Raw genomic sequence first — 136,630 nt, forward strand, 5'->3', positions numbered from 1 at the left:
ACGGGCAGCAAAACCACAGATACAAGCTGCCACACTGCTGCTGGTATCATGCCATCTCTGACCATGTCCTGGGTTAATATTTAAAATGTATTTATAACCATCAATTTTACGACCTGCTTTGCAGCAGGAGATTTTTAACATTCTATGCATTCTCAGGGTGTATAAATTAATGTCGGCACATACAATAATTTCTCAATAGAATTTAAATATTTTACATTGAAATTTATTTTGTAATGTTATTTATATTCACTATTATATGTATAATTTGTTTATTTTTATATATATTTTTTTACAATTAAATTTCTTAAGTCATAATAAATAATGTTATTTATATTTACTGTTATGTCTTATTATTTGGTTTATATTTTTAAGATTAAATAAAGTTTTGAAGTCCTATGCATTTTTAAATATTCTTGTCCATTAAGTGTTTTTTTCTTTTGGGGGGTTCAGCTGGTCCACCTACAAATTCTCACAGGCTGACCTTATTATGACATCAGGGTGTCTACCTTGGTCCACGTTTGCACAGTAATAACCTGCTTATGTGGAGCCAGTGGCTGCATAATGACAGACCTTCTGTCACGTTCCATGCGGGTCAGACAGCTTTCAGTCAGGATGCCTTAGGAGGCCCCCAGACAGCATTGGGCCAGACAGACACTGCACCAGCATGGCCAAGGCCAGGGAATTTGGGTTCAATAGACTGGGGTGATTCATAAAAATGATTCACAGTTATGTTCCTTTCTGATGTAATCTCACTTGCCAAATCCCAGCTGCTCACCAGACAAGCAAATTGCCCATCCGGGGGCCTCCTTTGCTCGTAAGGCCTGGAACCATGACAGGATCCTGAGGTTGCCAGTTGTGACCAAACCGTGGGGAATGTGAGGGTCATGGAAGGGTGGTCAGGACCCCCCACCACATGAAGTACACTCTGTATTACAGGTGTAAAATCTTTCCACTTGAGGAAATCATCATCCTTGACCTCCTACGGGGGGGGGGGGGGGTTCCTAATGCGTGACATGAGCTGCCTGTTAGAGTCTTTGCCACCCCCCTGCCAACCCCCCCACCCCACACCTCACACTAGATAGGCCCACAGCTGCCTGTATCCCACCCAAAGTCTCGGGACGGAACCCCCGGGCATCCCCAACAACACCTGTGACATCGGCGTCGGCGGCATGCGGCGGCAGCTGTCTGTGCCCCCTCCCCCGTGTTAAGCGGACGTGGGAAAAGGCAACTGTGACAGATTGACTATGGCAGGAATGGGCTCTGGAGGACAAGGTGCCATGGGGACTGGGGCTGCGCCAAACAGTGACCTCACCCAGTGCGGGCACATGGCAGGCGGACCTGGAACACAGAGAAATCCATTACGGATCTTAAGTCAGTGGGGGGTTACAGCCAAACAGCTGCATAGGAGAACCTCCTGTACAGACCGCAACAGGAACATGCACAATCCTGGAATCCCATATAATTTTACAAGCATTTGTCACAAGTTTTATATGTAAGAGTGTGCATTTAGTCTAAAATACACCGCCATTTTAAAGCAATCACTAATCAATCAGGTTCTTATAACAATAAGACATGTTAAAATGGATTATGGCACTGTATTACCTGTTACACTAATATTTAGGTGTCACATATTTGTATTGCAGTCTGTATGGGGACACGTATCCCCCATTTCCTGCGAGGCCACGCCCCAGCTGGCAAGGTCCCAGCCCTCCGCCGGCGGACCCATAAACAGCCACGGATCAGTTTCAAAGCCTCCTGACCCCACTGGCTTTCTGCCCGCTGGAGTTTACGCTTTGTCAGCCGCCTGGCAATAGAGTAGCCATCCGTCCCCAACATTACAGGGTGATCTCGCATCGCAAAATTAAACGCTGTGTCCCGTTTTGATCCATGATGACCAATCTTATTGTTGCCCCAGGGGCATCACTAAATATTTTGGGGCCCATGAATTCATATCATATTGGGCCCCCAGTCCAGACCAATCCCGTTATATTCCAAATTTTTTACACTGTCCGTTCACAGGCAGAGGAACAAGTTGAAATAAAAGGGAATAACAGAAATATCTTTTTTAAGAGCTGAACCAGTAGTTCATGCATACAAATCCATTGTGAAACTAACAAAAAACGACATTATCACTATAATTTACAAACCAGCACTCATTCAATTACAAGTTATGACTATTTTTTAGCACAAGGTGGCGCCGTTTTTCCATTTAAACGCAGTGGCGGTGAAAAGAGACGTGTGCTTTAAAGGCGTCATTTCAGTGCTCCTCTGTGCAGGAAACATAAATAAAATACATAAGTAGATGAAAAGTTGTTTAAGGAGTATGCGGATATATACTCAGAGTATATCTGTTACTTCTAGGCGTTTTTATATGAGTATCCCCAGAACCAGGGTCTGTGCACGCATGTTAGAATAAGTGTCTGTACACATACTAAATCTGCAGGGGCAGCTAAACACAATGGCAGTTTCGGCAGTTAATTATCAGATATCTCTCCACAGCATTTCTTCAAAAATGTGAAGCATTTCTCAGTATTTTAACAGTGCAAACCCCAAGACAATTGTATAAAAAACACATTCCATGCTCCAGGATGGCAACTAGGGCAGTATAAGTGAGCCAATCATGTGTGTGTGTGGGGGGGGGGGAGGGGGGGGAGGGAAGCTCTACATGTGAAGACCATAAGATGAGCCAGGAGACACATTGGCTCAGAGAAGGTACCCTATATCAGACAGGAGATGTCATCTCAGATGATGGACACCATCTCAGACATGGCAGACATTCGCAGAGGAGTTCATCATCTCAGACAGGAGACGCAACATCTCAGACAGGAGACGCAACATCTCAGACAGGAGACGCAACATCTCAGACAGGGGACATAACATCTCAGACAATGGACATCATTTCAGATAAGGGACACATCGTCTCAGACAGAGGACATCATCTGAGACAGGAGACACCATCTGAGACAGGGGACACAATGTCTCAGACAGTACACGTAATATCTCTGAGAGATCACGCATCAGCTCAGACAGCACACACACCAAAAGCTAAAGTTAATCATGGGAGACACAAAGCAGGACAACACAAAAAGCAGAGGTGTGTTGATGAGGACCTACCAAGCAGGTCTCTGCCATCCCTCACACCAAGGTGTCCACAGACCCCCAGAACCACCCCCCTGTCAGCTGAGGTGTAGTGGTGGCATTCTGCTGACACTACATGCACCTATCCAAAGCAACAACAGCATGGTAACAACCAGGGTGGCAGCGTTTCTGAGAAGAGAGTAAAGCAGCAATCGGAAGCAAACTATCTCAGATACTCTGATTTCGCTGCTGAACTGTTGATACTGAGAGGACCCTGTCATCCTTCAGCATGGGTCTCTGTACACAAGGTCCTTAAGATTTTAAAATCAAAACAAAGTGACTGAGAACAGCTCAAGGCCATGTTAGACTCTGCTGAGGCGAATGCTGACAGCATGTGAAATGGCCTGCATATATAGGTGCTTACTCAAGTCTCCCTCGTGTACAGTTATTTTTCTTCAGAAGGTCTTGCTCGTCTCACTAGCCGTCGTTTTCCTTATTAGGCAGCTGTGGGACAGGGAAACAACAGCGGCAGCAGAGAGACAGTCAGGCACGCGAGGCCTGCCTTCACACCGTGGTGTAAGGAATCCCTATAGGTCCATTCTATTCTGTTACAGATTCCTTAAAAGAACATAAGAACATAAGAACTATATAAACGAGAGGAGGCCATTCGGCCCATCGAGCTCGCTTGGGGAGAACTTAACTAATAGCTCATAGTTGTTAAAATCTTATCTAGCTCTGATTTAAAGGAACCCAACTCTCCATTACTCACATTACTCACAGCTCGTCTCCGTCGAAAGCACCTACACACCCAGCAATAGAACCTTACTCCTAATGAAAGCCCCTATCCAGCGAGATTCCCCACAACCCATGAGTGTTTTCAGGAGAAATCTAAGCCAAGTGAGTATTCAATTACTCATGGACAACCTGAACTCCAGATTATCATGACTCTTTTGTGAAGTACAGTTCATTCTACCTGGCAAGTAGCAAAATAATGGGTTTGAACACCCACCCCCCAAACAGCAAAATTACAACTTCGACCCTCCGTGCTTCAGTACCCAGATCAGCAAAATCTACTGAAGGGTTACCAAGGGGGACCTTCGGACCCTCGGCAGACAATCGGCAAATTCTACCAAGAGGGTTATCAGACAATGGGCCCTCCCTCCAACCTGCCAGGTCACTATCTAAGCTGTCATGCACTATTCTTAGGCTACTGGCTGCAGAACATGGGTGAGAGTTGTTGTCCCTCCAGCACAAGGCGCTCTGCACAGGCCACACTGACTTAAAGGAGTCAATTTGCTCACCGTCTTGTGTTTTGACCACTAGCAATGACAACGTCGCAATCCCTACACAAGTTAACCACATAGCCTCTTCTGGAGGCTCCCAGCTCCCTCCGTGTGATGTCTCGGCAGTGGGTAGTGGAGAAAGTTGAATGGGATCACTTACAAAAACGTATCAGGCATCTCGACATTCAAGATTTTTTATTGGCCATGTGCGACAGGTGCATTGGAATGCGTCCATGTTCCGCCACACCCGATGTGAATGTAAACAAGACAATGCAGAACATTGGAAGACACTACAACAGTAGACAGCAGAAGCGTCACGAGCCTGGGGCATGAAGACCCGAATAAAGCCGAACGTGTCCCAAATGACTTGCTTAGTTCAGTTGTTTTAACAATCAAGACCTCATTCCATAGTCTAAGGCAGTGTTTCCCAAAACCTCTGTAGTATTACAATCATCGTAACTTGAGAGTGAAGGAACGCAATGCGATGAGCCTCGGACAGATTAGCTCTCTGGGTTAAGCCCCTGATGTCTTAAGAGCCTAGCAATGCCCAGCATGCATTCACTGGCTGGTAAAAGTGCAGTAATAGTGCTACAAAGTGCAGGTGCCATGGATATGACTGTCATGCGGATTTTGGAATTGCAAGAGGCTTGGGGAAAGAAGATGTTCTTGAATCTGTCCTGATGCTAAAAAAGCTCGTAACGGACTGCAGGACAAGGTTGGACTGCCTATTTGGCACACCAGCTATTTTCCTGGTGCACTGATGGGTAGGTGGGCTGACAAAATTGATTCCCCCCCAGCTCAGCAAAATTTACTGTGGAAGGGGTGTGGGGTAGCCTGAAGTCCAGGACCGAAATTTGATACCAGTCTAGTCCTGGGGTGAAACGTTTGTGGCTGGGGTATGTAGGTGGAGATCAAGGAGCCTGAAGTTGTCCCCTGGAGAACCATCAGTGGTGATCGGAGTGTGACTTCTGGAGGGCTTGCTGAAGTTCACAATAACCTTCTTTGTTTTACTGATGTTCAGGGTGAGGTTGTTGTCATGGCACCATCTGCCACTTCATTCCTGTACACAGCACATCAAAGCACTCAAAGTGAAATATCGTCACTTTTTTTCAGCGTTAGTCGGAAGCCGTGCAGATAGAAAATCTCGACGGAAACGCCCTGTTTGCAAACCTTCTGCGCCGCATAGGTGCGCCGACAAAGCGGGCACACCCATGCAGGCTGTATGTTTAAAGTCAGCGCCTTACCGAAAGTATTATTTTAATACGCTTCGATGTTTAAATAAGTCACGACTGGCTAATGAAACGAAGAAACATTCTGTCAGGTTTGCTGGAGGTAGCCCATGGTGGCGGTCAAAAAACGATCGAAGCTGTGAAACTGTATCCATGGTCTTTATTTAGAAGTGCTGTCAAAGTCCGGGGGGACATGCGAACCCGCGACGCGACCCACCATTTACCGAGTACGACTCGAGTGTCGGCGACACTTATTCTGAGCGTCATAAAAATACCGTGAACGTCAGCTTTTCGTCATCTTAAATCTGACCGGCAACAGCGCCCCTATATTATGCCTCCTGTCCCCTCAGTCTCAATGCATATATTGAACACTCCATTTTTAAATATATAATTTTATGTGTCATAAGTAATATATGACGCGTGATCGCAGGTTATCGGCGTGAAATCCCACAGTTGGCCCGACTGTGTGAATTTGCAGCTCCCTGACGTAATATGTATCTGTAAATCAGCTGTAAAGCACCCCTCACACACACAAAGCCGGACTCCCCACTCCATAGCTCCGGTCCGACGTTTTCCTTTTTCGGCCAGGGGGAATGCATGACGTAATCGGGGAGGCGCTGGCGTCTCCCGCACGGGCGGCCTGAGGAGGCGGGATGGGGATGGGGTGGGGTGGGGTGTGTGGGGTAGAAGGGGGGTTGGGGGTGAGTCGAGCGCACCAATGAGATTTGTGGTTACATACACAGACTCCCCCCCCTCCCAGTACTAGGCAGCGGACGGCAATTGACTCAGCGAAGGTTTCGGCTGCGGTTCACACACTCAGGCAGTTGCCGATCGGAGGGGGTGGGGGGGTAGCGAGGCTCATAGTTTTTCCTTTAAAGCGAAACTGTCCGGGAAAGGCGGTTGGATTTTGTCCTTGCGGAAGCGGAGGGAAACGATTTGATGAGACGAACACTCTCCTTGTCTGGCCAGGGGATTTAACAGTTCACAATGCCGGTTTTCCACACGAAAACGATCGAGAGTATCCTGGAGCCCGTGGCCCAGCAGATCTCTCACCTGGTGATCATGCACGAAGAGGGTGAGGTGGACGGGAAAGCCATACCAGATCTGACCGGACCCGTGGCCGCGGTGCAGGCGGCTGTCAGCAATCTTGTGAGGGTAGGTATGCCGTGAGGACCAGGGGAGGGACGCTCTATACCTGGGGGATCCCCGCTTCTCCTGCAGCTGTGACTGCTCTCAACTTTTATTTGACAAGCATCAACTTAGGGACTGAGCAGAGTATGGTGATCGCCGTGAGGACGCGGTAGGGGCCGGCCGTGTAAAAAGCGCTTTATTTGAAAGGCAAGCTGTAAGACGACAAACTGCATTTTCCTGGAGAGTTGCCCTGCCCCCTCGCCTCCAAGGGCTGGGCAAAACACTGAATCCTTACTTGACAAGGAGGCTTGAAGTTCCCCCTCGTGTATCATTCTCATTTTCTGTACCAGTTCCACACCGGCCGCTTTTGCCATGAAGTACAAAACTTTTGCATGCATAAAATTCACTTTACTGGAAATATCGGTGTTTGGAACTGCTTAGGTATCTAACTACTTGCACAGACTCCTCCCAGAAACGTATCCTTACTTCTCCATGTGGTGTTTGCCATACTGATCCCTGTTTACGGGGTTATATTAGTGCATGTGACGGCTTTCAAAGCAGTTAGGCATTTCGCTGTTGACAGGTTTGCGGGTTTGCAGCAGCGTTTGCGGGGCACCTCACGTGAGTTTCTCCCGACACGCGCGTTAGGTTTCGCGGCCCGTGACGTCACCGCAAGCTCGTGGGGCTAGATGAGGAAACCGCCCGCTCCCCCGCTAACACTGCCGCCGTAAACTCGCATGGACACCTGCCAGGCCCCCGCAAGCCCGTGGGAAGCCGGTAATAGGAGCAACATTTCACTGTCAGCCTTATGTAATAAGCTTGAGCAAGTGCTGACATTACAAGCGCTGGTGTACTGAAGCTAGATCCTGTGCCATTAGCCGGTTGCGCTCAAAGACATAAATTTAAAAATTGCGCCGGAGCAACATTTAGCAGAAATTTGGAATAGCTGTGCAGTGCTTTAAACGAAATGATAACTTAACAGGCAAGGTATGTCTTTGCTTGCATATTTTATTAGAATGAGTGGAATTCAGGTGTGCCCTTTACTCCAGTGTAAGTGTACATATTAGAGCCCTATTAAGGACCATATTTAAAGTGACCTGCTGGTTAATCAGACTGTATTCTATCAGCAGTAGTGTGTGGGCAGTGTGTGTGGTGGTGGTGGTGGTGGTGGGGGTGGGGGGGGGGGGGGTCAGTTAAAAATAGTCATCTCACAACAGCAGGGAGGAGAGCAACCAGGGGTCCCTGACCTGAAGGGGAGGGGGGGCATTCAGGGTCTGAATGGCGGCTGTTTCCTGGTCCTTGAATGGTAAGAGTGCTCTCCTTGTTCAGTGATTCAGTGTTTCTGGTAGCAATACTCAGTACATGACTAAGAGTGCCGGGATTTTCTGGGTGATTTAAGAATGGGTGGGTTTACAAGATGCTTCGATGCCACCCAGTTGTATGTTGTTTGGGCTGAATAATGGTGTCTGGGTCATCTCCCTTCTCTGAAGTGATGCTCTCCATCGCTGTGGCCTTTGGGCTCCTCATGTGGCTTTATAATGTTGGATTCATTTACAGTGCCCCCTTGTGCTGAGCCGCATGCATGCGGTACACCTGGGTGGACAACCCTCCACGCTTAGAGTGGGCTTTTGTGTCCTTGGCGTGTTCCTGTGTGCCAGGGGATGGTTGGTCGAAGCTCGGCTTTCCGAACATTCAGCAGACCTTTCGAGTTCCTCGGGGAATTTCCAAAGTGCTATTTTGCACGCACCTTGAAAGGCGATCCCGAAACCATTATGGTTGTTCCTGGACCTCAGAGCTATTTTGTCAATCCCAGCCTTTCAACGCTGATGTGTTATTGATTGGGCCACCTATGGGAAAACCAGACCAGAAATATCCTGTGAGGGAAGTGGACTGGTGACTAGCAGTGTGTAATGAGATACTACCTGAAATGAGGCAGTGAACCATACTGATGGCTCATTGGCATTGTGGGTAATGGTCAAGGTGCACTTGCTAGCAGATGCACGTGTGTGTGTTTCAGATATATCAGAATAGTGAGCCTGCCACCACTGACCACCCCTTCTGTTTATCTGTGACACTGTCTCTGTTAAAGCACCCCCCCATGTGGTATGATCCTGCGTACAGCCTTTTACTGGTGCAGTCAAAGGTTGGCACTGCAAAGCTGGTTTCATATTGTGTTATTTGGCCCTGTGTTGAGGGGGGTTCTTCACTGTATGTGTGGCAATGGCAGTGTCCCTTCCCAGGACATGGGCCAGATGATTGGCCTGGTGCTGTTTTTGGACACGCGGGTGACCCTGCTGAATCGGGTCCCTGTAGGAGCAGGAGATAAAGGGGATGCAGCTAGACAGGAGGCTAGGGAGGGTTCGGGCAAGGGGCACGGGGGGCCCTCTGGGAAAGTGACTCCGGGCTCAGAGGAGAATCTCCAGTGTCAGCGTCTTAATTACTCCCCATAGGGCACCTGTTCTCCTGGCGTGCTGTGCTGCTGTCTGAACAGTGCGTCTCTGTGGACCACAGATGGGTCTAGAACTTGGGCTGGGGGTCTGGCTTGATGGTCTCCATGGGTCTGTCTGTGGTGTCTGCCCCCCCCACTACCACGACTTCCTGACCTGCTTTTTATGGCATCTAAGAGGGAGCAGGGCAACATGGACACCCGGGCTTGCCCCACCCCCTGATTAACTCAGCCAGTCGGGGGCGGCCTTATCAACATTGTGGTGGGTTTGTTTTTAATCGTCAGGACCACGTGACCTATCGTCACACTGATAGACTTTTAGTTACGGGCAAGTTTAATCGAAGGCAGACCTGATAGGAAATCGGTTTTATCTTGGTTGCTGATAGATCATCTGACAGATGTTCACAGGCCCGTTGCATCATTTGCATGGCCTGTGACACAGTTGAGGGCATCCCTGCAGATGGAGGCATTGCCCTCCCACCCCCCGGCTGGCACATAAACCAGCCATCATGTGGGAATGTCTTCCGGCAGATCAAAGGTCCGATGGCTAGTTATTTCATAATGGTCAGTTGAAGGTCATGGGCTCTCAGACGCAAGGAATGCTGGGAGTTGCAGTCCCAGATCCTCTGTAGTCTCAGGCTGCAGAAGGAGCATGTTGGAGCTGGTTTATAAATGAGCAGCAGCGAATGGCCTGGGGGGGGTTAATAATCCGGGGGGGGGGGGCATCTGGTTTGGGACACCTGTCTGAGCACGTTGCAACGAAGGAGCGGGCTTTTGTGTGCCTGACCGCCCTCTCTAACGGCACTGTGGAGGTGATGTCATGCCTCTCGAATGCTGACTGTCAGGTTTGATCGGGAGGACCTTTGGCAGTTTGCAGAGTAGGATCTATGTGAGAATATCGAAATTGTGTGGAGCTTGAACCCAAGGCTGTGACCCCCACCCCCCCACCAAGTCTTTGTTTGACCATGACAGTGACAGTGAAAAGGTCCCTTTTATAGGCGGACGTATCTGATGCGTGAAAGAGTCAGCTTACCGCTGAGACCTTCCTTAAAAGGGAGACACTGGCTGTAGCGTCTTCTCCATGGCGGGCAGCAAAATCCCTAAGAAATGACGTCAGACTGTCATGTAAACAAGCATCTGGAAGGCGTTACGCAAGCTGCCGTTGCCCCTGGCCTTTCCCAGCCTGGAGGAGAGATGCAGCACATGCCTGCTCTATGGGAGACCACGTTAAATTTAGCCCAGTCCCCCACCCTGGCTCCTGCCTTGGCTGGTGTGTATGAACACTGTTACTGATCAGAGGCGCCTTCGAAGTTTTCCTCGGCATTTCCTGGATGTTTTCACTGAAGATCTGGAGGGACTTTCAGCTCCCTGGGCACGTGGCTGCCTGTTGTTTCAGCCCCAGGAGCTTCACAAAGACCCGCTTGTTCATCTTCCTCAACTGCACGACCTCTCCTTATGGCTGCCAGCGAATGGACTGATCAGCCAGCTCTTCGTATTCTGTCTAAACAGCTGCCTGCGTGTGTGTGTGTGTGTGTGGGTGTGTGTGCGTGTGTGTGTCCCATCCGGTGGCAGCCCATCCCCTGTGGCGCCTCGACGGAAAGTGGCTGGCTTTAGAAGTGGCCTGCAAGGGTAGCAGCCTTCAGAACAGCTGTCTGAGAAACAATGGTGGAGAAATGGAGAAAAGCAAATGAAGAAGCAGTCAGTCAGACGGTCACATTGGTAGCTTTACTTCCGTGCTGGTTCATGCGGAGATGACTGCAGTTCGGACCCTATCAACCTCAGTGTCCCAGCTAGGTGTTCCACTAGAGGGGCCTGCTGGCCTTCTCCCTAGGGGCATGTTTGAAAGCTCTAATAATAACTCTGGAATGCCCCCCCCCCCCCGGAACGAGCCCTCCTGGCTGGCCCTGGCCCCAGCTGAGGGGGACCCCAGTTGACAGGTGCATTTTGGGAGCAGCACGTTGTCTGTGTTTACCTGCTCCTTCCAGCTATGATGCAGCTCCCAGTCACGTCGTGTCCTCACTGGCAGTGGCGTAGGAACCAGGGGGAAACTTTGTCCCCCCATAAAAAACAATTTGGCTTCATTCATCAGCCCAATAGACAAACCTTTGTATTTAGATTACTAAGTTGTGTCGTCGTCATCGTCGTCTCCCCCCCCCCCCCACTATCAAACTCCTTCTACGCCATTGCTCTGGTGCATTTTTGGTGTATGTCATGTGAGGCCAGGAGGCCTTTCTCCTATGTTACCACTATCGATCACCAGAGAACCTCGACCTTGGTCCGGAGGCCTTGATTTGGCTGCCCTCTCTTTAATTATGGCTTGGGGGGGAGGCTGGGTGCTTGGGGGAGATAAGCAACACTCATGCTGAATGTTCATGAGGCAGAACCGGTGGCTGATCGTAAAGCTTCAGCTCTGGTCTCATGTTTATGTGCGAGAGAGGGGAGGGAAAGATGAGGGAGAGACTGAGAATCGAGATGCTTTTGGGCTGAGTGACAGAACATATAGGTACTGTCATATTTAGGGTATTTTAGGAACATTTCTACAAGTCAGACAGCTTTATCAGCTAAAAAGATATGGTGTGGTGTGTAGCTCAGTGGATTAGGAATCTGTATCCATCTCTAGAAGGTTGTGGATTCAAATCCCATGGCCGGCAGAGTAATATCACTGTTGGTCCCTTGAGCAAGGCTCTTACTGGTTTTACAGCTTAATCTCCTTTGACGTGGGCACCATCTGTTTTCAATATCAACATCGCATGTTATGCAAATGCAGTTGTCATATTGCAAGGACAAGATTAGGCTTGGGTGGTATGTAATTTGCCTGGACATTATACTATGGTATACGGTATTTTGTTGGTATTTTGAACAGCAATGCTATTCCGTTATTTTGACATCTTGCTGATTGAAACTGGCCGCGGGGGTGAAATCTTTTTAGTCGTGCGTTCATGGTGACACAACTTAACAAGCTTTTCAGTTGTAATGATTGTTCCTTTTTAAGACTAACTAGCTTTCAGAAGTACAGAAATACGGTGGGGGTGCTGAGCGGGTGGTACCCATGTTTCCAGGACATCCTTTCATTTCCTCACTTCTTCACTGCTTCTGCACATTTTCTTCTATAGGTGGGCAAGGAGACGGTCCAGACCACGGAGGATCAGATTATGAGACGAGACATGCCCCCAGCCTTCATCAAGTAAGCACACGTGCACGGCGGCCTCCATTGCCTCGGCTCCACGGGGAGATGGGTCATGTGACTCCACGCCTGCAGGACTCCTGTCTGCGAGGCGTCATGTGTCACTGTATGCGTGTGGTGTGACCCTCTCTTTCTCTATCTCTGACTGTGTGTGTGTCCTGGGCTCATCCAGTTTATAAACATGCTGACACTGGGCCTGACTGCCTAGAGGGGATAATGATTATAGGTAGGTGCCCCCAGGACAGAGGGGGGGCAGTGTTTACAGCTCATTATCTCAAATGGAGGAGCTGATAACGAGACTGACCTTCCAGCAGCTCCATGCCACCTGCTGTGTGCGAAAAAGCAGAAGGGGTTGACTGTTACCGGCAGCTGAAGAGTTTCTCACAGCTGGTCTGTGGTCAGCCACTGCTGCCAAATCCGATTCTGTGCATGGTAGCTCCATTCGAGGTCGAGGTGACTCCTCACACACCCCGCTCTGCTTAATATGGCCCAGGAGGCCAATTCCTCTTGCAGAGTGTTTGTTCACAGAGTTTGGAGCTAATGCTCGTGGCAGCTTCCTAAAGGCCGCTCCCCAGCCAGCCCCATTTAGCCTACAGGAATCTGTCCGCACTTTGTCTCCAGCAGGGGGAGCTGGCAGGACGGAGTCGGTTGTCACAGCTCTGCCCCCTTTGCAGGGTGGAGAATGCATGCACCAAGCTGGTCCAGGCTGCCCAGATGCTCAGAGCGGACCCCTACTCTGTACCGGCTCGTGATTATCTCATCGATGGATCGCGGGGCATTCTCTCCGGGACGTCGGACTTGCTCCTCACGTTCGATGAGGCTGAGGTAGATGGGCCAATCTGGGTCAGTCCAGGCCTGCCGGATTGGTTTGGCTGTGTGTTTTTCGGACCTGCCGCGTCCCGTTTTTAAAATGCCATTCTCCTCTCGTGTGTTTTAGGTCCGTAAAATCATCCGTGTGTGCAAGGGCATCCTGGAGTACCTGACAGTGGCAGAGGTGGTGGAGACCATGGAGGACTTGATCACCTACACCAAAAACCTGGGCCCAGGTGCTCCATGCTGTCATCCTTCGGCCCCAGCCTCTTAGTATGGACAGGAGTGATATGGGAAGAGACTGGAAGGAGTCTCCGCATGTCTATGGTCTTGTTCTTAGTGCAGCTCACTAGTTGTATGATGGGAAGGCGTCAGTCACCCATGCTAAGCTGTCTGGCGCCTGGATAAAGGGTTTTCATATCAATACCAATGGGCTGAATTCTGATACCTCAGTGTGCTTGGAAGGTTATTTGGTTCAGTATTTGTCACTTTGCTCAGAGTCCTGTGATTCTTGCCCCTCCCCAGGCATGACGAAAATGGCAAAGATGATTGACGAGAGGCAGCAGGAGCTGACGCACCAGGAGCACAGAGTCATGCTGATCAACTCCATGAATACGGTGAAGGAGCTGCTGCCAATACTGATATCAGGTGACCGTCCCGGAGTAGACGGCGTGGTTCTTTTACCTTGGTTTGTGTGTGGATCAGAACACAGATTTATGGTCATGTGTCTGATCATGCGTTTTTGGACCTGGGATTATGGGTTCCTCAGCAGGGAGCTGTGAATAGCCTGCCTCTAAGCCTAACCCCAGGCAGGACCTACTAACAGCCTACCTCTTTCAGCCATTAAGATTTACGTGACAACTAAGAGCACCAGGAGTCTGGGAGTGGAGGAGGCCCTGAAGAACCGCAACTTCACCTTCGAGAAAATGAGCTGCGAGATCCACGAGATCATCCGTGTGCTGCAGCTCACGTCCTGGGACGAGGACGCCTGGGCCAACAAGGTGAGGCCTTCCTCCATCCTCCCTGTCCAGCCCCACGTCCGGGGTGCACCACGAGTTCCCAGGGTGCCTTGTTTGTGATGAGACAGAAGCCCCGCCCCGATAAACCCTCTGCGTTTCCCTGCGTGCTCATTATGTGTTGTTAAACATCCTCTCTTTTATTCTTCCTTTCCCTTTTTTTTTCCTCCCTGTAGAAGGTAAGCCTGCCTCTCCACCCCCTCTTGCTGCTGGTGCATGTGTGCAGCCTCTGTGTGCCGTGTGCGCAAGGTCTTGTGATGTGGTTGCTTCACGTGCCGCTGGTAGCAGTTGTTAGCACACTAGCTTTAGCGGCACATTGGTGGGCGGTCCGGTCCGCCTGTGGCTTGCGGCCGAGTGAACCCTCAGCATCTGGGTCACTGGCCTGGAGGTTGTTTGTTACGTTTGGAATTTGTTTTTTTTTTTTGGTAAAAATTAACACCACTGAACATGCTTTCTCCCTTTTTTGCATGTGATGCCACAGTTCGGGCCGAGTGCCCGTGACCTTTGACCTGTCTGCAAACCACACATTTCCTCGGTAGGTCGACTTAATGGTTAGGGTGCGTCTGGCCCAGGGCCTATCAGACGCCTGGCTGCTCAGAGGTGCCTGTTGCTGGTAAATGTTTAACTGCCAGTCAGGGAATCTTGTTTCGGCGACAGGAGGACAAAGAGATAGATATCATGGCATAATAGGAAGGTGTGTCACCACCCCCCCCCCAGTCCCTTTCCAGACGTTGCCAGGAAGGTCAGGCGACTGGGTCTAATATACGAGTCCTGGCCCTCTGTAAAATAGGGCGCCACACACAGGCTGGCCGCGGTACTGCGGTCACAGCCAAGCAGAATGGGAGATTAGTGGGGACTTGAGCAGGAGGCGTGTGTTACAGGGATCCGGCACAGAGCCAGCTGATTGGCTGTGTGCGGCTCGCAGGTCAGGAAAGGGGGGCAGAGTGTCCTTGGCTCACTGTGGCATTGCCTTGCCATTCGGGAGGGAGAGACGCATGCTAGAGAACAGCTGGGCACTTTCGGCTCAGTAACGGATGTGTTGTGTGTGTGCAAAGCCTGTCACCTACCTACTAACCCTCACCGATGGAACTGGGTCCGTGTCCGTATCTCACTTCCTCAGTTTGTTTCAGTTTCTATTTTTTTTTGTCCCTGCTTTCTCTGCACCTCTCATCCACTATCCTGCGCCCCCCCCCCCGCCCCCAGAAGGCTGTGTGATTACTCTAGGTCCACTCTCCAGTGATTCGCTCTCGTAGAAGACGTGCAAACACCATTAGTGGTTCCGTAATCTGCTTAGCCGCCGTGAATAATGCAGGTCGCGGGCTCGCGAGGACTTTCAGTGTTGTGAATTATTTAAAGAGGCCCCATCTTGCCAGCTGCGAACGCGGCCGTACGTCTTAGTAACTGCCTTTTAAACTGCTGCAAAGTGTGTGTTCTCCTCTGGGAAATGCTCATAACATTTAGCGTGGAGCTTGCAGATTGTTGGGGGCGGGGCTGCCCCACCCTGACTCTCGCAGGCGGGTCTCTGTTGTTCCTACAGATTTAGTTCCTACAGATTTAGTGCCTAGATGGCAGGTGCCTCGTTTTCTGAAGAGTGTTTGCTGTGCATTTTATATCTCATCATTAATGCAGAGTCCTTTAGTTCATCCACTGTAATTTAATAATTAGCAGCCGGGTGGTGGCTGGGAGCTTGACTCCCTTCCGGTAACGGGGGTCCCTCTGTGAGGCTCCGTGTGGATCTGCCATCGTGCGTGAAACATCGTGGGTGGGGATACATGCGTGTGCTGCATACTGGCTAGGCAGGGCCTCAGAAAGGACAGTGTGGTTTTTATAATGGTACTGTATGGTTCAGCTTCCCAGAATGCATCAGGTTAGGGTAAGTGGTTGCAGTGTCTTTGGAGGGGATGCCCAGGGTGACAGTGTGATGTTCATTCACACGCACACACACACACACACGCGTGGCTGTTTCTGCTCAGCACGGAGTGTGCATGTACATCATCGTGTGACGTGGCTGCAGGAAATGAGTGTGAAAATAGAGCTTCTAAAAGCCGCCCCGCTTTTGTGTGCTCCGGCACAGGTGTGATGGTCATGTGGCCTAACTGGTGAGTTTCTCTCTCTGCTGTGAAGGATTCTGAGGCCATGAAGAGAGCCTTGGCACTCATCAACTCCAAGATGAACCAGGCGAAAGGCTGGCTGCGGGACCCGAACGGCCAACCAGGTGCAGTGGGCGGTCCTTCTGGGAGCCTTGCCACAGCTGATTGGCGAGGGGAGACGGCACTATGACACTGTGTTAAAAAGTCCTTCTGAGATGGACGTTAATAAAGCTTTATTAAACCCCACCTATTCCTATGCTTGTCCCCATGTGCTTAATGCTGATTGGATGATGGTGCTGCCACTCTACCTGGACACCACCCTGACAGGAGATGCCGGGGAGCAGGCGGTGCGGCAGATCCTGGACGAGGCGGGCAAGGTGGGCGAGCTGTGTGCGGGCAAGGAGCGACGGGAAATCCTGGGCACAGCCAGAACCCTGGGCCAGATGACGGACCAGGTGTCGGAGCTGAGGGCGAGGTACGGCCCGGTGGAGTTCACCTCGCGGGAACGTTTCTCCTCATGGTCTATTGAGGACGTTTGGTGCCCTCTGTCTACATGACGTTTCTGCCTGCTAGGGGACAGGGGGGGTCACCGGTGGCCATGCAGAGGGCCCAGCAGGTGTCCCAGGGGCTGGACATGCTCACAGGGAAGGTGGAGAATGCGGCTCGCAAGCTGGAGGCCATGACTACGTCCAAGCAGGCCATCGCCAAGAGGATCGACGCAGCCCAGGTGTGTGTCTGCTTTGGGTGTAGGTGTGTGTGTCAGAGATGGACCTTATCTGAGCAAACACGGTATGTCTGCGTACCATAAGGACAGGAAGAAAAGTGCTAGAAGGAGATTCTTTCTGTGGTGGTCATTTTGGGGGGGCTTAATTGGTTTGTTACGGTAATGAAGGCTGATCGCATTCACATGGGCGTTGTGTGTGTCTGTGCAGGGCTGGCTGGCCGACCCAAACGGCGGCCCGGAAGGGGAGGACAATATCCGGGCGCTGCTCGCAGAGGCCCGGCGCATCGCGGAGCTGTGCGAGGACCCCAAGGAGCGGGACGACATCCTGCGCTCTGTGGGCGAGATCGCCGCCCTCACTGCCAAGTTGTCCGAGCTGCGCAGACTGTAAGCGGCCAGGACCCCCGAGTGTTACCACGTCCAGGGGCCCATTAGGGGTCCGCAGACACGCCCACCGCCTGCTCCGTGTTCCCGCAGAGGTAAAGGTGACACCCCTGAGGCCCGCGCCCTGGCCAGGCAGATCGGCGCAGCTTTGCAGAACCTGCAGTCCAAGACGAATCGAGCCGTGGCCAACAGCCGGCCCGCCAAGGCTGCCGTCCATCTAGAAGGCAAAATGGAGCAGGCCCAGCGCTGGATCGACAACCCCACAGTGGACGACCGTGGGGTCGGTGAGTACCCCCAACTGGCACCAGGAACTCTTAGTAATAATAACAGCAGTTCATTCAAAAGGCAGATGTCAGAGTCACACACCTGTCCTGGCTGGGATGTGGCAGGTAGCTGGGGCCTAGTGGGACCCCCTCGGTTTCGGGTAGGGAAACCCCAGGTCGTGCCACCCAACCAGCCCGCATCAGTGGTGATTGTGTAATGCTCAGTTGCCCAGCCTGTAACAGACAGAACTGCAGGCCCTATTTATACCAGCCCGTGGAGGAGGTGACTCATCCTGACCACTGTGGTCACGGTTTAGCATTGCCGAGATGACCTTAGGCACTTCCCTCACTCGGCGAGCTGAAGGAGTGCGCTTATTAATAACACAGAGTGGCGATTATCTGTGCTGGTGGATAACGGAAAAGAGAGGGCAGCTGTGGGCGTCGCCCAGCGCTCAGCAGTGGGGCCTTCTGGGTTCTGTCTGACGGCTGCTTTGTTTGCACAGCCTTGTTAGCGCCACGGCGATTCGGTCTCTGATTTTGCTGTCGCCTGTCTGGGCGGCTGAATGGACGCTGAGATCTTTCTGTCCTCCGCCTAATTCGTCATGCCGCCTGCTGTACGTTTGTAGCATTGCCTCGGTGGGCATGCAAACGTCTGACTCCTCTCTTGATGTTGCCCAGGCCAGGCCGCTATCCGCGCACTAGTGGCAGAGGGCCGGAGACTGGCCATCGCCATGCCAGGCCCGAGCCGGCAGGAGCTGCTGGCCCGGTGCGAACGTGTGGATCAGCTGATGGGCCAGCTGGCGGAGCTGGCGGCCCGCGGCCAGGGCGACTCCCCACAGGCCCATGCCACGGCTCAGCAGCTCCAGGAGGCCCTCAGAGTGAGTCTTCCCCAGGCACCGTGGTCAAGGGCTCCCTCTGCTGACATGAGCATTGCCTGCATCTGTACATTGCAGCTCATACACATTAATCCCAAGAAAGGGCGCCTCTGATAAGCCAGCAGTCCCTGAATACTCTGCTCAACATGGACAAATGCATCTGTTTCACCTGAAATTAGTGTGAAGTCAATTACTGTCTCATGTTCATGATTATTTGGTGTCTTGATTGACCTATCCTTTTCTGCTGAAAAGCATAATTTGTGGGCCGTATTTACATTGTAAATAAGTCTTTTTTTGAGTGACTCTGACAGTCATCATACTAACTTCCATTCCAATTCAACATCCTCGCAGGACCTGAAGAAGAAGATGCAGGAGGCGATGACTCAGGAAGTGTCTGATGTCTTCAGTGACACCACCACGCCCATCAAGCTGCTTGCGGTGGCAGCCACCGCCCCGCTCAACACCCCGAACAGGGACGAGGTTGGCAGGGGGCTCGGGGACGAGCGCCGTTCGCAGTCAGGGCTGCCACGCGTCCCCGTGTCTCTTCACATTCTCCTGTGTGCCTGCTCTGGTTACCCGCCACAGGTGTTTGACGAGCGGGCCGCGAACTTCGAGAGCCATGCCAACAGGTTGGGCGCCACGGCCGAGAAGGCGGCCGCCGTGGGCACAGCCAACAAGGCCACTGTGGAGGGTATCCAGACTGCAGTGAAGTCTGCAAGGGAGCTGACGCCCCAGGTCTGTCTGTCCGTGTCTCCGTCTGTCCGTGTCTCCGTCTGTCCGTGTCTCCGTCTGTCCGTGTCTCCGTCTGTCCGTGTCTTTGTCTGTCTGTTTGTATGTGTGTCTGTATATGTGCCTGTGTGTCTGTCTTTCTGTCTCTGTGTCTGTCTGTCTGTGACTGTCTTTGCCTGTCTTTGTCTTTATATGTGTCTGTGTGTCTGTCTGTCTCTGTCTGTTTGTCTTTCTGTCTCTTTCTGTGTCTGTATATGTGTCTGTATCTCTGTATGTCTTTATGTCTGTCTCTCTCTCTGTCTGTGACCTTGTCTTTGCCTGTCTGTGTCTGTCTGTCTGTATATGTGTCTGTGTGGATTTTGGCAAGTTGACCAGCTGTTGCTGTGGAGTCGGCACTTGGACTGAAAGTGAGCAGCTGAGGGGGAGACCGGTTGTTTCTGAGGCGTCTTTATAAATGAGGCTGACTGTAGGCACTGTTACTTGGTCACACTTCTCTCTCGTGTGCTGGGGAGGTAATTAACGGCGTGGGATCTCCTCAGAGAGCTCAGCACTGGGGCTGAGAGCCTGCACTCTCTATCATTACTCCCCCTCAGGTGGTGTCAGCCGCCCGCATCCTGCTGAAGAACCCAGGGAACCAGGCAGCCTACGAGCACTTTGAGGCCATGAAGAACCAGTGGATCGACAATGTGGAAAAGATGACAGGTAGTCTAGCCTGCAAGGGCTGCCGCCTCGCTCACGACGTCACACGGGGTGGAGGTCGACGTGACTTCATAGAGTGCTGTATGTGCCTCACCCACTCTATCGCAGGCCTGGTGGATGAGGCCATTGACACCAAGTCCCTGCTGGACGCCTCCGAGGAGGCCATCAAGAAGGACATCGACAAGTGCCGGGTCGCCATGACCAACGTGCAGCCACAGATGCTCGTCGCCGGGGCCACCAGCATCGCCCGCCGTGCCAACCGCGTCCTGCTGGTGGCCAAACGGGAGGTGGAGAACTCGGAGGACCCCCGCTTCCGTGAGATGGTGAAGGCCGCCTCGGATGATCTCAGCAGGACCATCTCGCCCATGGTGATGGAAGCCAAAGGCGTGGCAGGGAGGATCCAGGATCCAGGTGTGGGGAGGCTGTTGGTTCTTGTCAGGCTTCCTGTGTCCATGAGCCATAAAACAAGAATTTTTCTATAGATCACAGCTAGCAGCTGGCAAATGCATAGTTTGTCAGTGGGCTAAGCCTCTGTACTTGTGTTCGGAAGGTCACTGGTTCAAGCCTCATCTTGGCACATCTGTGGGTCCTACTTATTGTAAAGTGGTACCACAAAAATTATTACTTTTATTAATTTGTTTGAAACAACCAGTAGTTCTAAGTAAAACGTTCATTTCAATTAGTAATAAAATGGAACCGAAATTCTAAAAGAGCAGTTCCGAGTTAAAAAGTTTAACAAGCGATCTCACTGGGTGCTTTGTAATTAGAATCACCTTTGCAATAACAGAAAACACCAAACATATATGTGTTTAGTATCCATTTGGGAGCCAATGACTGCAATTGCAATTAATAGTAAAATGGCAAGAACAGAACTGAATGAGTCAGTCAAAAAATTTGTCACTTAATAAAAAGAAGATGTCTGTGTAGAAGAGATATGTTAAACATTACATGACTTTTATTATGAAGTCAGTGCATTTTTTTTTAGCATTTTTACAGAAATGAGCAAGTGTCCCGAGACTTTGTGTGAGCTCTGCATGAATGTAGTGTGAGGTAAAGGTATTATAGTAGTGCAGTTCTCAATACAGTAGTGCAGCCATGAGTATGCAATAGAACTAGAACAGTCAGTGTTTACATATAGTGGTTTACTTTTGATTCAGTAGACACTGTCTGGTAACAGGCAGACTTTTAATGCAGTTCTCTTTTCAAAGAAGGACTTTAGCAGGACTTTTCTTCAGGGGAAGGCAGTCAGGTTTTTGCATGATCCTGCTGTCATCTCTCTCCTCCCTTTTCCTGTGGGGCCGCTGTAGATCTGATGTAATTCTGTTCCCTCTCGCCGTCTTGCGACGGCAGCCCTGCAGAAGAGCTTCTTGGACTCCAGTTACCGCATCCTGAGTGCCGTGGCCAAAGTTAGGGAGGCCTTCCAGCCGCAGGAGCCGGACTTCCCCCCTCCACCCCCAGACCTGGACCAGCTGCATGTGAGTCTGCAGGCCTCCCGGAGCAGCGTGTCTTTCCCTCCGTCACCCTCAGATCTGCTCCCATCATTTCCTTGTCCAGTCCATCTGTTGGGAACTATGTTCCTGAATTGCTCAGGACCAAATGACGTTGTGCGAGCCAACTGGGATCTGCCCTTTCCCACTCCCAGCTTAATGATGAGCTGGCCCCACCCAAGCCACCGCTCCCCGAGGGGGAGGTGCCCCCTCCACGCCCACCACCTCCAGAGGAGAAGGACGAGGAGTTCCCTGAGCAGAAGGCAGGTGAAATGGTGAGCGAGCCCATGATGGTGGCGGCCCGGCAGCTCCACGATGAGGCCCGCAAGTGGTCCAGCAAGGTGAGCCCTGTCCTGGGGGGGCGTCATGGCTCCTGCTCTGACAGCATCACTCTCTCCTGCAGCCCCCCCTCCCCCCCCCATAGCTTTGTCATGGTACCTTCTTAAAAGGGTTCAGTCACATGCTGGGATTTGCAGTGTCCTGACCTGTATGTATGTTGTGTCTTCATATGGCACACACACGCAAAGTCCAGCAGAAGATTGAAATGAAAGCCAACTTTTGAAACTTAATGAACTTTCTAATGCACCGATTGCATTTTAGATCCATCTTCTTCCTCCTTTTTGATTTGGCGGAGACAGATCCATGGTACTGAGCTCAGCATGAGCTCACGTAAGCACGGTACTTTTTGAGGCCTGTCTGATGGCTTAAGCTCTTTTGTAAGAACTTAAATGGCCTCAGTTACAACAGATCATTACTGAAATCATTGTCCAGTGTTTCCCAAACACTGCTTGTGTGGCCTGTTCCCACATGCCTGTGTTTCGTTCCCCGCCTACAGTGGAATATACTGTCTCTTTGTTACTGTTGTTTTTCTGACTTGTGTTCGTGGCCTGTTCCTCAAAGGCCTTGACCGTGATGTCACAGCTGGTTCCTCTCCCCCGCTGTCTGCAAGCCGCATGCTGAGGCCTTACGGCTCCAACCTGTGTGTGTGTGTGTGTATGTGTGTGTGTGATCTATGTTTGATACTCTTTGTGAAGAGCCATGTGTTTCAACCAAGGCCAATGCCAGGATTTTTTAAATAGAGATGAAAAGTGTTAGCCCTTCCTAGGTGTGCCCCGTAATGGATCATGGTCATTAGAGTTGCAGAAAAAATACTGAGGACTTGACATCAGTGTCCTCAGTGGTGGGTATGGGCATGGTTTCAACTGTAGCTCTTGATTTGAATGGTATTTCTTAAACCTATAACATTAATAGATGGTTGGTGCCCCTACAGCCCTGCAGATTGGCTTTGATGGGCTTCTTCAGTGCAGGTAGTCTTTACGATGCTGATGTTTAGCATCTATGAATGTGGACCTGGGTCCTTTCTGATGTGAGTTGCTCCAGTAATTCCTGTGAGAATGTATGAAAGCCTACAAACAGCAAGACAGGGCCATCTGCTGTGTCCCCACAGCCACCCATAACACCCCCTAAGGGGCCTCTCAGACACTTTGATTGGACCTGAATTTGTTTTTGTTTAATTCCATGCTGTAGGTCTCCTTTTTTATAGATGCCCTGTAATGTAGGTCTCCTTTTTTATAGATGCCCTGTAATGTAGGTCTCCTTTTTTATAGATGCCCTGTAATGTAGGTCTCCTTTTTTATAGATGCCCTGTAATGTAGGTCTCCTTTTTTATAGATGCCCTGTAATGTAGGTCTCCTTTTTTATCGATGCCCTGTAATGTAGGTCTCCTTTTTTATCGATGCCCTGTAATGTAGGTCTCCTTTTTTATCGATGCCCTGTAATGTAGGTCTCCTTTTTTATCGATGCCCTGTAATGTAGGTCTCCTTTTTTATAGATGCCCTGTAATGTAGGTCTCCTTTTTTATAGATGCCCTGTAATGTAGGTCTCCTTTTTTATAGATGCCCTGTAATGTAGGTCTCCTTTTTTATCGGTGCCCTGTAATGTAGGTCTCCTTTTTTATCGGTGCCCTGTAATGTAGGTCTCCTTTTTTATCGGTGCCCTGTAATGTAGGTCTCCTTTTTTATCGGTGCCCTGTAATGTAGGTCTCCTTTTTTATCGGTGCCCTGTAATGTAGGTCTCCTTTTTTATCGGTGCCCTGTAATGTAGGTTTCTTCTTTTTGTGAGTCTCCTGTTCTGCAGGTCTCCTGTCCTAAAGTTCTCCTCTTTTTTGTAGGTCTGCCTCCCTCTCCTTTACATTCCTCTCACTTTCTCCTTGTAACTTTTCTCTCTCCTTAACCCCACCCTCTGACATATCTCTTCCTCCGATGTTCACCCTGCCCCTCTCATACTAACTTTCTCCTTGTTTTCCCCATGCTGCTGCCCCTCCCTGTCCTCCTACTGCTCCTCCTGCTCGTCCTCCCCAGCCCGATGTCCCAGATGAGGGCTTTCAGGCCACCAGGCCGGATATGTATGTTTATGATGAGGATGATGCTGAGTTCACAGACCATGAAGATGATTATGAGCCTGAGCTGCTCTTAATGCCCACCAATCAGCCCGTTAACCAGCCCATGCTGGCTGCCGCTCAAGCTTTACACCGGGAAGCGCGCAAGTGGTCCAGTAAGGTACCTCCTGCGCCCGTCATTTGGGACCCTGGCCTGCAGTTGTTGCATCACCTTAGACTGTGCTGCCAGGCAACCCCGATTAAAACAGAATGCCAAGTGTGGACAAACTGCTGCTGGCTTCACAAGTCCCTCCCCTTCTGGATAAACCAATTGAATGTCAGGGCCACAGGAGGAGTCAGTCTCTCTCCACATTATTCCTTATGTCTTTTCCAACCTGTGAAGCCAAGGATGACAGTTTCCCCATAATTGAATTAACCCAGATGACGCCATGTTGCCTGTGTTGTGGTTGTTTCCTACTTGTTTGTTCTCAGCAGACCAGATTTAACCTTGTGATGCTTGTGACTGGCCTTCATGGCTGTTACTCTGGTCTCCCTCCACGGTGTGGCATTTAAAGGACTCCCACAATGCATGGTGCATGTGGGCGGTGACCTTTGACCTAGAATGTTCGCCAATAACACATGGGGTGTGTCCTCAGCGGAGAAGAGGACCGCGTCACGTGGACTCTGCTTGGGGTGAAATAGAGAGTGTGACGGCCTGTTTCGTGTCTGATCCATGCTGTTATCGTTTATGGAGTGTGCAAGCTCCATAAAGGACTGAAATGCCCGGCGCTGTCAGTGACACTACGGTGCGTGTGAAGCAGCTTGCTTCCAGCCCTCGGTGCCCCATGATTCTTGTCAGGAAGCTGCACCTCAGATGGATTGATCTACTCAGACCCCGTCCTTAATTAAATGTCCTCTATATCGTTGTTCCTGGAGCCATTTGGTGCTAATTGGTAGTAAACGGTAATTTCTACCACCACTCCCCTCATCTCCCCTAAAATCCAGGGTAACGACATCATTGGTGCTGCCAAGCGCATGGCTCTGCTGATGGCGGAGATGTCCCGGCTGGTGCGGGGGGGCAGCGGGAACAAGCGAGCCCTCATCCAGTGCGCTAAGGACATCGCCAAAGCCTCCGATGAGGTTACCCGGCTGGCCAAGGAGGTGGCCAAGCAGTGTACGGATAAGCGCATCCGCACCAACCTGCTTCAGGTGAGGAGTCCCCAGCTCATTTCTGCTGACCTTCACTCAGGATGTGGGCTCTTCATCCGGTTCCTCACCCTGACAGTGCCGCCACTCACCTACCATCAACTTTGCTGATTCTGACCCCCCGCAGGTGTGCGAGCGGATCCCCACCATCAGCACACAGCTGAAGATCCTGTCCACCGTCAAGGCCACCATGTTGGGACGGACCAACATCAGCGAGGAGGAGTCGGAGCAGGTGAGTACGCTTCGCTCCCCCGTGAGCCCTCTTGCGCCACCGGCCCTACCCAACACGCTCATGTGTGCGTCTCCCATCAGGCTACGGAGATGCTGGTCCACAACGCCCAGAACCTTATGCAGTCCGTGAAGGAGACAGTGAGAGAAGCGGAGGCGGCTTCCATTAAGATCCGGACGGACGCGGGGATCACCCTACGCTGGGTCAGGAAGACCCCCTGGTACCAGTAAGGCAGACCCTCCCTCCCCACCTCGAACCAGAGGTGTGAACACTGAACCCAGCACTGCAGTGGCGGCTGACCGGATGTCGTGGTGGGTCGCCTCTACCTGAATCACCATGGGAACGCTTCGGGGTTTTTCAGTATATGATTTGCTTGCATCACCCATCATGGTCGGGTTTAAAGTTTTTCTTTGTCTCAGCAGAACTTAACATGGTGGGTACTCTTCAGGATTGTTCGCTGTACAATGTATATATGCATCTCTTTCCGCCTCCTTAGTGCTTTCCGGAAGTGTGACAGCCACACACACTTCAGTCACGGCTGTGCGCACTAACCAGAGGATCCTAACTTTTTAGCGAAATGTTGCTCTCGGAGTAATATTTATTTAACAGCTGAAATGGGGTTTTGCTTTGTGGATGGTTCTGGGATGTTTGGGTTTTAGGTTTTTTTTTTTTTCTAATGTTTGAAACGAAGCCAAAGATTTAGTTTTTAAAGACAGATTTTTTTCTTTGTATTTTAGCAATATCTGAAAATTGTTTGTTTACTAAGCAACATGAAAACTAAAAAAAAAATTATATATATATAGATTTTAATGGGGGGGGGGTGTACGAACCCAAGCATAACTGACCTTTTTATGAGACAACTCATGTAAGCACCCAGTCGATAGGAAGGTTTACTAGTATAGCATTGCAGACACGATTTATAACCATTAAAAAATCTGCACTTTTCACTTTGCTAAAAGCTACCCATCCTCACCTGACACATACCCAATTCTCACCTTTTTGTGTGAAGCTATCAGATGTGAGAAGAATGTATTCGGGATCCCGGGGGATCGTGTGCCTGAAACTCTTTTTGGCAGCCCGTTATCCCCAGTCACTCGTGACATTTGAAATTCCTTCATTCAGCTGTTGTTTTCTCTGACAAAGTATTGCTTTGTCCATAACACTTACATACTTCTGCAGACATACACTAGTTTACTCCCTAGAAACTTTGTGCCTCACAAGTAAGGATTACAGAAGGTGATACTCCTAACGTAACTGTCGGAAAGATGGTTTAGGAAACTCTGTGACGACCACCTGGTTTTGAATGTAAATGTACACTTGGAGTCTTGATTTACAGTGCCTCATAAGGATCTGATCTCTGTGCCTTGGAATAAAAACTAAACGTTTGATAAAAGCACCAGCTCTTTGCTTCACAGTATCCCAGTGTCACCCACCAGTAGGACTAGACTGAGCTGAACTATTGTGGTGGGATTTGACGTCTCTTTCTACTTCCTACCCATAATGCTTAGTATGACCACCTCCTGTCCATTTATCAGTATCAACTGTACTAAACATTTCAACATTCCCGTTTTTGTAACAAACCTAATTTTATTCATCTTGGCTTGAAATCATACATGGAACCATCTCATGACATTCATTCTGCAAAGAAAACAAGATGTTTTTTAAAAACAACCGCCTGCTGTATTTCCCTTACAGAACACAGTTCCATCTGTCAGTTTTTGGCTTACGCTCTCCTGCTTGTTCTCCCATCGTGCAGTGCTGTGCAAGTCCTCATCCTCTTAAGATCACACGGAGGTTTGCTTATTTCTTATGGCATTGCTCTGAACTATCACACAGAACCCCCACCCCCAGCCACCCCAGATACACACTGGCAGCCATCTCTTTTCATTGCGGGGACACGATTCACTCATACCATCCACAAAATAAAGCCAAAGGCAGATTTATTTTTCCTTATCCAGAGTAAAAACGAAACATGTCATGTACCATATGGCGCGAAGGTGGGACGTCATCCATGAGCACACAGCCTGAGAAGCTCCGCTCCTTCTCACAGGCCCAGGCTCCTACACACAGCAACACCTAAATGTACATGCTGTCTTTGCTTAAACCCATTACACTTGTTTAGCACCCTGTGGGGTCTCTCCATGCTTCCAGTCCATACAGTGCAAGTGCGTGACCAAATCCGATTAGCCCACATTTTAAAGACCGAGGTGAACAAAAGGAATTAAGAACCCCTGGAAGTGTTAGATATTAACATTAACTTACATTTGGCACTATCAACGCAAGGCTGGTTTCTTGTGACCTACTGAGCACCTGCATGGCATGTACTGTAACTCTGAGTAGGTCTATGTGCTTCAACCATTCAAATCTGTCAGATTTATGTCCAACAAATCACTTCATGGCTTTAAGGACCCCATGAGGTCACCTCAGGATCTTTGGTTTGGTATTGGACCTATTTACACACAGAAAAAAAGATTCCTGGTGTTTCACGTCCGGACTTGGAACTTCCCAGCTTTGGTCAGGTACTTGACTCCTTTGAAGGGCTTGTATTTTTCTCCAAACATGTCGAGACGGTTCACCTTGAGACCTGTGGCACACAGAACAGAAAATGGTATCACTGGCAGCCACCTGAGGATAGCGGGCAGCCCACAAGTGGCTCTGCAGCCTCACCTGAGATGGCCAGCTGCTGGATCTTCAGGTCAATGTTGAGGCTGGGATTCTCCTCCGGCTTCGGAGCCCCTGACTGTAAACTAAGGCTTCCTTTTAGATTTGGTGGCTTCTGCTGGTTGAGTTTCCCGATGTCCCACGCAAGTACCTGGACGAACAATAGGGGAAAAAAGTCTTACCAACTCAGCTGAGCTCCATCCCCTTCTGATGAACAGATGAGTGACTAGTTGAACGAAGCACTGCAGGGATTAATATTGTTTGGCTGTACTGTCACCGAGTTGCTAGGCAGTGGGGTTAATTTTACCATTTCATGAGGTAGACCATACCTTTGTGACTGGGTCATAGTTGTAGGTTCCTTGGGTGGGAGTAAGATTGGCACTGAGTACCACCTTGGGCATGTGCACTGTGACAACCACGCCCTCCACTGTTTTGCCCATGGTCTGCTTGGGCTCCACCGTGATGTCCAGCCGCCCTGAAAAGCCACTCTCGAAGAAGCTGATGTTCTGCTTGACATACACAGGAATGGCCACCAGGCTGCAGAACAGGAACAGAGGTTTGTGGGAAGGGCTGTCGGGGCCTGTCTATACCAGCTTAACCATTTTCACTTCGAGTCAAACTAACTTCTGGGCGTTGACGTGGTAGGACACCAGACGGAAGTTGCCGTCAGGGGGGATGAAGGAGAGGACGCGCTCTGCCTCCCAGCGCTTGAAACGCACGCAGGGGTGGAAGCTCAGGTCATCCATGAGGCGCGGGTTCTACAGCAATAGTAACATGTTGGATGTCTCAGATTTCCTGTCGTCCACAAGTTTCAGTATACTGAACGTCAATTCAGAAGCTACTTGTGCACAGCTAAAATCAGCAAGAAAACGAATGGATTACAAAGTAAACAGAATTAAGGAAAAACAAGATAACGAAAGCAATATCCTATTCCACAATCCAGTTAATCACTAATATGATTATCACACAACTTTTCAGAATAATGGACTTAAGTGTGTAAACGGATATGCATGTGTAGTGTAGAGAATCTGGTTCAACAAAGTTTATTTTGAGAGCTCCTTGATAAGGGCAGTGGCAATGTTTACTATCACTCAAACCACGCATTTGTGTGGGGCTCCCAAGGTTTGGGGGGCCCCCTGCTGCCCACAAACAGTCACTACACTGGAGCTTCAGAAACGGCAAATCCACCCCTGGACAAGGGTAAGATCTTGAAAATCTGGTTGCTGCTAAGTGACCAAGGAGGTGTATCTGGATCATCTAGGGAAGATCGACTGAAGCACATCTTGAGAGGCACCAGAAGGGCATTAAGGGTTGATGTTTACTTCCAAGTCACCTAATCCACTGTTTAGCATGCCTTTAAAAGCCAACAGCGGGACCACTGAGATTAAGGAGGACTGCTGCATGTCCACATGGCGATGCTCCTACCACAAAGGACAGTGTGAGGTCTGGCATCCCAGAGAGCTTCACACAGGCGTCAATGACACCCTGGATTTCAGCAATCACTGTAGTCCCTAGGAACAAAAGCACACCTACACTGTGTGACACGATCATAACAGCAGTGTTTTACTTCTAACTATGTAATACATTGTTCTGTCCGTCATATTTTTCTTTACATCGGAATGTTGAGAATGTTGTACCTGATTTATCTATGATAGCATCTATTTCCTCCACTACATCAAAGTAGGCCTCATTGTTGGTGTATTTCACTCCAGTCCGCCTCCAAGGGACAGTAGACAGCTGTCCAGTAGGCAGGGTTTCCCCAACATTAGTGCTGCCTGAAGAGAATGCAAGTTATTGCAACAGGTGCTGTAGGTGCCAGCCTAGGAACACATGGTGGGTGGGATTAGCACGAGTTGCAAACCACTGCCATATTTTGAACCAACAGGAAACAATGGAATGAGGAAGTTTCCTAAAGCAGCTGGAGACTGACAATGGGGTTTTTTTGAAGCCTTGGTGGCCCCATTTGCATTTAAGAAGAGTAGAGTATGCAGTTGTGCCACACCTGTAATGGTATTCACCACGGACCGCAGAACAGTGGGGGGCTTGATCAGCTCTTTCAGGATGTTGGACTCAGTGGCTAAGGGGAACCCATTGTCCAGCATCTCCTCCAGGAGTTCATACACTATCACCACGTTGTCCTTGATGGACGCCTCAGAACACTCGCCAAAGTAATCCTGTTTTAGAGGGAAAACAGTGTGTTTCCATCATGTGGAACATGCAGACTCAGCTAATTCGAGAGCGTCAGACTACAAAGTTTATGTACATGTACACAGACGTGAAATTCCCGTGATAATGTGGGAGAATAATTCACCTGAAACATTTCGGCCACTCGATGCAAGAACTCGATCACGAACAGCGGGGGCACTTCGGTCTGGATGACGGACACAAAGAAGATTTTGTCCCGGTAGATGTTTATCAGGTAGTGGTGAGGGGTGGAGATGACAGGTGGGACATTTTCCGGAGTCGATGCCTTTTCCTGAGCCTCGAAGAAGTAGTCGCAGACCGAGCGGCTGATGACACTTTTCCAGTGTTTTTCCAGGAATATGTCGCCGGCAGAGTTGATCAGAAACAAGCTGTGAATCATCTCGCCTCGGCTGCAGAAACAAAGTAACACAAAGTCCGGTGCTGAGTTAAACCGTGTTTACAGTAAAGATACAAACAACCACATTAATTTTAATAACATTCATCTTAGTCTCCCGGATAGTTTATTTAAACTTAAATCACAGAATGGCGACAATGCTAATGGCCGAAACACACAAACGCGAATTCTATAAACCCTGCCGTATCGCATTAAAAGCGGAACGGACAGCGGCTGTCAGTTTCATTCTAACACAGCTTCCTGACTCCCAGTCCGACCCCAAACTGACCACGATGTTATTGCCACTCCTTACAGTCCAGTAACCTGTCAAAACGCCTTCACTCAACTACCTGTGTGGTTTTATTACTTATTACACCGGCTGAACAACTTCTCAGTATCAGTCTGACATAGCTGACCAACTGGCTTAAATGGTCAGTGGGAACCCTAAGGCACGCGTAAGGCGGATACTGTGCACAAAACATAAACGCGTAAAATATCCGATACGTCAAAAAAAAAAAAAAAGTTCCAGTTAATCGAAAAGTACCTTCGGAAGCTCCCGTGCTGTGAAATACCGATGCATCTAGCGCCGTGCAACAAAATGGCAGCGGCACTTCCGCGGGAGCAAGCACGACCCCTACCGCCCGAGCAGTACTGGTCATGGGCTGCGTGGACGACCGGCACCGGTTCTCTGGGTGATTAGCTTTACAAAGCACGCGTTTCGAGGGCTGTGCGCGGGTCTCGGCTGCAGCTGCGTCTCCACGCCTTTTCGCTCAGGCAATCTAGGGCGGCATCAAAGAACCTAAACGGGCTTTCGCGTTTATCCCGAGGTTAGTCGCACAGTATCGTGTAACTACATATGCGCTCTGGTTTCAATAAAAAAATTAAAAGTCTCACTTCCTGTGGTTTCTAAGGCGTATATTTCAAAGTAAGAGTCCCTCCTTCCAACGAAACTTGGATCATATGCCAGATATACGCTGTCCAGGAAATACAGAATTTCTGATCCTTCCATCAGCTGGTGTAGAAATATTGCATTTTCTTCTTGTGCACGTCTTCCCCGGTGACACTTTCCTCGCAAGCCGGGGCTGCTCCTCAGTCACGTGACCCTGTCAGCTGATTGTAGCCGACGGAACATGGCTGAGTTGTCAGGCGACCCGTAGGGATCTGCAACTTGGACATGTTTTTTTAAACCATACACACTTCTTACCGATCCATTTAGGATATATAACAGAACAACAGTCCTACGACGAAAGACCTTTAGGGTAAGATCGAGAGTTGTTTGGGAAATAACAAGCTTCCATCTTTATGTGTGTCGTTGGTAGCTTAGCTAGTTGTGATCTGAAAAATAAAAATACATGCTACCAAAAAGTACACATAGCGAAATGGAACAATGTAGCCTATCTCCTTATAGACACAATTCTACAGTTTTGTATACACATAGTTTTGGTTAATTTCTGGAGGTTTTGTTTATTTAGATTCGTCATGCAAAACGCGTTTGTTTGCATAATGTGTAGAAACGTTAATGACGGGTATATCTGATGTAAGCCACCGTTGATGAGGGTGATGAATCTTGACGGTACTGAATTTTCTTTAAGATGTCAGTATGCTTCCCAGCGCAGTTTTCCCTTCCGTTCGGCTTGGAGGTTGCACTACACTATGCTAAGGCTGTGGGTGCTGTGTTGCAGATGAGTGCTCAGACTGTGACCCTTTCCAATGGCCCCAGCGAGCAGGTGTGGGAGAGGCCTTGGTCCCTAGATGAGATGCGCAAAACCAGCGCCAACTGGTCTCTGGCTGCTGATTCTGGTGTAAGAGACTGGTGATTGGGTTTGTGCTGGGGGAGTCTTGGGGTACCATCCACTTCATTCCTATCCTCTTGTGAGGTCACATCCTGTTCAAATAACTCTAGCTGAACCAACCCGAGATGTGCGCCAAGATGAAGTCCAACAGTTGGTGCTTTTCGTAAAAGCTGTAGCTTTTCAGTTTCCCTAATATTCTAAATGAATGTTTTAAATATGAATTATTCAATGCTCTGAATGCAGCCATCTGTCCGTCACAGAGATACACATCTGCACTTAAGTATGCAGGCAAGACAGCACAAAATGCATTTGAAAAGCCTCGCTGGTTTTTATAGTTATGGTAACCTCAGTGCTCATTTTTTTTAACTGTCACCACACAATCTCACCTAAAATAGTGTTTCTAAAGACTCTCTGTATGAGCCCATTGCCCTTGGCCATGATGCCTGCTCATTAAATGATGTGCTCACAACTTCTCTGCTGTGTCGCCACAGCTCTTCCTGTTCCTCCAGGACTTCTCACAGAGGATGCTCTCCAAAACGCATCAGATTGAGAAGCAGCTGGATGGACTTCTGCGGGACACCAAAGCTACAGACTCCTGCCTGCACACTGTCTTCAATGACTTCCTCATGCTCTCCAACACACAGTTTATTGAAAACGTAATGTTCTTTTGTCACCATGTTATACAGACAGCAGGCCAGCGGTAATGTAGCTTTATGTACTTCAAACAAAACTTTATTTTAAATAGTAGAGGATCCCTGTTTGTAAATTCTGTGATTGCAGTAGACTTTTCTTTCATTAGCATCCGGGTGTTTAACTCCTGGTGTCTGCCAACAGCGGGTGTACGATGAGGAGGTGGAGGAACCAGTGCCGAAACCAGAGGCTCCAGAGAAGCATCCTGAGCAGGTAAAACTACGTCTGGCTCTGTCCCAAGCAGAGGCATAAGATCCCCATAATGTCTAATGCAGTGTTTCCCAATCCAGTCCTCAGGGACCCACAAAGCATGTACTGTCTGTGGATCCACGAGGATCGGATTGGGAAACACTGGTCTAATAGGATCTCTGGCTGAAATATGTACAGAGTTACTGGCTAATTTGAGATGAAATTGGACCTGATTTACAGCAAATATTATATTTTAATTCCACAGGAGAAAACCCGGGAGCAGAAAGAAGCCGAGTTGATACCCAAAGTGCAGAAGGCAGTGAACTATGGCCTGAAAGTGCTGGAATCAGCCTTTGAACAGCTAGACATCAAAGCTGGAAACTCTGACTCAGAAGATGAAGAGGCAATTGGTCGAGTGGAGCCAATTCTGGAGCCTAAGGTACAGAAGACCACCTTATTCCAGCAGTTGGGACCATGTCATTGGTCCATTATAACTGAGCAATTACAAACTGTTCACTGTAATTTTTCAGCTGCAATTTTGGACTGTGAATTTTTTATTTTACAATAAAGACCGGATGCGTATGAATGATTCCTTGAGATTTTGCATCCGCTACTGTTTTGACTCCTCTTTCTTGGTCTGTCTGTCAACATCTTCAGGATCTGTACCTGGACAGACCGCTGCCATACCTGATCGGGTCTCAGCTCTTCATGGAGCAGGATGACGTGGGTCTGGGTGATCTCTCCAGTGAAGGTGCTGGACCTTGTCTCTCCCTTGCAGAACGTGCCTGCTGTGTGTCATGCTGTGTTTTTGTGGGATGTACAGGATTGTTTATGTCTTAATGCTATTCATATTGGTCATGGGCCTTACAGAACATTCACAGACTTGTTAACCTTGAACCCGGTATTCAGTTTGCAGGGATTTGTTTTTGTATATTACCGTTTAACATCAAACAGATCATTAAGGCAGGGAAAGCCATTCCATAGCAGCTGCTGCCTGACCGCATATTATGTAAACTTTGATCTTTTAAAAATGTTCTTACTTATCCTTTATTCAAGCAGGAAGGTCCCATTTAGATATAGTATCTCTTCTGCCAGAGAGTTCTGGTCAAGATGGGTAGCAAAATAAGATGAAAAGTTTCAAGTAAAAGTTCAAATGAGAACATATAACACCACAAAAGCATGTTAAAACAAAAACACATGAACACAAAACATACAAAGATCGGGATATTCAAATGTGGATGATCTCTGGGTGCAGTTAATGTGTCAGAATTATTTAACAGATCTTTCTCTTCTTAGAAATGTCCATCGATAGTGACCGGGATAGTGTCATCGACAGCGAGGAAGACAAAGATGAAGATGTGAGTACTGTGTGAATCACTGGGCTAAGTGGGTTTTCTTTCCGTTTGACACCTGGTGGGTCCTGATGGCAGCACAGTGCACAGCCACTGGAGTGACATTTCAGGCCACTCCCACTGCGGGACCGTTCTCATTCTCCATTATGACTAATAATGACGTTACGCTGCAGAAGTCACCTGTGTTGAGTGATGAAGATGAAGTAAGAGATGACGATGAAGCAGATGAAGACTCGGACATATTTGGTGAATCGGACAAAGAAGATGAAGACAAGAAGGTAACTGTCCACGTTGGGGTGTCTGGGGGGCAGAATGTGATGGGTCAGTGTTAGTGAGATGGTCAGCAGTCATCTCTTAATGCCTCAACACAGCATATGACAGCCAACCGATGCTACCTTACGAGAAGTGCTGGGGAAGTTACTCGCAAAAGTAATGCATTAAAGACAGAGGTGGAAAGTTCATGTCCAGAAATTACAAATCCAGACCAAGGTTTTGTTTCAACCAACCAGTTAATATAAAGAGTCACAGAGTACGCAACTGGTTGGTTGGAACAAACCCTTGGTCTGGATTTGTAATTTCTGGAACTGGATGTTCCACCTCTCTCTATAATAGGCTTCCCAACGCTTTGCGAGTGAGATCCATGCATGAGTGTTTTGCAAGCAGCCCCACCTAGCATGTTTTCCATGGATGGGGAAGATTCCCATGCTAGCCGGGGGGTCTCGCCCCAGATGAGGCGTCTGATGGGTCTCTCTGTGCGCTCCAGACCTCTGTGGGCCCGTCGTCCTTCACAGATGAGCTGACAGCACGCATTAAAGGCGACGACACAGGCGGTCCCAAAATCGATGGCAGTGGTATGTGACTGGCGGTCCCCCCCCCCCCCCCCCGCACTAAAAGCCATGGGCCACCTGTCTTTGTGCGTCTTCATCCTGTCTGCTGTGTTGCAGGGTCTGTTGCCCCCTCAGTGAAGAGGAGGAGTAAAGGAGACATAGACACCAAGGCCGGTAAGAGTGAGTGGATTGTTGGTGGGAGGTGGTGGTGCAGAGTGTGACACACCGACCTGTGTCATCATCTCAGCCATATCCCTGCATCCTTGCCCCCCCTCCCCCCACAGCAGAGAACACAGACAAGCTGTTCCTGCCTCCTTCCCGGGAAGATGGGGACCGCTCCCCCTTTAGCGGCAAAGGGGGGCTCTTCAGCGGAGGGAGGGGCCTGTTTGATGTAGATGACGAAGACGAGGTGCGTTACTGTCGGGTTTGTGCTTCCTCGTCTCGTTAACAGAGCCGCCCGGCTTGGAGAACCCTTGTGTGGAACCTTAAAGCGATTTATGTCCCTGAAGTATCATTAACGCTTCTTTAATTAGCCTTCTTCCACAATATTCTTCCCCCTAAATTGCCGCACATTGATTTTGATTATCTGTGCCATTTGGGAATCATCAGGTAACGCAGGGTGTGCGTATGAGTAGGTTTCATAATGTAACTTTGACTGGAAGCCAGAGAAACATGGTTTGGGAAATAAGTGCAGCTGCCTTATTTATCAGAATCATTTAATTTAATTTTTTAAGGAATTCGTTTAGGCGCAAGTCATGGCATGAAGTACACAATTAAACACACCATAAAGACAAACAACTAAATTAAGATTTAAATAACGATGAGACAGCCAGATGCAGGGTACAGACACATAAGCACATAAGGTTATGAAAACTGTGGGTGACTGAACATGGAAAAGTGCCATGAGTGCTTTATTCTTGTGGGTCCTTTCTTAGCAGGGCGATGGCCTTGACGCTCGTGACTGTCGCTCTGCTCTCCCCCAGGGCGACCTCTTCTCTGAAGGCCCCGAGCACCAGCACAAGCTGAGCACCAATGAAGCCGCCGCCGCTGAAGGTCGGTTCCGAAGAGCAGCCATGTGTTCCGTGTCATGTGGGCCTTGTGGTTCCGTCAGCCCGCCGGTGTGTCCTACATACACTATATGGCCAAATGGGTGTGGACATTAACTTGTCCAACATCTCATTCTGAAACCCTGGGTATTAATATGAAGTTGGTCCACGCTTTGTTGCTCTAATAGCCCCTACTCTCCTGCAGAGGCATTTTATTAGATATCAGAACATTGCTGGTGGGATCTGCTGCCATTCAGGTTGGGTATTGATGTTGGGCGATCAGGTCCATTTCTGTGAGCTTCTCTAGCCATCACTTGACTGCTGAACTTTCTCCCTGGCATTTTGACTTTCACAATCACCTCACCTGTGGCTGACCAGGGCAGCTCTAGCAGAGCAAACTGACTCGCTGGGAAGATGGCGTCCTGTGATGGTGCCAAGAGGGAAGTCACTAACCTCTTCTGTAAAACCTGTACAGCCTCCCATCCTGCTGCTCATAGTTTGTTGCTGGAAATTGCATGACTCTGTGCTTAATTATACACCTGCCTCAGTGATGGGTGTGGCTTAATTAGGCAGTTCCTCTAATTAATAGGGGCATCCATGTACTTTTGGCCATATAGTGTACATGTGCAATGTATGTATGGTTTATTTAATCCAATTTTGTTTTTCACAGAGTCTGTCCTGCCCAAAAGTAGTAAGAAGATCCCTGTTGGTGCTGTTTCCATATTCCCAGGTAAACCAGTCAACGGATAAGGCCTTTAAAGATGGGCAACAAGCAGCTTTATCATGTTTCATGCAAAGATGTCTTCTGGTTACTTTCAGTCAGAATAAGCTGACCTTTGACCTTAAATTTACCTTAATTACCACACTAAAGGGCTTCTGGAATCTTCCCGTCGTCATGGTGACACTTTTCCTCTTCCCTGCAGAATGCAGTCTGTTCGGAGCCACTGGAGCCCCAGTCTCTTCGGAGCGCCAGCAGAGTGGTAGCCCAAGCCGTCCCAAAGCCCAGGCCCAGCTCAGGTCTGAAGGCGGGGTCAGAGCTGCCCCGGGGGGTGGGCTCTTTGATGATGATGAAGATGACGACTTCTTCAGTGGCAGCGCGTTCAAAAAATCACACTCCGGTACGTCTTGACTGTCGACGTCTGGGTTTGCTGTTAAGGGAATGTCATAACTGAAAGCTGGAGCTGCCTCTGCTGCCGTAACACCCCCTTCCTCCAGCCGGCATGGACAAACCCAGGCAGAAGAAAGTGGTGGATCTGTTTTGGGCAGACCAAGATGATGAGGAGGAGGGGGACATCTTCAGTGAGGACTCGAGTGCAGGCCGCCGAGAGCACAAAAGCAGCGCGGAGGAAGATGGGGTGACCAGCATGCCTGAAAAAAAGGTGGGGGTGGGGGTGGGTGATGGTGTGTTGGTGGTTATGCAGCTGGGGGCTTGCCTTCAGCCTGGCAGCCCACTCTCTTGTGTGTTCATTTTCCTGGCCGTCACGCTTTGCTTGCCTCGTGTGTTGTGTCGCCATTCAGCTGCCCGCAGGGGCCACTTCCATGTTTGGCCCTGAGACCGCCAACCTCTTACAGGATGCCTTGAAGAAACGCCCATCTGTCCCTGATAAAAGCACCAACAAGGTAAGTGACCCCCGCTCTGTTCTGCACTTCCACCCTGTTTACCGCGTTGGATCACGGCCGAGTCTCCTTGCCTGCCTTGCATCTCGATCTCCATGCTGTCTGTCTGCAGACGATCCCACCCCCAGATATGGCCAAGCCCACCGTGAAGTCCACAGACAGGGGTCTCTTTTCTGATGACGAGGACACGCAGGTGGGGCCTGATCACCACGTGTGTGCACACACACACACACATACATTTTGGAAGATCATTTTTCCAAGATTAATTTCACACATCACGAACAGGCATTTGTGTAACAAGACACACATATCTGGACAAGACACACAGATGGGGACCACTCATTCATTTCTATGGGAAAAATGCTAATGCTAGCTATGACTTAACCCCTACCCAGCCCTAACCATAACCATAAGTAACCAAGCGAAATATAAGAGTTTTTGCATTTTTAGTTTTTTCATTGCAGTCAAGGATTTTTATTAAATTGAGTTTTCCCTTATGGGGACCAGGAAACTGGCCATTAGGTCCCCATAAGGTAAAGTATACCCACTTGTGCACACGCACACACTGCCAGTGTTTAAGAGGCATTTTTCGGGGTGTCCATGTTAGAGTTGGGCATCGAGAAACGGTTCCAAATTAGAACCAGTTGTACATTTCTAAAATCCGGGAATATGAGACATTTGGACTATACTTTCACATGCTTCCTACACACACAATTTTAATCAAAATGTAAAGGTTAATGCGTTCACTCCACTAACACGTTCGGACTTGAAGACGCTATTTTCACAATTACAAACCAGAAACGCGATTATTAGTAGAAATACTATTTAGGTTTGAGTGGTATAACAGCAGCATGATATAGAGTGGTATTTCCTTTCAGCAAAACTCTATCTTGGGGGATTTCAAAATATCGGAATAGTCGAAATACCGCATACCTCGGTGTGATGTCTGGTCAGTATGGAAAAATTACATATTGCCTAAGCCTACCATTATTAAATATTTTGGTTACATATGACCCAAGCTACCATTCTTACTTTAAAGACACTCCATTACTAAGACCATAAGCAAGTCTTTATAAGCCAAATGTGCAGTAAGCATGGTCTAAGTGGGTAAATGCACTTCAAGCCGTATGTTTTTAAACGCACAGCAGTGGCGGTAATGCATTCAGTCATTCTTTTATTAATTTAGCTTTATGTAACTCCTGCTATAGAGCTATGTTTTGAGTAAAACCTGACTCGTTAACTGATTATTAAACCCAGACTTTCAGTTTATCCAGTTTAGGCAGGTTAAATGTGAGTGTAAGGTATGACTGGACTACAAGTGAATTACATCAGTAAATTATTTTGTTGTTTAATCCCTGACCACAGGCCCTGGTCCTCAGCCTGAAGCACTGTTGCTGTATAAGTGTGCTGTAGCAGTTAAGTTATGCTAGTGTTAGTTAGAATTAAAGATCATAATGGCATATTGATTTCCTACTGTGCCCCCTAGGCTGGCTCTATGAGATTCGAGGATTCAATGGTGCTGTAGTATAAATGAATCTAATGACCATCTTTGATGCACGCACTCATCTTCCTGGACCTGTACAAGGCAGAGGAATCGCATAATATCAGAGTTCAGTGAAGTTAACAAAGGAGCCTTCAGTAGGAGCTGCAGGAGAAGAAATTACCGGCGTTTTATCACAGTGACAGCACATTACATGGCTGACGGCAAAACGAGATGGAGAGGACTTAAAACAAAGCAGAAACGGGCAGAAATTTGTGGTATTCTGCAGGAATTTGGCATCGTCGATAAAATAAATGCTGTCGTTGTATATGATGCAGCGGATATGATTGTGGCAATACAAAGGCTACAGTTAGTAAAACTAGGCTGCGTTTGCCCACAAACTTAATCTTGGGGCACAAAGTGACTACTCAGTGGCAAAATGACATCAAAGTTTAAGCGTGTGGTTGTAAACCTAATATATTTTATCTTGAAGCACCATATTTTACGTTTTAATAAAATATGGAAATGACATGACTGCTTCAAGTAACCTTTGTTGTTAAAGTACAAGTTGAGCCCTTTAAAAAGAATAACGGCAGCTTTTTATTATTGAAACATTTTAAGATTTTTTCTTGCTGTTTTAGAATTGGAACCGAGAATTGATTGTGCCTGGATTCAATAAGCAGAATCAGAATCTAATTTGGAATCCATAAAATTTAAACAATACCCAACCGTTTTCCTCGTCGAGCAGGCTGTGAGCATCTCCTTCACCATTGCAGATCTTTCCGTCGGCTGCCAAGGATCAGCCAAAGAGTGATGGGCCAGCTCAGAAAACACAGAGCCGGGCGCTGTCTCTGTTTGACGATGAAGAGGAAGAGGTAATCGTCCCTTGGCCATGGCTGAAGCCACGGAGTTTAGTCTTAATGGGGCTCATTCCTGTTGGTTACATTTCTGCTGCTTTCATTGACAGGACTTGTTTGCCACGGTGCCTCCCAAACTCAAAACAAGCCCGGGGAAAACTGAGGCCTCGCAGAAAGCAGCCAAGCCCCTGTCTAGTGCCCTCTTCAGTGATGATGAGGTATGGCACATGTTCTGACAGCGTTCAGTAAGTATAACTCTCCCGTGTTTACCCATAATGCCTCTCAGCTCTTCAAGGCAACAAGAGAGCTTCTGGGAAGAGGAGGAGCAGGCAGTAAAACACCCTAGAATTGCATGTTTGCATCGTACTAATCAAACAGTTGCCACTGGTAAGACGCTCAGGTCTGCATGCTCATGCTTGTCTGTTCCAGGATCAGTGGATGAGCAACACAACTGACACAGTCAAACAGGAGACAAAGACCGGAGGGCTGAAAAGCAGCGTGAGCGCCCCCTCCAGGCTTCCCACCGTCAAAGCTACAGGAAAAGCCAGTTTGTTTGATGATGACCAGGATGACGACCTCTTTGCAGCCACAAAGGAGTCTGGGTATGGCTAAAACCCAGGATTGGTCACTGTCATGTCACGAAATGGGATGTCATGTCATGGGATCTGCACACATACATATGGGCAGTCCATCCTCCATGCCGACTGACACGAATACTTTGGCTGCTCTGCCTCATCACTCCGCAGGCAGAAGCCTCCGCGGGTTTCCCTTCTCTTTGAGGAAGAAGATGAGGAGGACGAAGACAAGGGCTCACTGTTCACTGTCACACCAGCGTCCAGCAGCACTGCGCAGAGTGAGACGAACGTGAGTGTGTTCTTGCTAATCAAATAGCAGCACCCCAGCACATGCTAATGACAGGAATGTATTAAGGCAGTACAGTCTCGTTCTTCTGCGGCTGACTGGATATGTCTCTGTCTGCGACACCCCCAGGCCCCAGCAGCTGCAGACAGCCAGGCTGAGCCCCCCCCTCCCCGGCAGGCAAAGGAGGAGCCGGACGGGGCTCATCAGGGGGAAGGCAGTCAGGGCAAGGCCAAGCCTGGGGGGGCCGTCAGCTTGTTTGACAGTGTGGAGGCGCTGGGAGAGACCCAGGCTGTGCTCAAGGTTGGTGTTTGTGTTGTGGGGACCGGATTTCCCCACAATGTGATAAAAATCTAGAACTTTTTACCATTTGGAGACATTTTTTCGGTCCCCACAAGGATAGCTTAAATTTTATTAAAAAAAAAAAAAAGTGTTTTTATTTTGTTGTATTTTACTTATGGTTAAGGTTAGGGCTGGGTAGGGGTTAAGGTTGTCATTGCTGGGATTAGGGTTTTTCCCATAGAAATGAATGGAGAGTCCTTACAAAAAAATGAATACAAATGTGTGCGTGTGCGTTCGTGCGTGTCTGTGTGTATGTGTGTATGTGTGCTGTGGAACCTTAGGCACCGCCTGGATGCTGATGTGACAGGTCACGCCGATGCTCACTGTCATACCCACCCACATGCAGGACGCCGGCCCACCAGAAAGCCCCCCGCTCATGGGGGCCGGATCCAAAACCAAGAAGAAAGTGCTGAGCCTCTTTGAGGACGAGGAGGAGGAGGAGGAGACTGACGGTGGTCCTGCATCCAAAGCCAGAAAGCCAGGCATGAAAAGCCCCCTGAAGGTACTGGGAGTGCAGCGCATCATGCATCCCTGTCACCGGGTGTCACCTAAGTGTCACGCGTCCATTTCCCCGAGCGTCATGGGTCTGTTTCCCTGGGCGTCCCCGTGTATCACATGTCCAGTGCCATGCATCCATGTCCCGGAGTGTCCCCAAACATTCTCAAGTGTACCCAAGCGTCACGGGGCGTCCCAGCCACTCATGGCGGTCCCTGTCACAGGTGCAGGAGCGGCGGCCACGGGCCACCAGCACCGGCGTCTTTCAGGACGAGGAGATCCTCTTTAGTCAGAAGCTGCAGAAAGACAACGAGCCCGACGTGGACCTCTTCACAGCATCGGCAAAACACGCCGTATGTTTTCATTCTGGGAGCTTGCAGTGGGGGGTGGTATGGGGGGCTCTGTGTGTTTATGTGTATGTGTGTGTGTTCATTGCTCTTGCTGATTCCTCCCAGAGCCCCAAGGCCAGATCAGCTCCCAAGGCAGCACCCCCCCTCTTCGGTGATGAGGAGGAGGAGGACCTCTTCACTGTGCCCAGGGTGGGTCTGCTCCTCCAATACACCATATGTCATGTTCATACTCTTTTCAACATCATCTGCCTGGGTACCACCCGGTTAACACATTCCCCTGTGTACCCATAATGCCTCATGGCTGCTGGATTTTAACGTACTCACCTGTTTTCGTATCTGCAGGCCGCTGCAAAAAAGCCCGTCAAGCTCAGCACTGAGGGTGCACTGCCGCCCCCTGCAGGACTCCAGGTGAGAGTGCGCTGTCTCTGAAGTACATATTCCTCAGCTTGGAGGCTATTCTCAGACGCGTTGCTGCTGGCCAGTCACAGCTAGGGGCAGCAGTGAAAATCTGTGCTGCTCAGTTACATGTGTGTCATTATGAGTAGATTAGCTAAGAGTATAAAAAGGCCCAGAACCAGAGCTTCTGCTGATATGTGGGTAGTGGTAGCTTAATGGTTAGGGACGCGCACTTGTAATTGAAAGATTGCAGGTTCGAATCCCCAACCAGCAAGGCACCACTGAGGTACCCTGAGCAAGGTACCGCCCCCAAGCACTGCTCCCCGGGCGCTGAATTAGCTGCCCCCTGCTATGTCACATATGGGTTAAATGCAGGGGACACATTTCGTCGTCGTGCACTGTGCTGTGGTGTGTCAACAATGACCACTAATCGCTAAATTCTAAATGTCTCAAAATATTTGTTTTTCTTTGTTATCAATATATTTTATTCCTTTAAATAGCCTCCAGTGATAAACAAAATACACAACACAACAACATAACCATATACAAAAAAACAAGACGAACGTACACATCTGAGAAAAGGGGGTTTCCATTTTCAAAGAAATCCCATTCTGTCAGTCACATCCATTTTAATTAAACCAAGCAGGTAGAGTAGCTAGTTTCATGAATATATAGCTTAATAACCGAAAAAACGCTTTTATGTCTTGATGTCTTAGTTTGATATATTGTATTATGATTTACTCTCATTCACAAGTACAGTTTTGAAGAACACATGCGGTTGACTTATGGTCTGGACAGTCTGAAACCCATCAGTATCCCTCTGTGAATGTGACTTGTTTTATTCGATTGCACAGAAGGCCGCCACTCCAGTAGAAACTAAAGAGCAGCCCTCGCGGATTGGAAAACTCCAAGTAAATCTTCCTGTGCCTTCCTGTGCTGTCTGGGTCTCTTGCTGCTCTTCCCCGCATGTCTAAAGCTCTTTTCTCTTGAATTTGGTTAACGATTGAGAACTGCGATGCCCCAGGTCCAGGCTCACTGTGCCTCCTGACAGCTCTGTGACACGCGCACTGCCAAACCTCCGCTTCCTGTCTTGCTTTTTCTTCACGTCGGTCGTCTTCTGTCCTGTAACTCAGATCCAGATCTGACAGTGGATGTCTTTGTTTGATTTTAATAGCCTCCTTTCTGCCTGTTGGCAGGCTGCTATGCAGTACACCTCAGCCCGACCGTCTGTGCTCTCTGCAGGTGAATCTTGCCATTGACCCATCCACCCTTCTCCCTGGGGCTGTTCCTCGGCCACAGCGCCCTTCCCAAACTCTCAGCAGCCATTCGCCGACCACGCCCACTGCCGTCGGCACAGATTCCACCCTCCAGACAGCGGGAGAGGGAGCCCTGAGCTTCGACACCCCCGTTCAGGTCACCACGTTACAGAGTGCCAACAAGGTGGGTCACAGGCAGGAAGAGACTTTACGTATGGTGCCGCTCCACACTGCCCCACAAAGGCGAAACACAGTAACTACACTGACGCATAAACTGAGGGAAACGGATGTTTTGCCTTGGTATTGTGTGGATTCTGTACTGTGATTTTCATACTCTGTTCCCTCAAAAGCAAGCATAGTTAAACTAAGGTATTTTCTCACAAAACAAATTAGGTCTCTTAGCTCTGTTTTTGGTAACTGTTTTCAAAAACTATGCAGTTACTGTGCTTTGCCTTCGTAATGCAGGAGACTCTGGAGCAGAAAACATGGGAAATTCTAAGAAATTTATTGTGGTTTTAACAACAAATGTGGTCAGGAAATGAGTAGAAATTAAACGGATATTTTCAGGCAGTATTGTTCCATTCAGCTTTGATGGCTTCAAAAGTTGACCAGTAATGGAAAAAAATATTTTTAGGCTGGTTTGTATTTCATAGTCTCTGACCAGGCAGATGGACTCGTTCTGTAGGTGCTTCTTGGTGGTTCCTGCGGTGTGGTCAGGAGCAATGAGTTGTTTAATAATAGCTTCTGATTGTTCCTCTATTGAAAATAACTTTGGCCCTTGTACTCGGCAGCACGGATGGATGTTTCACAGTGAACCAGCTCACCGGTACCAGCAGATGAAAAGGCTGCCCATACGTTTTTATTTTTTTTTTACCTTGGTTATCCACAATAGTTTTTAAAAGATCTTGTGGCTGCTGAGCTGCCTCTTTCTGCACCACCACTTCAGTGTTTATCGTTTCTACGATTTACCAAAAGAGTAACACGCGGCGCGTCCTCACATTATATGTCGACATTAAACAGATTCCTTACTTGTGGTATCACAATACACATCTCATTAATATATTAGGCGCAGTACTAGCCTGCTTACCAAATTGTGGGAGTAAGTAAACGTCCACATAGTATCGAAAAGTGTTTTGACAGTTTACGCTCATCATTTGAAGCCCTGGAGATTATTGCGCTTGCACCATATAATGTGATATTGTGCACCCCTACTAAAAACTGAATATCAAAAGATATGTTTTTTTTTTAACTGCTTTTTGAAACTGATAATAGAAGTTGTCTGAATGTGCAGTATGTACCCTGAGTATACTGGTGTCGGGGTGTAAGTATGGTTCATTCCCGTGCTGCCCTCCATCACCCCCACTCCACAAACACCTGTTCTCCTGTGCAGGGCCGAGCCAGGGGTGCTGAGCGCCGCCGGCCCCAGACGAGAGCAGCGAGACTCCAGGCAGCCCATATCTCTGATTCCTCCAGCAATCCAGCTCCGCTCTCCCTGCCCCCACCTCTCCACACTGCCAGCAGACCCTCCAAGCCAGCGCTACCAGGGCCTGCTCACAGGGAGCGAGTTCCAGAGCAAGCAGCGGCCATCGCCGACGATTCCTTTAGCGATGATGACATCTTTGCGGCCCCCAAGCTAGCCAGCAAGGCCCAGCCTCCCGCGCCGGTACCCAAGCCGGCTCCGAAGAAGCAGCCATCTGCGTCCATCTTCCAGGAGCAGGGGAATGACCAGGAGGACGACCTGTTCCGGGCGGTCAGCGCAAAACCGGCCAAGAAGAGCAGCACGGCGCCATTCCTGGAGGAAGAGGAGGAGGATGACATCTTTGCAGCTGGGAAGAGCACAAAGGTGGATGTTGAAAAAGAAGCAAAGATGCAGCCCAGCCCCCCGCAGCCGGCTGCTGTTCAGGTAGCATTTCCAGGATTCATCTGCGCAGCTGGCTTTTGTAATTCACCATCAGAATTAGAGGGATGCCGCTGACTGAGGTGGAAAGTCGAGGTTCAGAAAGTACAAATCCAGACCAAGGTTTTGTTTCAACCAACCGATTTAATGTAAAGGGTCACAGTCACAGAGTACTCAGCTGGTTGGTTGAAACAAAACTTTGGTCTGAATTTGTACTTTCTAAACCTCGACTTTCCACCTCTGCTGCGCGGCACCTGTTCTTCGGATCGTCAGAAATCACTGCCCATACCAAAGGTGTCACTATTTACCCCAGGGCGATATGCTGTTGGACGCGTGCCGGTGCTCGTGGTGCTTTGGTGATTGGCTACGTGTGTTTTCCTGTTTGACCAGGATACAGGGAGAAAGAAGAGCACTCCCAAAAAGGAGAAAGAGCGCGCTCTGGACGTCAGCCTGTTCGAGGACGACGTCGACATCTTTGCCGACTTAACTACTACTTCAGCTCCCAAGGAGAGAAAGTCAAAGAAGAAACTGGAAAAAAAATCGATTTTTGATGATGATATGGGTGAGTTATTTCAGCAAAATATTAAAAACCCTGAAAGGATTCCTCATGCTGTTTTCTTGCGCCTTGCTGGGGCCCTGAGGGTGAATTCGGAGGTTTCATGTCTGTTCTCTCCTAAAAGATGATATCTTCGCATCGGGACCCGTGAAGCCAGTGGCCAAAGAGACCAAATCAAAGCGAAGCCCACAGAGCCAGGAGCCACGGCCCAGCCAGAATCCCAGCCACAGCCTGTTTGACGACCCACTGAACGCTCTTGGCGGCAACTGACAGCTCGCACAGGCCAGAGCTCTGCTCCAGTCAGCGGTTTGGAGTGACGAAAAGGGCTTAGGCTGCATTAGCACCATTTGTAGACTGTTTATAAATGACAATGAAAGCATTCTCAGCATGCATGTAATCAACACCTTTACCTGTACTTTTCTTGTGAATTACGGTTAACTTCTAACAATCAAGCATTCAGCTGTTTTCTGGCTTAGTACTTTAAAATGTATTTCCATTAATTAAAAAGCACTTTAAAGCACATGTACTGAAATGTTCGAAAATGAATAAACTGGATTTAAGCACTGGTGGAGCCCTTAGTATCCCATCAGACAGCTGTATGGTATGTTCATTCCTGCATCAGGATGCCCCACAAAATTACAATATGTTTTATTCGCAGTTTAATTCAATTAAATTCCATGGCTTTGCGTGTAATATTGTTTTGTGTATATTAAAGAATATTTTGTGAAATATGAAACTCCTGTAGTGCTGTTTATTTTCATCATATAATATACTGGGCATCGGTTTTAGAGTAACTTAAAAATTTATGATTACCAAATTCAAAAACTGACAAGCCAGTATACTTTTGCGGGTAAGCGTAGATCTTAGAAAACGTGACAGGATGCCGGAAGTGCTTAATGATAAGAGGAAATTATCCGTGCCGACAGCAACCGTAGTGACTAGTGATAATTGTTGGGAGACAAGGAACATCCGGGATATTTACTGACGGTAGCGCCTGTTCGTCTAATCTTACACGCTGATCCCGCCCCTGCACCCACCCTATTGGTTTACTGACATTTTTGCTGCATGAGCCGTCGCGTCATTGGTTAGCTGTCAGGCCGATATATTTTAATAGGCGGGTCATTCCGCGACGTTGATTAATCTGAAAGACAGCAGCAGAGGTCTGTAAAATGAGCATCAGTTGCCATGTAGCTTTGCTTTGTGTCTCGTGTAGATAAAAACCGTGGCAGTTGAAAAGTAAAATCGGGTAAAAGTGCTATTATTACGTTAATCGATAGTGCGCTGTTATGCTAGAAGAACTGTATTATTATTATAGTTGCCGTGACACTGAAAACAAGGACAGAGGTACTTGTTAGTAAGACAGGCTGCTGGTTTTATCTTTTGTTATTGGTTGCTAACCAGCTGTGTAGCCGTTCATCGCGGAAAACTAAATTAACAAGACTGCCTCTTTATAACCATTTTGAATGCAGCTTGTCACCGAAGACCTGCGAATTTGCCGGTCCGTCGCTCCTCTACCCTCGGCGCTCCAGGGATGCCCTTAAGGTGAGATAATACGCTAGATAACAGTCCGCGTGGGCGAAGTGTGTATCATCCAGAGACATCAGCATGACAGCATGATTTCGGTCACGGTTGGCGGTTTTCCACGTCGCCACCGGTTCGCTTCTTATGCCCAAATCGTCAAGGCAGTGTGTGATAAATTGATTAGGGTTTCATGGTTTCATGGCCATCCCTGGTCTTGCGTTGCCGTTGTCAACACGGGTTCAACCACGGCTGCGTTGAGGATGATCATTTAATGAAGGTGGCAGTGTTAGAAATATCACCTGCAGTGTGCAGAGAAATCGTCCATTGGATTTCATAGAGGACAGACACTTGAATTGCTCGAGACCACATCACACAGTGCTGCTACTTGAGTACACATAGTGCTGCAAATCCAGAGTGAGCCTGAATGCTTTGGCTCCAGCCACAGGCTGTTCACAAAGATTATTTATATGTGAGTTTGTATTATGACATATACAGTTGCTCTTCTACATAATAAGGGTAAATAAGTCGTGACATGGTTAGTACATACTGGAACAGATTTGTCCTGACATGATGAAGAACTGGTATTGAACATCACTTGTCATCACTCATTTGTAAAGTAACAGGATAATGGTCATCACTTCTAGCAACATACCGTAAATGATATTTCTCCTTCACTTGAGAAGAAGTCATTTGATTACAGGTTTTGTTCCTAGATAGAATATCACTTGCTACATGGTCCATGATAGGGAGAGACCCAAAATCAGACCTCTGCTGTATATTTTCCATCTTGGCCTCACTTCCATTGTCTCAGTTCAGCTCCCTAAACATGTTGAACCCCTCACTATATGCTGCCTGTTCGATTGTGACATTGTGCCCTCCACCAGCAGGAGGCAGTAGGAGGGGTAGTCACCTTGGCTTTGCTGCTGTATTCTCCTCCATCTAGATCTCATTGACATCCAGTTATAGTACACAGATTCCCCGTGTTCTGCATACCCCTGGGTTTAGTTAGTGTTCAGCTGCCTTCAGCATTACTCTTGTCCTGGTAATCAAGCCACAGCTCTAACTGGCCACATGTGGCCATCTGAATCATAAACGTCATGTTCCTAAATGGCTAAGCTATTCCCTGCCTGTATCTCAGGTGGAGGAACCCTGAAGAGGCACTTTCCTGGTCCTCCCCACTACAACTCTGGGCTCCGCCCACAGCCCCCGCCCACGATGGAGCACAGGAAGCAGCCCCCCTTCCTCGATGAGCGTCCAGAGGCAGTCCAGAGGGCGTCCTGCTACGGGACAGTGGAGCTGTTTATTGAGACTCTGACGGGGACCTGCTTTGAGCTTCGGGTCTCTCTCTTTGACACGCTGCTGTCAGTTAAGGCCAAGATCCAGAGGCTGGAAGGTACCGCCGAACCTCTCCTTACATCTGAAGTTCTCCAGGGTCCCTCATAGTCCTGAGGCAGCCGACAAGGTTGCGATCCCAGTCACCATGTTTCAGTGGTCTCTTCCACTAAAATCATTCCACTAAAAGTTATGGTATCCAGCAGTTTTGGCAACGAGGCTCTGCCAGATAGTTAAATGTTACTCTTGAAAAACACTGAATTGTAACACTTTCCTTACACTTACTTTAATCCTTTCATACACATTTGTGATTATTTCACTGTTATATTAAGTCACATATTTTTCCGAACACATTGCGAGGTGATCAATAGCAGAGCAAGGAGGCAGACTATGGAAGCGTGCTGCTCAGTAGGAATGTGCAGGAACTGATGTGTATTGCACAATCCTTTTTTAAAATTGCTTACTATTTTTAGTTAGTTTATTGTCAATTTGTAATAGAATAGTGTGACTACTTATTATTATGAATTTCTCATTTTTATACTCGCGTTTTAGGATTGTGCCGGTTATTTGAATGGCAGATAGAAGAGTTTTTACTGCATTGAGTTTTGTTGGAGTGGATTGTATGACATGCTCTCCTGCACGCTTCCCATATATCGGTGTCCCTGCTAAGATGAGCCTGTCACCGGGCTCTGAACGCTAACAGTATGCTAACTGTATCCACCCAAAGGTGTTCCCATAGGGCAGCAGCATCTGATATGGAATGGTGTGGAGCTGCAAAATGACAAGCGTTTGCACCATTACAGGTGAGCAGGCCAGCCGCACACTGAGCCATACTTGCTGTGTAATTCTAAATGAATTTGTCCTACTGATCCTAACTTCAGGATAACTCTGTAGAGAAGGACCTTTTATAATTGCATCGCAGAGGCTCATTGCATCACTCTGATCCCAGACATGTCCATCTGTGCTCAGCATTTCAGATGGATGCACACTGAAGCTAGTGTTGGCCATGAAGGGGGGGCCCATCAGTACCCGCAAAGGTCGGTTCTGTCACCCTTATCGCTGTGGAGGGCATTGAGCATCATGGAGCAAGTCTTCATCCATGACGCCTTCACAACTCTGACTCCTGCCCTCATCTTCCTAGTGCCCACAGGAGAGATGAGCCTTGAAGCTCCAGATGATGTAGATGCCATTCAGGAGGATGTCTGGGAGAGGAGCCCACCCAACAAGCAGCTGGCTTTCCTGGTGTACTGCCAGGGCGAGCAGATTAATCTCTTCGGCATCGTTGACCGAGGCGATGGCATGTTGACCCCTGTACCAGAGCTGTTGAGGTTTGTTGTGACCTCCTGCGTAGCTCCTGTTCTTTCATCATGAGTAGTCCACATGCCTGCTGTGCTTAGGCACCGTGTACCAATTACATAACATTTACAGCTTCATGCAAAAGTCTTTTGTCACCCTTGCTTAAAATGTCTATTAATGTCAATAGTTATGTGAACAGAAGAACTGATCACCAAAAGGCATAAGGTTAAAGATGACACATTTCTTTACTATTGTTAGCAAGATTACTTTTTTCCCCATCAATCACAGGTATAAAATACCAAAACAATGAAAAGGGCCTGAAGCAAACTTTGGGCACCCCAACATATTTGAGGTATCATAACGTTTACCAAGGTCCCAGACCTTCATTAGCTCATTAGGATTATGGCTTGTTCACAGTCATCGCTGGGAAACCCCAGGTGATTCGAAGTGCAAAGCTGGATAAATTCTCTGATTCTTCAAACTTTGTCCCAACAATCAGCAGCCACGGGTTCCTCAAAGCAGCTACCTTGCACTCTGAAAAATAAAATAATTGATGCTCACAAAGCAGGAGAAGGCTTCACGAAGATATCAAAGCGTTTCCGGATAGCTGCTTCCTCTATGTGTATTGTTAATAAATTACAGTTATCAGAAATGGTGGAGCTGAAGTTGAGATCTGGAAGACCATGAACACTTTCTGAAAGAACTGCTTGTTGGATTGCTACAAAGACAAATGAAAACCCCCGTTTGACTGAAAAAAGACGTCCAGGAAGATTTTAGCAGACACTGGTGTAGTGGTGCACCATTCTACAGTATAGCAACACCTGAATAAATATGACCTTCATGGTAGTCTACTTAAGAAAACCCATCCTAGCCACAAAATTCAGCATCTGAAGATTGCAAATGAACATCTGAATAAGGCTGATGTATTTTGGAAACAAGACCTTGTGATCTAATGAAGTCAAAATAGAATTTTTTGGGCACAATGCGCAAAGGTATGTTTGGGGGAAAAAGGCTGCCGAATTCCAGGAAAATAATACCTCTCCAACTACTAAGCATGGGGGTGGAACAATCATGCCTTGGGCATGTGTTACATCCAGTGGCGCAGGGAACATGTCATTGGTAGAGGGAAGAATGGATTTGAATAAATACCAGCAAATTCCGGTAGTTAAAAAGAGGATGTGTCCTACAACAATATAATTATCCAAAACACACCTCAAAATCTCCAATGGAAAACCTCAAGAGGCGCAAGCTGAAGGTTTTGCCGTGGCCCTCACAGTCCCCCGACCCAAACATCATTGAAAATCTGTGGATCGTTCTCAAAAGAGCAGTGCGTGCAAGACAGCCCAAGAATCTTGCAGAATTAGAAGCCTTTTGCAAGGACAAGTGGAAGAAAATCTCCCAAGTAAGAATTGAAAGACTTTTGTTTCAGGCCCTTTTCATTTTTTTTTGTACCTGTGATTGATGAAAATAAAAATGCAATCTTACTAAAAATATCAAAGAAATAGGACATTTACACAGGAGCTGAGGCTGAGATCAGAGTCACACCTTGCAGTTTATCACCACATGCACAGTATTGTGACAAGCATAGCCACACCTATAAAAGAATGCTCTGTGTGGATGCTTTTAGCACTGGTTCTGTGTATAACCTCTACACGGAGAAGGCAGAGGAGGACGGGGAGATCGAAAGCCCTACAGCAGCTCAGCAGACCTTGGAAAACACTGTCACCATGAAGAAAATGAAACAGCTGAAGGCCAAGATGGAGAACATGAACCTTAGCAGGAAGGTAGGGCTGGAAGTGCTGTGTACCTCCGCGTTTATGGTCCATGTCGGTGCTGCCGGGTCAGTTCTGTAGGAGCCTCATGGCATTTCAGTATGCTGCAGAGTTTGGGTTTCGTGTTTCTTATTTATTAATGATGAATGTCAGTCAGCGCCCTGAACAGTCCGGCAGTGCAGCCACAGACCCATAAAGTCACATTGAACCTGTTAACCACTCATTTGTATATTCCTGTGACCTCTTTGTGTTTTCTGGACTGCAAAGACTGCAAAGCTGAGAGCCCATCCTCCAGAGGGACCCTCACCCTGCAGCAGTACCTTTATCCCTCGCCTGTTCCCTGTACTTCCCCAAATTGGCCAGCTACTGCCCCCTGCTGGGGGCCCACCTTCAACACATGCCTCAGTTGCTTGGGAATGCCCTTTCCTCGGCCAGACGCAGACTTCGTCTAAGATGTCCCAGCTGGAGGTGGACACCTCCAAACTGCTGAAGGACAGAGTCTTCCCCGAACGACCTATACTGGGTAGCTCACCAGGGGAGGAGTCCAAAGTGCAGGTGATAGATGATTCAGTTCTGATGGACCCACTGGCCCTTCAGCAACCAGAACCTCTCTGCTTGGACAGCTCAGCACCCAGCCTGGCCAATTCAACCCAGACCCCTAGTGGTGCAGCCTCCCTGCTGCCACTGCTTCCCGGGGGTGTGGCCTCCACGGAGACCCAACCAATAGGTGCTGAGCGCTGCAAGCTCCCTCCCCTCCACCTTCCCTCAGAGCCGATTGTTCCCGCCTCCCGTGGCGCCCACCTCGAGTGCATCCAAGGGGGCCCCCTGCAGGCAGTAGTCATTCCTGGGAACGGAGGCCAGGACTTTTCTGAGGTGACGGGCCAGATATCGCTGTGTCCGAATCAGGGGGCCACGGGGAGCCTGTTGAGGAAGGTGTCCACTGTAGAGGCCGCACAAATGTCCGTGGTGAGTCTCGACTTTGTTGCACAAATACACACATTCACGACAGGTGATATGTCCGGTCTAATGCTCGATAGACCAGGCTGATACGCAACCACATACACAGAGCAGGGCTAGACCACCCTGGCAGGTACCTACTGGCCCAAGCGAGGTCACTTCTTCACACACCCATATACCTGAGGCCGGGTAGGAGGACCACCCTCCCTAATTCTGCTCTGATGCTCTGCAGCCTGGATGTGCCCGAGGTCCTTGCGGAGTTCCTTCTGGCCCAGTGAGAAGAACAGGTGAGTTACTGCAGCCACAGAGCACAAAGTCACCACAGTGCAGTTACACATGAAACACCCATTATCAAAGGATAAAGTAAGTGATGGCTTCTGAGAATGGGATGCTTGCAGGCAGAACCAGCCTCCTTAGTTGGGGGGTCGGCTGCTCCTGCCCTGGAGGTCTCTCAGAGCCGCAGTATGTTGTTAAGTTCCATAGATTAAGTCAGTGTCTCCCAATCTGGTTCTCAGGGACCCCAAGACAGTCCAAGTTTTTGCTCCTACCGGAAACTGGGAGGGAGAAAAATGTGGACTGCCTGAGGGTCCCCAAGGACCAGGTTGGAAAAGAAATAGTATTACATGATGATCATGCTACCTGAATGTGGCAAAGGTTTCAGAACACAGTGCCCAAAGCCACAACAACCAAATACTCATATTTCAGACGTATTTGAATCTGATCACTCTCTCCTGGCTGCAATTCACAGTTAACAGACAGCTGTACCCAGACCTCCTTGGAAAGTTGCCTTCCTGGATGGATGCAGGTGCCCCAGAGGTGGGGTTTAACCTGGCAGGGGGCAGAGTGGGGGGGGGGAGCTGCACTGATCTTTGCTGTCAGTTGGAGGGTCTGATTTAATCTATGGTGCAGCACAATGTCACAATATCACGATGCTGGAGGATATTGAGGAACCACAAAGCCATTAACCATAAACTGCATGACTCAGATGAGTAAGTGAAGTACACCTGGAAGAAGAGTGTACAGGCATGGCACCCAGGTCTGCAGGGCAGGTCGCAGCCGTAAGTTTGTGGCCTGAAGTGAGAACTTCTGTCCCCCAGGCGCCCTGTCGTGCAGTTTGCCGCCGGTGAAGACCCCGGCAGCTCCCAAGAAGAAGAACTCCAAGCACTGCTCCATGTGCGGGAAGAGAACCGGATTAGCGTCCAGCTACGAGTGCAGGTGTGCCCCCTGTCCAGAGCCCCCTCCTGCCCACTCCAGCTGCACGATTACTGTGGAGGCCCAAATAAGACTGTGTTAGTAGGGGACATTATTGATGGTTATTTTAATGCCCCATGAAAGCTACAATAGAAGATCCATTAGATGTTTTTGACATCCATTCTTTTTAAAAAGATTGACATTTTGAATGAGTATTTTTTTGAAGAGACTCGTTTTTGCGTGCGGGAATGGAAGTAATTTAATTAACAGTTAATTTGTGATTATTCATGGGACTTAACATATACCTTTTCAGATTATTTTTTTATTTTAATGATTGTACAGGCCAGTAAAATATCTCCTTTAGCCCCAGTCTGACCTAGAGTTTTCTGGAGACTTCATCAGGGTTCACAAGAAACTTTTATGCATTAATACTGAGAGATGAGATAAAAGCTATTTGTTGTATCTAGCAGCTGGTAATGGAGGAATGCAGAGCCAGCTGAGGGTTACACTGACGGTGCGTGCTAACCCCAGGATGTGGGGTGGCGTGGTGCAGAAAGACCCCTATAGGTCTCCAGCAGATCTGCCAGCTTAGTGAAAACAGTACAATACAATATAGTTATTTTCTCCACTAGTATCCATAACGACGCTGTTTATGATTTCGTTAGTATCGTAGCTTGATTGTTGAAGGTTTTGTTGGGAAGGATGAGAGGCAGATGCCCACACGCTTGCATCTGCGGCTGACCTGCTGTCAATGGCTTGTCCCTGCAGGTGCGGTAACAATTTCTGTGCATCGCACCGTTATCCAGAGGCCCATGGTTGCAGCTTTGACTACAAGGGCATGGGTCGCCGCGTTCTGCAGGACAGCCTCCCCGTCGTCAGCGCCCCCAAGCTTCCTAAAATCTGAGGCTGCTGCACTTGAGTCCCTTTGTGGGAGCCTCATACATGGACACAAAATTAAACAATTTGACACCAACCAGCGGTTTCTTTACCAACTGAATCCGTGCCCCTTGTAAAGTGTGATTCTGTTCCTTGATGAGTCCGTGCCCCACCTTACTCCCATGGTGTGATTCTGCCCATCTGGGTCTGTGCTCCTTCCTGTTTCTAAGGTGAGACTCTGCCCCTCTAAGTCTGTGCCTCTCCTTGTGTCTAAGGTGTGCCTCTGCCCTTCTGAGTCTGTGCCTCTCTCCCTCTCTAAGGTGAGACTCTGCCCTTCTGAGTCTGTGCCTCTTACCCTCTCTCAGGTGAGACTCTGCCCCTCTGAGTCTGTGCCTCTCTCCCTCTCTAAGGTGAGATTCTGCCCTTCCAAGTCCCTGCTCTGCCCTGTCTCTATCATGTGTGAGGTGTGACTCTGCCCCTCTTGAGTCAGTGCCTCACCCTACCCCTATGATGTGACTCTAGCCCTCCGAGTCTGTGCCTCTCCCCATTTCTAAGGTGTGACACTGCCCCTCTGAGTTCTTGGTCCTCCCTGTCTCCATGGGGTGACCCCACCCTGCTTTCATAAATCAACTCTGTAATGTATCTGGCACATGGCTGAAACTGTAGCATGACAAATGGTGCATAGGGACAGCCTGAGTCACCTACTTTTTAAAGATTTCTTTGCGTTTAGGTTTTTCTCTAAAATGCACTTTAATAATTAATATGCATACCTCTATTTGACAGTAACTTTAGGGTATTTTATGTATTTCTTTATTTGGATACATCCCATCTTTGTCTTGGTGTAAATCCAGCCTTGGATGAAAGGAGCAGGCAGATTCTGTTAGCAGCACAGCTGTTTATTGTCTCATTAACAACACATGAATGCAATAAAATGACTAGTGTGTGGATGTTTGGAATGTTTTGGGATAAAAAAACATGGATGAAGCCAGTAACTTGCCATTTATTTTTATTTTTTTTGATGCCAGTTTTTAATGAGTTGTTTTGCTGTTAAATAAAAAATAAACCAGGTGGCATGTTTTAACACTGTGTGTTACAATCTAAGCTGTTTCACTCACCACCCCTGTTTTTATGGTAGAGCTTGGAATGCAAGGGTGCGGGAGTCAGAACAGGAAGTCATTTCATTGCTGTGAAAGTAGCACAAAACAAACTCTGCCAGATCTTACGGCTTTTGCTGCTCAGACTCACCCATCTTCAGTCACGGGTGATACAGCCACGATTGTTGTGATGCAGTCTGTCCAAGAACGAGCCTCCCCTGGGTGAGCACCAGCTGGTATTCTAGGGTTGCCAATTCTCGTGCATCTGGCGTGGCACTCACTCTCTGACTCTTACGCATAAGAAATCTTACGGTGAATCTATATCATTCCATTATAAACCTAAAATTAGCTACATCAGAAGTGTTGGGGTAGTTTGCAAACCCTACTATTTACAAGGTAGTAGAACTGTTACATACATGTACATGGATGTGTAGACTTGTTTCGAAATTCTCACGCCAGCCAGCTAACCAAAGTTGGCAACCCAGGTATTCTATATCTACCTCAGCCTGTAGATCCAGGCCTATGAAGAGTATCAGTCCTGGTTGTGGTTAGGGCTATTGGTTAGGGCTCTTTAAGGGAGATGCAATTAGAAGTGCACTGTTAAAGTGTATTTTACACCATATAGTCTGTCATGTGCACTGTTAGCTTTATAGTACAGGCTGTTTTTCTAAGTATGTGTGATACAGCCCTTATGCATTGTGTCGATGTACAAGTTATTGTGTGCGAGTTCTTTTTGGCACCAGTGACACACTACCTCCCACAGCGAAGTGTGATTCATATAACCAAAACCCCATGCAGCTGCAACACTTCACACCTAACAAGGTGCCTGATGGCATTCCAAACCTCCAAGCAAGACAGGGATTACTGGTATGCCTCAGCTTTCAATGGGAAAAGTCTCGTTAAATAGTAAATATTTGTATGAACTCTGCATTCTGGGAACACAGCCAGTCTACTGTTTAGCATACTGCCAATGCTGGAATATCGTGCTTTTACAGTGGAATCTTCGTTGGAGGAATGGGGAGTTTGATCGGCAGTTTTACGCTGACGGTGAATTGCACGTGGGGTATCTTGTTCAGAATGCCGCGATATTTTAGGATTATTTTCAGTGGTTAAAACTATACACGTCAACATATTTTAGAATCAAACTACATCAGTTGATATGTTAATCTTCAGCTATATTCAGGAGGGGTGTAGTGATATATATATAACCAGTACATAACCGCCCAAACCAGCCCATAGTTACGAAGGCCGCCTATACGACAAGCGAGGTGCTTTAGATACAGCTGACACGTGTGGGCGTACGGAGCGGAACGCGCATGCGCTGTCCACCTCGACGCGGAAGTGGGGACGCCAGCTGTTCGATGGCTTCCTGAAACAAACACCGTACAGCTTCGGCCTCCGGACCGCAGGTAAGTCACCTTTTCTGCCTCTGTCGATAAACCCGTGCTCGTAAGCCGTCGGAGTCGCTGAAGTGCGTGATGTGTGGGAGCGAACTCCTACTGTCTCCTTTTCCCCTGCCTTGAGAGTAAGCCCCATAATGACATTATTATAAGGCTGGGAGGAGGTGGTGTTGGGTAACCCAGGGTCCGGGGAGGCGGTGTGGAGTAAGCTGGGGGAGCTACTGTCAGTGCTGGCTAAGCCGTGATGCAGGGCCCGCTCCCCGCCAGCTCATCCCGGCACCTCCGCTTCACAGTGGTCATCACATAGAGTTAAACTACAGTGCTGCAAATTCCTTTTATTATATCGGCTGAACTAAGATTGCAGAACACTACGCGTTTGTTTTTAAAATGCAAACTGGGTTTATTTTAATGAATTTGTGTTTCTTTAAGGTCTTTTACATCATTCATGACAGTTATGTATAAATGTCGAGTTCAAAAACGAGCAACATCGTTTTATGTTACGGGATGGGCAGTATATGACAAAGTTTTGTCAGGTTAATGAATTGAACGGAGATGTCTCTGAGCATATATAAAAAAATAGAACAGTGTGAGAGCTGGGTAATAATCTAGCAGCTTAATGTAAGACTTCTTGAATATATTACTGTTTAAACTGTATAAAATCACGTTCAGAAATTTGAAACTATAATTAAGTATAACTAATATAATCACATTTTAATTGTTGTACCTATGGTGTGTGTGGATTTGTTTTGTAAAGCTGCTTAAAAGTACAGTTTGTAAGTTGGGTATCAGAATTGTGTGTGGTATTTGTGTCATGCTGATAGTCCTGCTCTTACATCCCTGGTGGAATTACAGGTGTCCTGATCTAAATGGGAAGAGCTGTCTGTCTGTGTCTCACTCTACTTTGATAAGGAGAGCTGTCTGTCTGTGTTTCACTCTACTTTGATAAGGAGAGCTGTCTGTCCGTGTCTCACTCTACTTTGATAAGGAGAGCTGTCTGTCCGTGTTTCACTCTACTTTGATAAGGAGAGCTGTCTGTCCGTGTCTCACTCTACTTTGATAAGGAGAGCTGTCTGTCCGTGTCTCACTCTGCTTTGATAAGGAGAGCTGTCTGTCTGTGTTTCACTCTACTTTGATAAGGAGAGCTGTCTGTCCCTGTCTCACTCTGCTTTGATAAGGAGAGCTGTCTGTCCCTGTCTCACTCTGCTTTGATAAGGAGAGCTGTCTGTCCCTGTCTCACTCTGCTTTGATAAGGAGAGCTGTCTGTCCCTGTCTCACTCTGCTTTGATAAGGAGAGCTGTCTGTCCCTGTCTCACTCTGCTTTGATAAGGAGAGCTGTCTGTCCCTGTCTCACTCTGCTTTGATAAGGAGAGCTGTCTGTCCGTGTCTCACTCTGCTTTGATAAGGAGAGCTGTCTGTCCCTGTCTCACTCTGCTTTGATAAGGAGAGCTGTCTGTCCCTGTCTCACTCTACTTTGATAAGGAGAGCTGTCTGTCCCTGTCTCACTCTGCTTTGTCGAGGAGAGCTGTCTGTCCCTGTCTCACTCTTTGTCGAGGAGAGCTGTCTGTCCCTGTCTCACTCTGCTTTGATGAGGAGAGCTGTCTGTCCCTGTCTCACTCTGCTTTGTCGAGGAGAGCTGTCTGTCCCTGTCTCACTCTGCTTTGATGAGGAGAGCTGTCTGTCCCTGTCTCACTCTGCTTTGTCGAGGAGAGCTGTCTGTCCCTGTCTCACTCTGCTTTGTCGAGGAGAGCTGTCCCTCTATGTCTCACCCCCTTTTGTTATGCAGTACTATTTTCCTATTAGTTTGGCTGTGTGTTTGTCCTCTCCTTCAGTGAAGGGCCAGTTTTCCTGTGACCCAGATGGTCCCGCAGCTTTCTGATCGAGGGTGACAAGGTCAGCGCACTCTTCATGTTTCTGTTCACAGCATTGTGGTTATGTGTATGAACTGCTCTGTGGGCGTAGAGCTTATAGACATATATTTGTGACCCAAAGGTCCTACTGTTGAGTAACAGGAAACGCATCCATCTGTATGAATGTCAAAGTGAGGACCCACTTTCAGTGCTAATGCCCCCTACAGGTCTGTGTGGTATCTGCAAATAGTCATTACTCTGACTATTCCACAGTCTGAGAGATCAGGAATATGAAGTTGAGGAACTCCACTAAGCAGAGCAGAAGCCTCAGTGGTTCAGAGGTATCCCAGTCCACCAAAAGTGGTTCCCAGTGCATTTTGACGGAAGCTGTGAGTGGGTGTTCACTTAGGATACTATGACGGCCACACAGTTCAACGACATATATTATGGAATGTTCTTGGGTAGCACTGGGGTTTTTGTAGGGTACACTCTACTAGAGGTGCTTGATATTAGGGCTGTCACTATCAATTATTTCACTAATTGAGTAATCTACCAATTAATTTGACAATTCAAATAATTGTTTATATTTAACACATAACAGAGTACAATAAATACATGGCAATTGGTGTGAGGCAGGAACCAAAGAAATATTGTAAGGTGCCCATTCAGTCACAACATTTAAGTTAATTTAAGTTACATGTTTCTGGAGAACGGAATGAATCCAGAGCATCTGCCGAAAAGCGGTGCACAGAAAAGGTGTCAGTGTTGTCATGGCATTTCATGCACATGCAATTGTCATATCGCAAGGACCTGCGAGAATCTGCTGTGTTCACTTCACAGCATCAGTAAGATGCGCTAAAACATTTTTGGTCAGCCAAGCAAAATTTAGAAAGACTTCAACATTTTCAAGTATATGTAAAAAAAAAAAACACTCTCTAGTTTAACGCTTTTGCGTGAGATGTCCATGTGCTCTCAGAGACATTCATAATAATTCACCTGCTTGCTTTTTGGTTCACTCATAGACTGTGTGGCGCATTTCTGAGGAATTAAACACAAACAAGTGAAGAGAAGAAAAGCGAACAGGAACTGGTCATGAAACGATATTAATCTTGCGCTCTATGGAAATATTTTGTATTCCATAGAGACAGTATTGAGCAAAAGCTAGTTATTTATCAGCACACCAGCAATGCCGCCAACTTATTAAACAGGCTTTGTTGGTAGATAAGTTGTATTTGGCTATATAATTTTAAACTCTTAAATATCGCAAAACCTTTAAATACTGCACTGTGAACTTTTTCCAGTATCGTTCAGCCCTACTTACAACACACAAAGTACGCTCGCAGAGAATATTTTATGGTTGTGTATCTTATGTAAGGTGATGAGGCTAAGTGGCTGGGCTATGACCTTTGTTTTAGCAGCAATTATTTTGACATAGAGAAAGTATGCAAAATAATTTAAGTCAAAGTGATGACAAAGACAGGCTAGGCTACTTCGAGAGGCTAAATGGGGCATATACTGTATATGGCTAACCTCACATTATTCGGGGAGTCCATCAAACCTGAATGTCGTGGACCGGAAATTGAGCAGATGGAATTATTTTTGTACCTCAGTTGTAATGGATACCTTTTTACTTGCATCTCTATATTTCTGAAAATTCGATAACTTTTAAGAGCTACAGGCTGAATCTTGCATGAGTTTTTGTTTTCCTCTCCGAGTGCTTTACTGACATTTCAATTTTTGTTCTTTTACTCTAAAATGGAAGATATGGCATATAAATGTTTGTTACATAAATTATTCTGCTTAAAGCATGCTTGAATGAGCTTGCCGTTGTCAATATATGTACAAGTATATGTTTTGCGAATACGGATTGTTACTTGTCACAAAACACTCCCTTCTCCTGGTTATATTGACAACAAAATTCGGTGTAAATGACCAATAATCCACCAATGCTGTCCTGCTTCTCTCCTACTTTTAAGGAGTCACTCAGTACATCACACACAGACATAAGTGTATAAGTGTAAATGCTTTGAGAAGATGGGGAGTCATGTAATTTGACAGCTGTTCTAAGAAGCTTATTCCCAAGTCCTTCTGGAGGCCTATATTCAACATTCAGAACTGCCAGCCACTGTCATCATGGCCTTGTGTGCTGGCTAGAGCCACGTGTGGATGGTTCTGTAATCACTGGGGCATCATGCCCTCAGTCACATGGTCTTGCCCACCAGAAATGAGCACCTCACAGGAGCATAGGCATCTGGATGTTGAGTTAAAGAGGAGGCCCCTTTCTGAGGCAGTGCAGAGTGTTGGCCTGTTGGGGCAGTTGTGGGCATTGTTAGTGTTACTGTTGTTGTTGTTGCTGTTACAGTTAGTGCAGGGCTGACTTATCACGCAGGTTTTCCTTAAGCTGAATCATCCCAGATGCATGCCGTGCTTGGCCCGGTGAGCCATGTTGTTATTGGCCTAGTCAGCCTTTATGGCCTCCTTTGCTCTGCAAGCTTTTGCTGTGGTTCCATATTTTGTACCTTCCTCCTCAAACCTGCTGCAGACATGACGTAACATTATTCGTGTCACACATGGGACTCAGGCAAAGACCCTTAACCCTGAAATCTGTTCCAGGGGCACAGGATAAATGGCTGACCCTTCACTTGGACTCTAAACTTTGCTTTCACCTATATTTGTTTCACCGTGAGTTGCAAAAGCTATACAAGTCCGTCAAAGTTGCTTAAACCGATCCGTAGAGTTGTGAATGTAGGCAGGTGGTGGAAGGGCACTGCTGCATGTGGTTGTCTTCCAGGCAAGGCCAGCGGAGTGTAAAAGCGCATCCCTCTTGTTGGAGGAACCCCTTAGAGGATCCCCTGAAGGCTCTCCTTGTGCTAAGGCTGTCATCCAGAACAGCCAGACTGTGGGGGCGGTTTGTGGTTCAGCGCGTTAAGCCTCTGTGCCTGTGATTGGAAGGTCACTAGTTGGAGCTCCAGCTTCAGCCGACTAATCACATTTCTGTTGAGCCCTTGAGCAAGACCCTTGACCCCCCCAAAGTGCTCCAGAGGCGCTTTATAAGTAGCCTGACCCTCGGACCTCAAGCTTGCTCTCAACATTATACATGTGTGCATGTCTTAATGGAGAGCATGATGGGATATGGTCGAGCACAGCACAGTCCACACAGCCACAAGATGCTAGAAGTGAAACAGCCTGTCTCTAAAACAGGGGTCACCAACATGGTGTAGCGTCCCTTATTGAAAGTGGCAAGTGCTGATCATGGCGAAATCTCTTGCGGGAAATTGCTAATCGTCCAGTGCAATCATCTCTATTATTTTAGTATTTGTGTCTTCAGCTCTGATGCTGCTAACATTGAACGTCGATATATTGTGCAGCGCTCAATTCACCCAGAGTGGAGGAAGATAGCCAGGGAGGAGGTGGCCTCAATTAGTGGTGTTATCCATTTCTCACTGGTCACTTGTTGGTCCCCTGTGGTTTTAACCAGGCTATGTGTGACAGCACTGAATCCAAATGGAAATGAATTCCAAGACCCTTTCGTGAGGTCACAGTGTAAAACCACACATGTGTGTGATGGAGGCACAGACGCGTATCTCTGCCTGTTACTGTTACTGTTACTGCTCTCTCCCCGGCCGGCCCGCGGCTAACGGCACCGTATGTATCCTCGCAGATCGGTGCCAAGTGCCTCAGTGCGGCATGCGGGTGGCACAGGGACGGCTGCCCAGTGTGTGAGCCCCCCCTCCCTCCCCCCGATCAGCTGAGATGATTATGCCGCTGCACCACGCCTCCGTCATCCCCCGCGATGTCACTTCCTCCCGCCTGTCAGGAAGCAGCAAGACCAAGGAGCGTGACCGGCAGGTGAGAACGGGGGGGGGTGGGGTCTGTCTGAGTGGGAGGTTTCTGGCTCCACTCAACAGCCACCTGCAATCGTCCTTCTCAACCTCGTGCGACATGTGACAGCTCATATCTGCAAGTCTCCAGCTCAGCTGAATAGCAAACATAGGGGTGCATCTGAAATCACTTGACCGTTAACGTAGTATGTACTATATGTATGCGTGAGAACAGTATGCATGCATTCAGATACACTGCAGTCGCCATCTTGCACATTACCGGACCTGGATGTTTACCAGTGATGTAGCTTGAGAACTGCTGTCTAATGGTAGCTAACATTGATCAAGCTGTCATACTTTACTCTGATTTATTTATTTTATTGACCTTTCACCTTCACATCTGTAACAGAAATAACAGCTCAGTTTGTAATGGGAATAGTTTTCAGCAGAGAGTCCCCGCAGATGGAATGCAGTTAAAATGTGTTGAGCTTATGTGTTGTGGGTAATGTGAGAGCTTCCCTTTGTCTCCGAAGCCGTCTTTGGGCGTGGAGTGTGGTCTGCACACACTGAGCTGGTCTGCGGAGCTTTGTCTCCCGTCACCATACCCATGTGCTAACATCGCACTCTGAAGCTCTGAGCCACTACCGTGCCAGTGCCAAGTGTCCCTGAACTCCGTGAAACACGGGGCACCGTGCAGCTTTGGGCACTGCCTAACTGTTCTTTAATTATGCTAATGAAAACATTAATAATAAGACTACTACTAATAATAATAATTGATACTTCAAAAGCAGCACTTGTTTGAATTTTGAAATCTTGAAAGAAGATACCAATTGGCAAGTTTGTGGGTTTGCTGAGCAGGGTGACTGAAAATACAGAGCTATACCATTTTACCATAGTGTGGCTGTTGCTGGACTGTAAATAGACAGCGCTGTACACGTTAGAGCCATCGCGTTACGTCCGTCTCACTGGTGACGTGATCTTCTGTGGCTTGTAGGAACCTGAGCACAGACTGGCTGTGCGAGTGCCTGAGCACCCCAAAGCGTTCCCTCTCCACCTGGGGCCACCATGAGGTGCATTTGGGGCCCCCAGTCCTCTTTTCCTATCAAGAGAAAACACAAGCTCCTCTTTTTATTCCCTCTGGGCCCAGCTGTCGTGATGCCAGAGGCTGCTGGCACACACCCTTCAGCCAATCATTTACCAATTCCAGGCAGAGCCTAACCTTCATCTCCGCACACAAGTGGCCCTTTGTCGCGTGGAGATGTTCGGGCTCAAAGGTTGGCTTTCATTTCTCATGCGAATGCGACGCAGAGGCTCTGCCCGTCCTCACGGCCATGTCACTGTCATAGCACCTGCTACACTAGCCTGTTAGCTGGTGCTCTGTGTGTGCAAACTGTAGTTAAGGTAGACGGGTGCATTTGGCACCTCCAGGGAGGAGAGGGCTTCAAGATTCTGAATTAGGATCTGCATTCCAGGAAGGCTTCAGCCAGCTTTATACCAGTCTTTTTTTAGTCTCATGGGGTAGTACCAGCAATACCTCTTCCCTCCAATAGGTGGCACTTCACTCTGTTGAGATCATGTTCTGTGTTTGAGGAACCATACAGCCACTTCCATTTGCTCTTCCTGGCTGGGGTTCACTGGGGGGCCTGGAGCCTATGCCAGGCAGCACAGGGCACAAGACTGGGCTGCACTCTGGACGGGATGCCAGTCTGCTACAGGATATATGCTAACATTGTTCCATATACCAATGCCAAAAATTTTAAATGGTAATGATCTAACCATTTTCCAGATTTTGATCTTTGATGTAAGTGTGCTGTACATGTTTTTTGCACACGTTACGAAGTTACATCACATAACAGGCCTTCCGAATCAGCGCTTTGGGAAAGGTTTGATAGTATCAATTTAATTTTGATTTGTCATTGATACCAAGGTGCAAAAGTTGGTATTAAAAGTCTACATTTTGCTATCCATCTGACTCTTGCACACCTGCACTACCAGTGATTTTTTTTTTTTTTTTTAGAGACATCTATTAGTCTAACTGTCCCCCTCACAGAGATTGGTCTGCGTTCTTCCGACTGCCCTGCTTTCAAAGTCCCATTAATGAAGCAGGAGGGATTAGAGGTTGCAATAGGACTTTTCCTGGTTGTGTCTGGGGGGGGATGAGTGCAGGTCTGGTTTCTGTCATATCCGGGGGGGTAATGTGACACCATAGTGCTTAAGAATGCAGGAAGTAGGCGTGTTTGGCAAAGAGCGGCGTCCAGCCCAGACCGCAGAGCTGCTGCTGAGGGGTGGGTGAGGGTCTTGCTGCCATGTCACAGCTGTCAGACATTCTCAGTGTCCATCCCGCTGCTCTGTGTTATGGAGACAGATCCAGTATCTCTGCCATTCCTTAAAGTGACGGAGTGAAGTGATAGACGCGTGCAAAGTGGTAGAATGCAGCAAATGTAAGTAAAATACACTTTTCTTTATAGAATCATCTTACAATGAAAAGAGGTTCATGGTCAGAAACTTGCTCCATGTTTCTATAATCCTTCCTTCCATTCAACTTCTTCCAAAAAAAAATCTTTACACACACAGTCACACCAAAACAATCAATATAGGGGTCTTGATCTACACATTATTGCTAAAAGAAATAGATATTACTATAACTTCAATTAAATATTCAATGATACGTATACAATAATAAGACCATAATAATGCATAATAAATGATGTGAATGACATTAACACCCTGTTTCTCATCAGGCTCTGCTGTGTGTGCCCCTGTCAGCCTGCTGAGGGGGGGGTGTGTGATACCATTGTTACCCCGTTAAACAGCTTAGTGTCAGTTTTGCAGGAAGCTTGGGCCAGAGCCTGCAGTGCCGTCTGAGTTAGGTGTTGTGACCTGAGTACGTCCTTTTTAGTGACCTCTGAGTGCATTCTGCACCCGCTCAGTCCGCTTATCTCTGCCAGCTCGGGAAGATAACGTCGGCTGTCTGTCCTCATTTGCCATCTGTCTAAGTAAGGTGGCTTCTCCATCTCAATCTGGTGAGATCAGCGAGCTCGTGAGGTCGGCCTTCGGCTCTGGACAGCAGCAGCAGAGCAGGCGGTGGGTGTGTTTGAAGCTTACTAACAGGCAGAAGGTGGAGTTGTCGCTTTCTGTTGGGGTGTGAGCTCGTGAAAATGGCCCCTATGTCTGACCAAGTCACCACTGAACATGCTGCTCTGTCTCCCAGAGACACTGCATGCCAGTGTACCATGTTACAAAATCCTTACTGTGTCACTGCTCACCTTAGACATTCTGATCACAAAACTGCTAATAAAAAGCCAATAAGTATGAATGTTTTCTTACTGGCTGGATGATCTGCCTGAACTTTATGTAGCAGCTCATGTCTCTGTTGCAGCTTCACCATGGTTTTGACTTGAATGCCATGATGACAGAAGGTGCTCTCGGTGTAGAGCTGCAGCTCACTGCTGGCTGTTGGATTTGGCGTAGATGCAGACAGGCAGTTAGGTAAAATACTGTCTCCCATCAGGCCTCACTGTTCCTCACACGGCTGAGCAGCAAGCTGAAGAAATCACACCGTGAACCAGAGGGCCTCACTGAACACGCCCCCGTGTGAAATCGATCATGCTTCACCAAGTTGTTTGCATTAAGAGCTATAACGGCTACAGGAACGCGTAGAGCAGGTTAGTCCAGTGTCACTGAAGTACCATTATAGAGCCATTGGCCCCCGGGGCCCTGGGAAGCACCCCAGCCCTCACGATGACGGACCACCCCTGTTTCGGGTAACCAGCTGCGGGTTTCCCCTGTGCCCCTGGCCTCGCTGTGCAGGGTGACGGCCTGCTGGGTGTGCCTGCCCGTCCCATTCCCAGGTAGCTGCACCTCGCTTCGCTATGCTGGGTTGCCGTAGTGACAAAAGGAGACTTCATGCGAGTTCAGTTTCAGAGCTGTCTGCCAGCAGGGGGCAGTGTGGCAATGTGACAAATGGACTTCACATATGGCTAATGAACAATGCCAATAATGGGGAAGTGAAACATGCTGTTGTTTCCCGTTCCTCATCACGGGGAGTGCATACAGCTGAAGCCCCAGTTAGTCCTAGGTGGAGACCTGTGTCTGCGGATGTCTGCGGGTGTCTGCGTGCACCTCCCCCAAGCTCTGGGGGCTGAAGGACAGCAGAGGGTTCTCTAAGTATTTGTTCAGGCATGTTCCTGCCTGGCAGAGCTAAGCAGCCTTTGGAGAGCTGAGCCACAGTTAGTTGCATTCAGAAAGGCTTTTGGAATAGTCAGCAAAAATTAAGTACCACACCTCCCCTTCAGATGATGACCACAGGTCCTTATTCATCAGAATCATTGTTTGATTGGCTTTCAGGCAGGAAGTCCCACCTCTGTCAACGTGCCCTGCAACCTGCCTAGGACCTCCGTCACGCCGTCCATCCAGGACATCTGCAGGTGCGTTGGGGCAGGCCGCTCCGCCTGCTTCCCGGATGCCAAATGTGGCCCCCCAGCATGTCCGCCGGCCCTGTCGCTCTGCCTTTGTCCTGCCTGTCTGTCTTTTGCCTTCATTTTCTTTTCCCCCCTTTTTCTCGCATCTGATTGGCCCCCTCCTGCATGCAGCTCTCATGCGACGGCAGTGCGTGCGGGCCCCCAGCAGCCGCTGCAGACTGCGGCGGTGCTCCCTCCCTGCGGGGGACCCCCGGTGACCGCTCTGTGCCTGGCCTCTTCCCCTTTGAGCCCTGACTGGCTCTCGCTGCTGCGGGCGGGTGGCCCGCTGCGTTCCTCCCGCTCGCTGGACGACGTGGGCCCCCGGCCGGGCAGCCTCTCCCACGGGCTTCGCTTTATCGACCGGCCGAGCTCCGATGGCGAGCTGGCCCCGCCCGCCCTGGCCCCCCTGCTCTCCAACACCTGCAAGCTGATCGGTGGGCTGACGGGGATACTTGCCCCCGTGCCCCGCCCCCCCAACGTGGGAAGCCTGGGCAGCTTTGCATGCGGTCTGCACGTCTCCAAGTCCTCAAGCTGCATCCTGGGGGTCAGCGAGCCGCCCAGTGATGATGACGCGTCCCTTGCGCGGCCCGTGTGGCCCCCGGTGGCTCCTCTTTGCTCCCCAGAGGGGGACAGTGATCTGGACCGCTGCTCCTCCACCCCGTCAGACAAAACTGTCCCACTCTCTCCCTATTCGCTGTCAGCTGATTGCTGCAGGTTGGTGCTCTGCTCTGTGCTTCCCCTGCATCCCGCTTCCTGCGTCTTGCTATGGCTTTCCCACCTCCTCCTGTCTCCTGCCTCCTCTGCCTGTTTGTCTTAGAGTCTGCAGTTTGCTTTTTAGTATATTTTGCTGCTCATTGCATATAAACATGACCCTGTTCTGCCCCTCTGAGTGATGAGCGGTGGTCTGTGCCCCCACCTACGTGACCTCCATGTGGAGCCCCTGTGCAGAGTGAATGACACCTAACCTGCACATTACTCCAGTCATGCAGGCACCTTCTGATAGGTGTGCTGACCTGCTTTTTGGGGAACCTCTACCTCCAAGCTGTCTCTGGACCATGCAGCTGGTCCAGCTTATCAGATGTTGGCTACTATTCTTCTAGTTTACTTGCTATCTCAGAGTGACCTTTTGCTGATCCTCCTCCTCTCTTAGGATGACCGCCTGCTTTACCTCCTCCTCTCTCAGGGTGACCTCCAGCTTGAACCTCCTCTCTGAGTGACCTCTCCCTATTTCAGGGTGGCCTCCTGCTCTCTCTGGGTGACCTCTTGTTTGACCTCTCATTCTCTCAGGGTGATCTCTCCCTATTTCAGGGTGGCCTCCTCCTCTCTCTGTGTGACCTCTTGCTTGGCCTCCTTTCTTAGGGTGACCTCCTGCTTGACCTCCTCCTCTCTCTGGGTGACCTTCTGCTTCACTTCCCACTCCTCACAGGGAGACCTCCTACTTAACCTCCTCTCCTAGGGTGATCTCCTGCTTTGTCTGAGTGACCTCCTGCTTGACCTCCTCCTCTCTCTGGGTAACGTCTTGCTTGGCCTCCTCTCTTAGGGTGACCTCCTGCTTGACCTCCCACTCTCGCAGGGAGACCTCCTACTTAACCTCCTCTCCTAGGGTCTCCTCCTCTCCTGCTTTGTCTGAGTGACCTTTTGCTTCTCCTCCTGCTTGATCTCCTCCTCTATTAGGGTAGTTTATAGTGACTTTGTGGATTCTAACTATGAAAGCTGACGACATCTGCTCTCCTCAGCATTCTGGGAAGAGCCAAGTGTCAAGTAAAGCACTATAGTGATCTCAGCAATGTAGAGTACCCAGTGCAATAAAGTAACATTCCTCCTGAAACCACAGTGCAACATTCATGACAGGGGAGGGGAGGCAGAGGGAGGTGATTGTCTGATAACTTTTAAAGTGATTTTTAGTCTTGATGGTGTCTCTGTTAAGCTGCCCTTACCACACTGGTGCAGCTAGCTTCTTTTGGCAGTTCTGTGGCATTGCACTACTTTGCCACTGGTGGGCGCTGCAGGGCATCATGAGTCAGAAGGTATGAGCCGGCAGACCGCACAGCCTGCTGCTAATATCTCCCCCCGCCCCGAGCAGGATCTGCCATTGTGACGGCGATGAGGACAGCCCGCTGATCAGCCCCTGCCTCTGCACTGGCAGCCTGCGCTTTGTGCACCAGGCCTGCCTGCAGCAGTGGATCAAGAGCTCAGACACGCGCTGCTGCGAGCTCTGCAAGTACCACTTTGTCATGGAGACCAAGCTGAAGCCTCTCAGTAAGGTGAGGATTCGGCCCAAAGGGAGGGGGGGGGCTCCAGACAGTCAGCTACGGGGGTGCCTGGCAAGGAACTCCATACAGTCAGGTTTTATTTAGCCTCACCTGCAATGAAAAACTCTTTTAGCGTTTAAGGGAAGGGATGGGGCCCACGTTCTGAGCTGCACCACTGGATTGAGGGGGTAGGGGGGCACTGTGCCCCTCCTGCAGCCTCTGGGGATACCCTGGTGCATAGCGATTGGCTGGTCGTGGTGTGACGTGAGCACGGGCGTCTACTTGTGTCTGCAGTGGGAGAAGCTGCAGATGGCGCCCAGCGAGCGGCGGAAGATCGTGTGCTCCGTCACCTTCCACATCATCGCCATCACCTGCGTGGTGTGGTCCCTGTACGTGCTCATCGACCGCACCGCCGAGGAGATCAAAACAGGTCAGGCCAACGGCACATAGCTGGAGCGCTGGCGGACACCTGCCATCTGTCATTCTCACTCTGAGGCCAGCCGGCCACAGCGCCCCCTGGCTGCTGCCTGCAACAGGAGCCCCTGTCATATATTCATCCCAATATCACATATTACCTGCTTCTCTGTTCAAATCTGGGGACTGCCATATCTAATGTCTGCCTGCTGTAGATCACCTTCTCTATATAAACTACATCTTTCAGTAATATATTAAGCTTGACCTTTTTTTGACCATGCAGCCAGAAGAATTCCAGGTAAAGGCCTCTTCTCATTGCATGTCATTTGTTAAAATGCCATATCACATGCTCTCTGGGTCCCTGTAAACTCCGTGTGTGTAACGCTGCCCCCTGATGGCCAATGAGTTCAGCCCCTGCCCATCAGGCTGGGCTGTTTCTGTAACAGCTGGAGCTGTTATTGATGCAGTGCAGATGTGCAGATGTTGATAATAGTGCATACCTTTCCTGAAAGCAGCTTTTTGAACTGCCAGGGCACCTCGGCAGCTCCGTCAGGCTGCTGCTTGCATGCGATTGGTGTGAATCAGTGGTCCAGCTGGCCCTTCTGCATGGCACTCTGTGATTTGGTGGAAAATTAAAGGGGCTGGGTGGTGAAGTGACTCAGGAATCTCAAACCTTGCCCATTACCCCGACCATGTGATGCAGAACTGGAAGGCTGTGATTTAAGGGGCATTATCAAAATATATACTGATGGCAGTGCGTCTTGGGAATCTAAGTCAAATGTAGCTTCTGAAGTTTGTCTCAGTGTTGTCCTTCTTGTAGCATTTGACCTTGAATGCTGCGCATTCTGACCTGTTTGCTATGGATTCTGCTTACAGGGATTCTGGAGTGGCCCTTCTGGACCAAGCTGGTGGTGGTAGCAATCGGCTTCACGGGCGGACTTGTGTTCATGTACGTGCAGTGCAAGGTCTATGTGCAGCTGTGGCGTCGACTCAAGGCCTACAACCGAGTGATATATGTGCAGAATCGGCCACAGGTGCCCAGGAACATCGTATTCCAGAAGCCAGCGCCCAGCGAGCCTCCCTGTGACAAGGAGGCCTTGGCACCCATGCAGCCGGACACAAACTCGTCCCAGTACACGGAGACGGAGGACTACAGTGTGGAAATCCTGCACATCTGAGTGGCTTTCTGCAGCGCCCCCTGCTGGAACTGTACTGCAGTGGTCAGTGGTAGCACTGTGGTGGGGACTTTTGGCCATGGGCATGACTGTGAGGACCAGGCCGTGAGCAGAGTCCCACGATCCCAGCGCTACACATCCCTCATCTGCTCATGCACTTTTTATATAAATTGCTTTATAACGTGTATGTAACTTAAAGAGGAAAACTTGAAGTTCGGCTGAAATATTCCTGTTTTCTATGGCTTTTGTATCCCAGACATAGGTCTTTGTCAGAGAAGGGATTAAGAACAACAAATTACTCCAGAAGTGCTCGTTCCAGTTTTCAAAAATAGTGGGAGTTGTACCTAGTCAGAAATACCTGGGTCCAAGAATGATTTTTGTATTTGTTACATATTTATATCATGTTGTATTTTGACCACTTTGAACCAATCAGATCTTGTCTTTTGCTTGAGGGCGTGACAGATTTTACACGCACTTTCCATAAAGAAGGAAGGAAGTTTCCTGCAGTTAGGATGACGCAAACCTCGGCTGAGCTGGTTGTCTGCTGTAGGACGCAGGACACCTGTAACCTTTGACTTCTGTGCGTTTGTCTATTTTTAATCGTGAGTATGTTATTGAAGATCTGTTCTTCATTCTGTTTATCTAGTTTGTGTATTTGTAAGCCTATTGATTTTAATGTTGCTAAGTCATGACCCATAATTCATCTGTAATGACCCCTGCAGGCCTGTTGGCTGACTTCATCTGACATGACCTTGATAAGTCAGTAAGCCAGCAGCTGTTGCCCTGTATTGTTCTTTGTCTTTAGTCCCTGCTGTTGTACTCTGTGTCCAGGCTGTGAGGCCTTGTGCGGAGCAGATGGTGTAGCCTTTGGCCTCTCTGGGTGGAAGTCTGAGAGTACAGCCTTTCTCTCTGGAGGTTGTAGCCAGAGAGCCCATACTAGATCAGCGCTCTCCAGAAGCAGTGTTTTCTGAGATCAGTCTCCATAATACAGGGGCTCTATTTGTAGCAAGCGTAACCCTAACACTAAGCAGAGTGGTTTTCTCTGCATTTTCATGTTGCCTTACCTGCTGTTGCACTGAGGACCATTTCAGGCATGAGAACAATGCTGCCATCTGTTGAGGAATGTTGTTATGGCGTCCCAGTATACATTGTCAAACAGTTAAAAAAAAAAAAAAAAAACTGCTTTTATTGTAAATCAGTAATTGAGAAAAATCTGGGTTTGGCCCACAATCACCATAACCCGCTTTTCTGTCTCGGTAAGTGTGACCAGTAGCCTACAGACTGTGTGCTGTTAAGGTGTTTGGTTTTCTGTGCCCTCTGGTAAATGTCAGTCTTGTGAAGTGGTAATTGAGGCTTTTGATAATGACCGAGGAGCAGGGCTCCATGTGTTGTTGGAAGGCTCTGAAGTGGCCAGAGGCAGTGAAACAGTTTCACAGTTAGGAATCCTGGCCATGCGGTGGAGCCATATGTACTGTTTGGCTTGTTTTCATGGGACTTGTACCTTTAATAAAGTCATTTCCAAAGTAACCATTCATATTCACTTAATGCAAGCGAAGCCTCTGTGCCAGGTGACATTTTAGACAGCTTTCCAAGCCTTTGCTATGGTTAATAACTCTGTCTCTTTCATATGAGGCTGTGTATGTGTGTGACTGATATGTCAATCATCCGACCCTGTTAGCTCTTATTACTGTACTGATACTGTTCCACACTCTGTAACTTTACTTTGTGACTTTGAGTCCTTTGTGTTTGAGTTGAGTGTGCTATTTAAAATATTCATGTTGGCGTTATTTTCAAAATGTAATAAAGTTTAATATTAACACCTTTTAGTTCTCTATTGCTTTGAGGTTTCTCATCTTTATTATGTATGTATTAGTTTTTGAGGTTTATTTGCAGGGTTTCTGGGCTCTTTATGATATGGTGAGGAGTTTGAAGTTCCAGAGAGACCTAGAAATTGAGCCGCCGGTCCTTTGGATAGAGAGGAGTCAGCTGAGGTGGTTTGGGCGTCTTATAAAGATCCTCCCTAGACGGCTCTCTGCAGAGCTGTTCCAGACACCGGCCACAGGGGGGAGCCCCTGGGAATGACCCAGGACATGCTGGAGGGATGATGTCTCCCAGATAGCACCTATGGCTTGCCCTGTTTGGCATGCTGCTACCGTGATTCTCACCAGAAGAAGTGAGGGGAAGAAGATGATGATGATGATGATGATGATGATGATGATGGGTGAGAGGGTTCCTGTGAAGCTGGGGTCACTGGGATATCTGCAAAATCTGTAACCACTCAATAACCTGAAAAATGTTTAGACTAACAGTATCTGAGATGAACTTCCTTTGGGTTCTATCTCTCACACTGATTCTTCCCGCTTCCTCTGTGGTTGCGAAAGGCGAAAGTTCATCACCTTGCTTAGCTTCCCATTGAGTTTTCTCAGACTGAGGACCCGGCAGTGTGTCTGAAGGCCTGGAAAGGGCACTTCTGTCCATGTGTTAGGATGTGGCTCTTAGACGGCTGGGCTCTTGGCGCCAGGCTGCCCGTCATGCCCGGAACACAACGCCACACAGAAACAGTCTCATTACACAACGCTTCCTTAGTGAACCATTATTTACTGTTACACTTTCTGTGATCTTGCAGCTGCGTTTCACAATATCCTTTCTATAAAAATCTATAAAAAATGTAGCTGTAGCTGATATTAAGCTTAATTTGTAAAATGCGAACTTGCCTTGGGACACACATATACATACACACATGGTAATACTCTGATTACAGTCTGCCACTAATCCTGACTCTGACACATTTATCTATGGCAGGTGATACCCGGCTAGACAGCTACACTGTTGGGGATGCGGTCCGGGGACAGGTAATAGTACGGCAGCTTCTTTCCTTCGTTCCGGCTCTTAACGAGGCAGGAAATTTCGTTCAGCTTTGTACGGAACTTCTCCATGGCCGCCTTGGGTTGCTTCTCAATGAAGTGTTCATCAGGGTACATTCCCAGAAAGAGCTAGAAAAATACAGGAAATATTACAAGTATGTATTACGATTTTGTCACTGAGCTAGGTGCCCAGGTGCCCGTGTTTGTCCCTGAGATTGTCCCCCATGTGAGTGTATTTTTCATCCCTGAGATTGTCCCCCAGGTGCCCGTGTTTGTCCCTGAGATTGTCCCCCATGTGAGTGTATTTTTCATCCCTGAGATTGTCCCCCAGGTGCCCGTGTTTGTCCCTGAGATTGTCCCCCATGTGAGTGTATTTTTCATCCCTGAGATTGTCCCCCAGGTGCCCGTGTTTGTCCCTGAGATTGTCCCCCATGTGAGTGTATTTTTCATCCCTGAGATTGTCCCCCAGGTGCCCGTGTTTGTCCCTGGGATTGTCCCCCATGTGAGTGTATTTTTCATCCCTGAGATTGTCCCCCAGGTGCCCGTGTTTGTCCCTGAGATTGTCCCCCATGTGAGTGTATTTTTCATCCCTGAGATTGTCCCCCAGGTGCCCGTGTTTGTCCCTGGGATTGTCCCCCATGTGAGTGTATTTTTCATCCCTGAGATTGTCCCCCAGGTGCCCGTGTTTGTCCCTGGGATTGTCCCCCATGTGAGTGTATTTTTCATCCCTGAGATTGTCCCCCAGGTGCCCGTGTTTGTCCCTGGGATTATCCTGAGCGTGTTTGTGTGTCAGGCTCTCCTTGTTAACTCACCTCATTTTCCTGGAACTGGCTGAGCGCCCACACTGCACCCAGGTGCCAGCAGGAACGGCCGCGGTCAGGGAGACTTTCAATGATGAACTTCAGTGTGACCTCCCCCTTGTTTGTTGGCGGGGGCTTCCGCATTGTGGGTGGCGAGTTTGGGATCCAGGAGCACCAGTCGTACTGGGGCAAACGGGACAAGTCAGTTCACTGGCACTCCTACATGCAGAAGAGGCTCATATGAAGACTCTACCTTTCTCACATAGATACACAGAGCATACACAGAGCATAAACAAGCATTGCCCCCCCCCCCCCCCCCCGAGGTTCAGCATTCTCATTTTCACATTGAATTTGGTCTCTTTGGGGGCTGTAGCTTGTGGAGACATGCAGCATTATGTTTCTCTAATACACTGTCAAAAGTTTGGACACACCTTCTCATTCAATGTTTTTTCTTTATTTTTATTGTTTTCTACATAGTACATTAATAAGTAAACTATTATATTATATTTATATTCCCGGTCAATACCTCGTGAATCTGACTGAGAGAATGCCAAGAGTGTGCAAGGCTGTCATCAACACAAAAGGTGGCTACTTTGAAGAATCTAAAATATAAAACAAATTTTGGTTTAACACTTATTTATTGCATAATTCCACATGTGTTGCTTCACTGTTTTGAAGTCTTCAATATTAATCTACTTTGTATAAAACAATAAAAATAAAGGAAAACCATTGAATGAGAAGGTGCGTCCAAACTTTTGACTGGTAGTGTATGTGCAACGTGCCATTTGTTCTGCTGAATTCTGCATAAGATTGTCATGCTTCTTGTGCCGACATTGGGATCCAACACACAGTAATTCCTTCAGTCAGAAAGGTTAAAGGTTAAGGATTTGGGAGCAGCAGGTCATGCCCATAAACCCACGAGTCCATTTCAGACTGAAGGGTCGCAAGGCTGACGGCACTGCGTAAAGTGAGTACACCGTCCAAGTAACCCCTGGTTTTTGGTATAAAAACTATGCAAGTTTACAAAAAACCAGCCTGAGGAAATGTGTCTTCATGGCTGCTAAGGATGTCTAAAAATATCCGTGGGGAGGCACTCAGTAGGGGAGAGTATTTCCTGTTACAAAGAGCATGAAATAGCGCTCGAGCACGGCACCATGCTGACTTCTCTTTATGCTCCAACAGTCAGTTCACCTTCATTTTGCTTCCTGTGTGGACATGCTAGTCTAGTAGCTCATGCTAGACTGGGGATGGAGGTAACAGCTCAGCCCTGGAATCAGCCCATCTCCTACCTGGCCAAAGTTGATGCTGGCATGCTGGGCAGAGGCGGTGAAGATCACCACGGTGAGGTACTCCACCAGCTGCTCCTTGGTCTGCAGGGACTTGGGGAACTCTGTAGGGACGAGGTATTGGTGGATGGCCATGAGCAGAGTGACACGGTGTACCCGGGTTCCAGGAAGGTAGCATGACATCCTCCCCCCCCCCAATCTGGACTCACCGCAGCAGTCTTGGTCCTGCATGCCGAAGCTGCACACGTCCTTCACGAATGCCTGGATCTCCTCGTCACCCTGCACGGCCTGGTCGTTACTGTAGTAGATGTCCACTATGTCCGACACAAAGCTACAGACCACAGAGGCGGGGACAGTCACTCCAGTTGAAGTGGTGGAACTCTTTAAACCCAAGCTTTAACACTGGTGTCTGTAAGCACCTGGTGTAGAGGTATGCCTAACTTTCAAGTAGTGCCACAACTAGTATTCAAAATATCATCTGCATCTGAATAACTTGTTAATAACCAAAATTCATGTGTGGCTCATAATCAGACCACCGCCTAATCTTGTTTGATATACCAATATCATTTAAAATGGTAGATAAAATAAAATCATTCTGCAAATTTCGATATTTGACGAATATATGCTGTACATTGCTATTGCACACATCAAACAAGTTACGCTGCATAGCGGATGTTCCGAATCTGCACCTTGGGGAGGATCACAGTCACACTGATTTCATGCATCTCTTGTGTGTAGAAGCTACATAGATGAAAGATGGAAACCACTGTTGCCCACCGTCCGCCGATAAGCAAGGCAGCAGACGTGAGATATGGGTTATTTTGGTTTTAAAGCGAACGATGAGGGTGAATCTGCAGACCTGGCAGCTCCAGAATGTGAATGTCTAACCGTGCCATGCATCTGTGTCTCACTCAGCCTGATATATATGAGGGGTTTAAAGGTGATTAGGTTTGCATGATAACAGATGTACAATGCACGACAGTGATGTAATTTAGTGGTTATTACGTTTCATGTTTCTATTTAAAATCATGTTTAGCCTAGATGCAAGTTCATTCATATCCTTATCATGAGTGACAAAGAATTAGACTATGCTAAAAGAACAACAGAACATACAGAAATATAAACCAGACATGAGTTTACTACCTATGAGGTTCTGTAACAGATGAGACCAAGTATCACAATCTATGCATTGAATGTTTCATTAATCTATGCATATTTCAGTGATAATGTCAAAACTATGTTGTAGGCTATTGCTGTTGGTTTAATTCATTAATCCATTCATCCATCCATTTTCTGAAACTGCTTATCCCATTCAGGGTCGCGGGGGGTCCGGAGCCTAACCCAGAGGCAGGGAACAACCCAGAATAGGGCGCCAACCCATCACAGGGCACACTCACACCCCACTCTAATTCATCAATAAACCTGTTTATTTCGAAGCCTTTTATAATTTAAATGGAAATGTTTTACAATATTCAGTATTGATTTGGTATTGATACCAAAGTACCAAAGCTGGTATTGGTACCGAAATCAAAATTTTGGCATCGATCCAACTATACTACAACTCTTCTCGTAAGTAAAACATACATAACACAAATAAGTAAACGGGAAAGATGGCAGGTACGAGTCAAGAAGGCACTCCTGGCACTGCCCCTAAGTATGGGAGCATCTTCAAAATGTCAGCAGTAATGTGCAAAAACCGAATTTTCAAATATGAAAATACTCAACAGTTGTAACCCTACTTTAAAGGATGTCATCTGTAAACACTTCGAACACAAAAAACATTTTGGAGACACACTGGTGGCTGAAGTTGCAAGCTACCCTCATACATATTACATAGTACATATCTAAAGATCGGCATGCTGCACATAATGCTCTCTAAAGTGTGTTGACCTCTAACCCCTGACCACTGACCTCTTACCTTTTAACTGCCTCCCAAACTTTAAGGCCATCATCTCGATAAAAGTAATACGGCAGCTCCTCCTGACTGTCCAGTCCGCGAGATTTGATGATCTCAGGGAAGCAGAGGGATTTGTATGTGAAGGACTTCATTGCCTTCTGCACCAGCTGCACATGGCCGCCACCACCGGTGCCATTAGCCTGAAGATCAGAAGTGGGCGGGACAAATCCATAAGCTGGAGTAGCTGACCAATCAGCAGATAGAAAACCCAGAGCAGATTTTAACTTGGTGGGAATCAAGCCACCTTGTCGAAGAGGCCACATTCACAGATGAGCTGTTCTCTGGCTTTAGTGTTGATAGCGATCGTGAAGCGGATGTGGGGGATAAGCAGCTGTGAAGAACAGAAACAAAGTCCATCACACGTATATGCCACGTTCAGTACCCACCCATAGCATCTGTGCTCCTGATTGGTCAGGACCGGATCATAAAATGAAAACATCAAGTTCTGTGTATTTTGATGTCACTAGTGGCGAACCATCCATAGTGCACCTTGAAGACGGGGTGCACGGCAGGGAGTTGGCGAAACATGGCGATGCCGAACACCTCCGAGATCAGGTGCGTGCGTAGCAGGTGTGTCACCGTCTGGTGCACGTGGAAGTCGGACGAGCGCACCCAGATCTTGGCTAACAGCCAGTCATACTTCTCATCGGTGGGGAGGAAGATGGGGTTATCCTCTCCAGGGGTCTGGCCCAGCTGAAGCAAAGAGGACACATGGCCTTAGCATTCATAGTAATGAACTCTTTGCAATGACATAGATTTGGGTATGGATGGTAGGAGCATGTTTCTACCAATAATACCAGAGTGCCAAGTGTGTTGAAGGGGATGGGGGGATTCAAGACTGATTTGCTCCCTACCAGTGTTGAAACTAAACCTACGCCCTTGATTCTGCATGTTGCTCATGTTAACATGTCAGAGTGATGGAGACGGACCTGAATGGCGATGGGGAGGACCTTGTTCTGCATGTTCTTGTAAAGCAGGCAGATGGGCGCGGCCAGGTACTGTAGGGTGCAGGGGTCTGTAGCGTTTGCCGAGACTCCCTCCATCATTTCGTAGTCGGCGATGTATATGTTACCTGCCTGGGTGCAGCAGAATATTGGGCCCACTTGTTAGCCGCATGGACTTTCATATCTACAGCACATCAGCATGAAGATCAGCCCATGTGTGACCCAGAACCTCCGGCTGTCACCTTCAGCTCCTCCTCCAGAGTGAGGTCCCGCTCCAAGCACTCCTCCACCATGGCATTGGTGACCGGGAACTTGTCTGGAAGCTGGGTGCACTTCTGAATCATGACCGGGTTGCAGCCATTCAGGTACTGATAGCCGAACATGAAGTCTTCCTGCCAGTGGTGCATCACATACTCTGTCACGAAGCAGAGAAGAAAGCCACTGCGTCAAAGCCATAGAAGAAGCCACTGCGTCAAAGCCATAGGAGAAGCCACTGCGTCAAAGCCATAGGAGAAGCCACTGCGTCAAAGCCATAGGAGAAGCCACTGCGTCAAAGCCATAGGAGAAGCCATTTTTGTTTTTTAAAGCACCATCCATAAAAGGTGACAGTTATGACTGCAGCTAGCTGGGGGGGGGGGGGGGGGGCGGTGATCGGGTTCCTGAAAACAGGGGCTGGTGGGGGGGGGGGGTGATCTTTACACACATTCCGAGGCAACTGCTGGTCTGAGTTATTTCTACATTCAAGGAATGCAGGAAGGTCAGACTATAACCTGTTGTGAAATGCATGGTGGTCAACTGTGAACAAAATAATGTCATAGATATTGAAAGACCAGAGATGTGCAACGCAGATCAAATAAAATGCAAGGTGCTTAAATGAAGAGCAAATGTTAAATTGTAGATATCAATTAAGTATTTAGTAATCTCAGTGAGAGACAGCAGAAACACTTTCCGGACCTCAGCCTGGTGACAGGTAATACTTAGGATGGGTTGTGTCCCTGCTTATTTTGGCACCACTATGCACGTCTACCTGGCTGCTGCAGCGGGACTGTAGTTCCAGGGCAGCCATGGTGAATCTGAAGCACCAGGACCACTGCCCCCCCCGGCCCCATACTCAGGAGCATGCACATCCACCCTTATACTGAACACTACTGACAAACAGCCAACCTGAAATGGTGTTGCTGATTCTCACGAAGATGCGCTCAAAGTCTGCGAAGTCATTCCACGACGACTGGAACATGTGCATGAAGCGATTGACGTAGAGATTCTCGATCCTGTGACATACAAGCAAATCCGTGTGGGACAGGCAGGCAGGACAGGCCCAAATGGCTCTGCGGGTTACCACCCTCCCCAGCATCCTCTCATCCTCTTTTCACTACTGCTTTCTGTCCACCTGTCTGGCAGTCCTGTGTCACCATGTGTCTGCCATGGGGTCGTGTCACTCCTAGACAGTGACAGTGAGTGTGGATGGTGAAGATGGTATGTGTGATCAGTGTTGGGGAAGGTATTTATGAAGGTAATCCATTAAAGACAGAGGTGGAAAGTTCAGGTCCAAAATGTACAAATCCAGACCAAGGTTTTGTTTCAACCAACCAGTTGAGTACTCTGTGACTGTGACACTTTATACTGAACTGGTTGGTTGAAACAAAACCTTGGTCTGGATTTGTACTTTCTGGATCTGAACTTTCCACTTCTGTCTTTAATGGGTTACTTTTGCGAGCAACTTCCCCAACACTGTGTGTGCTGACTATCTACGTCATGCTGCCTCCTCCCCTTGCTTACGCCTTGCTGTAGTTCAGGATGAAGTCCACTCCCTTCTCGCTGTCAAACTGTATGTCGCGCGGCAGCTCCTTGTGTGTGTTGGCGTCGATGCTCATTGGGAATCCAGGATGCCATTCCTTCCATCTAGGAACACACCAGAAAGGAATGTCTTAGCTATGCTTATATGACACGATTCTCTCACGCCACACCTGGTCATGACCCACCTGTACACCTTCTGCCGGAATTCCAGTTCTTTGCGTCGGTGCTGCTTGGCCAATCGGGTCTTGTCTTCCTGAGGCAGGTGGGCTGGTAGGACAAAAAGGGGGATTGGTCAGGGTGGGTAACCCGTGCAGGAGCATGAGGGCCACATGGCTAGTTTGTTCTATGAAACTTACCACGGCCGTCACGCAGAATGATCTCTTTTTCATCCGTCACCCATCGGTAGCAGGGGAACTCCACATAGTTGCCCTCAGGGGTCTTCACTGTGATGTACCTGCAGTACCAGTCATCCTGCATCCAGTATTTCCGCTTCTCAATCTTCACCAGCTCAATATCCCCAAGGTTCTCGCTCACGTTCACTTCGTACGAGTCCACCTTAGATAACAACAGCAATGAGCTGAGGTCAGAATTTGTTCTCTATGGGGGTTTGAGACAGAACATTTGCTTTGCAATACAGATCTGTAATACTATTCTCTTAATAGCGAAACTCAGTAATAATACCGTAGTGCAGTATCTCTATAATGCACCTCTGTAATGCTGCCCTCACAGTAGTGACGCTCAGTAATAATACTGCGGTTCAGTAATGCTGTAGCACAGGCCTAAAATTCTGCCCATGCAGTAATGAAGCTCAGTAATAATACTGTAGTTCAGTATAGCTGCAGTACAGGTTTATTTTTGAGCCATTTTTTCATGTACATGTACAGCTATCTGTTAGTGATAATACAGAGTAACACTCCGTAATGCTGCAGTCAATGACAATCATTATAATATTGCCTTTACTACTGAAACACTGCAGCAGTTAGTCAGTAACCACTCAAAGGGAGGTGCCTCTAATGCAGTGGTTCTCAGCTGATTTAGCCTCAGGACCCACATTTTTCAGTTTTCAACCATATATGGTACTGTGTCTTTGGCAGTCAAAGAAAATGTTTCAAGCAATTTATCTGGGTAGAAAGTATACATTCACATGGAAAAACACACAAGAAAAATAACAGGAAAAAGATCAAAAATAAGCAAGAATTTCTTCTGTTCTCCAAAAAGTTACTGATATCTTGCTGGATGGCTACATGAACACCACTTCAGTCCCAAACCTCTCCTCAGGGGCACCTTAGCCATGCCATGTGTTTCTTAAGTTTCACCATTAGCTCTCTTGGTTGATTGATTGATTGATTGATTGATTGATTGATTGATTTAATGAGGTTTTGATTAGCCAAATAAGGTGAAGTAGTGGTCAAATAAAATACATTAGACAATTGCAGTAAATGCTGGGGTGACTTTAGGAGATTAGGAGAGGTTTTGAAATGGCTAAATGGCTTAACTTTGACAGAGAAAATACTATAGTTTTACACCAACATGAAGATCATGTAAACATAATTTTCTTTGACTGCACAGCACTGTATGTATTATCCAAATATGCATAAAATGGGCTGGGGGGAGCAGGCGGGCGCTGGAGATAAAATTGATGACCTGGGAGAGCATTCCACACTGCAAAATATTTTTGCAATGATTTGCCACAACTCAAAATGATCCCACAACCCACTTTTTGCATCGTGACACACTTTCCAGATATGAATCGTGTAAATGCAGAGTGCAATTTCAGCCAGCTTCCTGCTGCATGCTGTGACTTTAGCAAATCAAGACCAGCTGAGGAAGTCACATAATTTCCCTTCTTTTCCTTCCCTTTCTCCCTTCCAGACAGGAATGTCCTGCCAAGGGCACAACTGCTGAGCACATACGCTCCCTGGGAGCTCCAGGCTCTGAGCTTTGAGGCCACATGCCCATAAACTGCAGCAATTCATGCGTTGCATTCCCCCTATAATTATACCACTTTGTTGGGCCACTTACCCCAACAATTACACCACTTTGTTGGGTCGCTTTCCCCTACAATTCCCCACTTTGTTGGGTCGCTTTCCACTACAATTCCCCACTTTGTTGGGTCGCTTTCCCCTACAATTATCCCACTTTGTTGGGTCGCTTTCCCCTACAATTACCCCACTTTGTTTGGTCGCTTTCCCCTACAATTACCCCACTTTGTTGGGTCGCTTACCCCTACAATTACCCCACTTTGCTGGATCACTTACCCCTACAATTACCCCATTTCGTTGGGTTGCTTTTCCCCTACATTTACCCCACTCTGTTGGGTCGATTTCACTCCACTGTAACCTTTAATATTCAAGTCGTCAAGTGAAGCATACTCTTCTCACAAAATGGCCACTTGTGAACAGTGTACCACAGAGTGTGAACACTCTCTTCCTGCACTCATTACGGAGAGAAGCACTGACACGTTAGCACACTGTGATGAGGACCATTTACACCCTCATGCATCCAGTTCTTTCAGATTTAAATGACATTCATGTAGCTGAATTACACCATTGTTAGAGAAAAAAATACTCGACAAACAGCTGAATCAGCAGACGGGGAGAGAACAGCAAGTGGAGAGACCATTTTAAGTAACATATTTAAACCCTGTGACCAAGAGCTGGATTAGCAGTTAGAGCATGCATGCAGAGGGCCTAATCCAAGATTCACAACATTATTATTTTAATGACCACAAGTAAAAAAAAATGCCCAGATCTGACTTAGATGGTTCGACAGATGGATGATATTTGAAATGTTTTATTCTTAGGATCAGGTTAGGCCATAGAGTCCGTGGGGAATTTGTGCTTGTATATATTCTGAGTGATATTATGCCAGTACCCTGGAGTGAAGTTGCTAATTTCACTCCAGGAAGGATATTGCAGCATGAAGGGAAGTTCTATGACATGCAGAAGGGGTGATTCTGCTGTTAGACTCTTACCATACAAGGTCAGTATAATAGTATAGCACAAATAGTGAATAAGGTAAGTTCTCTTCAAATGAAATGTAGTTTTCTCCTGATACTGATTGATTCAAAAAAGAGAATATTAATATTCTTACACGTAGGTGAAGGGAGGTAGAGAGAGCAGCATGTCTAATTCCTGAACTGGTCCATCAGAAGCCAGTAAAATATGATGCAAGCAACACAGAGGTAGCTCAACAAGTGCTGTGTTACCAATGCAAAGATTAGAGTTCAAATCCCCAAAGCACACTTTTGCTAGTGGTTTTGGATAAAAATGTCAGATATATTGATGAAGTACAAATGCATTCCTGGCCCAAAGCATGGCACGTCGTAGGTGCTTTTCCGTCTCCAACTATTACCAAGAAATTTAAGCTTACCGCCCCTCGTTCAAAGTCATCATACAGTGGTTTGTCCAGTAGGGTCTTCTCGCTTTCTTTGTCCGTGCCCACCAGTGTGATGTACACATAGTCGTCAGTCCCGGCAAACCACTGGCTCCCAGTGGCCACGGTGACGGTGTAGCTTGGCATGGCGCTGCGGGTGTCTTGCTCCTTAGCTGAGCTCCTTCAGACTCTCTGCTTCAAGGCTGCAGCCTCTCTTGAAAGAGCGGCTCTTCCTCTTTTTACATCACTCTCTTTTTCTGCGCGCTGACTACACTAAGCAAATGAGTAAACAAAGTGGTCTCGCGGAAGGAGATAATCACTCACAGGATCAGCAATATGCTCATGTGCCCCACACACACACACAATATGACAGAAGAGGTCAAAGGTCACTCCACTGACTTTTTTAATGTTACTCTAGAGATATTTGACTAAAACATTATTTAAATGTAACATCAAAGACATATTATGAATCACAGAGAAAACGTCATGACTGAACTTTTACAAGTGCGCTTCTTTATAAATCTTTATAAATCATATCACAAACAACCAAAGATATTCATTCCACCTGCCCGCATGATAAAATGATGCAAAACCAGTAAAGGTATCTATTTCTTTTGATATGCACTTACATAATGGCGAAATGCTGAATGACACAAGAGTTCACGAATGCCTCACACTCACACGTGTGCGTCTTACATGTGCGTGACTAGCATGTGTAAAGCCAGACTGGCAAACCTGCCAGCAGAATATATTGTGGGGAACCACCACCCCGGTTGAAAAAAAATCTATCATGGAGATCCCTCCCCGCACTCATCAAAATTCACGATTGGACCACACCAGTCCAGCACTATGTGTGCATCTGAAAGGGCCATCTTTTCCCAAGACAGCAGCTTTTAGAAACCCCCTGTGCAGAATATGACAGTAAATACAGAGTAGGATTTAAAAAAAAAAGATGGTGAAGCTTGCAAACACAGTGGCTTTGTGCTCACCTGACCAAAGAAACAAAAATTACATTTATAACAAATTTCCCAGCCAAATGAGGGACAGTATTAACCAGTGTTTGACAGCATGGCTACAGGAAGATGTATGCAAAGCAGGAGAGTCAGTAAGCGGCTGCCGGGCACGGACTGCACACAGTCTGCAGCTGACCCAGCTCATTCCCTTCAGCTGCTGGGTTTGCAAAGCTCCTCCGATGCTTTCAGTAGTTAAATTTAGTGTGAGGTGTTAGAAATGAAGCAGACGCGTTCATAACGCACATAAGCTGTGGTTAATGAGGTTTATCAGCACGGGAAACAGGAACCAGCCTGAATACTTCTAGTGAGAAGAAGCTTCTAGTACAGTGACTCAGCAGAGCAGTAAAGCAATAGTGAGATAGAGAAAGAGTGTTGTGAACAAAGGTGTTATCAGTCAGACCCTGAAACACATTGTGAGCTCTGAACAACATGAGATACTTATGAAAATATTTACAAAGGTTCCCGTATACCTGACTGGAATAAGTGGATGGATGGATGGATGGATGGACAGACGGATGCATGGATTTAAAATGGTTCAGCACAGTCTGCCTACATCATTTCACACTCATATACAGAGAGACCTGAAGACCATTTAGATGTGAGACAGCAGCAGGGTCAGGTCACTTCGGCTCCCACATGAAGTTACATATGCAAAACCGTAAACAGTTACATATTAACCACACGAAAGACACAGTAACACTGTTAATTATACCTGCTCTGCTATTCATGTGGGATTGGAGGACAAGCTGAGTCACTGACTAATTAAAAAGCAGTTTTGAAATGACCAGCTCTCTACACTGCCAGCGTTTTGGCAGCCAAAATCCCACAAATGCTCCCCAGATAGTAAGGTCTCCGGGTTATTCTGTACAGCTCTGGTGATGTTTTTTTGCACGACCAGATTAAAAGGCAGCTTCCTTTATTAACAGCTTGTTTGCTCTTAGACGCAGTAGCAAAGTGTCCAGCAGTATGAAAAAGTGCTTCCTGTCCCCAGTGTTGCCCCCCCGTTGTGGGGCTGATGTAAGGGAAGTCAAACCTGCTCCGCGTCTTTGAAAATGATGCAGAGAAGCATGTAGAATTTGAGTGTTTATACGTATCACTAACTGACAGCTAATTGCTGTCACTGATCACTGTAAGGAGATGGAAAGATGGAACTTAACCGCAAGCAGCATCAATGAATCAGCCACATTCAAGCTCGGCTCGGTCCTATATGGTCACTCAGGGCCGTCTGTGTAACTACAGCCATGTCCCACCCACACGCACACAGAATAAGGCAGCATATCCACAAACAAACTCGGGAGAGGAAGGAAAGTTGGTTTCCATGTGGAAAAAGGCTTTTTCTCTTTGTAAAAAAAAAAAATAACAGTGAATCCTTCTTGTAAAATAGGACAGGTCATAGAAAACCTACATAACCCTCAACAGCCACCGACCAGCTCAGCACTCGACATCCGTCACGTTCTCACATGGCTCTTCACAGGCATTATGGGTAAATGCGTAGCTCTATACGCCCATCTGCCAGCCCTGCTTGATTTTGCATGGCAGCGGGTATCGTGGTGTCCATAGCCAGGGCAGCACATGCAGAGCGGCGCGGGATGGGGCTGAGATGTCGGGGCCCTCAGGGTTCCTCGGTCCTGAGGCTGTGCAGCGCCACCTAATGGAGGCTAGTTGAGGTGCAAGATCTGCCTCATAAACTCATAGGTGGTGAAGGCTACAGCCTGGGAAGGCACGCAGCGGATGTAATTCAGGGACAGGCCGCGATACAGGCCTCTCTTCACGCCGTACTGCCGGTACACGTAACTCAGCGTTTGAGTCAGTGTGCTGGTATAAAGGGGAAGAAAGATGGCGACAGTCATTGGAGGGATCGCTGATACAACACTAGACTGTACTCTGGGCACGTGCAGAACCTGACTTACCGGCAGTACTGAGCATCAGGCAGGACTACACCCAGCTGCATCCGCCGGCGGGCCACATCCAGCGGGTATCTAGGTGTAAACAGATCACCATGTCATGCTGTATTGGCCTGCATGGGTGGGTGTGGCTTGATATGTATGTAACTCACTGTGCTGCAATGCACATGGCCATGTGGTTGGTGTGGCTTATGTAGGTCACTTTCTGCTGCTGTGGGTGTGGCCGTGGAGTGGGTGTGGCCATGGAGTGGGTGTGGCTTATTATGTGGGTCACCCTATGCAGCTTTGGGGAGCACACTCACGACACGGTCTGAGCGATGGCTCCAGCCACGCCTCCGCAGAGCAGGCTGACGTGGGTCTTCAGCACCAACACGTCCGGGTTGTCCGACGAGGGCTTGCCCAGCAGCTCCGGGGCGTGAGTCAGGCCCAAGCTCTTCAGTGTGCCGAAGGTAAAGAAGGAGAAACCTGCAACACAGGGGGAATCAGCCAGGGAGTCGCTGCCGCAGCCACAACGAATATACAGGCCTGTTAAGATTACAGTAGCAAGTGTAGCCTCTGACCTGCGTATGGCGCCATGCCGATGATTGTGGGAGTCAGCCCCCGGTAGAAGCCAGACACACCCCCTTCCTTCCAGAGAAAAGCGACATGTGAGTGGCCTAGTACAGTGTTTCTCAACCCAGTCCTGGGGAATCAGACAGTCCACATTTTTGCACCCTCCCAGCTCCAGCCAATCAAGGACAAAAAAAGGGAGCAAAAAGTGTGGACTGTCTGTGGATCCCCGAGGAGCATGTTGAGAAACACTGGCCTAGAGAACCAGGTGTCTCCCAGACCCACACCTTCAGCACTGGACTTACTTTCCGGTATATGGTCTGGAAGGTGTTGAAAATGCCAGTGTACTGGTGCTCTCCTTTCACCTGGAAGGCCAGACGGGCCCGCACCACATCCAAGGGATAGGTGCAGATCACTGCTGTCATTCCTGCAGGGGCAGTGTGTGGAGGTATAGATTAGACTAGGGTGCAGACTACAGGCCGAACGAGGAACTGCAGGTGACAAGTAAGATTTTTATCTTACCGGCCATAGATCCGGCCATGAGCCGGTGGATGTGTCCTGATATGCCCAGCCGTTTGCTCAGCAGCTAAACAAGGATGACACATGCACAAAATCATCACCTCCGTTTCAGTTCAAATATACATTAAAACACCCATCAGGCATCCACTTCAACAGTAACAAATCTAAAACATCTCTGCTCCACCACGTTGACTTACCTTCTTATAATTATCGAAAGCCATGAACTGGATGGCTCCATATGGGAATATTCTAACCATCATGGCCCCATTGCCTTTGTATAAGCCCAGGAAGCCCTCTTCTTTGGGCACGGCACGCAGTGTGGCCATCACTCCTGAGGGTGGCAAAGAAAGCAGCCTCACAAGCTGGCCTGCAGCGCAAGGCTGCTGCAACGAGCGGTTTGGCGCACTGTGGTTATCATGGCGGCCCTGCCTCACTCACCCAGATGCTTATAGTGGGGATTCTGAGCTTGAAGGAGGATCTTCACCCTGTCGAGGGGTGCGATGCTGGATTTGGCACAGCATCCAGCAACACCTGGCAATGGAAACAGGCAGGTCTTCACAGGTCTGTACAGGCAGGCCTAACAGTCTCACAGAGAGGCCATTATACCGCAGTCCTAATATTCTGCCCAGAAAAGCTACTAATGGTTTTGTAAACATACCATGCTTCTGAATTTTCCATTGTTCGTCTTATGTAAATGCAGTTTCAATGCCATTTGCCACACAAGTCCTTTTGTTTCAGAACAGATTATTGCTAAAATTGCTAAACCCAGGGGTACAGCAACCAAGGGAATGGGGGTGTGTACCCCACAAAATTTCATTTGGCTTCATTTACCCCCCCAATAAACAGACCTATGCATTTAAATTACTCTATAATTAATATAATTATTATTATTACTCTCCGCTACGTTATTGGTTAAACCCTTTGGCATAATGACCACCTTACCTCCGGCTAAGAACGAACGAATCCAGTAATAGTCTCTCTGGCCGGTATTGGCTATAGGCGCTGGGCCAGCCGCAGGAACCGCCTCCGTGACCATGCTGTCCAATTAGAATCCAGACATTTCCATACCTCCCGCAAATCTGAACACAGCGAAACACAATCACGTTGCGTTTAAAGAAGGACCGAAGCCCGAAGTGCACACAGAATTCGTACCATAGAAAATACTAATGAAAGCATTAGGGAGCCACAAAAACATGAAAAAGTCTATATGCAATCTATTCCAGATGCACATCTATCTAAAGTAAAAAGCTGATTAATAAAGTATTACTACGGCACATGAGAACAGGACAATAAAACAGGCAACGGCAGGCTGAGGTCAGTCAAAGGTATGGTCAGTCCCTGTCATCCCGGTCGCTACAGCTTCCTCCGCGTTTCACAGCTGTCGCAAGTCCTCTGCTTAAATGTCCGTTTCTACTCTGTATCTGTAACGTCAATGAGGCGTCGGATGGTCGTGGACCTGCAAACGCAACAAGGATCAAAATACTTACGATTTTCTAAGTTGTTAAAACACGAGATTATTAGAGATCGAGTATTAGTACGTGGTGTAACTAGCTAAATAGAAGCGGAAGGTCATCTGTCAGTACCCTATCGTGCAACGCGACATGTTGTAAAAACGCAGGTCATATGTACACCCACAGCTGTCAAAGAGATCCCAAAACACGGTCACTTCAGCGTGAGGAGACACTCCAATCCCGAAAAAGGTGACTGCATGGCCGTTATTTCCTCACACAGAGTTCATGACAGCACGTGGGGCGGGCAAAGGTGCAGCGTCACAACTGTGAGACAACTGGGCAGTCCCGCCGATCTCTATATGCTGTAGATACGTCAGGGTGGGGTACAAAACGTGGAATACGCCTATCCACGCGAGATTGAAAACAGACAATGGGCCGGTGCATTTGCTGCGCAAATCTGACGTTCGAGTTCTGACTAAAATTCTTACTGTTATTACAAATACCGCGTGTCTGTATGTGTCGGATCAGAATAGTTTACGTACCTCCAAATATTACTGCCCATTATGAAGTAAAGACATACTGTTTCTGGATCAGCGGATACAATATCGTCTTGGTGTCCTTCAAAGCCTCGGTATGCTGCGGCGCATGTTGAACGCGTCATACAAACTTCCGGACGTTTCTCCTGTTTTCTGTCCTTGTGTTAGACAGGAAAACAGACTGTACGTTTCCCCTGCCCTGTTTAGATGTGCATTACTGAAAGACCTCTGTTGTTGAAAGCCAGTTGTTCAGAGGCAAAGTTTGAGGCATTCTATAAACCTAAATCCGGTGGAATCTTCACACCCCCTTCTCTAATGGTCTGCCATTTGGTTGGTACCAAATAAATTTTCATGTAATTTGAAAGTAATTTTATAATGAGATAAGTCTAAATGTTACTTAGTCGTGATTTTATTTAACTAAAGTATTATTAAACTGCCTTTACAAAGCCAAAAGTATCCCCTTATATCACCAAAAATATTAATGTTAAGGGTCTTTTTTTCTAAAGAAGAGGAAATTAAGGGGTATGTTACAGAAACTAATACAATTGTTCATAACATTCCAGTGGCTGATGTACACTGCTTTGCTGATTAGCTGCTGGGGCATTAGGAAGGGCAGGTGTGCAGCTTACTCCGGTCAGTTTGACAGATAGCAAGTTAGAAAAAAATGTTTCAGAGCATCTTCACTGACGGCAGTGTTTTTTGTTTTTTTATAACCTGTCATATTCTTACTTTGCTGCTGAGGCACATTTCTGTCTGCTCTCATCTTCACCAGTCAGGTCCCACTAACTCCAAACAGCACCTTGCGGTCACTATTTCCTTACCACATGCATCCAGATTATGAGGAAGTGAACTACTTGGGGAGAAGCTGCTGACCTTCACCGCCCTTATAAAAGCACACCATGGAAATTGAGGAAATGTAATTTGATGTTCCCTAACTGAATGTCCCTAACCCATCACCCTCCCATAAGCCTCAGGCCACCACTTAAGGCACTGTGGTTAAAGTTGCAAAGCTGTAAGAAAGAGTAGTTTCATTTTTTGGTCCGATATTAATGGAATGAATATAAAGTGATATGAACAATATTTTCTCCAGGTTGATGCCATTAAATGTTAAATGTAACCTCACCACAGCCTCGAGCAGCTTAATCTGTACCCCCATTCCCCCATTGTAAATGCTGTGGCCAGGTAAATCAGTGGTGTAGGGTTTTTAACGCACATCCAGTAGCCTATAACTCATAATTTCTTTAATAGCACAAACAAAACGGATTCACAAAACATACTTTAAAATAAAGTCCCTGAGGCATGTGAATCAAAAATTCTTAAGGAATATATGTAGTGGTTTCCCCACATCTTTACCCGACCAAAATTTCTTTCTTCTAATACACAAAATCCTTCTCCTCAGAGTGATGTAAATACTGTTTTCACATTCATATACCCAGATGCACAATAACACACAACAGTGGCAGATCTATATTGTAAGACACCCTGGGTGACCCCCCCCCCCCTTCAGAGCCATTTTATTAAGACATTTGGAATGATACAAATAAATAATGATAACATTTAAAATGACTGTAAATAAATATAAAAACCTATACAAAAGATTCATAAATATCAAAAAGAAGTAGCAAAGGCAAATGTAAAGTAACTGTTGTATATAAATTTTTAAAAATGAAAAATAAATGATTTTTTAAAAATATCCTATTGGCTAACAAAGATATAGGTATTATACTAGCTTATTTAATTTCATTGCACAATATGCTCATAAACAGATCTTTATCTTTTACACGTTTCTCCTCTTATTCTTTACTCTTTTTTTCTAAATGGGGCATCTGATGGCTTAGACCTTTTCATAACCTTTTGTGTTAATTTGGCACTCGAGCATCAATGCATCACCTATCCCCCCAACACTGGCAACCAAGAGTGAAGACTAAACCAATTCACCTTGGTGGTGTACATACAGGCTTTATATTATTGTGAAAGATTTTGCAAAAACCTAAAAAGATACAACAGTATGTGCATAAAACTAAATATTTACAGTATTGTGAATGAATAGTGGTTCATTTAGTAGCACTTCATAGTCTGACTGATTTTATTAATTACATTAGTAGTGTACATAGTTAGAGGTGCGCTAATTGATGGATTCCCCTGTCCCCCCTACCTCGGTCTTCCAGTGTGGTGATCTGAGGTCAACCTAGCTCTGCCCCCCTCCCCATCTCATACTTCTGAGTGGTAGCCTGCCTAGCTCACAAACTAGAATCAGGACGCCAAATCCAACAAGGTTAACTGACCCACATAGTGTTATGATATCATTGACGGGACGTTCAAATGACCAATAGAAAACCGATCACACAAATGTCACCATTCCAATTTTTTTTTGCGCAGGTGCCCTGGCCGTTCCTGGACGGAAGCCACCCTGGGTAGCTGCCCACGTCACCCATACCTAAATCAGCCAGTGACATATAATAATAGAACAGGGGCCTGTATTACTAAGCAGGATTTCTTGCTTAGCCAGATAATTTGTCAGATTTCAAGTAGCCTGCTTTAAATGTAAGTGAACAAAGATAAAGTCCATTTAAACTGGGGTACCTCAAATCCAATATGTCACCCGGCTAAGCAAGAAATCCAATTTTATGATACAGGCCACATGAACTTATGCTAAACAAATTAAGTAGCATATTAATGTGTGTGTATATATACACACACATACATTGTATTGAATTCATAAATATTACAAAATCCATATTCCAATCCAAATCATCATACAATAATATTGGGTAATGCTTCACATTGCACCTTCATAATATATTCATAATGCATTCATAGAACATTCATAATCATCATGCAAGTATACTTTAACATCCTAACATACCTGAACAGCTTAAATATACATTAATAACAAATATGATATGATAATAAGAAACATTATAATCATATAATCATATCAGAGCCAGGTACCTCTGAGCTCTTCTGCAGCTCAAAAAAACAGTATGAGCTCTTGTGAAGAAGCCAAAACCCTGTGAACACAGCTAGTGTCTGAGAGGTGCTGTGGGACAAGCGGGAGCGGAAGAGGTGGAACTGATGTGGAGCCTGCAGACCAAATGAGAAAGACCATCTGTGGGGATCCTGGAGTGTAGTTTGCCGGAACCACAGGACTGGCCAGCAGATCAGACATTCTGAAGAAGTGGGTTGAGCAGAAGAAGAGCTCGCACTCCCTGTTCCTCTTCAGCTCATTTATCATCCCAGCTTCTCCACTGTGAGTGCCATATTCTCGGGTCTATAGCTGGACCTGTCCCACCTGAACAGGAAGGAATGCAACATAAAAAAAGCAGTTTGTTCCCCAGAAGGTGTCATAGAAGTTGAGGTTGCTGGGTTGGTTGCATATGGATCCTGGACTTCCAGACCAAAGACAGTGTGCTTGGGCAGCAACATCTCCAGCACCAACCTTGCTGAGTCTCAGTGCCTCTTTGGCCTGGGTGCTCTGCCCACTTTTATTCACTTTGCTGACACATTTGACTGTACTGCAAAGAACAGCTCAGAAACCATCTACAACCTTGCTGATGACATGTCAGTGGGTCTCATGAGCAACGGTGATGAGTCAGCATGCAGAATGGAGGTGGGACAGCTCATGGACTAGTGCAGGGTGGCAATCTGTCTCATAATGTGGACAAATTGAAAGAGATGATTGTTGACTTGAGGAAGGTCCTTATTGTCCCCTATCCATCATGTAATGAAGGATCTGCGATGGAGTTAGTCAGGAGCACCAGATTTCTGGGATATATCTGGTACAAGACCGAACCTGGAATCTTAACACCTCTACCCTGGTCAAGAATGCCCAACAGCGTCTCTACGCCCTGAGGCAGCTGCAGAGTACAAGATTTCCACACCCCATCTTCACCATGTTCTACACAGGCACTATAAAGAGTACTTTGACCAGAGGCATCACTGTCTGGTTTAGGAATTGCAAAGCGTCAGACCACTTGCAGAAGATATTGCATATTGCATAAATGGAAAAAAATCACCGGGATCTCTTTCCCTTGCATCAAACATTGCACCCGTGAAACCTCCATCATTGTGGAAGACCCCTCCCACCATTTCCATGAACTCTTTGACCTGATTCCATTTGATAGAAGATAGGGGGCATCTGAACCAGGTCTGCCAGGTTCAGCAACATGTTCTTCACTGAGGCTGCCAGGGCACTCAACACACAGCTGTTCCCCTAACCACCTCCATATTCCTGAGAATACCAACAGCTCCCCCCGGCACAAGTCTCTTTCTCTTATTATAATTTAGCTAACTATTGTCAGGCAACTGACACTATGCCACCATTTTTTCTGCTGCATTATTTATCATCGTTTACAACACTTTCAATGCAATGTGTCCAGCCCCCCTGTTTCACACTGCTCAGTATTTTTGCACTTTCACAGAATCGTGAAACCTTCTTCTTATCACCTGCAATTTGTGTGTTGCACCATAGTCCTGGAGCAACGTTTTTTTGTGCAACTGTATACCTTTATATAGATGGTATACAAGTCCACTTGACATGACTTGCTCCATGCTAAGCTAAGAGGCTGGACATTGCCCCGAAAACACAAACAGGCCACCCCAGGCATTTCAATCACTGTCAGTGTCAGTGTGTTTCCGGTGATTTTTAGGAAATTCTCCTTAGGACCTCAGCCCTTGAGAAACTGTCATTCATGCTGTGCCATTTTCCCTTGCCTGATAGTTCAGTCGAAAACACTGTCATGTCTTTAGGTGTGTGCTTCTCAAAAAGCTATGTACACACAGAATATATATGCCCTTGTCTGGAAAACGGCTCAGTTGGGCACCCAGAGAGTTCCATTCCTCTAGGTGGCCCTGAGTGTGTCACTTTGCCAGGAGATTCTGCACATTGAGTCCCTGTAGGACAGCAGGAGGGTAGCAGGATCAAAAAGATAAGAAAGCAAATAAGACACCTAGAAAAAGATTTTATATAAACCTCCCAAAAGATCTGGGTATTCTTTTTTTCAGAGGTTTCCAATGGTATGAGTCAGATCCAGACTTTAAATTAACACAGCCTTGAGCATCACACCAAACAGAGACACTGTCCTATCTCTGTCCTCAGTCAATCACAGGTACATGCCTTCTATCAGTCATAGACACTGTCCACAATATCCACATTCAGGTGTTGACTCCTCACTGATTTTAGCTAATCAGGGCTTTGGGATGAGTCCAGCTGCCCAGCTTCTCCACACCAACGCTTGTGGAGTCGTGAGGCCACCAGAGGCACTTGAGAGTGCTGCTTATGTAACATGAATGGGGGTGAGCTGGGAGTGGAAGGACACGTGAGTCTTAGCCTGGCTGCTTTTGAGCAAGGAACAGGACCACTTATCTCCAACGTCCTCCACCTACTGAGCATGAGGGAGCACTCACTGCACCACCAAACTCTTCTGTTTTTGTACATTTTGAACATGAATCACCTGGAAGGCCCTGAAGAGCTATGCAAGGTCATAAGACCATAAGACCAAGTCCAGGTTTAATTATCCATCTTTCAAGAGTATCTTGTAAGGGGCTGAGTGCAGGTGAAAAACAGGGAAAAAACCAGGTCTATCTCAAATTGCCTGAAAAGCACCAGACTACCACCAGATGCTCCCAAAAGAACCCCGAATGTCTGTGGGGATTCCAGTTAGCCTACTCGTTAGACCAAGGAGAGGTTTATCTCAAGGACTTCATGCCTATGTATGGGGATTCTCACAGACTTGCTTGCGGAAACTAGCATTAGTAGTGAACAATAAGTAAGCGTCTCTTTGGTTTCATGTCATTGTCAGTGCCCAATCCTGGTAACACCTTTACCAAGCTGACCCTTTTGCAGTGGAAATCCATAGCGAGCAGGAACCGCGCTGTAGTCTGTCTATGCAGCACACCTCGCTCCCTGTATGCCAGTGGAAAAGCACGGTAAGTGAGGCTCTGCATGTATAGAGTGCAACCACAGCACTCCATTAATGTGCAGCATGATAACTCTGGTGGCCTGTCGTGTCCTCCAGGGTCGCCTCTGTCCACCTCTCTCGGAGGTTCTCTTGACCACACTGTTCCGCTCACTGTGGTTAGTCACACTCAAGCCTCGTGCTCACTGGCCCATGACACAGCAGTTGGGCACCTTTCCTGTGGGTGTGAGGTGGGAGAGTGATGAATGCTACTGGTGACTCACTGGGGCTGGGCAACTTGGTAAAAGCCCTCATATGTTCTTGTTTTAGAGAATGCTTTAGGAACGCTGTGTAATAATGAGGGGGTGGGGGGGGGGGGGGGGGGGTCTAGTGAAACTGCTGTTTTATTCTAACCATTCCTTTTCCATCTTGAGTCATTTTCAGCTCAGTGTATTATTTACTCTGGATTGAAGGTCATGTCACCCCTGTCATGTGTAGAGATCCTCTAAAGCAGAAATCGGAATTCAGTGATAGACCTCTCCAGTGAAGTTCACATGATACTTGAAATTTGAGTTCATGTTATAATAAGGCATTCATAATGAGAGATCTCACTGAATTGTCCGTCCAGTTTCCATACCTGCTTGTCCTATACAGAGTTGCGGGGGTCCAGAGCCTATACTGGAAGCTATGGGCAGAAGGCTGGGAATAACCCAAGATACACATGCCATTTACTCACATGGTTGACTTGGCAACTCCAATTCACCTTAGTATGACAACAAGGAGAAAATATCCAAACTCAAGCTCTGGACTCTATTTGTTAGCAATATTGCTAACCACTGTGCCACCCCTGCACTGCTTTGTATAAATGTTAAATGTTCATAGCTGTACCCAGAAAGAAGTGACATCCATTGATTTATGTGCTACATGATTTACAACAAATAAAAAAAATGGATGTGGTGTATTTTTGCCAGCGGCACAGTGCGATTTCACGATTTCAGGGCGGGGGGGTTTGAATCCTACCTCTCTTTATGTGGAGTTTTCATAGTTAATGGAGACACTTTAGTAATCCCTGTTGGGAAATTCTCTTTTTTTTCTTTTTGCTTTGCCGCATCTTGCTCTCCATACAGATGAGAGCAAGCTTGGGGGTCACAGCGAAGATGCAGTCACCTTCTAGTGCCCAGGGAGCAGGGTGGGTGGGGTGGGGGGGGGGGGGCGTAAATGGCCAATGGACATGTGGCTATTCTGTTGAGGCTGGACCTGAACTGGAAAATTTCTGATCACAGCCACAGAGGCCTAGTCCACTGAGCCACATGCTACACCTTTTTATATGCTTATATATTCAGGTTCAAGTGAGGTTTCTCTCAGCATAACATTTTCTTCCACCAGGAGAAAACCTTGTAGATGTGACTTGGTTATGTATTTTTGCACATTTCACTGTTATTTTTTTTAATATATACTGTCATGAGATGCTGAGGAGCAGGACTGTAGGCAGAGGATGTGAGATGGTCAGGAGGTGGATTGTAGGTCAGTAGTGGAAGGGCTGTGGTTCAGGACATTGTTGAGCCTCATTTCTGTCTGAATTTGTTGCTGATAACATGTTGGTTGCAGCAGCTTTCCCGGTTCCAGGATGTATAAGCATTCTGCCAGATCCATTCCACTGTTGTGAAAAGTCCACTCCACAGATTAGCTGTCACCCTGGCAGAGCTGTGTAGCTGCATAGGGGATCCTTTGTCTAGGAGGGTCTAGTGAGATGATTTACAGGCGGCTTAAGCGGTGCGTCATTGGCTGTCTGGGCGGCGTCTGCGTCTGCAGAAGGCATGGCCCCCGCGCCTCAGCCATGGCGTGGGACAGTGCTCAGCTGCTCTCATCATGACACCCCGGGCTTGCCTGCCGCCTGCCGCCACAGACACTGACTGCTCTACGGCTGAAGGAAACAAAATGGCTACTTCCTAGGGTATGCTGCCCAAATCTGAGGCTGTACTTCTGGGGAAAGAGAAGGTAAACACCAGGTTCCACACACGGGAGATGTGTCTTAGCCGTACATATTGTTAGTGTTCCCTTGTTTAGCACTTGCTGAGTCGCTCTGCTTTTGTTTTACAGAGGGCGTGCAACGATACTGTCAAACCTCGGAAAAAGAAGCAAGTTTCCAAGGTAACAGCGGGTCACTATTTTTATGTTTCCAGCCGTGTGGTGGTGTGTGCTGAACCCGGGTCTGGTGCAAATGTGTGATTTGGCGAAGCACAGCGTCCCTGCTGAGCCCCGGTCTGGCTCAGACGTGCGCTGCAGAGTTAGCCTCGGGAACACGTCGCTCCTTTCAGCCCCGTGCGGCACCGCGCTCACCTGTGGGTCTGCGTTTCATCTTGCCGAGTGCAGCCCAGAAACAGGAAGGCTGCTATGAATGAGAACTCTGACAAACAGGCTTCAGGAAGGAAGTTCACTTTTTATTTGAGCATAAAAGTGCGGAGCCAAGAGAATATGTTAGTCGGTAGCTCTGTAGCTTGGAGCTCTGCATCTCTGGAGTTTGTGCGAGTGTTAGAGATTCACCAGAATACAGTTGATTCTTAAATGTTTTTTCTTCTTAAAATTAACAGAAAACATATTTCGATTGTCCCTGCGGTTTAAAATGATTGTTCTCAGAGGTTTAGAATGTAGACCTTTTCAGAGAGCAGCTCTGAGAGAATCAGCCTACACACCAGAGTTAGATGAAGTTGGGTGAAGAATCGATAGAGGACACGTGTGTCTCTGCTGTGACGATGTTCTCGCACATCGTGTACTCTTCTCAATGTGTTCCCGGCCTTCACTGGATGACGAAAACGCTCCTGCGGAGTTTCGGAATTATGACTTCGCGCCACCTTCGTAGGCTCCTGTCGGTGATGCTGCTCTTGTTGCCAGGGCGACGATGTCAGAGGGAGCTGCTGTGGAGGGCGGGCGCTCTGCTGGCGTGGTGACTGGTCCTGATGCAGTTTCTGACCCGCATGTATGGCTGGGCTCTGCCAGCGACAGGGGGAGCTTAGTGAAGCCTGTGTCACCTCTAGCCCAGCTACACTATAAATACTCATTCTAAAAAAAATAACCCCAAAGAATGAGTAGAGGGTTCGGCCATCACTGTTTATATGTTGAGCAGCCCAGCCTACCACGTTACCCTGAGAAAAGTACTGAAGCTGTACTAAATTCAGCCAGAATGTCCAAAGTATAGAGTACAACCCCAGTTATCATATATACCAGTTTTTGGACAAGCCAAACTCTTAATTAAGCATGACTGCAATATCCATGTAATGTCATATGATGTGAATCACCTTGCAGAGTATATTGGTTGGTACAATTTTGATTTTTTGCAAAACTCACCTTCCCATTAATTGAACATTGCAATTTTAACAATTTTAAGATTCCAATTTTAATGCCAATTTTTTGTAATTAATTATATTTAAATTTATATATATATATAGACATTTAGACATCTCTAGCTCAATGTGACGCTTGCAATGAAACTTCAGCGAGCGCATTCAGTGAAACCTGATTTAAACATATGACTTACTGGATTAGCAGTTTAATGAGACTTAATCAAGAATTCTGATGAGCCTTAAACTCGCATCTAAGCTGGCTCGTGAGGATGATGATGGTAAACAATAACTTGGAGTTGCCGCTCGTGTTTTTGCTGAATGTGTCTCCTGGCTGAGGTGGCTCAGACGCCTCCTGTGGATCCGGTGGTTGTTCTCCATCCCGTAGCTGAAGGCTGTCTCTCGCCTGGAGCTGAGGGAATCCTGTCCTACTGCTGGAGCTGAAGGCAAAACAAACACAGGAGCCTGGGGGCTCTGAGGACGTTGGGCCAGCAGCCCCACCTTCCTTTTCTGCTGCTAAGCAACAGTTCCCAATTTCTTCCCATACTCAACAAGCTGTGGGCTCCTGGTCAGAACTTTAGCCAATGAAAACTCCTTCAAGCTGAAGTCAGTACACAAACATGCTGCCGCTGGTGTGTGTAGAGGGTGTTATCTTTAGTACCCTCCCAACAAAACTCTTTTACCTTATCTGCTTTATAACAGACCACAGTTCCTTACTGTTCAGCCCCAGATCACATGCTTTCTAATTATTGCTCTGTTCTGCATAACTGCTCAATATTGCTATGCTGGTGTGGCCCTGGGGTACAAGTGTCTCCTATGGTCCAGGAGATCAGTGTTGCTATGCTGGTGTGGTCCAGGGGTACAGGTGTCTCCTATGGTCCAGGAGATCAGTGTTGCTATGCTGGTGTGGTCCAGGGGTACAGGTGTCTCCTACGGTCCAGGAGATCAGTGTTGCTATGCTGGTGTGGTCCAGGGGTACAGGTGTCTCCTACGGTCCAGGAGATCAGTGTTGCTATGCTGGTGTGGTCCAGGGGTACAGGTGTCTCCTACGGTCCAGGAGATCAGTGTTGCTATGCTGGTGTGGTCCAGGGGTACAGGTGTCTCCTATGGTCCAGGAGATCAGTGTTGCTATGCTGATGTGGTCCAGGGGTACAGGTGTCTCCTATGGTCCAGGAGGTCAGTGTTGCTATGCTGGTGTGGTCCAGGGGTACAGGTGTCTCCTATGGTCCAGGAGATCAATGTTGCTATGCTGGTGTGGTCCAGGGGTACAGGTGTCTCCTATGGTCCAGGAGATCAGTGTTGCTATGCTGGTGTGGTCCAGGGGTACAGGTGTCTCCTATGGTCCAGGAGATCAGTGTTGCTATGCTGGTGTGGTCCAGGGGTACAGGTGTCTCCTATGATCCAGGAGATCAGTGTTGCTATGCTGGTGTGGTCCAGGGGTACAGGTGTCTCCTATGGTCCAGGAGATCAGTGTTGCTATGCTTGTGTGGTCCAGGGGTACAGGTGTCTCCTATGGTCCAGGAGATCAGTGTTGCTATGCTGGTGTGGTCCAGGGGTACAGGTGTCTCCTATGGTCCAGGAGGTCAGTGTTGCTATGCTGGTGTGGTCCAGGGGTACAGGTGTCTCCTATGGTCCAGGAGGTCAATGTTGCTATGCTGGTGTGGTCCAGGGGTACAGGTGTCTCCTATGGTCCAGGAGATCAGTGTTGCTATGCTGGTGTGGTCCAGGGGTACAGGTGTCTCCTATGGTCCAGGAGATCAATGTTGCTATGCTGGTGTGGTCCAGGGGTACAGGTGTCTCCTATGGTCCAGGAGATCAGTGTTGCTATGCTGGTGTGGTCCAGGGGTACAGGTGTCTCCTATGGTCCAGGAGATCAGTGTTGCTATACTGGTGTGGTCCAGGGGTACAGGTGTCTCCTATGGTCCAGGAGGTCAGTGTTGCTATGCTGGTGTGGTCCAGGGGTACAGGTGTCTCCTATGGTCCAGGAGGTCAGTGTTGCTATGCTGGTGTGGTCCAGGGGTACAGGTGTCTCCTATGGTCCAGGAGATCAATGTTGCTATGCTGGTGTGGTCCAGGGGTACAGGTGTCTCCTATGGTCCAGGAGATCAGTGTTGCTATGCTGGTGTGGTCCAGGGGTACAGGTGTCTCCTATGGTCCAGGAGATCAATGTTGCTATGCTGGTGTGGTCCAGGGGTACAGGTGTCTCCTATGGTCCAGGAGATCAGTGTTGCTATGCTGGTGTGGTCCAGGGGTACAGGTGTCTCCTATGGTCCAGGAGATCAGTGTTGCTATACTGGTGTGGTCCAGGGGTACAGGTGTCTCCTATGGTCCAGGAGGTCAGTGTTGCTATGCTGGTGTGGTCCAGGGGTACAGGTGTCTCCTATGGTCCAGGAGGTCAGTGTTGCTATGCTGGTGTGGTCCAGGGGTACAGGTGTCTCCTATGGTCCAGGAGATCAATGTTGCTATGCTGGTGTGGTCCAGGGGTACAGGTGTCTCCTATGGTCCAGGAGATCAGTGTTGCTATGCTGGTGTGGTCCAGGGGTACAACTGTATAACTGTGAGCTGGGTCTTCAGTACATGGCAGAAAAATGTGCTCTTCTGACAAAAGCAGAATACATTTACGTTGGGTTTTAAGCATCGTGGTGCTGCCTCACCTCCCTGCAGTCTATGCATGTGGCCTGTGCATCTCACCGTCGTGCACACAGCCATCTGTTGCTTCCAGCTGCCCTTAATAAACTGTTAAATATAACAGTCTGTGTTAATGCATTTCATATATATATCTGCTTTATCTAAGAGTATAAATTATATATCATGCATGAAATTTGTAAAAAGTGTTTATTGCATTTATGATATATAAGAACCCAATTTCAGAAGGAAATAAAACCAATTTAAGAATTAGTAAACATTTGTTGTTCAAATACATTTATTTTTAAAGTGTTCCTCGCAACGCAGATGCCATGGCCACATCGATCCCAGCACCCATCCAGCCATGCCCACTCAGTGCTGGGCCCACCTCCCCTGGATACTAGACCCACCAGTAAGGGCATGGATACCCTGGCAGAGTCAGGTTGCACAGAACTTTACAGGGACCCTTGAATGTGTACAATTAATGTAAAATTGGACACGGTGGCCCAAAGTGACATTTTGCAAGGGGGCCCAGAATTCCTACCTGTGCCTCTATCTGTAGCTCATCAGCCTGGTTAATTGTCATGGAATAAAAGCATTTGGTTAACTGTACCTTAGGCTTTTGATGACTCCTGCTTGCTTTCCTGGTTTTCTTGCTCTTTGGATTTGCTTATTTCCCCCTGTGCTCCCTATATTGAGTGCTCATGGGAGTTTTAATTACAATTAAAATGTCCTGGGGGCAAAACAAAAAAAATATTGGTTCAGAGAGATAACCAATCAGATTGTACAGGAAGTGGGCCCAAGCAACTAGAGGGGCCGAGACCAATCAAACAGATGTCTTGATCCCACTTCCTCTAATTGCTTGACCGCACCTCCTTATCTGATTGTTATCTCTTGGAACCAGTCATTTTTCGTTCTGCCCTCAGAACATTTTTGTGTAAGTAAAACTCCCATGAGCATATTGCATTTGTGACCTGTGTTTGGTCCATGGGTTTGAGTCGTCATTTGGATTTGTTTGCCTTCCTTTGCTTCTAGCTGGTTTTTGACCGTCCACCTGTCTGTAGACCATGATTCTGGAAATAAACTTGCTGTTCCTGAACTTGGATCCTCTACCTGATCATTCATTAAGGACGATGCTCCGAATGCCTTCATAAATAGATGCCAATGTTGCAGAGGCTTATAAGAAAAGTTGGCCTGAATTTCTGACTGGAAAGCCGGCTCACTTGACCCCCGTTGTCCCGAGCTGTAACAATTACATTGGCTGCCTAGTTATTGCCTCAGCTTCTCTTTGCTCAAACTGTTGCATCACCTGTCGTGGGGATGATCTTGAAGCCCGGAGCAGCTCCCGCAAATATGTGGGTTTGTGGGTAATGGGTAATGGCTGTGGGACCTGTGCCAGGCGTGGGTCCCTCTGGGAAGCTGCTTACACATGTCACAGTGCCACACACTTATACAGCTTCCTAACCCACAAGGTCGCTGTCAAAAGGGGACAGTAGTAGTTGGAAATGTATGACTGTAGGCTGCTTTGCTGTAAGACAAAGGATGAAAGAAGGTGTAGAATATGATGTCCTTCTACAGTCTGGTCATGATACCTGGCCTTCCATCCTGGAGAACAAAGACAAGCCAATGACATCATTCTTCCATTGTATCAAGCATACCAGTCTGATTGGAATGTCTGGCAGGTATAGCCAGCGGTGTAGGTAGAAATTTTGGGCCCCCTGACAAAATGTCAGCTTTGCCAAGCAGGTGGGGCAGGTGAATTGGGGGGGTTGTATTCAATGTCCCCTGTGAAATGTGGAACCCCCTGAAAAATACAGCATATTCTTACAGGCATTGGCATAGCTATGTGTGACATTTAAGGCGGAACATTTTTAGTCAAATGAAATTTACCTGAGTCTCATGATTATAGCATGTGGCATGGCCATACATCAGTGTGTAGCTCAGTTCTGTGTGTACTCCCCATCCATTCCCCGTGCAGGTCCACCCAGGTGGAAGCTCCGCCAATGGCACACACTCAGACCAGATGGAAGATACCCATTCTGGCCCGGAAGACGGTCAGAGTTCACAGGATGGTGTCACGGCACTTCTGGAGGAGGAATTGCGGGAAGGATTCCATCAGGACCTGCAAGTTTACAAGACCACCTCTGGAGAAATCTTGAAACCAAAACGTGAGACAACAATGGGTACAATGGGCTCCCCATCACACCTTTCCAGGTACCTTAAATGCCCCCTGCGGGCACCATCTGACTGTGCCACAGATGGGCCCCACCCTCTGAAAAAGCCCAAACTGGACGACTCCTGGACATGGACCACTGATCAGATCCTTGCTCATTTAGATGACAATACTGACTACAAGGATGCATTGTCCACATTAGCTGCTGTCGTCTGTTTTTCAACTCCTGACAAAAATGGGATGGAGACCAGACTGTGCAGACCTTGCCCAGACTCCTTGAGGCCTCCAGGGCTGCCAGAAGAAGATCCTACTGCTTGTGTGATCCAGACGGGTGCCGCTGTCAGTCCCCCCAGTGAGGGTGGCGTATGTGGAGGAGATGATTCAGGGCTGTCTCTGCCAAGCCTCCAGTTGCTGGTTGAGCAGAGAAACCTCAACATTGAGCAGGCCATCGCAGTGGAGGCCCTAACTCAGCTGGCCATCCCATCGCTAATGGACCCTCCACAAGATGAGCACTCAACTACAGCCTACAGCAAAAGCATATTACCCCAATTGACCCAGTCCCAATCATACTCTGCCTCAAATAAAGTTACAGTTAACAACACTGCAATTCAGCACAAATCAGTCATCTACTCTCTTACCCATAGGTCCAGTAGTGTTGCTCCAATAAAAAGATCATGCTGGCAGGACCTATTAGATGCCAGCTCAGAAGCAGGCAAGACGTTGCCTTGTGACGTCTGTGAAGAGCAAATCCATTGCTACCGTAAAGGTGAGAATGATAAAGGATGCCTTTATGAAGCACAGGTTTGTGAGGGCATTCTGAATGTAGACTGGATGCCACAGAGGTCACTGTGTCCCAAAGGGTTGAGGAATCAGGACGAGGTGGAAGTGGCTGCCCAGCTGGTTCAGCTACCATTTATCATCAAGTCCCGTCAAGCACAGAGTGAGCTGAGCCCTGCCTTCCAGTCTCACTCAGAGACCAGCCAAGCCCATGCTGGTCCAAACAGTTACCCCTCACTGTTACAAAACTTGCAGAGTCTGCAGAATTCCGCAGTCAAGAAAACTAATACTGCACTTTCCAAACCTAGAAGATTTAAGAAGCAGCCGGTGCTGAAGGAGGAAGTGAAGTTCCCATGTCAGAACCATCTACAGAACTATCATGGTGCTCCTGTCCTGAAAAGGACACCAACTAGCAAAACCCCTCATAAAACAAAGATCCAGAAAATCATATGGCAGCAGAAGGCCAGAGCTAACTATAATACGCCTCTGTTCCTTCCACAAGCCCAAATGGACCTAAAGAAATACCTAGCTCAGGCACATCAGATAACACCTCAGGCTGTTCTGCCTGGCCTCTTTCCTCCTTCTATAGACACAGAGCAGCAGGAGCAGAAGCTTCTTTTAGCACCTTCAGTCCACAATGGGAAGCATTCAGAGCAACAGCCTCTCCAATGGCCTGAGCTTCAGAATGGAATCGGCAACACATCCTCCGGTGTGACAGCTTCTGCGGTCTCTCATGACTGCCTGCTGCTTTGGCAGGGTGACGGACGCAATGGTCAGACCATCCAGGCCCAACAAACTGCCATGGAACAAAGGAGTGACTTAGTTCCTCAGAAGCGTCCTTCCTCCGGGCACCTGTGTCGCAAGTCCGATGCAGACCGCGGCACAGATTCCCAAACGCTGCCCCTAGCTGCCACAGAGGGGTGCTGCAAGGTGGAGGCAGCTGGTCCCATCACCATTTTGTCCACCTTGGCCAGTAACACCGGGGGACATAAGTCCAACCCTCCCAAGGAGTGGACCCCCAACAAGAACACCCTCAGCAGCTTCCTAGAGTCCCCCCTTCAGTTCCTGAGCACCTCAACCAAAAATGTAATTGACACCCCAAGCAGAAAAGGCACTGGTGCTATTCCGCCTTGCGACTGTGTGGGTAAGTGAAGTGGGCTATCACCCGTGACACATGTTGTCATTGCATGTCAATTATTCCTGTACATTGTGTGGTGAACCCTTATAGTAGTTACTACTAGATGTTTGAAAACACGAAAATAAGGCCGTGTGCTGTGTGTAGTAGCATCTGTGTGTAGTATCTATGGCTTGAAGTAACCTGGATCCCTCCTTTCTTAGAACAAATTATTGAGAAGGAGGAGGGGCCATATTACACCCACCTGGGATCAGGTCCGACGGTGGCTGCGGTGAGGGAGATGATGGAGAACAGGTGAGGAAGCAGCTGCAGGTGACAGTCATTGTCCTTAAATGACGAATATCCTCATGGCCAGTACATTGACTGCAATATAACTCAGCTGAATATGAAACTACCAGTAGGAGTTTCTACAGTTTTTACTCTATGCATGTTGTTTTACAGTGTCACACTGTTCATTCCCCTTTTCAGTAACTTCCAAATAGTTTCTTTAAATATACAGGTCGTCATCGACTTATGACCGTAATCGGTTCCGACTGACCAGTTGTAAATCGATTTGGTCGTAAGTCGACCATATGTATATGTATCATATGTACAATATACTGTATAGTAAAATTATATAATCTTTAAGTTATATTGTTTGGTGTTTTTTAATCCTTTTAATCACAATTTTCTCACGGGGATGCTCACAATGCCGGCAGTTGGGGTGGAAACTACCGAACTCTCATGCTGGGCAACACTGGCGCTGACAGACAGGGCACATATCTGCGGTCTCAGAACGGTCGTAAGGTCGATCAGTTGTAAGTGGCACAGGTCATAATTCGACAACAACCTGTATTACAAAATTAAATGCTCCCGCGGGCTCCATCTGACTGTGCCAAGATAGACAATACAGAGAACGACAAATAATAAAAAAATAACATATAGAGATGGTATTAAATAGGTGGGTGAATATGACGATAAGTACAGTAAATATTGCACTAGGAAGATAAATAAATCGATGTTGATAAAGATAAGTATGTTGGTACATGTGTCCTAGTGTGATGTTGCTGTACATTGTAGGTATGGAGAGAAGGGCCGGGCGGTACGGATGGAGGTGGTCGTGTACAGTGGAAAAGAGGGCCGGAGCTCCCAGGGCTGTCCCATTGCTAAGTGGGTGAGTGCACATGCGGTGGTGACATCACTTCCTGGAGGGGAGTTGTCAAATGAAACCCTGGACTCTTCAGCCTCACCTGTGCAGTTGGCAAATTGAAACTCCAGGCTGGTTTACTGTGCTGGGTGTGTTAATGGAGGTTAATCCCTGGGTCTGTCTGTTATCCAAGGTGAAAGTCTTGCTTGTATGTATGTGTGCTTTTGTTTACCTGTGTGTGTGCATTGCAGGTCATCCGTAGGGGGGGTGAGGAGGAGAAACTGCTGTGCCTGGTGCGGCACCGCACAGGGCACTGCTGCCAGGCCGCCGTGGTCGTGATTCTCATCATGGCCTGGGAGGGCATCCCTCGATTTGTGGCTGACCAGCTTTACCGGGAGCTCAGCCAGACGCTCTGCAAGCACGGCTCGCCGACAAACCGACGCTGTGCCATCAATGAGGAGTAAGTACCTACTGCTTGTATACCACACCTTGTCGATTTATATCACACTGTGTCAAAGTATACCACACCTGTCGATTTATAATGCACCGTGTCAAAGTATATCACATCCTGTCAAATTATATCACACCGTATCAAAGTATACCACACCCTGCCTATATATACCACACTGCATCAATGTATACCACACCCTGCCCATGTATACCACACTGCATCAAAGCATACCACACCCTGGCCATGTATACCACACTGCATCAAAGTATACCACTCCCTGCCAAAGTGTAACATCTCTGTGCACCACACAGCCGCACCTGCGCTTGCCAGGGACTGGACCCAGAAACCTGTGGCGCCTCCTTCTCCTTCGGCTGCTCCTGGAGCATGTACTTCAACGGCTGCAAGTTTGCCCGCAGCAAGGTGCCCCGGAAGTTCCGCCTGCAGGGGGGCTGTGCTCTGGAGGTGGGTGCTATGTGTTTTGGCACCAGGGCTGCATTGCACTTCAAGGGCTCTACAACAGAGATGCTTATTCTTCTTATTCTCTCTAAACACAGCATCTTGTGAGATCGTATTGGTACTGAACTTGTGAGCATGCAATGCTTTTGACGCTTTCCAGGAAAAGAAGCTGGAAAATGACCTCCACAACTTGGCCACAGAACTTGCTCCTACATACAAGAAACTGGCACCTGAGGCTTTCCAGAACCAGGTGGGACTACAGAGGCATAGGATCCCAAAGGAAACTGCAGAATGGCGACCTCAGGCTTCAGGGACTGCAGTCAAACAGATAGATGCATTAACATTGAGCTTTGTGATGATGTCATATAACCAATGAGAAGGGGAATTAGATCAACAACTGAGCTTTGTGATTAGTTGCCGTTATACCTGTCAATTTGGGTAGACACATGCCTAACCAATATTTTGTAAAAATTGAACATATAAATTACTTATTCAGTCAACCAACAATGTGCATACATTGAGTGTGTATAACATGTTGTTAGACTTGTGGTAAACTTGCAGTCAGGGTAATCTGGCCAATGAGCGAGACTCTTTCATCAGATCACATTTCTTAATCCCCTCCCCCATCCCTCATCATTCCTGTCTTCTACCAATGACTCTATACATCTATACACACGTCGTGACATTCACCACACATCTCAGTGGCAGTAAAGAAGCTTAACCAGACATGTTTGAATGTATAATAGTGACACAAAGGTTCAAGAACATTAATATCTGCATATGTGCATCTTTTATGTCTGGTGTGTGGTTTTGAAATGATGCCAACCCACAAATTTAGTTTGTGCAACTCTGCTGTTTTTGATGATATCTTGTAACCAATGAGAAGTGGGTTTAGATCAGCCACTGGGCGTTGCGAAAATATCATGTCACTAGTAAGAAGTAGTCTTAGATCAATGACCTAGCTTTACGATGATGTCAGTTTGAGATGGGGTTAGATCAACTAAGGAGTTTTAAGATGATGTCATGTAATCAGAGAGGAGTCAGTTTAGGTCATCTACAGAGGTTTTTGTGGTGATACTATAGGAACTTTTCTGAGGGCATTGTAATGACCTTGCTGTGACGATGACGTACAGGTGGAGCACCTGGGCACAGACTGTCGGCTGGGCACAGGGCAGGAGCGGCCCTTCTCAGGCGTGACAGCCTGTGTGGATTTCTGTGCCCATGCTCACCGGGACACACACAACATCAGCAACGGGTGCACTGTGGTATGTTCACTTCCTGCTACTAAAGCATTTCAGCATGACTAGTGATGGTGAGGCTGTGTGATGCTGAGGCTGGGTGATGCTGAGGCTGGGTGATGCTGAGGCTGGGTGATGCTGAAGCTGGGTGATGTTGAGGTTGGGTGATGCTGAGGCTGGGTGATGCTGAAGCTGGGTGATGTTGAGGCTGGGTGATGTTGAGGCTGGGTGATGCTGAGGCTGGGTGATGCTGAGACTGGGTGATGCTGAAGCTGGGTGATGTTGAGGTTGGGTGATGCTGAAGCTGGGTGATGCTGAGGCTGGGTGATGCTGAGGCTGGGTGATGCTGAAGCTGGGTGATGTTGAGGTTGGGTGATGCTGAGGCTGGGTGATGCTGAGATGGGTGATGCTGAAGCTGGGTGATGCTGAAGCTGGGTGATGTTGAGGCTGGGTGATGTTGAGGTTGGGTGATGCTGAGGCTGGGTGATGTTGAGGTTGGGTGATGTTGAGACTGGGTGATGTTGAGGTTGGGTGATGTTGAGACTGGGTGATGTTGAGGTTGGGTGATGTTGAGGTTGGGTGATGTTGAGACTGGGTAATGCTGAGGCTGGGTGATGCTGAAGCTGGGTGATGTGTGTGTGTTTCCCATTGCGCAGGTCTGCACTTTAACCAAGGAGGATAACCGTGTGGTGCACAGCATTCCAGAGGATGAGCAGCTCCACGTTCTGCCCCTCTACAAGATCTCTGACACAGATGAGTTTGGCCATCCTGAAGGTCAGCGTGCCAAAGTGGAGACCGGGGCCCTGCAGGTGCTCACCGCCTTCCCCCGGGAGGTGCGTCTGCTGGCGGAGCCTGTCAAGTCCGCCCGCAGAAAGAAAATGGAGGCCACAAAGGTCTCATATAGGAAGCAGGGCACCCCAGGTAAGACAAAGGCCAGCTGTATCTGCCCAGACAGAAGCGTAATGGGTCACCATAACCAGTAGCGTAATGGGTCACCATAACCAGTAGCGTAATGGGTCACCATAACCAGTAGCGTAATGGGTCACCATAACCAGTAGCGTAATGGGTCACCATAACCAGTAGCGTAATGGGTCACCATAACCAGTGCCTCTCAGGATAGCGTTCTCTTTCCCGTAGAGTGTATGTGCTCTATGATGAACTGGCATCCCTGTCCTGTGCCCTAAGCGGCCTGGGCTAGGCTCACGGTGTCCCTGCCACACCGATCTCAGTATTATTTCACAGGAAGAATGTTATTTCGCTGCACTGTGTACTGGACATGGCTGCGATGACAGTAAAGCTTTACTTGACATGGATGTATAGATAAAACTGAGAAGTTTCCAGAAGGTCTGTATTCCAACTGACAGGTATGTTTCACCTGAACAGGTAGCAGAAACACATCAGCAAAACAACAATCGTCAGCCAGGAAGGTGGCACCAGGTAGAGGTGGTGCCCCCCAGTGGTCCACACTTCCTGTGTCCAGCTCAAGCGCAGAAGCATCCTCTGTCCAACCGGGCCTCTCCGTCCCCTCGCAAGGGGAGCCAGGCTTTCCGGAGTCCCTAAAAAGCAGTTTGCTCCTACCGTATCATGCTGGGAACCCAGGAACTGATAACCGCACCGGGGACCCACCTGGTCACCAGCAGGGAGAGCCTCCGCAGGGCCACCCCAGTCCCAGAGCCGAATCAGAGAGGTGTGAGCAGGGCAGGCACAGCATGCCGGCACGGGAGGTGTGGTCAGACAGCGAGCACAACTTCCTAGACGGAGACATTGGGGGGGTGGCGGTGGCCCCCTCACATGGCTCCATCCTGATTGAGTGTGCACGGCGGGAGCTGCACGCCACCACGCCCATCAAGAAGCCGGACCGTGCGCACCCCACACGCATATCGCTCGTCTTCTACCAGCACAAGAACCTGAATGAGCCCTGCCACGGCTTAGCCCTGTGGGAGGCCAAGATGGCCAAGCGAGCACGCGAGTGTGAGGAGGCGGAGCGGCTGGGCAGCGACTCCCAGGGTGTGGCCTGGGGCGGGGCTCCCCTCAGTCCTGCCAGGTATAGGGCAATGAAGGCCAAAGTGGGCGGGGCTGACGGAGAGGCCAAGCAGGAGCTTTTTGCAGAGGAGCCAGAGGTGCTGCATGTGCCGACGCGGCATGCGCTAACCCTCAACAAGGACACGATGGTCACCATGGCCCCTTATGCCCTGGCCAAGATCACGGGCCCCTACAACCGCTGGGCCTGACCGTCCCGGCCAGGGTGACGGTGTGAGCCCCGGCACAGGTGCCTTACCTCAGAGCCACACCTGTCCCGTCTCTCTTCTGTCTGTGTCTGTTTTTTTTTTCAGGTGTTACTCTGAGCTGTTTTGGTGGGTGGAGGGGTGTTTTGAGGCTTTAACTGTGAGTACTGACATATGGATAGAGACTGTACATATGTAACTTTTCTGTCTGTGGTTTGTGAAAAGAAAGGTGCTGTTTTAAATACGTTTTTATATGCAGACTGAATAAGGATGTTCAGTAAGGTTATTTATTCTGCTGTTTTTAAACGTTACTTCTGAGTGGTCCTGTTTGCTGCAGTCATGCTGTGTGTATAGCCTCTGTGAGTTTAGGCAAGAGTAGAGTTCATCCAAGCAAAAAAAAAAATTCTGCACTTCGTTTTATTTCTGAGGTTCATGCACTAAAGAATCAGAAGCTGGCCTTGGTGCTTATTTTCTAGGATAAGATTTAGGAATATCAAGTTATTTTATGGTGCCATTGTAGGAACCTCCAGTGAAACTGAACTCAGAAAAGGGACTTCGAGAGTCCTGAGGCCACTTTCGCTACTTCAGCTGTGAAGGTGGCAAAAAAGGTGCATCATTTCACACGGCCTGAATGTGAATTATTCTCCAAATAGAGTCATGTCAATGAGTAAAGCACTTTTAAAATGTGAGATCATTGTGGAAGACAGAAGGTGGTCCCTCTGCTGCAGGCTGCATGGGAGAGCCACCCCTGAATGTGACGGCGTCGCCCCGCGGTGCTGCTCAGCATTCAGTCCCATAGCCAGTACCCCCAGCCAAAACCCTGCTTGGCAAAGCAATAACGGCAGCAGGCATCAAACCTGGCCTGGCTTTCGGACCACATTCATGATCGGGTATCCAAAATAATAATTCGGTATCTTTTTTACAATAGACAACATTCAGACAATCGAATGATGGCTGTTCTTTTTGAGGAACACTTTAGAGCAGGGGCATATACAGGGATCTGGCCCTACCTGAAAGCTGATTGGCCACCAGAATGCCCTCTCCCCCATTACTCACCTACTCAAAATGTATCATTAGCTAATGATAAGGTGGGCCCCTCAGTTCGAATTATGCTCCTCTTGTGCTCCTACCTTAAAAAAAGAATCCTAGAATCGCCCCTGCTTTAGAGTTGCTCCAGTGAACAGATAACTAGACAGTAGCCATGTTTCCATTCAAGTTTTGCACAACTTAAAAGCAAACTTTCTATGTTAAAATACGAAGGGTGTGTTTCCATTAATGGATGTCATGCAAATAATACTGGCCATTTATCATCCCACAAGATCAAAAGCATAGATTTGGGTATGGACATAAGGGGACAGGGAGCAGGCTTTCCACAAGTTACTAGCTCAAAAAAGAATTAATTATTATTAGCTAAACACTTGAGGTCACGTGCTTTGTGTTTACTAATTCAAAAATTTGGTTTCCATCACCATTTTGCAAATTTCTTTGACTCACCACAAAAACCACCTCAAGAGAATATTAAAACTTCTCTTGTGAAATTTGAGGGGTTTTTTTTTATATTTTAATGATACCATTAACAGTTTATCAGTTCAACATAATGAAAATGTGCAAAATCTAAGTCAATGGAAATGCTGCTACTGTGACTAGTGCCAGTAGGAGGTGCTCTGAGTGAGTGAGGATGTGATTGGTCTCGTCACCTTCCGGTGCTTCCATGGCTCCTACTGATTGGCTGACCACCTTGTGGCAGACCTGTAGGACCATACTGGTGCTTAGTGATGAACAAACAGTGAAACTGCCATCTCTGAAGGGTAAACGAAAGCTTGCAAAACAGGCATTCACCAGAAGATCATTCCTGAGCCCAGCTGGTGTCAGCTGGTTTGTGAAAGTTCTGGAAGATACTAAAAGCTTGTGGCGCTTCCTTGACTTGTTTTGGATGCAAGGGGATCGCCAAGATTAAGACTGCCTCCATCTCACTGATACATTGTTGAGTTACATGTCATGTTTACTTTATATACATTGTTTCAACCTCTCTGGAGACGACCCTGAGGATGCTCATAACCACCCAGATGTATCATGCAACTGACATCACTGAAGAGGTGCTACTGTGAGGGGTCCAGTTCACCCAGGATTCCCAAGAGCTTGGCTTGGCTGTGAAGAGGATGGCTATACCTTCTTCCCCACCACCACAGCATTGGACTCCCTTCACATCCCCATGTGAAGGAAGCACAACGTGTCTGACCTCTCTGTCCTTGTTCACAAGTCATTATCTTTGTGTTTTTGGTGAATACGAGCAGTGAATTGCAACTTCTCTGCTTCTCTCTGAACTCAGCCAGCCCTGGCATGTGATATTGTAATGCCTGGCACTCCACTTCCCAGTACAGCTACCTACTGGGTGATCTGGCCTGGAGCAGTCTGAGGCTTGTGAGGCTGCTTCCAGAATCACACCCCTGAAGGACATCCCTTTAGGATAAACTTGAAATATCCATAAAGTGTTCAGATGAATTGACTATGATTTAACATCAAGGTGCACATTTAGTGAAGTCTGAGTGCGAGGCGCTGTTTACACGCATTCTTTTCCGTGGATGTAAGACAGGTGTGCTTTTTGAGTTTGAGCCAAATTCAGCTTGTATATGGTCTCGCCGTGGTGCTATGTGTTGGAGATCAGAGCACAGAAAAGCATGCTGTCGAACAGGAGACAGCTTCGTTGCTCACTTCAGCTATGGTGCTCATTGCCACAAATTTGCCTCTTTATTCTGGTCAAAGGGGGCGTAACTGTACGTTTTGTTAAATCTGGTCTGCATTAGTGAAAGTGTGTGGATGAGTTTACTTGGGTCACTGATAGCTGGTGAAAAACAGACCATGTCATATCACAGCAGAAGCTTTCCTGTAGTTACGTGGCCCCTCCTACAACAGCACCTGGGACCGAACAGGAGAGGAAAATGGCTCATCCGAGCTCGAAATGAAGGTCTGAGGGGCCTGATGATATTGGTGTGTCATGTGACCTGGGCTTATTAACACACTGCCTAAGGTTGCCTGGGTAGTGTAATCTGATCCCAGTGCAGCTTCTTGCCTGTTGCGTGGGTGAATGAAGAATAAATGACATGCTAGCTATATGCCAGCTCTGGCCCATGTGCCTGGCTGTGGTGTTATGGGATCCATTCATGAGAATTAAGCTATGGCATCAAGGCTGTGAGAAAGTGTACCAAGCATACAACGAGCTCTGTCATCAGCTGAGACGCAAGATTTTAATGAGATATGGTGCTTTTGTCTTGCTCATACGTTTGCATGGGGTTTGTTTTTGCTTATACCACACACAGAAGCGGTTGATTTTTTTGCTTGGGAAGTAAGACCTATCATCATGTGATATGAGGTGGATGGAAGGTGCCACTTTTCTCAGTTCCTGGTTTTGGCCTTTTTCAAAGCTTTGGCCCGGTGCAGATGTGTGGTCTAGGGCCACAGGCATCACCAGACCTCCTGCATCTCGTCCTAGCCTTCTTGTGTGTCATTTTGTTTGCTAAAGGTCTTTTTTTTTCTACCTTTGAGTGACATGTTGCTATTTTGACTTTGATTGATAAAGATAAATTATTCACATTTCTGTTCACTCCTTTTATTGCTTTTTGCAGTTGTATTAGAATCCCAAATGAATACTGTCTGTGTGTAAACTGTACAGTAAACGTGTAGCTGTCAGTTTGAAGTGGGTTCTGACAAAGTGTCCAAGAGAAAAGTGTTTTTCCCTCTACTCTGTCAATCTGGGGTCCTTGTTTGTGTTTATTTCTATTAACTGAAGTTTACTTCCTGTCATCTAGCATTTCTATACCTGCTAGGGAGCAGTCCAAGATTCCTTGTTTATTTTTAGAGTGCACCTTCTAAAATATGGCATGTAAAATATCTACCTTGTATATAGATAAACCAACAATATAATGATGACATTGTGACATATAGAAATGGATGCACAGACTCCCAGAATAAGCTAAAACAGATGCAACAAAAAGAATGAATAAAAATGAAGATTTTGGTCTAGGATTTAAAGCCTTTCATTTTCTTTGCAATGAGCCTGTTCATATGCTTTCCTGTGTTCCTATGGATTTATGATAGTCAGCATTGAACAGGACATCAGCCTTGATTGGGATTTAACCACAATGTGGCATTATCAGTGCTTAATACCACAGATTTCCCAGCTTCGAGTCATGTGATGGGCTCCTATCTCCCCTGCTGCTTATCCCTACATTCTGTATAGACAGCCTGCCTGTGGGCCCTGTAAAATGCCAATGCCATCCACCAATAGGATGCTGTTCACTTGCTCCTATCGACACAGCATAAAATTGTGATGAAGTAAACAGATATACTACACAAAACATCAGTGACAGTGTATGACTGAAATCTGAGTCTTCTTTTTCCATTCACTGTAAAATACTTATCTCATGGACACTATTGTAATTACTTGCTTTACTTGAAGAAATCTGAGCTGTACTTGTGTATAACTTGAAAACTGTCAAAACATAAGTGGACCTTTCCAGCACCAGCTTTTAAAAAGTCTAATTTTAGTGTAACTGTAAAATAGTCTAGGTCATTTAGTCAGTGACAGTCCGCAGTTTCTTCCATTCTTTCAAAAAGCAGTCTTCATCTTTTGGGAATGCTTACACTGAATTACTGTACAATAACATTAAATATCAGACCTGCAAGTCATACAGTACAAAATGTACCATTCCCATTTATTGCCCACCTTTTGGGTGTTTTTTAAATAAATATATATTTATATTTTGCACTTGATCCTGGTCTGTTGATTTTATGCTTGTTAGTGGTAATTCCTCTGTCTTTTATGAGTTGGCAACCATCCAAACCAGTCATTGCTATAAGACTTCTGTGTCAGAAACCCATGTTTTGCTTATACTGGACTAGGAAGGGAAATCAGTTGGTACGTCAGCCCCACTAAGAATTTTTGTCACCAGCCGCCACTGAATTTGAACTAGCTGTAACTCTAATTTCTGATATCAGAAATTCTGATTTAACAAGATAATTAAATACCAAATTCTGATATCGGGAATTATAATGTAACTGGTCATAACAGACCAGTAACAGAAATAGAATCTTAACTATCTGAAAATCCAATTTCTAATAGGTCTATCAGGGATTTAGTTCTAACTATTTTATGTCAGTTTTACATTTACAATTAATGGACAAAATGTAACTAGAGTTAGTCTTATTGTGAACTAAAAGTCATTACTTCATTTCGTCATTAAATAATCCTTTTTGTGCCACAGAATGTATTTTGTGCGCGAAAATGAGCGCTATTGGCACTTGGCGCCCCATACTCATTCACCACCTATAAGAGGAAATGTTTAAAATTCATTCTCAAATATGGCCCGTAGCTCGATCTTTCATTTTCCACAGAATAAAAATGTCATTCCGCCAATCTGTGCCAGCAAGCTCGAAAGTGCGATTCACCGCATTTTCTGAATAAAAAGAAAACATGCGACTCATTTGTCTATATAGCACACTTATAATGCTATATTCAAACCTGTCTTGAGTGCATTTTAAAGAACTGGCTGCTTTTGTAAGATCAATACATTTGAATGTATAGTACAAGGTATTTTTTTTATTTTTACTGGAGTAGTATTTTACTGGATGACTTCTACTAGTGTAACATTTTGGAGTGTTATCCGGACTATAAGTAGGACAATTGAGTACTTCTTCCACCACTGCTATTGATTCATTAATTTATCGACACACGTCAATTTGCATTATGAACTGCCGGAAACCAAACCATATATTGTCTGGCTGGCAATTCTGTCTTGTTCAGAGTATCCAACTTAAAATTTTTATTTTCTATGACAAGTCTATAAAACTTCAAGATATAAAGAGTATAAAAATACCGATAAGGGTCATCATAGGCTTTGTTTGCATGAATGGACATTCAGAAATAAAGAGCACCCCCCCCCAAAAAAAAAAAAAAAAAAATCTTGCACTGGGGCTCATTACAAAAAGTTTACGCCACTGCATCCACCCGTAAAGGTGGGACTATCACAATGTAACTTGAATTTAATGTTCTCATGTTTGTGAATCAGTCCTGGGTCTTTGGGTCCTGCGGGCTTCCGTAGTTTTGTGCGTGCTCGAGTGACGCACGGGCGCCTACCGAGCAGGACGGCGTTACAGGCAAGATGGCGACCTCGGAGCCGGTAAGAGAGACGGGGGTACGGCAGGGTCTATGTCCGAGACACGCGCCGGCAGAGCGGAAGGCATGCGGCCGCCCCAGGCTTAATTGCACTGACGTGCACGTGTGCGGATTAACCGTTAAAGGGAACGCGCGACGCTCGGACCGCGCTTTCCGAGATTCAGCATGTTCCACTAAAATGCTACATGCTAACGACGACTGAAGGGGCGGCCAAGAGGGGAAGGGGGTGCCGGGGACCGAGACCGCCACGTCATGGTGCTGCTTTAGCGTGCCATATAGTCTCTGTGATGTTTGTCGGTACGGCGGCTGCAAGATGGACTTGCGGATTCACGGACCGACTGTATCGGCTACCGCGCCGCTGGACACCCAGACACGTGTGCCGTACCAGCTGGGTAACGAGGAGTCCCGGTGACGAGGAGCTCCCACCAAAAACGAACATAATCGTGATGCGCATTTTCAGACCCTATTTTTGTCCAGTATATGTCTGAATTAACTCTTAAAGCACGCGGGGGGCTCGGTCAGACCACGGAATCTGAACGCAGAGGCCCAGCCAGATTATAGTCTGACAGTGTGACGTGTACCCAAAGAGCCGGTCAGATTACGGTTAAACCACGGGAAGAATATGCAAAGGCCCAGTTAAATTGCGGTCTGACCATGGTACGTGTCGGCAGAGGGCTGGTCAGACCACGAAACATATATGCAGTGTGTAGGTCAGATATCGATAAGACCATGGGACATGTACACAGATGTCTGGTCAGATTATGGACATATTATATGATGTGTATACAAAGGGCTGGTCATTTTATGGTCAGGCCACAGGTCATATGATAGACCAGCTAGACCATCAGACATGTACTTACAGACCCAGTTAAACCGCAGGATGTGTACAAAGGTGTTTGGTTAGATTATGGTCGTGACATGGGTTCGCTTTGTCAGTGGGTGCTTATTTCGGTATGAACATTTTTATTATATTCATGTAATAACAGCTTTTAAATTTGCACTATTGCACAGGACAATTTAAGTAGGCAGCATTTGGCAGTTACTAACTGTACTAATATACAGTTACTAAGAATTTTCCTTTGTTAAATTTTGTAAGGAGTTGTTTACTCTGGTTGCATTTTGGTCAGGTATTGAAATACTTTGGTAACAGTTAAGAAATGTTTAATTAAGTCCACAGCTGAGAAAATGATTTCCCCAAGAATTTGTTTTGGGAATGCTACTAATTTTATCGCATTCTATGTCTGCATGAAAGTGAATTTCTGATCAGCTTCTAAAGTAATACTTTGGACAGTGATGATTTTGCCTCTGTTAATTTAAGCAAAGCTTAAAAAAGTGTTTGATCTAAATGGGGCAGCGGAGACCAAGATGACAACAGGGATGAATAAATGATCTCTGTTCTGTTCCTTGAGGAGTATAAATGTTTTTTTTTTTCCTCTTCAAGCAGCGTGGACCCGAAAGTGAGGAAGGCAGCAGTGAGACTTCTTTGGCTCCAGTGTCCAACCCTGAACAGTATATCAAACACCCCCTGCAGAACAGGTAGATCCCCCTGACTATGGTGTTCCCCTATTTTTGTCTGTTCCACCTGATGTATGGAACTTATTCTTCTGGTTTATAGAGGGGAATACACAAAGGCCCACATGAATGGTTGTTGTATATTAATGAGCATTAAGCTGATTAGCTGGTGGTTCAGTGAACAGGTTTCCATCCACACGGTCGCCATAAGCAATATCTGCTGGCTGACTGGACTCCTCCAGAGCTTGGCCCTACACTATGCACACTATCTGACACATCTCCTCAATTAGCCACTCATCTACACTGACTGTTGTCTCTACCGGGTCTGGATACTCAAGTGGCTCCTGTGCCCGCTGCCCCAAGTCAGTGTGGGTCAGTGCTTACAGCTCGCAGGCATGTGTGTAGGTCATGAGGTGCGCCTGCTTGGTTTGCCTAAACCGCAGTGGACGGCGCTGCTTCAGCACCACGGCAGCCTGTGCGGCCCCCCCGCAATGCCAGCTTCTCAGGCTTCTCCTCTCCTCCCCTGCAGATGGGCTCTCTGGTATTTCAAAAATGATAAAAGCAAAAGCTGGACAGAGAACCTGCGCCTCATTTCCAAGTTTGACACAGTGGAAGACTTCTGGGCGTAAGTATAGATCCATCATCAGCAGCTGCCTTGGGTAGAGCCCTGGCAGGACAGGGCTAAAGCCTGAGGTATTTAAGCAATAACATACGAGAGGGACTGCGGTTGTACTCCAGTATCTCGCAGCTATTATTGAGTTGTAGGCATGAGGCTGCCTGCTTAGTGCCGATGATATCACAGCTGTGATGTATCAGTACGAGCGCACGACATTGAGTATGTTATCGCTTTCATACAGCAGTTCATCAAGTGGCATTTATAAGGTACCAGTAATTAGTCACAGCAGATATTTTGCTTGATTGATTATTTAAACATTAATAGGCCTCTGCAATATATATATATTTTCTCTCCATCAGTCAGGGACTGTTGACTGTTGCTAACCAACACAAATGTCCCACACAACATACTGCTTGCTCCCAACTACTTTGCACCATTGAAATTTAAATATCACGGTTTTTAGATGGACCTGTAAAGCGGAGTGATGTGAAATGTCCAAATACGGTTATACTCTGATAACAGCACTGAGAACGCCTCTTGTCCAATCAGATATCTTGGTTGGAACTAGCTGTTGTATAATATCCTTTAACCGTGGTTTGTGTGCTCTCTTCCTCTTCCAGGTTATACAATCACATACAGCAGCCAAGCAAGCTCGCATATGGCTGTGACTACTGCTTGTTTAAGGTAAGACTCTGGTGCCCTAGATAGTCAAGATAAAGTGTCATGGTCAGATACGTCCTGGTGTTAGAGGTGCTGGCTGCAGTGAGCTGTGCTGTTCCTGCGCTCCCCTTCCCCTGTGCTGGTGTGCTACTCCTTTTACCCCTTTATTTCCTCTCTCTGTTGGCTCCTGCCTTTCATGATTTAGGTACTATGATGTTGCTCATAGTCAGAATGAGAGCTGCAACAGCTAATCGATAATGTTGATAATAATCGGTAATAAAAAATTGTTGACAAAATGGTGGCGCTTGTCATTGATTGGTTGCATATTTATTACTGGCTGTGTATAATGACATCACCACCTCACAAGGTTAACCCCGATGTGTTAAGTCTAGTCCGTAGACAGTTGCAGTTGGTGCATGTGTGCAGCAATGATATTCCACCAGACCAGCAGATACACTGCAACAAACCCAAAAACCAGCAGTGTAGTGAAATGGGTAAACTTTTATGAGCAGTTCTGAAGTGGTTACTAAGCTTGGGTGGTATTGTGGTATGCTGCAGCATTTTCAAGTCTTGCTGACAAAATAACCCCCCCATGAATTTTAATATAGTAATACCTCACTCTGTCAGTAATTGGTTCTGAAAGACACAAAATAACTTAAGTCAAAAATGAACTTAACACAAGAAACACCTAAAAATAATTTTAGTTTAATTTGTATAAACTTATTAGTGCTTGATTAAATAAAATTTAAAAAAAATGTACATGCTTGATGTTGATTTTTCCTTATACTGTGCTGTATTTTTAACAAAAAGACTGACCTAAAGTCGAATTTGTTGTGCAGCCAGATTTATATTCGGGCCTCTCCAGCCAGCTATGTCCGTCGTCCTCATCCTCTGCCTGTGCTTAGCATGCTATCGAATGTCTCCTTGTCAGGATGGGATCAAGCCTATGTGGGAGGATGAGAGGAATAAGCTGGGTGGCCGCTGGTTGATGACCCTTAGCAAGCAGCAGAGGCATAACGACCTGGACCGCTTCTGGATGGAGACGGTAAGCTGAGCCCTTTCTCTGCTCTGTGTGCTGCCATGGCAACATCAGAACCCTGTATGTGGTGTCCTGTGTGTGTGTGTGTGAGAGAGGATGGGGATATGTTGGGTGATGTTTTTTGTTTGTTTGTTTGTTTTAAGCTGCTGTGCTTAATTGGGGAGTCGTTCGACGAGGCCAGTGATGACATCTGTGGCGCGGTGGTCAACGTCCGACCGAAAGGGGACAAAATATCCATCTGGACCGTAAACTGCCAGAATAGAGAAGCCATCATGACGATAGGGTAGGTGCAGCTCCAGTGACTTCATCTTGCCCATTACCTGCTTCGCCCCGCCTGACCTTCGCAATGAGGAGCAGCAGGAAAACATCAGAGGGCCTCATTTATCAAAGTAGCGTACGCACAGAAAGACACCCAAAATGTGTATACGCCGTTTTTTGCACCGAATTCTGTATTTATCAAACAAAACTTAGCAGGGAAAAATGTGTATATTACAAAAACTCAGGAGGTGGTGTATGTAACATTTTGGACAAATCGGGAAAAGGCGACATCCATTTTAAAAGCAGGGGACTGCAAGTAAACCATAAAATGACCATGCGCACGCCAACAATTCCTGCCATCAACCTGCACCTTCACGTGAAAAACCGTAAATCTAAAAATGTGACGTGTATTTTAATTATTCTATTCTTTTTTTTCTGCTGGGATTCCATTTATTTGTGTAAGCCAAAGACTATATATTTGCCTTTAAAAATTTAATGTGCTATTTCAAATAGTATATCTTTCAGTGAATTTAAAATGTAAAATTTTTGAGTTGCATTAAATGTGAATTAGGCTTCAGACATTAGCGTGCATGAATCGACTTATAAAAGGTGTTCGAGCTAGTGAGTATGTAAACCGAAAGATTAGCAGGAAACAAGTTTTCATGGACAGTCGCGATTATTTTCACTAATTTGATTACTTTTTGCACTATGTCTTCGCACTTTGTCTGTTTTGCGTTAAATGTACGTTTCCCTGAGCTGTGGGTGAGCAGGTAAATATGCAAACTACATTTGCAGCAATTTTACAGTTTTTGAAATGTAATGGACTGCATTGCGATAAGGACAAATCAAGTCAGAGTTTATCAAATGCACAACAGTATAGCATGCAGCACTAGATGCAAAACATGAAATGAATTCTCATTAAACTGCTTTTGTCAATTGAATTCCATTCTATTAATGGGCAAGTCATCTGCGATGCCGACATGATATTGACAGTATGATGTCTTCATTTTGAGTTTTACGTGCTACAGTACCTCCTGACTGCTCTGCCACGACGCCTCATGATTGTGCATTTCCTATTATAGATGCACATGTTTAAGCTTGAGGGCAAAGATGTGAGTTTGTCCCTGATAGATAGTCACACAGACCACTTTTTTCAGGGTGTTTCGTAGAGTTGACGGAATTCCTGCACACTTTTTAAGATTCATCTTTATTATCATTGCACAAAGCACAAGTACTCTGACAGCGTAATGCAGATTGGCATGTCATCTGAAAGTGCAAAAGTACAAGAATAAGCTGGGCAATATATACATGTGATAAATTGTTGCAAAATGTACTTCTGAACATTTTGTGTTTCGGCCCCCAAATATAACATTCTGTTGTGCCCCTGCCTCATCCTGTTCAAAATTCCTCATCTTGGTTTTTTATTTACCGCAAGTTTATTTGCATTGACCATTAAGGTTATTTGTGTGTGGCAACTGGACAGGATCTCAGGCTCGTGCACGTACGCACATTTACAAGATAGTTCTGACATTTCTGAGGGGAAATGTGCGGATAAATCCAAATATTTTTGTGCATATGCATTTCTTCACAATGCCGTTTACAAATGTCTGTTTAGCTTTGTTTGCATGGGGATTTAATATCTTGGAGAAGTGAGGCCCATTCTCTCTCAGCACTGGATGTGCAGGTGTTCCCGGTAGAACTTGAGTCCTCCACTAGGAGGTGCTGCTGTTGTTCTGAGGTCCTTCTCATAGAAATAGTCTTCTACATAAGGTCCTCAAAGTACAGAGCTGATACAAAATAATTGTTTTAAATGCCTGATGGTGGTGCTGTGTCCCCTCGAGTCACTGTCAGCGTTCTGATTCTCCTTTTCCCTTCGCCTCTCCAGACAGCACTACAAAGAACGTCTGAATGTCCCCCTCAAAGCAGGGATTGGGTATCAGTCACATGACGACACCTCGAGCAAAAGTGGATCCACGACGAAGAACATGTACACGGTTTGAGGAGAGCCCCTTTGGCTCCGCTGTAGGTTTAAAAATTACCCATCTCATCATATTAATACCTTTTGAGTTGACTACTGTAGTGTTCTCCTTTTAAAAAAAGTAACATTTCACAGTCCAGCAGCTACCAACATCAGTGGACTGATCACGGAATGTCAGTTGTCTGCTTACATGCTGGCAGATAGTAAAAAGTATTGAGCGAGAGTGTATGAACCAATAACTCTGAAGGACATGCAGGCTGGCTTTTGAGCACCGTCCATGAAAAGCCTTGGGCTTTAATAAAAGACACATTTCTCAGCTTCCGCTTTTCTTGATCTCTGGCCGCAGTAGCTTGACGTGAGACGCAGCAGCGACGGCTGCGGCCCAAGGGGCAAATTCAGCAGCAGCTCCCTGGAGAAATTACTTTAGTTAACGTCACCAAGAGTGTTGTGCTCCGCTAAGATTTTTTTGTTTGTTTTTTTTTTTGGCTTGTAGAACGTTTGAATGGCCGGTTTTCATATTTATGAGAAGTATTGCAGTTGAATTATACATCTTGAGGATGAGGATGTACCCAGTCTGTTTCTGGAGGAGGTTTGTGGTGTGGAGCGTGCTCAGTGTGCTGCACTGTGCTGTACTGGACATCCATGCCCCCCCCCCACCCCCCAGCTTCGATCAACATTTCCCACTGCTGTCCTCCTAACAATACTGGCGGTGTTTGCTATATTTCACACTACTTCTTGGTTAATGCAGATAGACTCCTCATTGTGAACTGATTTTTGCTCTTAATGTGTCTTTATTATCTGTAATTCCAGGATGTATATGAGATTCTTTGAAATAAAAGTTAAGTGCTTTGCATTTCTGCCATATCCAGGCAGTCGTCTCTGTGTGCGATCATCGCTCTTGGTGTGTGAAAGGTCGTTTCCAAAGACTGTGGGTTCTTTCTTGGCTTGTCACGGCTTCTCAATCAGCTCTCAGGTGTGAACGAATTGCTGATTAATCCGTAGGCGTACAAACACATGGCCGTCCCAGGCATTGTGGGGAAAAAGTTAACGAGCTTTGTGTTTCTGTTATCCTGGGGCTGCAGAAAGGGAAAGGCAACCTGTGTGTCAGCCTCTTACACTCCAGCGATCACACCCTGAGTCAGAGCTGGCTGGAATCTGCTGTCAGCTCTCAAAGCAGCACCTGCCATGTCCTTGCACACAGTTACGCACCTTTAGTATTTTACATTGAACTATTTGTAAAGCTTTTGCATTACATCTGTTCTACAAATGTAATGATGGGTTAATGCTCTCAATGTCTTGTGCAGTTAAGGATCTGTTCTTATTAAACAAATTGAAATCCGCAAAAGCAGCCCTTTGGAGAATGAGTTTCACTTTTCCCAGTAAACGCTAGTGGCAGAATCAAAGGGTCTAAGATTTATTTTTTCTGGGATCTTTTCAAATGCTTGTGGAGTTGAGTGATTTTAGAGAGCAGTGATACTTAAGCCAACACCAGCGACAACTGTGTCTTCCAAGAAATATGCTGAGAAATATAGTCGTCAAAAATCTGTGGCCAGAGCGAGCAAAGTACTAATTCATATAATGTATTGTTTACAGTACATTGTGTGATAATAAGAACAAACAGGAGGTAGTTGCTGAAAACGCCAGCTGCCTCCTATGCAGATTTGGCACAAAATGTCTGCAGGCTCCTGTTGTATGGCACCAGTAACTTTTGTTGCATTTCCACAATTAAACACTGAAAAACGTTTTTAGCTGGCTGATCACCAATGACCGTCTCTCCAAATAAGCCTAAGGTCGAGTAACTGGGGTTGTGTGTTAGCTGATTATAGTCTTGGAAGGTTGTTAACTGATTGTGAAGTTTCACACAGTACACTTCATACTTAAGAAGAACTGTGTTCTGTGTCTTCGACTGAGCATTTATTGTGCTTACGCCGTATTTCCATGGTTGTGCATCAGCTGACCTGAGTTGGCACGTTCAGCACTGCGCATTGTGTGTTAGGCTGTCAAAGGAAAGGTTTAAGGCAATTTTACTTATCTGGGTAGCAAGTGTATATTTGCTCAGAACAAAAAACACAATTTAACCTTAAAACATATGCAAAGTAAGAGTAACACAATAACAAGTAATAAAAATTTCCTTTGTTATCCAAAAATTACTGATCTATTGAATGGGTAGATGAACACCACTTAAATTCCCAAACTCCTCTGCTCAGGGGCACCTCAGCCATTCCAAGTTTTCATTACAACTTTCAGCCAGTTCACTTAATTAGTAAAAAACAAAAAAAAAAGTCAGTGATTATTGATTAATCATGCAAGGTGTGCTGGTGGAATCAAAAAATACAGTGATGTATTGGCTAGTTGCTGTAAATATTGGAGTGACTTTATGAAAAGTTTTGAAATGTTTAAGCAAACACACTTTTACAGGCATCATAGTTTTACACCAACATGAAGATTATTTAAACAAAATTATTTGTTCACTGTACTGTATTTGTGTGAGAGTTTAATAAATAAATAATAAACTCATGACACTTTTAGGAAAATCACTCACCTGTTGATGGGATAGGTCCCTATTCTGGTTTTTACATTACACGGGGACTCATTTAAAAAGTTAGTTTCCAAACCAAATTTGGGGAATAGCAGGTTTATTCACATATGGGCACACCTTTGCTCACGGTTTGGAGTTACTTAATGAAATGTATGCAAATGGCTATAGTGTGGCGTAGCGTGAAGGAGGTTGCCTTTAAAAGCAGGAAGTTCTCACCTTTCAGCTTGATTGTTGGCCAATGTTTAAGTCATTGTGATTGGATGAAAAAGTCACTGCTGGCCTATGGTTGACCTGTGTACCCAACCCCACGGTAGTCTGTCTGCATTTGTGGACTCCCTGGAATATTCATTCTTCCTGGCCTTAAGGTCCCGATCATACGTACATGTGACCTCACCGGCTATCCTTGCACGGTCCCGGAAAGGCTGTCACCTAAATAAGCTCCCTTGGGGCCAGTATTGAAACCTCATGAGCCCTTTTAGCAATTAGTAAGTAGTCTGTTGCCAAGCTCCGTATAGCTAAGCTGGGCAGGTCTGGTCTGGCTTGTGGGTGCAGGTCTGGTCTGGCTTGTCTTCTTGACGTTTTGTGATGCCAAGGCTGCAATTGCGTGACGCACGACAGCTGGCGGGCTGCAATTCGCCACAGTCGTCACATAAATATGGCTGCTCCCTTGCTGTCCTGCCTAAAAGTACCTTACAGGTCAGGTAATTCCAGTAGAGTCTTGGCTCTCCTCGCCGCGGGATCCCAGGACGGCCTGGGCCGTTACGCTCACCATGCCAGGGGTCTGTGCTCCCTGTCACCGCGAGACACCAGCTCCTTCAGCTCGGTGAATGTTTGTTTAGCAGGCAGCAGGACACAGTTTGCTGATTAATTGCATTACAAAAGGTTTAATAATAAATCACTTGCCATTCCCATTTCTCTCCCCAGTACTCCAGTTCAAATTGTACAATGAAAATTTTCAAGTATTGGAAGCATAAGTGCTGAAGGAGATCATTAAACATAAAATTGCACATAATAAACAGTGACATTAGTGAATTATGGGGTGTTGTCTTTATCTGGTCTGGGGGTCATATCCATCACAGCCACGGTATAACATAATACATCATAAGTTCATAAATAAATCAGATAAAAATCACTGCTTCATTGAAAAATATATAATCTAAATATATAACACATTTGTTCTTTTTTGCATTCCTCAGAGAAAGGCCTGGAGACACTCAGGTTTTTTATGCTTGGTCTGGTGCTACCACTCAAACAGCTTTAGCATCTGTTTCCAATCAATATCACATTTGCATAAACAGGGACTTAAAGTAATCAGCATTAAAAGGTGACTGATTCAATAAAAATAAGTTACATTGTAAGTTTAAGTAATAAGACACTTGAGAGATGAATCTTCAGTGTTGAGGTATTGTTCTGCCTTCTGGTTGGCTGCTACTGTTACAGAAATGTAGGTTTTAAGAGCAATGCCAGCGTTGGCTCTCAAAGTCTCCTAAAGGCTGTCTCTGAAGGCATAACGGGACAAATGGTCATGGTGATCAGTTTGCTATCTATCTAGTGGTAGGTCCAAGCTTCCCTGTGAAAAGCTGATTTCGATGATCCGGAGAAGTTCCGCCTGAGGTAAAGGGTAACAAAAGCGCATGGTTATCTCACTAAAATGTGAAGGCCTTCCCTGTCACGGTCTGGCGCATACTGATGTAATAAAATCAGAGTCTCGTCTTGGGAAGGTCATCAGGACATAATGAGGGACTTCTCCTCTTCTTCTGTATTAATCAGCGAAGACAACATGGATGATGAGAAGACGTAGAACTCAAATACAAAACTCAGTTCGAAAAGTTCCAGGTTCATACTAAGGATCCACTCAAAGACAGCCGACAGGTGCTTCAACAGGTACGGCTCTTGGGCAAAGAAGATGCAGTCTGGTTGGATTTAATTAAGGCTAATAATGCATAATATAGAAGGACACATCAAACTCTGGAGGTACTAGAAGTCCCTAGAAACAACTACTTTTGTCCTAGTCAGAAACCAGCCAGATATGCCACTATTTCAGGAACAAACACATTTTAAGGCCACAGGTGGTTTGGAGTCGACACTCAAAGGATACAAAAGAGAGTAACGAGGACCTGGAGGGCAGTGGACAGGGCGCGAACGGGGTAAAGGACTTTCTCCTTGCCCGTGAGCAAACAGTTACCCGTCAGCATTGTCAGCAGGAGGCAGTAGAAGCAGATGCAAATGAAGCTGACCGCTGCCCCCAGGTAGTGTAGCAGCACCAGGTATCCAGGCTGGAGCAGAGGACGCAGTGTTGTTCAGTCAGCGAGCACTGCTGCACACTCCTGCCTCCCAGGCAGAGACCTACGGCTCTCTCCACTTACGCAAAAGTTTTTTCTGCAGCAGCAGTTTGCAACTACTTATGATCATTGCCAGGAGATGCAGGCTGATGGTAGGTGGATGGATGGATGCAGGGGTGTAGGTTTGATTTCAACACTGGTAGGGACTAAATCAGCCCCAAACACACACAGTACTTCAACAATATTGGTAGGGACACATCCCTACTGTTGATACCCAAATTTATGCCCATGGATGGGTGGATACACACCATGGTGCAGGGTCCATCAGGAACACTGAGTGTATCTTACAGGTATATCAGTGAGCAGCATATTACCTGCTGCTTGTCCTGATCCAGGTCCCCTTACGTGTGCCTGAGCCATGCTGATATCAACTGTGAGGCTGGTATTCGATAGCAGAGCTTACAGGCAGAAGGCGTACTTACGTTGCAGTTTCCAGCCACAAAGGCACCAATGGATGCTACACAGCCAAAGCCCAAAGCCAGCCGGCTCAGGACAGCCTGAGTACTGCACTTGTTCAGAATGTGGGCATGGTGGAAGACACAGAAGACCAGGACTGGAGAAAGAGAGGACATCGGGCATATAGGCTTGGCCATGTCACATAACATTACCCAATCAGGTGCTTCACCTGTCATTAAAATGCACTTACACAAGAAGGAGCCTGCACTGATGGTGGCTGTAAACAAGGAGTTCTCTGGGATACCTTTCCCACTTGTGCTGCAAGCAGGGAATGACAGTGGTTAGAAGGAGCAGGGGGGACACAGACTGGCGGGACACAGACTGGCTTTCTGTGTGAGTGCACGGCGTCTCTGGTGCCAGACAGGCTCTCTACCTCCCGCACCTTATCGTGGGCACACGGCTGTCCGTGCAGCACAACTCGGACATGTTCGGTTCGCAGGAATTCCTGTATTGCCTGAGAAGAAAGGCAAAGAGCACATCTCTACAGGATCAGCCATTGTCAGCACCCCCCCCCCGCCCCTCATCAATTCAAATTAAATCATTGGGTAATAATAAAGTTGACCCCACTATATGAATTATGGCCCCCCTCATACCCCTGGCCATTCTCTACCTCAGACCAGGACAAAAGCCACCCCACAAGGCTATTTTTACTGGCCCACACGATCATTAAAATAATAATCATTTTTAAAAAAGGCAAGGTTTGCTGCTTTTCATGTCAAGTCCTCTGAATAAATGCAAATATAATTTATACTTCAACACATGCATGCATAAAGAGCCTCTCCAAAAAACAGAACAATTGATTTTTCAGAAAGAATGGATGCAAAAATGCTTTTTTACGCGGATTAGTTGGGCCGTCATTTTCATAAGTTATGTTTAATATGTGAAATTGACTGGTCCTGTTTATTTCTGCTTGCATTGTAAAAAGGGCAAAGTAATTGGGAACAAGTCTTCTATTCTGAGATTCATGGGATGTAAAAAATGATCATTAAAAGTGGCCTTTGCTGACATACAAAAGCTCAGATTTGGCCCTCTCCAGAAAATAACTGGTCTTTGGCTTGTCTCAGCGGTGGAAGAGCTTACCAGTTGCTAAGGGAACAGACATGACCGTAGCTGAGTGCCAGGCCGTACCTGCAGCAAAGACACAGAAGGCAGGGACTTTAAAGAAGATACATATGACGTGCCAGCAGGGGGCGCCTCTCCATGAAAGCATATCACATTAGGTCCCCAACCCAGTCCAATCCAATCATATTCCAAAGTTTTTAAGGCCCCTGTCACTTAGGGGCCCTTGGAATCGCCCTAACATTGCCCCACCCCCCTTAACATGATTAGTCTGCCATCTGAGTCTGTGAGCTGACACACCTGTCCATCCGTCCACGTCTCTTGATTTATGAAAGATACTTTAATGTACACAGAGTTGAGATTATGTGGATTATCTGTCATCGTGAAAAGGCAGGGTTTTCATTACACACCTGATGAAAATGGGTGAAACACACTTAATCTGTTAGTATCACAGACGGGAGTGAGCAACACTTTTTCCAGATCAAATAAGGACATATTTAGAGAAAATGCTGTACTTTTAATTTGTTTTGCTCTTATTGGTCAAAGGTTTGCGGCGAAAATCCCTAAGAACACAGCTGTTCTTCAAAAGAACTGAAACCAATTCTGGTGACCAGGCACACCCAGTATATTACCAGCGTATTGGAGTTAGAGAATTAATGAATTTTCAACACCTCCTGTTTCGAAAAGCAAACACCTTTACTACACAACTACATTAGTGACTCGTCATAGAGGGTTGTGGTTTACGATGTCAGAGGTGAGCAGACTCCGTGTAAGACTGGCAGACTCGAATCACTGAAGAGGACTGAAATCAGAAGGAAAACTGTACCCAAGTCTTACTGCACTCTACGAGTTTTCCTGACAACAATTTTCATATACTAGTGATGTTATAGAAGACTAGTAAGGACTCTTCAATCACTACCAGTAATATTTAAGCGTCTAATGTTGAAACATGTAACACAAATGTTCTCTTACTTTGTTATTACTGAACATATTTATTCCATTTTTAGATGAATAGATTCAAAGAATTAATGACTGTAACTATGGGTCTTGGAGTCTGGAGGTAACACCTTATATGCTCAGATTAGCATGTGGTATGAAGCACAGTAAATTTTTGTGGCAATCGTGTTGCATAAACCTGTATTTGTGTTTGACAGGGGCAGGGATGGATCTGTGCCATATTGTGGGTGTGTTTGTTTTTACTTGGTGGGGCATCTAGAAACAGAATAAGCACAGTAACACAATCTCAACCCACTCAGGTATTGATAACACTTCTGGCAATTTGCTTCAATCCATAAAAAGAATATCAGTGTACTTCTGGATACAACTATACACTTTGTGATGAACTGAAAGTGATGCTATTTATCAAAGGCGTCTGTAGCAGTTTTCTGGTGTAAATACGACCTGCAGCTTTTGACTCCTGCGGTTTACACAGGTGATAAGTTTTCCCTAGAAAATCATACAAGTGATCATGCAGCTTTTCACTGTGTAGCCTGCAACACACATCTGTCTGAGACTTATATTCTTTTTCATAAATAAAAGTGAACTATTTTTTTCTATTTTCAGGCTTAAAAGTTCTGTAACAATCATAGCTGTCAAGTCTCCCGTTTTGGCCGGGAAACTACCGTATTTTACCCCTCTTTCCCGCCGTCCTCCCGTATTAGTATTTTCCCGTAAATCTCCCGTATTACAATATCATTAAAAAATTCCTCTGCCTCTCCAAACCGAACTGCCAGTAGCCTCGCGAGACCTACCACCTGCAGTAGCCTGCAGGTCATTTACAACATTAACCAGGTCATAAATGCGGAGGTTAAAATGGCAATGCCAAAAACAACGTTACTTTCACCTTCCGTGACGACTTCAACAAGGATACAAAGTCTGCAACAAATCTGTATAATAAGTCATTAGTGAATGCCAGAGAGCCACATGAGTGAACATGAGAAGTTTAAAGGAAATGTGTAATGAAAATAAAATGTAAATGACAAGTGGTTATTTTAGATTTCTTGTAGACCTGTCTTAAAATGTAAGGGATACTGGAGCTTGGTTGGGGTGGTGGGATGGCTCGCGGTGGGCGCCGGAAAGTTTCCCTTATTTTCAAATCCAAAACTTGACAGGTATGGTAACAATGTCCTCCTGGCATCTGTCTCACAAATCCTGGCCTCGGTTCTTTGAACGACTGCCATCATTTGTGTTCTGAATAGAATTTACGTCTTGTTTTATGGCTGTGTATGAAGTTATCACACTGAATTATTTCCACGCAAAGTTCATATTTAAAGTTACAGCACTGAAAAGCAAGTGAATTAATGAGCTGCGAAAATTATTTTTATCATTTTTTTCAATATTACTTTTCTGAATCCTAAAATATATAGTGTAGGAGAACATATTCAGTGCACCTGGCACACATAATGCCCGGGGATATCTCCATCCAAAGCCACACTCTTGTCATACTGAACTGACCAGATACCTAATTATAGATGGCTGGAACACACACTGTGAAATAAAAGCAAATCAAAAACTAAGAAGTGAATGTGACTTACACTGCCCAAGACCCAATGAAGGACACCACTGACACAGTGATGGGTATGAAGATCCAGTAAACCATGACTTGTCGAGGACAGGGTTGAGAAGCAAGAGAGTCTCTGAAGATCAGAGTGAAGATGCAGGCGTGGGAGACCCAACTTCCTGTAGACCACTGATAAGATGCTTCTTCACGTCACGGAGCTATAACAGAGCCGTCTCCATCAGGCCACACTTCCCCGTAACGTGCCTTTCTTGTCTCCTGTCGTTTTTAGAAATGTCACAATGGAAATTATTTGTGATTCTTCTAGAAGCCCTCATACCTGGCAGTCAGGTCGACTCGTCTCCTCCGCCTGCATTCCTCCCCTTTCACGTCAGACCTCTGGAAGCCCTGGGTTCTTTATAGCCACTCCCTGCACCAAACCTGTCTCAGGCTGGAAGACAAGAGGGGAAAAGATTCAATACGCTGTATCAGTGTTTGTTTAAGCCCCAGTTCCTGGAGGCTCCTTGCCAGCAAGCCTGCTTAACCCTTCCTATACTTCCTGTCTTGCTGCATGGATATTCACTATTCAGGGTGAAAATGACCACATCCTCAAATTTTCAAATTTGAAGCCTTTAATTATTTTTTTAAAGTGATGGTTTGCTATATTAGTTCTATGTTAAATGACGTTTGGCTTGTATAAATCACAGTTGTTGTTTTTTTGTTTTGTAGTATTGTCAGTACTCTTATAAGGCTCTTATATAGTAGGGTGTACACTTAGGACAGTACTACACCACTCCACCTGCAGAGGGACTGAGACACCTACCAGGCTGGGTCTTCTGTATAAGCAGTGTGTAAATTTCGTTCGACAGCATTGCTCATCCTGCAAAAGGCGTTATATCAATTAAAATACAATTTTTAATATAACCCATATTAATATAATTATACAACCAATATTAATTTAATTATAATAAAATATACATTTCAGCTATTGCTTAATTCACGGTAGATGAAAATTTGAGACCAAAAGGGCCCCAAGCTGTTTCAAAGAACACACTGAAAGTGTATAAGAAAGAAAGAAAGAAAGAAAGAAAAAGAAAAATGCTTAATCGCTTTGTAACCCAGACATTCCAGCTTGGACCGGTTTATTTCAGGTGACCGGTGGGTTATAGCAAACATCTAAGAAAGTGAAATGAAATCTACTGGCTCAAGTTTAAATGTAAATGACAGCATACACAAGCATACATCGTACTACGATGTAGTGAAATGTTTTTCCACCAGCTTCCAAAATTGTTTGAGAGTAGAAAGATAGTAAAATATAGTATAAAAGACTGAATAAGATTAAAAAGTAAACAATAAAAAGAGCTATGTTTGTCACCATATTTACGCACTTGGTGGCACAATACACCCAATCAAAAAAAATTGTGCGGAAAAAAAAACTATTAGAATAAGGAACGTATTTATATTATAGAAACGAAACGATCGACACAAAACCGACACAGAAACGAAAGGGTAGACTGCTTTATTTAACACTCTCTAGACTTTTACCCCTATACCAGTCAACTGATACTTCTTTGCTCTAATGAATAATATTACGTGTTAAGATATAATCTTAAAGCGTTTAGTTATTTAAATAGTGAAGCATCACAGTGCGATCAGTCCCCCGCTCTTCCCACGTGTATAAGCCAACCGCAGCGTTAACCGTCAAGGTGATGAAACCAATGTGAACGCGCCCGAAGACTCTGCTATCACGTGACCTTGCGTGCGCCCGCATCGGGAACGCGCCCGCCTGAGGTGGCGGTCGGCGTGCTAGGCAGAACCAGCTGAAATGGCGGCGACCAGAACATGGAGGTTTCCCTATATTTCGCTGCTGCGCGCCCTCCCGCATTTTACAAGGTGCTGTGTCCGGGTTTCCTCGATTTCACCGCCTGTGTTTCTTGCTCACCTACCGCTTACGTTTCCTAGCTGAGCCGCTAGTTCGCGTGTACGGGGGCGGTGTGGGGTAGCCTATGAAGAAGGCTTTCGGCTAATTGGCAGGGTCATTTCTGGTGATGTTTAGAGGGAGTATGGCGGGGTAATCCACGCCCCCGTCTGGTGGTAATGTCGTCGGTATCTCCCACAGGTCTTTAGCCCTGTTTAAGCACCCCCCCTACCCCAGGTGCGCCGTACAGAGCTGCACCAAATCACTGCTGCAGTGTAGGGCCGCTGTCAGCCTACTGCCAGGTAATCTGGGATCTTGCAGCCGTGCAACCATGTGTGCAATGATCGAAAGAAAAGTGATGCTTATCACATTATCGTGTAATCTGCTCTGAGGTGGGAATGCTAGTTTCCAGAGTAAGAATTCAAATTGAAGGGCGTAAGTTAAAATGGTTCTGACCCACCTTTTTCCATACACATATACCTGTATACGTAAGGGTGAGAGACAGGAGTCTGCCTTAACTTCCATTACACGGGAAGTTAAGCTGAGTAATTTTGTAAGTATTCCAAGTTGGAAAATTTCCTTGAGAATGAACAGGAATTAACTGGAAATTTGAGAATTTATACAATCTGTATCATATGCAAACATAAATATAAACTTTTTTGTCAGAAGCAGACATGCATATGAACATTTCTAATACAAATTTTAAAAATGACATTTCTGACTTTGAAATTCAACTGAATTTGCTTTAAAACTTATTTTAACCAATATTATGCTGCAAGATATTTTTTAAACTACATTTAAGTTCCTTGTTATAGGCTAACCTATATTTTGCAAATTACCGGTTTATTCACATTAATTCCCATATATTCCCATGGAATGTTTCCAACTTTGATAGTTCCAGAAATTTTGAAACCCTGTTTTCCAATGACTGTTATCCTAGAGAAAATGCTGCTAACCACATTTCATCAACATGGTTGAGTCTGCATGAGAGACCACATGGGTGTCGCTTTAGGTCAGTATGAAGCTATGCGTTTTTGTGATTGGTCCGTTTTAGTGCGGCGGCTGTATGTTCAGACGCAGGACACGCCCAATCCCAGGAGCCTGAAATTCATGCCTGGCAGAGCTGTCATGGGCACCGGGACGTTGAGCTTCCCCAGTGTCAGTCATGCCAAGAGCTCACCGCTGGCCAGGTCAGCATCTTCACTGAACCCTGCCATCTCCTCGACTGCAGGTGTGCCAGTGTTGACCAGACTCTTATGTGTT

General features: G+C 47.0%; 12 protein-coding genes across 34 annotated transcripts in view; 8 read left to right on the top strand and 4 right to left on the bottom strand.

Annotated features, from left to right (window-relative positions):
• LOC111850383 (urokinase-type plasminogen activator-like) overlaps positions 1–173 on the top strand; it is a 3,812-nt gene extending 3,639 nt beyond the window's left edge. The window contains exon 8 of the mRNA XM_023824234.2: positions 1–173. This exon is cut by the window's left edge and continues 259 nt beyond it. The gene's annotated coding sequence lies outside the window, so the exon portion shown is untranslated.
• A 6,169-nt stretch (positions 174–6,342) lies between these two features.
• Positions 6,343–26,630, top strand: LOC111850375 (vinculin-like). 4 transcript variants are annotated; one of them, XM_023824216.2, is made up of 22 exons: positions 6,343–6,745; positions 12,281–12,351; positions 13,026–13,176; positions 13,289–13,397; positions 13,687–13,809; positions 14,002–14,162; positions 16,302–16,392; positions 16,595–16,742; positions 16,841–16,994; positions 17,200–17,375; positions 17,466–17,656; positions 18,314–18,513; positions 18,862–18,990; positions 19,096–19,245; positions 19,833–19,941; positions 20,047–20,349; positions 21,289–21,413; positions 21,581–21,766; positions 23,786–23,983; positions 24,808–25,011; positions 25,136–25,240; positions 25,321–26,630. In XM_023824216.2, the coding sequence occupies exons 1-22, from the start codon at positions 6,578–6,580 to the stop codon at positions 25,465–25,467; spliced, it is 3,399 nt and encodes a 1,132-aa protein (XP_023679984.2). In that variant the 5' UTR covers positions 6,343–6,577; the 3' UTR covers positions 25,468–26,630. The 4 variants fall into 4 exon arrangements, with proteins under 4 accessions (XP_023679984.2, XP_072565746.1, XP_023679987.2 ...); XM_072709645.1 differs by having other exon boundaries at positions 14,002–14,161; positions 16,298–16,392; XM_023824219.2 differs by lacking the exon at positions 23,786–23,983 and having other exon boundaries at positions 6,344–6,745.
• Positions 26,631–27,160: 530 nt separating this feature from the next.
• On the bottom strand, positions 27,161–31,509 carry LOC111850376 (AP-3 complex subunit mu-1). 2 transcript variants are annotated; one of them, XM_023824221.2, is made up of 9 exons: positions 31,371–31,509; positions 30,210–30,492; positions 29,901–30,072; positions 29,536–29,673; positions 29,324–29,409; positions 28,523–28,656; positions 28,228–28,435; positions 27,905–28,049; positions 27,161–27,821 (listed from the first exon to the last, which is right to left on the bottom strand). In XM_023824221.2, the coding sequence occupies exons 2-9, from the start codon at positions 30,480–30,482 to the stop codon at positions 27,721–27,723; spliced, it is 1,257 nt and encodes a 418-aa protein (XP_023679989.2). In that variant the 5' UTR covers positions 30,483–30,492; positions 31,371–31,509; the 3' UTR covers positions 27,161–27,720. The 2 variants fall into 2 exon arrangements, with proteins under 2 accessions (XP_023679989.2, XP_023679988.2); XM_023824220.2 differs by lacking the exon at positions 31,371–31,509 and adding an exon at positions 31,021–31,258.
• A 69-nt stretch (positions 31,510–31,578) lies between these two features.
• washc2c (WASH complex subunit 2C) lies at positions 31,579–47,213 on the top strand. Of its 3 annotated transcripts, none has more exons than XM_072709641.1 (31): positions 31,579–31,735; positions 32,159–32,278; positions 32,761–32,925; positions 33,104–33,172; positions 33,414–33,587; positions 33,806–33,899; positions 34,445–34,506; positions 34,674–34,778; positions 35,264–35,351; positions 35,445–35,501; positions 35,612–35,736; positions 36,311–36,380; positions 37,044–37,103; positions 37,297–37,491; positions 37,589–37,752; positions 37,892–37,993; positions 38,103–38,183; positions 40,247–40,345; positions 40,438–40,545; positions 40,757–40,929; positions 41,074–41,191; positions 41,318–41,488; positions 41,874–42,029; positions 42,247–42,375; positions 42,478–42,561; positions 42,715–42,780; positions 43,623–43,679; positions 44,011–44,208; positions 45,415–45,927; positions 46,312–46,483; positions 46,602–47,213. In XM_072709641.1, exons 2-31 carry the CDS (start codon positions 32,159–32,161, stop codon positions 46,745–46,747), a joined length of 3,921 nt encoding a protein of 1,306 aa, XP_072565742.1. In that variant the 5' UTR covers positions 31,579–31,735; the 3' UTR covers positions 46,748–47,213. The 3 variants fall into 3 exon arrangements, with proteins under 3 accessions (XP_072565742.1, XP_072565743.1, XP_072565744.1); XM_072709642.1 differs by having other exon boundaries at positions 35,615–35,736; XM_072709643.1 differs by lacking the exon at positions 43,623–43,679.
• A 380-nt stretch (positions 47,214–47,593) lies between these two features.
• On the top strand, positions 47,594–56,503 carry zfand4 (zinc finger, AN1-type domain 4). Of its 3 annotated transcripts, none has more exons than XM_023824244.2 (11): positions 47,594–47,637; positions 47,947–48,019; positions 49,137–49,391; positions 50,058–50,133; positions 50,300–50,367; positions 50,472–50,658; positions 52,254–52,410; positions 52,666–53,364; positions 53,588–53,642; positions 54,453–54,570; positions 55,315–56,503. In XM_023824244.2, exons 3-11 carry the CDS (start codon positions 49,214–49,216, stop codon positions 55,448–55,450), a joined length of 1,674 nt encoding a protein of 557 aa, XP_023680012.2. In that variant the 5' UTR covers positions 47,594–47,637; positions 47,947–48,019; positions 49,137–49,213; the 3' UTR covers positions 55,451–56,503. The 3 variants fall into 3 exon arrangements, with proteins under 3 accessions (XP_023680012.2, XP_023680013.2, XP_023680011.2); XM_023824245.2 differs by lacking the exon at positions 47,594–47,637 and adding an exon at positions 47,640–47,723; XM_023824243.2 differs by lacking the exon at positions 47,594–47,637 and adding an exon at positions 47,646–47,821.
• Positions 56,504–56,638: 135 nt separating this feature from the next.
• On the top strand, positions 56,639–73,704 carry marchf8 (membrane-associated ring finger (C3HC4) 8). 4 transcript variants are annotated; one of them, XM_072709647.1, is made up of 8 exons: positions 56,639–57,925; positions 63,425–63,612; positions 67,932–68,011; positions 68,177–68,758; positions 70,128–70,308; positions 70,591–70,726; positions 70,994–71,008; positions 71,587–73,704. In XM_072709647.1, exons 2-8 carry the CDS (start codon positions 63,517–63,519, stop codon positions 71,886–71,888), a joined length of 1,392 nt encoding a protein of 463 aa, XP_072565748.1. In that variant the 5' UTR covers positions 56,639–57,925; positions 63,425–63,516; the 3' UTR covers positions 71,889–73,704. The 4 variants fall into 4 exon arrangements, with proteins under 4 accessions (XP_072565748.1, XP_072565749.1, XP_072565750.1 ...); XM_072709648.1 differs by lacking the exon at positions 70,994–71,008; XM_072709649.1 differs by lacking the exon at positions 68,177–68,758 and having other exon boundaries at positions 57,265–57,925.
• A 759-nt stretch (positions 73,705–74,463) lies between these two features.
• alox5a (arachidonate 5-lipoxygenase a) lies at positions 74,464–85,185 on the bottom strand. Its single transcript, XM_023822546.2, has 14 exons — positions 84,906–85,185; positions 81,890–82,088; positions 81,719–81,800; positions 81,516–81,638; positions 80,901–81,007; positions 79,979–80,151; positions 79,722–79,868; positions 79,282–79,485; positions 79,037–79,123; positions 78,754–78,932; positions 77,045–77,166; positions 76,839–76,939; positions 75,562–75,732; positions 74,464–74,878 (listed from the first exon to the last, which is right to left on the bottom strand). Exons 1-14 carry the CDS (start codon positions 85,053–85,055, stop codon positions 74,699–74,701), a joined length of 2,025 nt encoding a protein of 674 aa, XP_023678314.1. The 5' UTR covers positions 85,056–85,185; the 3' UTR covers positions 74,464–74,698.
• A 109-nt stretch (positions 85,186–85,294) lies between these two features.
• On the bottom strand, positions 85,295–91,010 carry slc25a16 (solute carrier family 25 member 16). 4 transcript variants are annotated; one of them, XM_023822548.2, is made up of 10 exons: positions 90,887–91,010; positions 89,836–89,972; positions 89,332–89,424; positions 89,091–89,224; positions 88,897–88,960; positions 88,680–88,801; positions 88,386–88,452; positions 88,128–88,290; positions 87,832–87,900; positions 85,295–87,736 (listed from the first exon to the last, which is right to left on the bottom strand). In XM_023822548.2, exons 2-10 carry the CDS (start codon positions 89,927–89,929, stop codon positions 87,580–87,582), a joined length of 963 nt encoding a protein of 320 aa, XP_023678316.1. In that variant the 5' UTR covers positions 89,930–89,972; positions 90,887–91,010; the 3' UTR covers positions 85,295–87,579. The 4 variants fall into 4 exon arrangements, with proteins under 4 accessions (XP_023678316.1, XP_023678318.1, XP_023678319.1 ...); XM_023822550.2 differs by lacking the exon at positions 90,887–91,010 and adding an exon at positions 90,529–90,678; XM_023822551.2 differs by lacking the exon at positions 90,887–91,010 and adding an exon at positions 90,477–90,675.
• A 7,246-nt stretch (positions 91,011–98,256) lies between these two features.
• tet1 (tet methylcytosine dioxygenase 1) lies at positions 98,257–116,692 on the top strand. 2 transcript variants are annotated; one of them, XM_023822599.2, is made up of 12 exons: positions 98,257–98,775; positions 98,878–98,928; positions 103,051–103,152; positions 104,719–106,834; positions 107,029–107,119; positions 107,885–107,978; positions 108,203–108,411; positions 108,714–108,864; positions 109,019–109,108; positions 109,992–110,123; positions 110,753–111,017; positions 111,480–116,692. In XM_023822599.2, exons 1-12 carry the CDS (start codon positions 98,734–98,736, stop codon positions 112,325–112,327), a joined length of 4,191 nt encoding a protein of 1,396 aa, XP_023678367.1. In that variant the 5' UTR covers positions 98,257–98,733; the 3' UTR covers positions 112,328–116,692. The 2 variants fall into 2 exon arrangements, with proteins under 2 accessions (XP_023678367.1, XP_023678368.1); XM_023822600.2 differs by lacking the exon at positions 103,051–103,152 and having other exon boundaries at positions 98,288–98,775.
• A 1,696-nt stretch (positions 116,693–118,388) lies between these two features.
• On the top strand, positions 118,389–125,420 carry eif4e1c (eukaryotic translation initiation factor 4E family member 1c). 6 transcript variants are annotated; one of them, XM_023822474.2, is made up of 7 exons: positions 118,389–118,497; positions 119,938–120,029; positions 120,535–120,630; positions 121,242–121,305; positions 122,213–122,326; positions 122,464–122,603; positions 124,464–125,420. In XM_023822474.2, the coding sequence occupies exons 1-7, from the start codon at positions 118,480–118,482 to the stop codon at positions 124,576–124,578; spliced, it is 639 nt and encodes a 212-aa protein (XP_023678242.1). In that variant the 5' UTR covers positions 118,389–118,479; the 3' UTR covers positions 124,579–125,420. The 6 variants fall into 6 exon arrangements, with proteins under 6 accessions (XP_023678242.1, XP_023678241.1, XP_023678239.1 ...); XM_023822473.2 differs by having other exon boundaries at positions 118,390–118,497; positions 119,935–120,029; XM_023822471.2 differs by lacking the exon at positions 118,389–118,497 and adding an exon at positions 118,625–118,885 and having other exon boundaries at positions 119,935–120,029.
• Positions 125,421–127,963: 2,543 nt separating this feature from the next.
• Positions 127,964–135,464, bottom strand: LOC111849590 (transmembrane protein 150A). Of its 3 annotated transcripts, XM_023822613.2 has the most exons (10): positions 134,838–135,138; positions 134,273–134,329; positions 133,790–133,900; positions 133,487–133,670; positions 130,974–131,021; positions 130,276–130,347; positions 130,084–130,151; positions 129,860–129,990; positions 129,194–129,371; positions 127,964–129,008 (listed from the first exon to the last, which is right to left on the bottom strand). In XM_023822613.2, exons 4-10 carry the CDS (start codon positions 133,549–133,551, stop codon positions 128,821–128,823), a joined length of 750 nt encoding a protein of 249 aa, XP_023678381.1. In that variant the 5' UTR covers positions 133,552–133,670; positions 133,790–133,900; positions 134,273–134,329; positions 134,838–135,138; the 3' UTR covers positions 127,964–128,820. The 3 variants fall into 3 exon arrangements, with proteins under 3 accessions (XP_023678381.1, XP_023678383.1, XP_023678382.1); XM_023822615.2 differs by lacking the exon at positions 133,487–133,670; XM_023822614.2 differs by lacking the exons at positions 134,273–134,329; positions 134,838–135,138 and adding an exon at positions 135,396–135,464 and having other exon boundaries at positions 133,487–133,900.
• Positions 135,195–136,630, top strand: part of LOC111849589 (NFU1 iron-sulfur cluster scaffold homolog, mitochondrial) — a 4,933-nt gene continuing 3,497 nt past the window's right edge. Inside the window, exons 1-3 of the mRNA XM_023822612.2 lie at positions 135,195–135,342; positions 135,569–135,669; positions 136,422–136,557. Of these exons, the coding sequence (XP_023678380.1) occupies positions 135,275–135,342; positions 135,569–135,669; positions 136,422–136,557 (305 nt within the window). The 5' untranslated portion in view covers positions 135,195–135,274. The remainder of the gene's footprint in view (positions 135,343–135,568; positions 135,670–136,421; positions 136,558–136,630) is intronic.

This window comes from Paramormyrops kingsleyae, chromosome 3 (genome assembly GCF_048594095.1).
Source record: "Paramormyrops kingsleyae isolate MSU_618 chromosome 3, PKINGS_0.4, whole genome shotgun sequence".
In the NCBI taxonomy this organism is placed as follows: Eukaryota; Metazoa; Chordata; class Actinopteri; order Osteoglossiformes; family Mormyridae; genus Paramormyrops; species Paramormyrops kingsleyae.

Excerpts from the sequence above, each read along its gene's own strand:
- LOC111850375 (XM_072709645.1), top strand. The coding sequence starts at position 6,578 with ATGCCGGTTTTCCACACGAAAACGATCGAGAGTATCCTGGAGCCCGTG. Across the intron at positions 17,376-17,465 it reads TTGTCCGAGCTGCGCAGACT|AGGTAAAGGTGACACCCCTG; the intron begins GTAAGCGGCCAG and ends GTGTTCCCGCAG. Across the intron at positions 18,991-19,095 it reads ACACCCCGAACAGGGACGAG|GTGTTTGACGAGCGGGCCGC; the intron begins GTTGGCAGGGGG and ends TACCCGCCACAG.
- LOC111850376 (XM_023824221.2), bottom strand. The coding sequence starts at position 30,482 with ATGATTCACAGCTTGTTTCTGATCAACTCTGCCGGCGACATATTCCTG. Across the intron at positions 28,436-28,522 it reads TACCACGTCAACGCCCAGAA|CCTGGTGGCCATTCCTGTGT; the intron begins GTTAGTTTGACT and ends CCTGTTCTGCAG. Across the intron at positions 27,822-27,904 it reads CCAGCAGCTGGCCATCTCAG|GTCTCAAGGTGAACCGTCTC; the intron begins GTGAGGCTGCAG and ends TGTGTGCCACAG.
- washc2c (XM_072709641.1), top strand. The coding sequence starts at position 32,159 with ATGAGTGCTCAGACTGTGACCCTTTCCAATGGCCCCAGCGAGCAGGTG. Across the intron at positions 40,346-40,437 it reads TTGACGATGAAGAGGAAGAG|GACTTGTTTGCCACGGTGCC; the intron begins GTAATCGTCCCT and ends TTTCATTGACAG. Across the intron at positions 46,484-46,601 it reads GATTTTTGATGATGATATGG|ATGATATCTTCGCATCGGGA; the intron begins GTGAGTTATTTC and ends CTCTCCTAAAAG.
- zfand4 (XM_023824244.2), top strand. The coding sequence starts at position 49,214 with ATGGAGCACAGGAAGCAGCCCCCCTTCCTCGATGAGCGTCCAGAGGCA. Across the intron at positions 52,411-52,665 it reads ACATGAACCTTAGCAGGAAG|ACTGCAAAGCTGAGAGCCCA; the intron begins GTAGGGCTGGAA and ends TGGACTGCAAAG. Across the intron at positions 54,571-55,314 it reads GCGTCCAGCTACGAGTGCAG|GTGCGGTAACAATTTCTGTG; the intron begins GTGTGCCCCCTG and ends TTGTCCCTGCAG.
- marchf8 (XM_072709647.1), top strand. The coding sequence starts at position 63,517 with ATGATTATGCCGCTGCACCACGCCTCCGTCATCCCCCGCGATGTCACT. Across the intron at positions 63,613-67,931 it reads CCAAGGAGCGTGACCGGCAG|GCAGGAAGTCCCACCTCTGT; the intron begins GTGAGAACGGGG and ends ATTGGCTTTCAG. Across the intron at positions 68,012-68,176 it reads TCCATCCAGGACATCTGCAG|CTCTCATGCGACGGCAGTGC; the intron begins GTGCGTTGGGGC and ends TCCTGCATGCAG.
- alox5a (XM_023822546.2), bottom strand. The coding sequence starts at position 85,055 with ATGCCAAGCTACACCGTCACCGTGGCCACTGGGAGCCAGTGGTTTGCC. Across the intron at positions 81,639-81,718 it reads TTCCGGCAGAAGGTGTACAG|ATGGAAGGAATGGCATCCTG; the intron begins GTGGGTCATGAC and ends GTGTGTTCCTAG. Across the intron at positions 79,486-79,721 it reads TCCTCCCCATCGCCATTCAG|CTGGGCCAGACCCCTGGAGA; the intron begins GTCCGTCTCCAT and ends TCTTTGCTTCAG.
- slc25a16 (XM_023822548.2), bottom strand. The coding sequence starts at position 89,929 with ATGGTCACGGAGGCGGTTCCTGCGGCTGGCCCAGCGCCTATAGCCAAT. Across the intron at positions 88,961-89,090 it reads CTTTCGATAATTATAAGAAG|CTGCTGAGCAAACGGCTGGG; the intron begins GTAAGTCAACGT and ends ATCCTTGTTTAG. Across the intron at positions 88,291-88,385 it reads CGGCATGGCGCCATACGCAG|GTTTCTCCTTCTTTACCTTC; the intron begins GTCAGAGGCTAC and ends CCTGTGTTGCAG.
- tet1 (XM_023822599.2), top strand. The coding sequence starts at position 98,734 with ATGCTGCCCAAATCTGAGGCTGTACTTCTGGGGAAAGAGAAG. Across the intron at positions 106,835-107,028 it reads TCCGCCTTGCGACTGTGTGG|AACAAATTATTGAGAAGGAG; the intron begins GTAAGTGAAGTG and ends CTCCTTTCTTAG. Across the intron at positions 108,865-109,018 it reads AGGGGGGCTGTGCTCTGGAG|GAAAAGAAGCTGGAAAATGA; the intron begins GTGGGTGCTATG and ends GACGCTTTCCAG.
- eif4e1c (XM_023822471.2), top strand. The coding sequence starts at position 118,679 with ATGCTAACGACGACTGAAGGGGCGGCCAAGAGGGGAAGGGGGTGCCGG. Across the intron at positions 118,886-119,934 it reads ACGTGTGCCGTACCAGCTGG|CAGCGTGGACCCGAAAGTGA; the intron begins GTAACGAGGAGT and ends TTCCTCTTCAAG. Across the intron at positions 122,604-124,463 it reads GAAGCCATCATGACGATAGG|ACAGCACTACAAAGAACGTC; the intron begins GTAGGTGCAGCT and ends TCGCCTCTCCAG.
- LOC111849590 (XM_023822614.2), bottom strand. The coding sequence starts at position 133,551 with ATGGTTTACTGGATCTTCATACCCATCACTGTGTCAGTGGTGTCCTTC. Across the intron at positions 129,991-130,083 it reads CAGTGCAGGCTCCTTCTTGT|TCCTGGTCTTCTGTGTCTTC; the intron begins GTAAGTGCATTT and ends CTCTTTCTCCAG. Across the intron at positions 129,009-129,193 it reads GGTCCTCGTTACTCTCTTTT|ACTGCATCTTCTTTGCCCAA; the intron begins GTATCCTTTGAG and ends AAATCCAACCAG.